At 50.4% G+C, this 137,571-nt stretch overlaps 13 protein-coding genes and 2 pseudogenes across 27 annotated transcripts; 4 read left to right on the forward strand and 11 right to left on the reverse strand.

Moving 5' to 3' along the window:
- Positions 1-5,103: 5,103 nt before the first annotated feature.
- On the reverse strand, positions 5,104-5,247 carry LOC111590060 (uncharacterized; annotated as a pseudogene).
- A 90-nt stretch (positions 5,248-5,337) lies between these two features.
- Positions 5,338-7,142, forward strand: LOC109941520 (pentatricopeptide repeat-containing protein At4g02750-like; annotated as a pseudogene).
- A 427-nt stretch (positions 7,143-7,569) lies between these two features.
- Positions 7,570-8,762, reverse strand: LOC100275730 (uncharacterized). Its single transcript, NM_001149748.2, has 3 exons — positions 8,581-8,762; positions 8,357-8,430; positions 7,570-8,018 (listed from the first exon to the last, which is right to left on the reverse strand). Exons 1-3 carry the CDS (start codon positions 8,693-8,695, stop codon positions 7,836-7,838), a joined length of 372 nt encoding a protein of 123 aa, NP_001143220.1. The 5' UTR covers positions 8,696-8,762; the 3' UTR covers positions 7,570-7,835.
- Positions 8,763-10,222: 1,460 nt separating this feature from the next.
- LOC103636370 (protein MEN-8) lies at positions 10,223-11,248 on the reverse strand. Its single transcript, XM_008658724.3, has one exon. The coding sequence runs from the start codon at positions 10,934-10,936 to the stop codon at positions 10,613-10,615; it is 324 nt and encodes a 107-aa protein (XP_008656946.1). The 5' UTR covers positions 10,937-11,248; the 3' UTR covers positions 10,223-10,612.
- A 3,002-nt stretch (positions 11,249-14,250) lies between these two features.
- Positions 14,251-14,844, reverse strand: LOC100280885 (protease inhibitor/seed storage/LTP family protein). The gene has a single exon (NM_001153805.1). It carries the CDS (start codon positions 14,748-14,750, stop codon positions 14,448-14,450), a length of 303 nt encoding a protein of 100 aa, NP_001147277.1. The 5' UTR covers positions 14,751-14,844; the 3' UTR covers positions 14,251-14,447.
- Positions 14,845-34,674: 19,830 nt separating this feature from the next.
- Positions 34,675-36,516, forward strand: LOC109941942 (uncharacterized). The gene is made up of 9 exons (XM_035961998.1): positions 34,675-34,737; positions 34,843-34,866; positions 34,957-35,070; positions 35,156-35,236; positions 35,626-35,750; positions 35,835-36,015; positions 36,104-36,229; positions 36,341-36,402; positions 36,492-36,516. The coding sequence occupies exons 1-9, from the start codon at positions 34,690-34,692 to the stop codon at positions 36,514-36,516; spliced, it is 786 nt and encodes a 261-aa protein (XP_035817891.1). The 5' UTR covers positions 34,675-34,689.
- A 1,124-nt stretch (positions 36,517-37,640) lies between these two features.
- Positions 37,641-39,443, reverse strand: LOC103637495 (protein FAR1-RELATED SEQUENCE 2-like). Its single transcript, XM_020542743.2, has 6 exons — positions 39,246-39,443; positions 38,897-39,164; positions 38,465-38,805; positions 38,324-38,389; positions 38,107-38,241; positions 37,641-38,035 (listed from the first exon to the last, which is right to left on the reverse strand). The coding sequence occupies exons 1-6, from the start codon at positions 39,396-39,398 to the stop codon at positions 37,682-37,684; spliced, it is 1,317 nt and encodes a 438-aa protein (XP_020398332.1). The 5' UTR covers positions 39,399-39,443; the 3' UTR covers positions 37,641-37,681.
- A 4,479-nt stretch (positions 39,444-43,922) lies between these two features.
- On the forward strand, positions 43,923-46,045 carry LOC118473165 (uncharacterized). Of its 2 annotated transcripts, none has more exons than XM_035961898.1 (4): positions 43,923-44,489; positions 44,936-45,124; positions 45,345-45,500; positions 45,834-46,045. In XM_035961898.1, the coding sequence occupies exons 1-4, from the start codon at positions 44,340-44,342 to the stop codon at positions 45,888-45,890; spliced, it is 552 nt and encodes a 183-aa protein (XP_035817791.1). In that variant the 5' UTR covers positions 43,923-44,339; the 3' UTR covers positions 45,891-46,045. The 2 variants fall into 2 exon arrangements, with proteins under 2 accessions (XP_035817791.1, XP_035817790.1); XM_035961897.1 differs by having other exon boundaries at positions 44,135-44,489; positions 45,345-45,509.
- LOC118473164 (pentatricopeptide repeat-containing protein At1g05600) lies at positions 44,609-49,190 on the reverse strand. Of its 2 annotated transcripts, none has more exons than XM_035961896.1 (3): positions 47,346-49,190; positions 46,436-46,593; positions 44,609-45,114 (listed from the first exon to the last, which is right to left on the reverse strand). In XM_035961896.1, the coding sequence occupies exon 1, from the start codon at positions 48,897-48,899 to the stop codon at positions 47,415-47,417; it is 1,485 nt and encodes a 494-aa protein (XP_035817789.1). In that variant the 5' UTR covers positions 48,900-49,190; the 3' UTR covers positions 44,609-45,114; positions 46,436-46,593; positions 47,346-47,414. The 2 variants fall into 2 exon arrangements, with proteins under 2 accessions (XP_035817789.1, XP_035817788.1); XM_035961895.1 differs by having other exon boundaries at positions 44,628-45,114; positions 45,315-46,593.
- Positions 49,191-50,333: 1,143 nt separating this feature from the next.
- Positions 50,334-58,998, forward strand: LOC118473166 (glycine-rich RNA-binding protein 4, mitochondrial). Of its 11 annotated transcripts, none has more exons than XR_004852235.1 (6): positions 50,342-50,631; positions 50,755-50,823; positions 50,944-53,078; positions 54,535-54,641; positions 54,718-54,801; positions 58,547-58,998. XR_004852235.1 is itself a non-coding variant. In XM_035961899.1 (6 exons), exons 1-6 carry the CDS (start codon positions 50,472-50,474, stop codon positions 58,556-58,558), a joined length of 648 nt encoding a protein of 215 aa, XP_035817792.1. In that variant the 5' UTR covers positions 50,342-50,471; the 3' UTR covers positions 58,559-58,998. The 11 variants fall into 11 exon arrangements, 9 of the variants coding, with proteins under 9 accessions (XP_035817799.1, XP_035817796.1, XP_035817797.1 ...); XR_004852234.1 differs by having other exon boundaries at positions 58,550-58,998; XM_035961899.1 differs by having other exon boundaries at positions 50,944-51,135; positions 54,694-54,801.
- Positions 58,999-81,114: 22,116 nt separating this feature from the next.
- Positions 81,115-82,643, reverse strand: LOC103637497 (E3 ubiquitin-protein ligase CCNB1IP1 homolog). The gene is made up of 4 exons (XM_020543218.1): positions 82,251-82,643; positions 81,895-82,025; positions 81,636-81,799; positions 81,115-81,422 (listed from the first exon to the last, which is right to left on the reverse strand). Exons 1-4 carry the CDS (start codon positions 82,641-82,643, stop codon positions 81,115-81,117), a joined length of 996 nt encoding a protein of 331 aa, XP_020398807.1.
- Positions 82,644-86,413: 3,770 nt separating this feature from the next.
- LOC100216557 (Thioredoxin F-type chloroplastic) lies at positions 86,414-88,062 on the reverse strand. Its single transcript, NM_001142977.1, has 5 exons — positions 87,847-88,062; positions 87,522-87,730; positions 87,307-87,387; positions 86,794-87,153; positions 86,414-86,708 (listed from the first exon to the last, which is right to left on the reverse strand). Exons 1-5 carry the CDS (start codon positions 87,998-88,000, stop codon positions 86,604-86,606), a joined length of 909 nt encoding a protein of 302 aa, NP_001136449.1. The 5' UTR covers positions 88,001-88,062; the 3' UTR covers positions 86,414-86,603.
- A 697-nt stretch (positions 88,063-88,759) lies between these two features.
- Positions 88,760-94,045, reverse strand: LOC100275588 (uncharacterized). Of its 2 annotated transcripts, XM_008656463.4 has the most exons (12): positions 93,516-94,045; positions 93,359-93,411; positions 93,207-93,273; positions 93,068-93,120; positions 91,809-92,062; positions 91,624-91,709; positions 90,973-91,061; positions 90,589-90,679; positions 90,405-90,500; positions 90,058-90,183; positions 89,698-89,958; positions 88,825-89,226 (listed from the first exon to the last, which is right to left on the reverse strand). In XM_008656463.4, exons 1-12 carry the CDS (start codon positions 93,666-93,668, stop codon positions 88,945-88,947), a joined length of 1,611 nt encoding a protein of 536 aa, XP_008654685.1. In that variant the 5' UTR covers positions 93,669-94,045; the 3' UTR covers positions 88,825-88,944. The 2 variants fall into 2 exon arrangements, with proteins under 2 accessions (NP_001143110.2, XP_008654685.1); NM_001149638.2 differs by having other exon boundaries at positions 88,760-89,226; positions 91,624-92,062; positions 93,516-93,987.
- A 1,237-nt stretch (positions 94,046-95,282) lies between these two features.
- LOC103636371 (protein BLISTER) lies at positions 95,283-102,722 on the reverse strand. Of its 2 annotated transcripts, XM_035961909.1 has the most exons (15): positions 102,414-102,705; positions 102,120-102,334; positions 101,401-102,001; positions 100,751-101,301; positions 100,044-100,163; positions 99,361-99,426; positions 98,519-98,629; positions 97,756-97,832; positions 97,424-97,491; positions 97,109-97,213; positions 96,841-97,022; positions 96,647-96,715; positions 96,271-96,426; positions 95,638-96,067; positions 95,283-95,520 (listed from the first exon to the last, which is right to left on the reverse strand). In XM_035961909.1, the coding sequence occupies exons 3-14, from the start codon at positions 101,768-101,770 to the stop codon at positions 95,990-95,992; spliced, it is 1,953 nt and encodes a 650-aa protein (XP_035817802.1). In that variant the 5' UTR covers positions 101,771-102,001; positions 102,120-102,334; positions 102,414-102,705; the 3' UTR covers positions 95,283-95,520; positions 95,638-95,989. The 2 variants fall into 2 exon arrangements, with proteins under 2 accessions (XP_035817802.1, XP_035817801.1); XM_035961908.1 differs by lacking the exon at positions 102,120-102,334 and having other exon boundaries at positions 102,414-102,722.
- Positions 102,723-104,749: 2,027 nt separating this feature from the next.
- LOC100279928 (uncharacterized) lies at positions 104,750-114,778 on the reverse strand. Its single transcript, NM_001152878.1, has 19 exons — positions 114,538-114,778; positions 114,181-114,373; positions 114,008-114,097; positions 113,828-113,884; positions 113,650-113,719; positions 113,290-113,354; positions 112,853-112,907; positions 112,348-112,475; positions 112,147-112,262; positions 111,747-111,816; positions 111,344-111,445; positions 111,144-111,233; positions 106,776-106,924; positions 106,410-106,521; positions 106,252-106,335; positions 105,747-105,827; positions 105,441-105,665; positions 105,218-105,340; positions 104,750-105,145 (listed from the first exon to the last, which is right to left on the reverse strand). The coding sequence occupies exons 1-19, from the start codon at positions 114,684-114,686 to the stop codon at positions 105,029-105,031; spliced, it is 2,076 nt and encodes a 691-aa protein (NP_001146350.1). The 5' UTR covers positions 114,687-114,778; the 3' UTR covers positions 104,750-105,028.
- Positions 114,779-137,571: the final 22,793 nt, after the last annotated feature.

The raw sequence follows: 137,571 nt of genomic DNA on the forward strand, positions 1-137,571 counted from the left end.
CAACAAAAGGGAGATATCGAGATTTCTTATATTAACACCAAAGATCAATTAGCTGATATCTTTACCAAGCCTCTTGACGAACAAACTTTTACCAAACTTAGGCATGAGCTCAATATTCTTGATTCGCGCAATTTCTTTTGCTAGATTGCACACGTAGCTCATTTATATACCTTTGATCATATCTCTTTTATATGCTATGACTAATGTGTTTTCAAAGTCTATTTCAAACCAAGTCATAGGTATATTGAAAGGGAATTGGAGTCTTCGGCGAAGACAAAGGCTTCCACTCCGTAACTCATACTTCGCCATCACTCCAAGCAACTCTCTATTCTTTGGGGAGAGGACCGGACTTCGCCTTTGGTATAATCTTAACTCAATTATTTATGACCAAAGGGAAGATAGCACTTCGAGGGCTCTAATGACTCCGTTTTTGGCGATTCATGCCAAAAAGGGGGAGAAATGAGCCCAAAGCAAAAGGACCGCACCACCACCAATTTCAAAAACTTCGTATCAATTGGTATAGTGTTGAATATTTTCAATTGGTGTCCTATTGTGTTCAAAAAGGGGAGAAAGTAGTATTTCAAAAATGGTATATCAAAACCCTCTTGAACACTAAGAGGTGGATCTCATTTAGGGGGAGTTTTGTTTAGTCAAAAGAGAAGCATTTGAAACAGGGGGAGAAAATTTCAAATCTTGAAAATGCTTTGCAAATCTTATTCATTCACCTTTGACTATTTGCAAAAGAACTTTGAAAAGGATTTTACAAAAGAGTTTGCAAAAACAAAACATGTGGTGCAAACGTGGTCCAAAATGTTATATAAGAAAAAAAAATTCATGCATATCTTGTAAGTATTTATATTGGGCTCAATTCCAAGCAACCTTTACACTTACATTATGCAAACTAGTTCAATTATGCACTTCTATATTTGCTTTGGTTTGTGTTGGCATCAATCACCAAAAAGGGGGAGATTGAAAGGGAATTAGGCTTACACCTAGTTCCTAATTAATTTTGGTGGTTGAATTGCCCAACACAAATTTATTGGACTAACTAGTTTGCCCAAGTGTATAGATTATACAGGTATAAAAGGTTCACTCTCAGCCAATAAAAAGACCAAGTTTTGGATTCAACAAAAGAGCAAAGTGGGAACCGAAGGCCCTCTGGTCTGGGAGCACCGAACTGTCCGGTGTACACCGGACAGTGTCCGGTGCACCACCGGACAGTGTCTGGTGCACCAGAGGACTCCAGCTCAAACTCGCCACCTTCGGGAATTTCCAGAGGCACTCGCGCTATAATTCACCGGACTGTCCGGTGTACACCGGACAGTGTCCGGTGCACCAAAGGAGAGCGGCCTCAGGAACTCACCAGCTTCGGGAAAACGCTAACGGCTAGTCCACTATAATTCACCGGACTGTCCGGTGTGCACCGGACTGTCCGGTGCGACTCCGGAGCAACGGCTATCTCCGCGCCAACGGCTCTCTGCCACGCATTTAATGCGCGCTCTGCGCGCGCAGAAGTCAGGCGCGCCCATACTGGCACACCGGACAAGGAACAGTAGCTGTCCGGTGTGCACCGGACACCCAGGCGGGCCCACAAGTCAGAAGCTCCAACGGTCAGAATCCAACGGCAGTGATGACGTGGCAGGGGCACCGGACTGTCCGGTGTGCACCGGACTCTCTGGTGCGCCATCGAACAGACAGGTTCCCAACGGCCACTTTTGGTGGTTGGGGCTATAAATACCCCAACCACCCCACCATTCATTGCATCCAAGTTTTCCACTTCTCAACTACTACAAGAGCTCTAGCATTCAATTCTAGACACACCAAAGAGATCAAATCCTCTCCAAATTCCACACAACGCCATAGTGACTAGAGAGAGTGATTTGCTTGTGTTCCTTCGAGCTCTTGCGCTTGGATTGCTTTCTTCTTTCTTGATCCTTTCTTTGCAATCAAACTCACTTGTAATTGAGGCAAGAGACACCAATCTTGTGGTGGTCCTTGCGGGAACTTTGTGTTCCAAGTGATTGAGAAGAAAAAGCTCACTCGATCCGTGGATCGTTTGAGAGAGGGAAGGGTTGAAAGAGACCTGGCCTTTGTGGCCTCCTCAACGGGGAGTAGGTTTGCAAGAACCGAACCTCGGTAAAACAAATCTCTGTGTCTCACTTGCTTATTCGCTTGGGATTTGTTTTGCGCCCTCTCTCGCGGACTCGTTTCTTTATTACTAACGCTAACCCGGCTTGTAGTTGTGTTTATAGTTGTAAATTTCAGTTTCGCCCTATTCACCCCCCTCTAGGCGACTATCAGAGGTCAAGCTGGGCTAGATCTGGTTCAAGTGGGCAGCGTCGACGAAGGCTAGCAAGTAGGAACGGTCGGGGTGGGAGCAGTTGAGCAAGAGGGAGATGCAGCGGTGGGGATCCTAGGCCCTAGGACATGGGGGAGGGCGCGAGCGGCGGTGGGGGTGGAGCCAGGATCAGGTGATGGCGAGGGGAAGGGAGCGGTTTCCGCTGTGCACGAAACACACGGGGAAGAAGGAGGAAAGAACCAGGAATTTGTGATGGAGGCAGAGCGAGGATGGCAAAATGGATGGCCGGCGGGAGGGGGGAGGGCGGAGGGCGGATCAGCGTTGATGGCGGGGAGCAGAGGAGAAGAGGGGGGGATCCGCGGCGCGACAGACTGGGCAGAACCGTGCACCAAAATCACTGTGGACGCCTACGGTAGGGTCTTAAGGAGTAGTAAAGATTATTTATCTCAAATGTAGGATACTATTATTCTCATTCGGTTGGGATGCACAAGAATTGGGCAGCGGTGCAACACTTCGGTCGACACACGAGAACCTCAATAGTAAGTTGTTGTATTAAGCCTTTTCCTACTAAAAATAAATTTAATATAGAAAAGATTAGATAAGAATAGATAATACACTTAATCTTAGTTAAAAGGCCGAGAAAGGTATGAGATACACTTATGCCCATGGTTTTTTTATTATAACGTTCTTTTTGGCTCTGCTCGTTCAAACTCCCTGATGTAGGCACAACATGTTCTATTTGGTATCAAGGCGTCGGTGCTAGCCACACCATTGAAAAAATCGCTCACAACGCCCATCAATGGCTAGCCCACCAAAGAATCCCTTATGTCTGAAATTTACTCAATTTCCTACTACACTTGGCTTCGCTAGAGTTTGAAGCGACCATGCTTGATCGATGTGGCCTCCTTGTCCCGCCATCATCCCTAGGACTGGGCGTTCGGTTCTTCGGTTCGGTTCCTCGGTTCTTGTAGAAAATCGGTTATTCGAAAACTAGAACCGAAATAGCAAGATAAAGAAACTAGAACCGACTAGTCTGGTTCTCGGTTCTTCGGTTCGGTTCCTCGGTTCTAACCGAACTGTAACAGCCACTCTAAAATTCTGAATAACGACAACTTTTGTGAGAAATTTCAGCAACATCTCCCCACAAACAACCACAAGTGCACAATGACCATAATTTCATAGATAATACATGGATGATTAGAGGTTCAACATAAGTCGATAAAACAACATCCGAAGTTACAAATACATGTAACAAATTGAATCTAATACTTTTGGTTCTTTCGGTTCTTTGGAGTGTAGAACCGAAAATATCTTATTTATTTCGGTTCTCAAAAAACCAGAACCGAATTTCATAACGGTTCCTTCGGTTCGGTTAGTTCGGTTTCGGTTCTCGGTTATTTCGGTTCGGTTCCTCGGTTCCGGTTCTTTTTGCCCATGCCTAATCATCCCTTAAACGCTCCTTTCCCACCTCTACACATGTAGGACCGCCTCGCATGCGTTCGAGTGTCATGCAGGCCCACCTCCTCGTCTCGGGTGCTTATGCAAGTTTTATTATAGTTATGGATGGGTGGTTTATTGTGGAGTTTCTAAATACCAAACTACATCACATCCACTTTTAACAAATTTTTTGTTTTACATTGTCACCCTAGATGGAAATGCAATGGAATTTTCAGTACTCGAATTCGCATTATGTTTCTTTGTAATAAAAACTATGCTTCACCTATAAGGGCCTGATTGGGAACTATGTTTCTCAAAACCATAGTTTATTGTATGTCATGACATACCTATGGTATATTTTACATCAGTCCAATCTAACACCTGTTCGGAGACACAATATTTTAGTTATAGTGTAGAAGAGAAGACTGCAGGTATGTGCAAACAAAAAACTGTGATCTAGACCAGAATTTTTTTTGACCTCAAAAATAGCATGGTATTAGTAAAACTATGGTTTAAATATAGAGTTTTTAGATGTGCTCCCAAACGGCTCTTAACCTAAAATACCATAGAATGTTCAAATATCGTGGTATTGTTTTGGGACTAAGAAAATAATATGTTCCCAAACACGTCCTAAGTAATTTCAGACATGACCGACATTTTTGGTCGGCTCAAATCTTAATTTTATTATTATTATTATCATTTGCTCTATAATTTTAGGAGAACTTTAGAAAGAAATATGTTCAGATTTTTTTATTGTCGTTAGCTATGTCGCTTTGTTGTTGTGTTGCGAGATTTCTAGTTAAGCAGTTCCGCTCTGTGTCGAGGATGGGTTGTAGGCCTGCACTACCAGTATTAGAAGTATTTTTTATCGCTATACATGTCCAAGTGAACGCACTACCAGTATTATAAGTATTTTTATCGCTATACATGTCTAAATGAACTCTATACATGTCCAAGTGAGGGTACCTCAAATGAAAAGAAGCGACACATAAAATTCTTACTATGGAGTTTCATCTTCTACAACTGTATGGAGTTTCATATTCTTACTATGGAGTTTCATCTTCTACAACTGTATGGAGTTTCATATTCTTACTATGGAGTTTCATCTTCTACAACTGTATGGAATTTCATATTCTACAGGGCTAGTTTGGCAACCTATTTTCTAAATTAATTCATTTTCTTTCTGTGGGAAAAATAGAAAACGAAAATAGAGGTTCAAACTAGCCCTACAAATATTTTTTTATACATAAATCACCGCATAATATTTTCTATAACTGATAAACAGATTTTCAACTTGAGTGTGATTGACGTGCTCGGACTTTATTTCAGACACCATTTCAAGGCCCATCAACAAAACAAGATAAAAAAATAATTTAGACTTGACTGTAGTGAGCCCTCCCCCACAAAAAATAAATTTAATATCGAAGTGAACACATGGTCCACATATCAGATATTCAACTGATAAGAACAGATACTACACTTGATCTTAGCCAAAAGGCCGAGAAAGGTATGATTTGCTAAGGCGTCCAGCTTCTTCTTTTATAAGCCTCCTCTGGCTCCACTCGCCCACAGCCTCCGGGGTGGCACTAAACTGAGACGCGCTCCAGCTCCACTCACCGGTCACCACCACGCACACGCGCAGGCACGTCGCGAACTACTAGTATTTTGGCAGCGGACCGCTGTGGAAATGTGCTCGCCAAGGCCCATCAATAGCTAGCCCACCTAAGAATCCGTCGGGCCTGATTGATGCGGCCTCTTCGTCCCGCCTTCGCCCTGCCTGCGGACGCCCCTCTCCTCCTCCGCGCCTGCAGGTCCACCTCCCACGCGTTCCTGTGCCACGCGCCCACGCCCACCTCCTCAATTCGGGCCACCGCGCCGCCTCCCCGCTGCCGCGCTGCGGCTCTCCAACCTCATCGGCCTCGCGTCCCTCCCGGCGCCGCCGCGCTCGCTTGCGCCGTCTTCGCGCGCCTCCCGGAGCCCACCGCCCGCGACCCATTCCCCTGGAACACGTAGGTCCGCCTCCACGCTCCCGCGTCGCGCTGCTCTACTTCGCGCGGATGCGCCATTGCGGCGTGTGGCCGGACGCCTACACGTTCCTCGCTGTCCCCAAGGCATGCGGCCGCGCCCCTGGCTGCAGCGCCGGACTCCTGGTTCACGCCGAGGCCGTGAGGAGGTCTGGGCGCGGACCCCTTCAGTCTTCGCTGTGAACGCGCTCATCAGCTTCTACTGTAGGATCCTGGACTACCGCTTGGGGAGACAACGTGTTCTACGAGGCAGGCGGGGTCTCATGGAACTGCATAGTCGCTGGGTACGTCGGGTGCCGGGAGATGGGGCTCGTGCAGGAGCTGTTCGACGAAATGCCACAGAGAGACGCGTTCTCTTGGGAGTCTCGATCGATGGGTATGGTTGGAAGCAAGGTGGTGCTGGTGTGGACCGTGCACGCGAGTTGTCTGATCAAATGCCCAAGAGGAATTTCGTGTGCTGGAACTTGATGATCGATGGTGATGCCGGACAAGGAAGGATGCATTAAGGGAGGCCGCTGTTTGAGGAAACAGTGATCTTGTGGACCATTTTCATTGAAGGGCATGTCAAGTGTGGGGAGGCCAATGAGGCTTTGGTTTGGAGTATTTTCAAAGTATGCGGCGGCGGTGGCGGTCGCTGCGGTGGGGGTTGTCACTACTTGTGCTCAGCTGGGTGCTTTGGAGCAAGGAAGATCTGGTGTTGTGGCGCAGACAGCTTTGATAGACATGTACATGAAATGTGGGCGCTTGGATCTTGCCATGTTGGCCTTTGGAAGCATGGCTGAGAGGAGTGTGGTCACTTGGAATGTGATTATTGTTGGACATGCAACTCATGGTTATGGTCTGGATGCTGTCATGCTGTTTCATCCAAAGGAGGCAGAAAGGGTTACAGTGGATGATCTTAGTGTAATTGCCATCCTGACTGCTTTGCACACATGCTGGCTTGGTCTCAGAGGGTTTTGTGAATGTAGGTGGCTTTACACTTTTGGCTGCAGTTGTTTACTCCTTTTAGTCAGTTTTCAAATGCATCGTGCAGTGGAGTAGCCACTTGTGGATTGTGGGATTTAAAAGTGGTTTTGGCCTTTGAAGAACAGGTTTAGTTCTAACTGAGAACTGTCTGCACTTATGTACGTTGTTCTTTATTTCATCACTTCATCAGAGTGAAGATACATGAAGTTCAGATTTCAGAATGAAGATTTCAAGATTGTATGCTGCTTCTTACTTCTGTCTACTTTCTGCATTTCATTTTGTAGCTGTGTTCTTGTTTTCTGATTACAAAATGAAAAATGCCTGATACTGGGAATAACAGTTGATAATTTGAGACTCTGTAATATGTCTTGTTTGGGTTCTTTGGCTTCAAAACAGAAAAGTGTCTGCTTTCTAAATTGCCTGTCTGTTGTAAGCGTATAGTCCTGACTAGCTGACCATCAGCACGAGTACTTAGACTTGGCATCCTATTTTTTTTAGTCAATCTAGCATGAGTCAGACATCGAAATGGTCTGTCCTCTTTGCTACTTGTACAGAAGCATGCTCAAGCTTAGAAATTTAATCTTATATCTTAACAGAGTTAACAATGATGAACACTAACAAGCTACATAGGTGCTTGTGGACCATGGGTTCAGTGCTGTAGTAACGTCAACCTTGGTGCATGAGGCTCAAGTATGGCTTGATGTAGGCGTCTTATGCACCCAAAATACAACAGATTGATATGGGTTTTCTGTCTGACATCCATGTGTGTCTCTTAGATTCATTGTAGCAATAGGTCAACCAATTAGTTATGCACTTGAATAGGGGTCATTCATACTTCAGATGTCAAAATTGATAACCATTTACTAACAAAATTACTAGTTCATAACCTGAACAAGCATTTTAAAGTACAAAATGCTCCTCTAGGCTCCAGTCCTCTACTAGCTAGCCTCTTGTAAAATAGAAATGAAAAAAAAGGAACCCTTTTCAACAGAGAAAACAAAGAATAGAAGGAAGCGAAGAGGGAGAACGGAGAACCAAGAATGGGGAAAAAAATACTACTATTCTCCAGGACATACCATAACATAGCAGCTCCTCCTACTCATTGAAGATCACCTGTGGCAAACACACTTGTAGTGGTAAGCACTGTTCATGGGGTCATTTGCATCCACTGGGACTTGCTCAGCAGTACACTTGAATCGACACCCCCTGCACTCGTTGTATGTACATATTGGAGCAATTGAGCCGATCAACATTCTCCTTGCATACTTTGACAGTATGCCCTTGTTTAGACCCTAATATCAAGGCATGTGAAAATATCACGCTAACTATACTTGCTTTAAGGTCACTGAGCACTTTGTGGGTTAACTTAATACAAGGTTTTATTGCACTTTTTTTAAAAAAAAACATTAGTTCCATTCCTTGTTTCTATTCTAAGGTTCTTCTAGTGATATTACAGGAGTAATCTTGGAGGCAAGTGGTTGGCATTTTCTCCTTCTAATGTTTTCGTTGCATACATGTGTAAAAGAATAAAAAAGTACCGCAAGCCTTTGAATCTTGAGAACCCTGCAGAACACTACTTAGCTACAGTTAAGAGAGAGAGAGAGAGAGAGAGAGAGAGAGAGAGAGGTACCTTGATGACCTTCGGCAAAATTATATGCTTAGTAGTCAATTCTTGGTGAGGAAATTGCACCACATAATCAGCATCTTCAACTCAAATTAGATTGAAATGAGTGAATAAGCAGTGAAAGCAAACAAAAAGCAAGGGCCAAAAGAAAGAAGGGACTAGTCTCGTGCAAGGAAAGAGGAAATAAACAAGTCAGGGTTTGTGTGTAAGGAGGGGAAGGGCCTGAATACCTGATGTTCTGCCATTGTGGGCTTGGCTGCAGAGAGCATGGCCGATAAGCAGGCAAGAGAGAAGGAAGAAGAGGGGCAGGGAGCTTGTGGTAGATGTGGGGCAACCATTAGCCATTCCTCTTGTTCAAGTGAGCGATGGGTAGCATATGGGAGGATGATGCTTTATTTGGATTCAGAGAAACAGCATAAGGGAGCAAATGCTAGAGGTTATATAAACTGGAGACAGGTGCAATGGCCTGTGTGCGGCCGCTCTGTGACTGAGACTCTGCTCATGCCTTGCATATGCATATCCCTGTGCCATACCATGCAGAGACACTGGTATGGAGAGGGAACAGTGGGGACTGCGGAGACCACCATGTCCATGTGGCTCCACCCTCTCGTATGCACGAACGCACGGGATAACAGGTGCATCTGAAACTTAGCTACGGGGGGGCTTGGTTCAATTATTACCATAGCGTCACTTCGTCTGTTGACTGTTATGCATGTGCCTTTCTGCATTTTTTTTCATGTATCCCATTTCGAACTTAACAAAAAAAATTTACAGCACAATCGAAGTTAGCGGGCACAAGATCCGAATACAAAGCTTGGGTGTTTCAGTATCGAGCAGCAGGAAAGGAAGACAGTTGACATGGCTCTTCGCTGCGACAAAATGAATGGAAACCAACTCCAAATCTTCAGTCTAAGACCGTGGAAGAGAAAGTCATCCAAACCAAAGCTAACAAGTTCGGACGGACGGTCGGATTTCATACCCAGATGAAAGATGGGGCCCTACAGGAGTATATAAAAGAAAAGGTGGATTAAAAGTGATAAGTTGGCATAATAAATGGATGAGCAAGCTCTGGATCCTGCATTTCTGCATGGCAAGGTCTTTGCTCAGTCCACCGCTGTCCGTCTCCTCACGTGACCTCCAGAGCCCAAGAGGCATGGCCTGCTGCATCTGGATTTCATATCCAGAGCCGTACGTCTGGTGATATCTCGTCGACAGTAATGGTTGGAAGCTCTGGATCTGCGACGTATTTTTACAACCCCCAACCCCCCCCCCCCCCCCTGGGCTTTGGTGGGTGGAGGATGTTGCCATGCTGGGGGCTGGCAGGCTTCAGCTGCTGTGCTGTTGCTTTCAAGTCTCAGAGCTGCCACCTGCCACCGTACCAGCCACTCATGAGGCCGTGGCTGAGTCAAATTGTGGTGAAACTAATTTGTGTGGTAACCAAGCTATACAGCGGTGGTATTTGGCAGCAAGAACAAGCCAGCATGTGAGAAGTTTTACTGGCTGAGCAGTGAGCACGCATTGCATTTGTCGTAGGTATATATATGTATATCTGCATCCTGTCTCCCATTTGTTTGATTCTGCATGCTGCAAACGGCTGGTAACAAAAGGCAGAGTAGACTATTCAAAGCAAGCTTGCATGCATGCAGTGCGCGATCTGTGTATGTGCTAGTGTGCTTACGTTAGTCTGTCCGCTTGCGCCGCCACGAACTTCCTGCGAGAATCTCGTGGGCCAAATGTCTGCTGGAGTGAGTGCTGCATGGCAATGGCATACGTGGGTTTGCTTTTTGGCGAACTCGTCGTGAGTCGTGACATCCACCCAGCCAGCATCTATCTCGCCTCGTGTTTCGTCAAACTGTTAGTGCACAGTTAAGAAACAACAAACAAATTGAGACCTGAATGTTTATTGTTTGCGACGGACGACGTGGACGCACCGCACAGGCACAGTGCCACAGCAGTGAGCTAGTACTAGTAGGACGCAGCAAAGAAACACGTACGTACGAGAGGGTACACGACGTGGCACGCGGCTGACGGATAGATAGATAGATAGCCCACCGACGAGCACGAGCACGACTGCAGTGCACAAGCATGCAGCCTGCGCGCAGTGTGCAGAGCCCGTCAGGCCGTCACAGTTTGTTACTATACCCGTACCGTACGTAGCACTGAAACGATGATAAATAAAGCAACAATACACGATAATCGATGGCCACGAGACACGTCCGGCGTGGCATCTAGATCTAGTCTAGACACAGAATAAACGGCTAGCTAGTTGGCGTCGCAGGACGCCGGCGGGTAGTCGCACTTGCACTTGGTGGCGAGGTCCATGACGCGCGCGGCGTCGATGCCGCTGGGGAGAGCGCTCCGGTAGTCGCAGAGGCAGCTCCAGCGGGCGGCCTTCACCTTGTCGCAGCAGAGCTGGCCCGGCGCGGCCTGCGCGCTGCCCACCACGCAGTAGGGCGTGCACGCGTCCACCGCGGACCGGTCCACGCCGCAGAGCTTGATGGCGCCCGCCGCGCCCGCTGCCACGGCCACGACCAGCAACGCCACCAGCGGCGCCGCGTTGCTCGCCTTCATCCTCGTCCCGGACATCGATGGATCCGCTCCAGCACGTACCCACGCGAGCACACTTAGCTATAGGCCTATAGCTTTGCTTGTGTAGTGGTGCAGTGGCCACGCGCCCACGCCACGTCGGCGGCGGCCCGGCCTTAATATAGGGGCCGGTTAGCGCGGCCCGTGACGACGTGCATCAGTGCATGTGCTCGCGCGCTTGGCTTCATCCAGCGCAAGCGTGCGGAGTCACGCGGGCTAGCCAGAGTCATCCGCCGAACTCCATGGTGCGGATTGCGGAAGCTGCCCAGAGCTTGCCTCTCGATCTGTCGGCAATATACAAGAAGCATATACCCACGGTAACGAACGCTGGTATTGCTGGCACCAGATGCATTCTGCCCCCCTTTCCAGTGTCGCTTCGTGCCAACTGGCCTTTTTTTCTTTTTAGTATATGCTATTTCATTCATAGATATATGGTGTTAGCGATTATGAATGGTGCGTGGTCGGTGTAACTCGATCCGTATCTAAACTCCGTGACCATAGCTTAGGTATGCATGTGTTCCACCTCGGGTTAGATTAGGCATCTTTGGGAAGGAAAAATAATCTCTCTTTACATACAAAAATATAGTCCGATGTTGGCTGTACATGCATTTACAGAGAGTACCTTTCCGTTCATACATACGTACATACGGTGGTTGGCTCATCTATGACTTATTTGTTTCTCTTACAGATCGAGATATTTGTTAAGAGCATCTCCAACAACAAACTCTAAAATAGAGTCCTAAAATTTGAAATAAGACCATATTTAGAATGTTTAGGGTCTCAAAAGAAATGTTTACTCCAATAGTCAGGCCTTAAATAATGCTATTTAGGAAATAAATCATTATATTAGGAAATAAATGGTTGAAGATTAAGTGGAAATGAAGATAGGGCTCCAGTATATGGGTACTATATTTAGGACCCGAGAGACCGAGCCCTATAACCATTTGATGAAATTTTATAAAATAGGGCCGATGTTGGAAGAATGTTTTATGGTTTTGAGCCCTATATTTAAAATAGGACCATGGTTAGAGTCTCTCTTGGAGATGCTCTTAGCAAGCTAGGTATAAATTTACAACTCACTTCTTTTGTCTCTTCTCTACCTCACAGGGGCAGACCTAGTCCAATACTTGAGTGAGGGCCTAATATTTGAGTGGCGGCCTACTAACTAATAGACCGTTGTAACTACAATATATGAGGTAAAAGGTCCACTAAAACCAAAAAATTGTGCCCCCACTGGGATGAACGTAGGTTCGCCATGTGCCTCACTATATATACCACTATCTAATCCACTGGTTTAAATTTGAAAACCCACTAATCGAGTCACCCCTATACCCATAACATACATTTAATCCACTAAACAAAATACACCTATACTTAACAAACCATCAAATTCAACGATTCATACCACTGGATAATTCTCTCTCCCTTGCTCAAATCTAATAGACAATATTATTTCATTATTTGGATCATCCCTACTCCCTCATCCCTCCCAATTTCCCTACCCCACAACCCCGCAACTCCCGGCCCCTCTCCCTCCCCCGCACGTCCCTGCCGCCCCATCCCCCCTCAACGTCTCCACCGCCCCTTTCCCTCACTCGCACCACCGTCGCCGACCCATTCCCTCCCCTCCACGGCATCGCAGCGTTAGCATAGACTATATGCTAGTAGTCTACATAGAAATTTAATTTATATTGATATGAAGTAGAGAGTGTGACGCGGTACATACCTATAGCCAACTGTTATACGAGTAAGATTTAGGCAACCTGTAAATAATATAACAATGACATGCACAGAAAAAGTAGTTGGCATTATTACTGTCCATACTCTTAGGTGAGTGACTTCCAACGAGATCCAATTGATTAAATGTTTATTATTGCTTAGGAAAATACTTAAATGCTTTTTGTAGCACCTTTGCAATAGGTTCACAGGAAGAAGTACAATTTCAATGGGATTTCAAGAAAAATCATACACGCATTTTTTAGTAAAGTATATTGGCGGGAAGCGGTGACATTCAGGTCCTAAACTTTTTTTTTATTTCTATGCCTCTAAAATTGTTCTGGGCTCCAACACTAATCTAGACAAAAATTCAACCCACTTCATATGCTGGCATGATATACTGACTCGACACTAATGACATGTTTGATCTAGTGTCTACCTATACATAGTGCCATTCAGACCTTCAACTTTCTAAATTGCATATAAACAGTGGCGTAGCTAGCAATGGATGGCTTCGGTGGGCCGTGACATACTCTAATTCGGCCCACCAGACCACCAGTCCACCAAGTCCGAAAAAACCTAACACAGGCAATGTATTTTGACTGTGCTTAATGTTTGGACTGTTTCATATTATATTTGCATTCTAATATATGCACTTGTGAACTTAAATGTTAAATCTACAGTTTCACGTGATATTATTATCTTTATATTATAAATTGTATACTAAATTATTATAAATTATACTGATTTGTTTTAAAAAAGTTTCTTATGACATACATCATAAAAAAACCCTAGCCACGCCACTTCATAAAAATACGCCAACTCGAAGTACCTAAACTTGCACGACTGTTCCATTTGGCTTCCTAGCTTCCAGAACTACACATCCGTGTCTCTAAAATTGCTACTCGGACCACACAATATCTAATTACTGTTAAACTTGATAAGCTGCATGTGTATTGCTGACTATACACCTAAAATATGGACCCACATGCCATCCTGTCGAATTATATTTCATTTCACTCCTCTCTCTCTCTCCCTCACACACACCTGGGCCTACTCCTTCATCTAGATTTGTATTAGCGTGATTGGTATTTCTCGAAGTGCTTGCATTTTGAGAAGGAAAGCGATCTCACTTTTCCAAGAAAATCTAGTTTATTTTCTATTGAAAAATAAAGATCCTTTAGGAAGATAAAGTTACCAAATTAGTCCTAAATCAGATAATTGTCCAGGTTGCGACAGGAGCAACCAACATAAATTACACAAGAAAGATGCGGCGTAGACCATTGGCATTTGACGCGATTTCCTTTAGCAGTAGCGGAACTGCGGAAGATAGAGATTTAAGGGCATGTTTGGTTTATGACTAAGGGCCTGTTTGGTTCACTACCTCAATTGTCACATTTTGCCTAACTTTTCTGCCTAAGGTTAGTTATTCAATTCGAACGACTAACCTTAGGCAAAGTGTGCCACACTTTGCCTAAGGTTAGTCGTCCAAATTGAATAACTAACCTTAGGCAGAAAAGTTAGGTAAAATATGGCAATTGAGGTAACGAACCAAACATGCCTTAAATACGATAGTAAGATGCGTGCATGCATATGCATAGGCTGAAACCATGAGTTGCAAAGACATATATAGAACGTCCCGCCGGCTAGCAGGGCAGCCGATCATATCGGATAACGACTCAAAGCAAAGAACTAACACACTCAGAGGAGGAAGAAACAGGGTAATGAAGCGGATTTATTCTGTTTGGTCCAAGCTGCCCGTTCGCTGTCCGGGTCACGCACTCCATGTCTCCATCTACTGGCACTTGGCGTTTGGGAGGTTGCACGCGGAAGGGATGGCCTTGGCGCAGCTGGCGTATGGCGTGTTCTTGAGCTTGTTCCAGTAGTTGCTGCAGAGGCAGCCGAAGTCGGCGTTCCTCAGCGCGTCGCAGCACCCCTGGCTCGGCGCGCCGCTCGAGCAGGACGCGCACTGCCTCAGCACCGTGCCCCGGTCGACGTTGCACGTCCCGTCGGCCTCGCTCGCCGCGAAGAGCAGCGCCAGCAGCGCGACGGCCGCCACGGCCACGGCACTCTTGCCGCGCACCCTTCTCCCGGCCATCTGAGATCGGCGGATGTCTTGGCTTCGCTAGGCTGCTGACCTGCTGTCAGTTTAGACGGCGCTCGGTGTGTGTAGGCTAGTGTGATCTGCACTTGCAATCGCTCGATCGAGGGAGGCTTTATATAGAGCTTGATGGGCCGGACCGACGGCACACGAGCAGAGGTGCTCCGTGAGTCCGTGACGGCGTGCTTGCATGTGCAAATGTGCTCGTGAGCTAGCCTCCGGCCGTCGGCACCCCAAAAAAGTGGTCGGCCGGCCGGTCACGGGCAAGACGGAATCATCGCCGTACGTATGTACTGCAGGGTGCAGAGAGTTCATGCAGGCGCCGTGCCAATGGGCAAGACGGCGGCAGCGGTTTATTGCTGGAATTTGGCCGCATCTCGCGTGCCGTCAAGCTAATTTTGGTCAATGTGACTAGTGGTCGTAGGCGGGGGACACGGGGTGGCGTACCGTAGCGCCGTAGCGGGGTAAAATAACCAACCTATCGCCATGCTTGTGACTCTTTCGTCAGTTAGTTCTACTTAGCTCATCCCCTAGTTCTCGCTAGGATTTCTTTCGTATTGGCAGCAGATCGGTGATGGGCTGACGAAGAACGTGCCCGCCAGCGTGCACGATGCAGATGCCTATGCCTCCCTTCAGTTTTCTGCATTATCGATCGATACACGATCTTAAACAGCGATGAACTCACGAAATTAATTCAAAGACCGATTATCGAGATATCAACCCTATTATTCAATATTTTTACGCTTGAGTTTTGATGTAGGAGTTGAAACGCGCGGTCTGAACTGACGACTAACGACACCCTGAACCTAATTCGGAAACAGTCTACAACCAAAAAGAAAAAAGAAAAAAAACTGACTCTCAAACCACGTCCTCAACTTGCACATATTCAGTTTGGCGTCAGAATCCTGGAGCCAAGCCTTCGTCGAGTCGATTTTTTTCGTCCAGATATGCGGCTGATAAACCTACTACTCGCGTGCCATTATTAGGACAAACCTAAAGCTGATAAAACAAACAAACAAACAAACATGAACCCAGTCGTACACGCAGTGCGCCATGCTCTTAGTGCGTTTATGTTTTATGGTAGAAATCCAAACAACGTGTTTACAGAATACAATAATATTTTAATGCATGCTTTTCAAAAGTAAAGCATAGTGTACAAATTAAAGGAGATAAAACCCAATACAAGAGAATAATAATGATATGTCTGTATCGTTAAAAAAGTATAAGAGTTAGCCATTCGTTCTAGAGCATGGGCTGTGTTTAGTGGTGGTAATGGACCACGATCCATTTTTTCATGATTAGTTTAAGCATTTAATTAATTTTTGTTTAAAATGAATAGAAATAGAGTCAGATTCTAGTCCGATTCGATTCTTAAATTTCATAGTGCAAAATTCAGAGCTCATTATCACCCCTACTTGTGTTAGATGGTAAACGACATCAAATTGCATCTCCTAGCATATGACAAGATGATCGCAATCAAACAAAAACATCTACAGTTACCTGTATTACAATTGACATCAATGTCGGCCACTCAGTCTAGAACATAGGTTATGTTAGGATGTCTGGGTCTGTGCTTTGTGGCCCTTGTGTGGCCAAGAGCATGAGCCTCACCGTAGGCATATAGATTTTTTTTGTACTAGTGGACATCGATCCTTTCTGGCCATTAAGACGTTGAGGGCCCTACAAGGTTCTTACGTGTTTTCGATGGTCGTCGGAAGCTATCAGGGTCGTTGGGTTGTCCAAGACCAATGTGGCTTATTGCGACATTGTCTATGACATGTTGTATGGGTGGCATAGTTTTGCCACTTGGGCATGTTAGTGAAGGAGTTAATGAATGAATCGATAGCAGTGTGATGGACCTATAACACACGAAGTAATAATGGGTGTATGCTACGATGATTACTTCATCTTTTAATCTTTATGTAACTCATGCTATTATATCTAGCTCTCATAGTACAAGTAGTTTGGAACACAACGACAAAAGGCTACCTCTCACTTCTCATAAATGTTATGTCTGGATCTACCCGTCCCAATCGTTTGTGTGCATGTCGAGTTGGGAGAGCATACATTCCAAACGATCGATCGCTAGATACACCTGCTCAAGTGTGTGCGTGATCAAGTTTTTAGGGAGTGTTACAAAGATTTGTCAATAAAGATCTCAACCGTGGTGGATGCTTGAGGAACGGTATTGTCGGGGACCATAATTAGGGGTACCCTCAAGACGCCTAATTCTCAGCTGGTAACCCCCATCAGCATAAAGCTGCAAAGGCCTGATGGGCACGATTAAGTCAGGGATCAGTCCATACGAGTGACTCGATCACGCTTCACCCGAGCCTAGCCTCGGCCAAAGGCAGCCGACCTCGAGAGACTTCCGTCTCGCCCGAGGCCCCCTTTTTATGGCGGACACATCACCGGCTCGCCCAAGGCCTTGGCTTCGCTCAGAAGCAACCTTGACTAAATCACCAAACCGACTGACTAAATTGCAGGGGCATTTAACGCAAAGGAGGCCTGACACCTCTATCCTGACACGCGCCCCCGGCTGAGCCGAGGTGACCGCCGTCACTCCACCGCTCCACTGGCCAGTCTGACAGAAGGACAGCGCCGCCTGCGCCACTCCGACTGCAGTGCCACTCGACAGAGTGAGTCTGATAGGCAATCAGGCCTTGCCAAAGGCGCCACGGCGAACTCCGCTCCGCCCGACCCCAGGGCTCGGACTCGGGCTAAGACCCGGAAGACGGCGAACTCCGCTCCGCCCGACCCCAGGGCTCGGACTCGGGCTAAGACCCAGAAGACGGCGAACTCCGCTCCGCCCGACCCCAGGGCTCGGACTCGGGCTAAGACCCGGAAGACGGCGAACTCCGCTCCGCCCGACCCCAGGGCTCGGACTCGGGCTAAGACCCGGAAGACGGCGAACTCCGCTCCGCCCGACCCCAGGGCTCGGACTCGGGCTAAGACCCGGAAGACGGCGAACTCCGCTCCGCCCGACCCCAGGGCTCGGACTCGGGCTAAGACCCGGAAGACGGCGAACTCCGCTCCGCCCGACCCCAGGGCTCGGACTCGGGCTAAGACCCGGAAGACGACGAAACTCCGCCTCGCCCGACCCCAGGGCTCGAACTCCGCCTCGCCCGACCCCAGGGCTCGGACTCCGCCCTGGCCTCGGCTGAACGACTTCCGCCTCGCCCGACCCCTTGGCTCGGGCTCGGCCACGGCAACAGAAGGCAGACTCAACCTCGGCTTCGGAGGAAACCCCACGTCGCCCTGCCTAGAGCACAGACCGCCACGTCAACAGGAGACGCCATCATCATCCCACCCCGAATCGACTCGGGTCACGGAGAACAAGACCGGCGTCTCATCCGGTGGCGCTCCACAAGCTCTATGACGACGGCGGCCCCCAGCTCTCTTACGGAAGCAGGACAACGTCAGCAGGGACTCGACCGCTCCAACAGCTGTCCCTCCATCAGGCTCCGCCGCACCTCCGACAGCCACGACATCACGCCAGCAGGGTGCCCAGATCTCTCCGGCTGCCACATTGGCATGTACCTAGGGCGCTAGCTCTCCCTCCGCTAGACACGTAGCACTCTGCTATATCCCCATTGTACACCTGGATCCTCTCCTTACGACTATAAAAGGAAGGACCAGGGCCTTCTCAGAGAAGGTTGGCCGCGCGGGACCGAGGACGGGACAGGCGCTCTCTTGGGGCCGCTCGCTTCCCTCACCCGCGTGGACGCTTGTAACCCCCCTACTGCAAGCGCACCTGACCTGGGCGCGGGACGAACACGAAGGCCGCGGGACTTCCACCTCTCTCACGCTCGGCTCCGGCCGCCTCGCCTCTCCCCCCTTCGCGCTCGCCCACGCGCTCGACCCATCTGGGCTGGGGCACGCAGCACACTCACTCGTCGGCTTAGGGACCCCCCTGTCTCGAAACGCCGACAGTTGGCGCGCCAGGTAGGGGCCTGCTGCGTGCTGACAAACAGCTCCCCGTCAAGCTCCAGATGGGCAGTCTCCAGCAACCTCTCCGGCCCGGGACGGTGCTTCGTTTCGGGACTCTCGAGTTCATGTCCTTCGACGGCAGCTACGACATGACACTTCTTCCACCGCCGCGCGACTACGACAATGGCGGCCGACAACCCGCCCGCCGGCGGCGGAATCGACGACGTCTTCCCCGCGTGGTGGAAGAGCAATATTCGGGCTCGCTCCGTTCTCTCCCCGGCCAACGGAGGAGGAGGCGGAGCCGTCAAGGCCAGACGGGAGGCCGAGCTTCGTCGGCCGTCGAGCGAATCGACGCCCCCGACGCCCCGACGGAAGGCACGCCGGACGTCGACCTCGCGTTCGAGACGGAGGCGAGCGCCGTCCCCCCGCGGCACGCTGACCTTGAGCAAGAAGACGACGCCGGCGCGCTCGCGGAAAGCCTGCAGGACGTCGCCCTCGAACCAGAGATGACGGCGCAACCAGTCCCCGATGTGACTACGTCGCTCCTCGTCGACCAAAAGGTAACGACTAACTCCCATCTTGCGTCATTTCGACTCGGCCTCAACCCGCCAAACGACCTCGTTTTGGCGGGCGCTCTCATTGAGGCGAGTGCAACCCCACTGAGGTTCCGTATGCGGTCGCCTTGGGACCGACTGACGGACGTCTCGACCTACGGGCCCTCCGGGTCCGAGGAAGATGACGATCCCAGCATCGGTTGGGATTTCTCCGGACTTGGCAACCCCAGTGCCGTGCGGGACTTCATGACCGCATGTGACTACTGTCTATCCGACTGTTCCGACGGAAGCCGCAGCCTTGGTGACGAGAGCTGCGGCCCAAGCCGCGAATGTTTCCACATCGAGCTAGGGGATCCCACCGAAGGCAACCATCTTGGCATGCCGGAGGATGGTGATCTCCCTAGGCCGGTGCCTCGCGCCGACATCCCACGGGAGCTAGCTGTGGTCCCCGCTCCGGCGGGGGGTTACGACCCACAACTCGAGCAAGTCCGCGAGGCGCAGGCCAGGCTCAACGAGGGAACAGGAGCGCTTGAGCCGATCCGTCGGGACGTCGGACAGGCATGGGTGGGCCAACCCCTGGCCGGAGAAATACGTCATCTGCCCCAAGGTCTCCAGCACCGCGTCGCCAACGATGTCAGGATCAGGCCGCCGCCCGCATCCAGTGGGGTCGGTCAGAACCTGGCAACCGCAGCAATGCTCATCCGCGCGATGCCGGAGCCGTCAACCACCGAGGGTCGGCGAATCCAGGGAGAACTCAAGAATCTCCTGGAAGGCGCTGCGGCCCGGCGGGCCGAGAGCACTGCATCCCGGAGGCAAGGATATCCCTCGGAACCTCATGCCGTGACTTCCCGATTCATGCGGGAAGCCTCGGTCTACACCGGGCGCACGCGCAACACCGCGCCTGCGGCCCCGGGCCACCTCGGCAACGAGCACCATCGACGCGACCGTCGGGCTCACCTCGACGAAAGGGTGCGCCGAGGCTACCACCCCAGGCGTGGGGGACGCTACGACAGCGGGGAGGATCGGAGTCCCTCGCCCGAACCACCCGGTCCGCAGGCCTTCAGTCGGGCCATCCGACGGGCGCCATTCCCGACCCGGTTCCGACCCCCGACTACTATCACAAAGTACTCGGGGGAAACGAGACCGGAACTGTGGCTCGCGGACTACCGCCTTGCCTGCCAACTGGGCGGAACGGACGACGACAACCTCATCATCCGCAACCTCCCCCTGTTCCTCTCCGACACTGCTCGCGCCTGGTTGGAGCACCTGCCTCCGGGGCAGATTTCCAACTGGGACGACTTGGTCCAAGCCTTCGCTGGCAATTTCCAGGGCACATACGTGCGCCCCGGGAATCCCTGGGACCTTCGAAGCTGCCGGCAACAGCCGGGGGAGTCGCTCCGGGACTACATCCGGCGATTCTCGAAGCAGCGCACCGAGCTGCCCAACATCACCGACTCGGATGTCATCGGCGCGTTCCTCGCCGGCACCACTTGCCGCGACCTGGTGAGCAAGCTGGGTCGCAAAACCCCCACCAGGGCGAGCGAGCTGATGGACATCGCCACCAAGTTCGCCTCCGGCCAGGAGGCGGTCGAGGCTATCTTCCGAAAGGACAAGCAGCCCCAGGGCCGCCCATCGGAAGAAGCTCCCGAGGCGTCTGCTCCGCGCGGCGCCAAGAAGAAAGGCAAGAAGAAGTCGCAATCGAAACGCGACGCCGCCGACGCGGACCTTGTCGCCGCCGCCGAGTATAAGAACCCTCGGAAGCCCCCCGGAGGTGCGAACCTCTTCGACAAGATGCTCAAGGAGCCGTGCCCCTACCATCAGGGGCCCGTCAAGCACACCCTCGAGGAGTGCGTTATGCTTCGGCGTCATTTCCACAGGGCCGGGCCACCCGCCGAGGGTGGCAGGGCCCACGGCGACGACAAGAACGAAGATCACCCAGCAGGGGGGTTCCTCGAGGTCCGCGACTGCTTCATGATCTATGGAGGGCATGCGGCGAATACCTCGGCTCGGCACCGCAAACAAGAGCGCCGGGAGGTCTGCTCGGTGAAGGTGGCGGCGCCAGTCTACCTAGACTGGTCCGACAAGCCCATCACTTTCGACCGGGCCGACCACCCCGACCATGTGCCGAGCCCGGGGAAATACCCGCTCGTCGTCGACCCCGTTGTCGGCGATGTCAGGCTCACCAAGGTCCTGATGGACGGGGGCAGCTGCCTCAACATCATCTACGCCGAGACCCTCAAGCTTTTGCGCGTCGATCCGTCCTCCGTCCGAGCAGGCGCTGCGCCCTTCCACGGGATCATCCCTGGGAAGCCGTCCAGCCCCTCGGGCGACTCGACCTCCCAGTCTGCTTCGGAACACCCTCCAACTTCCGAAGGGAGACCCTGACGTTCGAAGTGGTCGGGTTCCGAGGAACCTACCACGCCGTGCTAGGGAGGCCATGCTACGCGAAGTTCATGGCCGTCCCCAACTACACCTACCTGAAGCTCAAGATGCCGGGCCCCAACGGGGTCATCACCGTCGGCCCCACGTACAAACACGCGTTCGAATGCGACGTGGAGTGCGTGGAGTACGCCGAGGCCCTCGCCGAGTCCGAGGCCCTCATCGCCGACCTGGAGAACCTCTCCAAGGAGGTCCCAGACGTGAAGCGCCATGCCGGCAACTTCGAGCCAGCGGAGACGGTCAAGGCCGTCCCCCTCGACCCCAGCGGCGACACCACCAAGCAGATCCGGATCGGTTCCGGGCTCGACCCCAAATAGGAAACAGTGCTCGTCGACTTTCTCCGCGCAAACGCCGACGTCTTTGCGTGGAGTCCCTCGGACATGCCCGGCATACCGAGGGATGTCGCCGAGCACTCGCTGGATATTCGGGCCGGAGCCCGACCCGTCAGGCAGCCTCTGCGCCGATTCGACGAGGAGAAGCGCAGAGCGATTGGCGAGGAGATCCACAAGCTAATGGCGGCAGGGTTCATCAAAGAGGTATTCCATCCCGAATGGCTTGCCAACCCTGTGCTTGTGAGGAAGAAAGGGGGGAAATGGCGGATGTGTGTAGACTACACTGGTCTCAACAAAGCATGTCCGAAGGTTCCCTACCCTCTGCCTCGCATCGACCAAATCGTGGATTCCACTGCTGGGTGCGAAACCCTGTCCTTCCTCGATGCCTACTCGGGGTATCACCAGATCCGGATGAAAGAGTCCGACCAGCTCGCGACTTCTTTCATCACGCCATTCGGCATGTACTGCTACGTCACCATGCCGTTCGGCTTGAGGAATGCAGGCGCAACGTACCAGCGGTGCATGAACCATGTGTTCGGCGAACACATCGGTCGCACAGTCGAGGCCTACGTCGATGACATCGTGGTCAAGACACGGAAGGCTCCCGACCTCCTCTCCGACCTTGAAGTGACATTCCGGTGTCTCAAGGCGAAAGGAGTCAAGCTTAATCCTGAGAAGTGTGTCTTCGGGGTGCCCCGAGGCATGCTCCTAGGGTTCATCGTCTCTGAGCGAGGCATCGAAGCCAACCCGGAGAAGATTGCGGCCATCACCAGCATGGGACCCATCAAGGACTTAAAAGGGGTACAGAGGGTCATGGGATGCCCCGCGGCCCTGAGCCGCTTCATCTCACGCCTCGGCGAAAAAGGTCTGCCTCTGTACCGCCTCTTAAGGAAGGCCGAATGTTTCGCTTGGACCCCTGAGGCCGAGGAAGCCCTCGGCAACCTGAAGGCGCTCCTTACAAAGGCGCCAGTCTTGGTGCCGCCGGTGGACGGAGAAACCCTCTTGGTCTACGTCGCCGCGACCACTCAGGTGGTTAGCGCCGCGATTGTGGTCGAAAGGCAGGAGGAAGGGCATACATTGCCCGTTCAGAGGCCGGTCTACTTCATCAGCGAAGTGCTGTCCGAGACTAAGATCCGCTACCCACAAGTTCAAAAGCTGCTGTATGCTGTGATCCTGACAAGGCGGAAGCTGCGACACTACTTCGAGTCCCATCCGGTAACTGTGGTGTCATCCTTCCCCCTGGGGGAGATCATCCAGTGCCGAGAGGCCTCGGGCAGGATCGCAAAGTGGGCGGTGGAGATCATGGGCGAAACGATCTCGTTCGCCCCTCGGAAGGCCATCAAGTCCCAAGTGTTGGCGGATTTCGTGGCCGAATGGGTCGACACCCAACTGCCGACGACTCCGATCCGACCGGAGCTCTGGACCATGTTTTTCGACAGGTCGCTGATGAAGACGGGGGCCGACGCGGGCCTGCTCTTCATCTCGCCCCTCGGAAAGCACTTGCGCTACGTGCTGCGCCTCCACTTCCCGGCGTCCAACAATGTGGCCGAGTACGAAGCTCTGGTCAACGGATTGCGGATCGCCATCGAGCTAGGGGTCAGACGCCTCGACGCCCGCGGTGATTCGCAGCTCGTCATCGACCAAGTCATGAAGAACTCCCACTGCCGCGACCCGAAGATGGAGGCCTACTGCGACGAGGTTCGGCGCCTGGAAGACAAGTTCTTCGGGCTCGAGCTCAACCACATCGCTCGGCGCTACAACGAAACCGCAGACGAGCTGGCCAAGATAGCCTCGGGGCGAACGACAGTCCCCCCGGACGTCTTCTCCCGGGATCTGCATCAACCCTCCGTCAAGCTCGACGACGCGCCCGAGCCTGAGGTACCCTCGGCTCAGCCCGAGGTACCCTCGGCTCAGCCCGAGGTACCCTCGGCCCAGCCCGAGGTACCCTCGGCCCCCGAGGGCGGGGCTCTGAACATCGAGGAAGGGCAGAGCGGGGCCACGCCGGACCAAGATTGGCAGGCCCTGTACCTGCAATATCTCCGTCGAGGAGAGCTACCCCTCGACCAAGTCGAGGCTCGGCGGGTAGCGCGACGCGCCAAGTCATTCGTCTTGCTGGGCGACGAAGAGGAGCTCTACCATCGCAGCCCCTCGGGCATCCTCCAGCGATGCATCTCCATCGCCGAAGGTCGGGAACTGCTGCAAGAAGTACACTCGGGGGCTTGCGGCCACCACGCAGCACCCCGAGCCCTTGTTGGAAATGCCTTCCGGCAAGGCTTCTACTGGCCAACGGCGGTGGCTGACGCCACTAGAATTGTCCGCACCTGCGAAGGGTGCCAATTCTATGCGAAGCGGACACACCTGCCCGCTCAGGCTCTGCAGACAATACCCATCACCTGGCCCTTCGCCGTATGGGGTCTGGACCTCGTCGGTCCCTTGCAGAAGGCGCCCGGGGGCTACACGCACCTGCTGGTCGCCATCGACAAATTCTCCAAGTGGATCGAGGTCCGACCCCTGAACAGCATCAGGTCCGAGCAGGCGGTGGCATTCTTCACCAACATCATCCATCGCTTCGGGGTCCCGAACTCCATCATCACCGACAATGGCACCCAGTTCACCGGCAAAAAATTCTTGGATTTTTGCGAGGATCACCATATCCGGGTGGACTGGGCCGCTGTGGCTCATCCCATGTCGAACGGGCAAGTAGAGCGTGCCAACGGCATGATTCTACAAGGGCTCAAGCCTCGGATCTACAACGACCTCAACAAGTTCGGCAGGCGATGGATGAAGGAACTCCCCTCGGTGGTCTGGAGCCTAAGGACGACGCCGAGTCGTGCCACGGGCTTCACGCCGTTTTTCCTGGTCTACGGGGCTGAAGCTATCTTGCCCACTGACCTGGAATACGGCTCCCCGAGGGCGAGGGCCTACACCGAACAAAGCAACCAAGCCAGCCGAGAGGAATCGCTGGACCAGTTGGAGGAAGCTCGGGACAGGGCCTTGCTACACTCGGCGCGGTACCAACAGTCCCTGCGACGCTACCACGCCCGAGGGGTCCGGTCCCGAGAACTCCAGGTGGGCGACCTGGTGCTTCGGCTGCGACAAGACGCCCGAGGGAGGCACAAGCTCACGCCCCCCTGGGAAGGGCCATTCGTCATCGCCAAAGTTCTGAAGCCCGGAACATACAAGCTGGCCAACAATCAAGGCGAGATCTACGGCAACGCTTGGAACATCAAACAGCTACGTCGCTTCTACCCTTAAGATGTTTTCAAGTTGTTCATATACCTCGCACCTACGCAAAGTTTAGTTGTCAAGGAAGGGTCGGCCTAGCCTCGGCAAAGCCCGACCCTCCCTCGGGGGCTAAAAGGGGGGAGACCCCCTCTGCGTCGAATTTTTCCTCGAAAAAGGATCTCTTTTTAGCAGGATTTCTTTCGTGCTTCTTGACTACTTCGGAAAGCGGATCCTAGAAACGACGAGGTACACGTAAGCAGCCAAGGCTGACCGAGCCGAGGGACTCCTACGCCTCCGGGATACGGATACCTCACTCGTCCCCTTCTGCGATAAGTAACTTGCGCTCGGATAAAGCGACTCCGTGGACCGAACGAGTCATCACGTTCGGAAGCTCTCCTGCCGAAGCAGTCCTTCAAGCTTTCTCGACTAAGTCGGGGACAGGGCCTCATGGACGGGTGAAAGTACGCGTAAGCGGCAAGGCCGACCGAGCCGAGGGATTCCCACGCCTCTGGGATACGGATACCTCACTCGTCCCTTCCGCGAAAAGCAACTCTCGCTCACACAAACATCCCTGTTACCGACAGAGTCCAGATGCTCGAAACAGGAGGAAAAAAGGCGCAGCTTCGCAAGTGCAGCGAGGGTGTTTTCTTCTGGCCTCGGCGGCCGCAGAAAGCACACGCTACAAGATGATCGGATCCTGCAGGCTCGGGTCTTCACGCTGAAGGGAGCTGTAGCACCCTCGGCATCGACGACGTCTTCAGCAAAGCCCGACCCAGCCTCGGGCGGCGCCGCGGTCCAGGGGCTCCTCCGGGAATCCGGCCCGAGCAGGCGGCTCAACCGGTTACCCCTGGGGCCTCGGCCAACCGGCTTCCAAGGGCGCCAGCCCGATCCGAGGCCTCGACTGACCGACTTTGGCGTCGGCCCCGCTGACGGACGACACGGCTAGGCTCCGGCCAACCAGGTTCCCCATTCTCGAGCCAACTCCGCCTCTGTTCATACTGATATCGCTACCCCCGGCCTCGATCCACCGAAGGGCGGCCGAGGGGTCTCTTCAACTAAGCTAGAGGAGCCTCACATAACAAGGCCGAACGGGCCGAGGGATTCCTACGCCTCCGGGATACGGATACCTCACCCGTCACCTTGGCACGGGGCAACCCATGCTTGGAAAAGCGGTTCAGATAATCAAACAGGCGAGACTTAGTGCTCGAAAATGAGGAAAAAACACGGCTCCGTGCCAAAATTACATACACGTTCAGGCCTCGACGGCCGCAATGAACGAACTCACTGGCATTCGAAGTGCCATTACAAACGGAACTCCGGTTCCCCCTCCGCAGGAACGAACAACCCCACTCCGAGGGGGAAGGCCTGCGGAGCAACGGAAGGCCGACGAATGGTGCGCCGTCACCCGCTCCAGCAGCGGCGACGACGACGCCTTCTGCTCCGGGGGACCAAGCAGTGGCAACGCCGACCTCAGGCTCGATGCCGCTGCCAGGAGGCCCCCGCCCGTGCCAAAACTTGTGAGGCAAGGACGGGCAGAAGGCCATAGAGTTGGAGGTCAGCCCGTGGCCGGCCCCGGCCATCTCGCCGGCAGCAGAACTTCTTCAAGCTGCCGTGGCAGATGCCGGCACCGCGAGTGGCTCCGAAGCCACTCGCGCCTGAAGGCCAGGCACGCTGCAGCTGCCAGCGCCACGGACGACGGCCGCCTTTCCCTCCGATCACTTAGTGAAGGAGCGGGCCGCCACCCACGCGGGGGCCGACCTCAACTCGGCGCACTCCCCTCCCCAGCCCTGGTGATGAAAATCCTTGAGGCTGAGGGAGGGGAAGAGGCCGCGGCCCGGCTCGCTTGCCCTCACCATCGAGCTGGAGGTCGCCATCTCAGGTGACCGCCGGCGGAGGGGAGCAGCCGGGCAGCATGATGAAAATCCTTGAAGCCGAACGATGGCTGAGAGGTACCAACTCCCATGGAGTTGCGTTCCTCCAACGAGGAGGCGGAAAGGCGGCGGATACCCCCCATCCGGGGGCTTGGAAGACGGGAAGACCCGACGCTTAAGGGAGGAAGAAGACATGGTTGCCTTACGAAGGGAGCCTCCCTCCTTTTAAAGGCAACTCCCCCTACGTGCGCCCCCAGGCGCCGCGGGCCGAGTCTTCTCCAACACGCTCTAGGGCCCTCCCCTACGACTCGGGGGCTGGGTCCCGCATGTCATGCAAGCCGGCTCAGGGCAGAAGAAGCCAAACCGCCGCGCATGGTGCGCACGACCGTCCAGCGGTTACAGGCGACCCCCCATTTTCGCCCAGACCAACGGGCAGAAGGGGCGGGCAGCCATGCAGGCGGCATGCAACCGCGCCAGATGGACGCGCTTCTCCGACTTCTGACACGCCAGCTTGGAACCCAGGCCCACGCATCGAGCAACCGGCACGCCAGTGGCTGCATGCAAGCAACCGCACCGCCACTTGTGCCACCATCGCGCCTCTTCGGTTGCGAAGCCTATGCCACGACTCGAGGCGACCCAACAGCGCCAGACTGGCGCGTCGGTCAAAGCGACCGAAAGTGGGCCGGCAGTAATAGCGGTGGCAGGCGGGCGGGCGCAGCGGTCACGTCGTCAGCCAGGCTCACGTCCCATCCTGAGACAGCAAGAGAGCCTCCTCTCACGGCGTGAAGACGGTGCACCCGTGACCCGTTCCTCGAACGGATCGCACGCGCGCAACGGCCGCCCCGCCAACCACTCGCCCCGTCGCATTAACTCCGCGGCGGGACACGCGGCGCCTCTGGTAGGAGGAGCGCGCGACGCTTCACCTTCGCCGTAATAACCGCGTCAGAAAAGGTACGCCACGTCGTCCGAATTCGTATCCTTTTCCGTTTTCCTCTTTCTCTATCTCTTGCAACAGGGACCGGGAAAGGGGGATACCCCGAAAGGGATCCTTCTCCGCGAAGGAACCGGGCTCCGAGCCCCCCATTACTGATCAGGGGTTCGAAGGCTGGCCCCCCGAGGGTTCAACAGTCGCCTCAGATCGCGTGGGCCCGACACCCACTACTGGTCAGGGGTTCGAAGGCCAGCCCCCCGAAGGGCTTCATGGCCGCCTCAGGCTACTCGGGCTCCGCGCCCATTACTGATCAGGGGTTCGAAGGCTGGCCCCCGAAGGGTTCACAGTCGCCTCAGACACCGAGCGAGGGATGACCAGGGGTACGTTCGATACATAACCGAGGCTCGGGCTACGCTCCCGAGGTACCCTAGGACATTTCCGAGACCAGCAGGAACGATCTTGTAACGGAATCCCATCGGAGGGAGGCATCGAGCCCTCGGACCCCGTCGCCAGGGGACCGGGTCCGGCAAATCACCCGCAGGTACTTTTGGGCGTGCCTCTGGGCCCCTAGCCGACCCCCAACGAACGGGGCACGGACGTCCACTCGGATTACCCGCTTGCAGCTCACCGGAGACACCATGTTCGGTGCCCATCGAGGGTAACATGGCGCACTCCCCCCCTCCTCCTTGCGGAAAGGCGACGTAGGGGCGTATGTAAAAAGCCGAGTCTGTCCCTGATCGTCCTCTCGCCCTGTGCAGAGGCTCGGGGGCTGCTCTCGCAAAAACCGGCTCCGGCCAAATCGTTGACAGCGTCAACATACCAGCCCGAGAGCTTGGGCCCCGACCGTGCACCCGGGCTACGGCCAGTTCGCATGAGGGAACGACCAGACCAGCCGAAGTATTAAGACCTCGAAGGAGTGTAACCACTCCTCCGAGGCCTCGGGGGCTACACCCGGCGGGTGCGCTCGCGCGCACCCACCGGAACGAAATGCAACCGAGAAAGGCTGGTCCCCTTGCAAAAAAGTGCGACAAAAGCCTCCAAGCGAGTGCTAACACTCCCTTCGAGGCTCGGGGGCTACTGTCGGGGACCATAATTAGGGGTACCCTCAAGACGCCTAATTCTCAACTGGTAACCCCCATCAGCATAAAGCTGCAAAGGCCTGATGGGCACGATTAAGTCAGGGATCAGTCCATACGAGTGACTCGATCACGCTTCACCCGAGCCTAGCCTCGGCCAAAGGCAGCCAACCTCGAGAGACTTCCGTCTCGCCCGAGGCCCCCTTTTTATGGCGGACACATCACCGGCTCGCCCAAGGCCTTGGCTTCGCTCAGAAGCAACCTTGACTAAATCACCACACCGACTGACCAAATTGCAGGGGCATTTAACGCAAAGGAGGCCTGACACCTCTATCCTGACACGCGCCCCCGGCAGAGCCGAGGTGACCGCCGTCACTCCACCGCTCCACTGGCCAGTCTGACAGAAGGACAGCGCCGCCTGCGCCACTCCGACTGCAGTGCCACTCGACAGAGTGAGTCTGACAGGCAATCAGGCCTTGCCAAAGGCGCCACGGCGAACTCCGCTCCGCCCGACCCCAGGGCTCGGACTCGGGCTAAGACTCGGAAGACGGCGAACTCCGCTCCGCCCGACCCCAGGGCTCGGACTCGGGCTAAGACCCGGAAGACGGCGAACTCCGCTCCGCCCGACCCCAGGGCTCGGACTCGGGCTAAGACCCGGAAGACGGCGAACTCCGCTCCGCCCGACCCCAGGGCTCGGACTCGGGCTAAGACCCGGAAGACGGCGAACTCCGCTCCGCCCGACCCCAGGGCTCGGACTCGGGCTAAGACCCGGAAGACGGCGAACTCCGCTCCGCCCGACCCCAGGGCTCGGACTCGGGCTAAGACCCGGAAGACGGCGAACTCCGCTCCGCCCGACCCCAGGGCTCGGACTCGGGCTAAGACCCGGAAGACGACGAAACTCCGCCTCGCCCGACCCCAGGGCTCGAACTCCGCCTCGCCCGACCCCAGGGCTCGGACTCCGCCCTGGCCTCGGCTGAACGACTTCCGCCTCGCCCGACCCCTTGGCTCGGGCTCGGCCACGGCAACAGAAGGCAGACTCAACCTCGGCTTCGGAGGAAACCCCACGTCGCCCTGCCTAGAGCACAGACCGCCACGTCAACAGGAGACGCCATCATCATCCCACCCCGAATCGACTCGGGTCACGGAGAACAAGACCGGCGTCTCATCCGGCCAGCTCCGCCAGAGGGGCAATGATGGCGCTCCACAAGCTCTATGACGACGGCGGCCCCCAGCTCTCTTACGGAAGCAGGACAACGTCAGCAGGGACTCGACCGCTCCAACAGCTGTCCCTCCATCAGGCTCCGCCGCACCTCCGACAGCCACGACATCACGCCAGCAGGGTGCCCAGATCTCTCCGGCTGCCACATTGGCATGTACCTAGGGCGCTAGCTCTCCCTCCGCTAGACACGTAGCACTCTGCTATATCCCCATTGTACACCCGGATCCTCTCCTTACGACTATAAAAGGAAGGACCAGGGCCTTCTCAGAGAAGGTTGGCCGCGCGGGACCGAGGACGGGACAGGCACTCTCTTGGGGCCGCTCGCTTCCCTCACCCGCGTGGACGCTTGTAACCCCCCTACTGCAAGCGCACCTGACCTGGGCGCGGGACGAACACGAAGGCCGCGGGACTTCCACCTCTCTCACGCTCGGCTCCGGCCGCCTCGCCTCTCCCCCCTTCGCGCTCGCCCACGCGCTCGACCCATCTGGGCTGGGGCACGCAGCACACTCACTCGTCGGCTTAGGGACCCCCCTGTCTCGAAACGCCGACAGGTATTGCAAAACATCCAACTGCATTAATTGTGGCCATGACTTCAAACAACATACGATGTCAACTTGTGTAAATGGATCCATATGTGACTTAAGCATTGGTCCCTCCCATGATACACACTGATCTATGAGTTTGTGAAAGTTAGTGTATTCTCTATCATAATGGGTATAATATACTGTTTATGTTTGCTACTACTGAGAGTAGTAGATTTATACATATATCTATATATCGTCACATACTTGCTATATTTTTTTTGAATTAGATTAAATATTAAATTACTTAAATTCTTAGCGTTAACACTCTCTATTTTTTCATTAATGATTGCATGATATTTCTATGGATAGATGTACTATATATATAGATATAGATATAGTATTTAGAGCCCTGGGCTCTCTCTAACTACAGGAAGCCCCGATCAGACACCGACCAGGTGCTCTGACCGGCGCGCACGCTTTACTGGTTTACTGTAATACACTGTTACGTCAATTATAAATACGAGTTATGCTCCTTTTTGTTACCGTTTACACTCTTTTGGTGTGCGCACGTCTCGCGGCATCCGGGCCCACGAAAAGATCGTGTTCCCGCAATCTGGGCAGTTTACGTAATCTGGGCCCACGAATCAAGGAACTGAGCCGTCGTTTTCTCAGCTCAGCTCTCCCGTAACTATCGCTCCCGCCGAACCCTAGCCAAATCTGCCACCGTATGCTGCTTCTCCTCGGCGCCCGGCGAACCCTAGACTAACCGCCGCCGTCGCATTAAGATTCTCCCCCGCAGTTCCCCCGCCGTCGCATTCTCCTTCACCGCCGCAGAGACCCGCCCTCGCCTTCTCCGCCGCACGCCCTCGCCTTCTCCGCCGCACACAGGCTGTGGCCTTGTTCTTCGTCTCCGGCAAGGGCCCCGGAATCGAGGAGGCGGTTGTGCCGCCCCTGCGTTCTCCTACTCGTCAGAGACCGAGACCTCGATCTTCTCCACCGCGGCGGCCGAACGCCGAGTCCCCTACCCCGTCGCGAGGTCCGTCCCCAACGTCGAGTCCCCGACGCATTTGACACAGCCCCGCGTCGCGTTGGGTTGTCCCCTGCACAGGTGTCTCGGATTCAGCCGCCCTCCAGGCCCATCCATATTCCGGTAAGCCATCAACCTTTAACTCTTCCAATCTGAATCGTAGATAGAGTTCACATTATTATTTTGCCAATTGCTTGATTTATCAAATACCAATTCATTATAAATTTATAGTTAATTGGAGACACAAATGTATACTATGCAATCTATCACACCTTTATGCAGTTTACAATACTTTGTTTATGCTGATTTGTTGACAGAAGTATGATCCATACATCAATACATTATGCCATAAAACCTATTGTTGTTCAAATTGGGCCAGCTCACACGAAATAACCAGGTTATACATTAATTAGATGTCGCATATGAGCAGATTTTTTTTGATCAAGTTAGTCTCACAAGTTTATGCAATTTACAATATTGTGTTATGCTGATTTGTTGACAGAAGTATGATCCATACATCAATACATTATGCCATAAAACCTAATGCTGTTCAAATTGGGCCAGCTCAAACGAAATAACCAGGTTATACATTAATTGGATGTCGCATATGAGCAGATTTTTTTTATCAAGTTAGTCTCACAAGTTTATGCAATTTACAATATTGTGTTATGCTGCTTTGTTGATACATTTATGCAATGTATGGTCATGAACTGATCTGAATTGACTTTGTGCTTATCTTTTTTTTGATCCTTTACGTATTTTATGTATATGTGTTGTTTCATTTTGGCAGGAACATCAGTGATGAAGAACGTAGACCGACCACCTTCCAATCCAAAACAGATCATAATCCAGTCTACTCAGGAGTGCTTCAGCGTTGACATACCGCGTGCTCCGGCGGGGACTGTTAGACCCGAGACAAGGCATGCTGCTGATGAGGATGATGACTTTATGCCATTATCCAAGAAGCGTAAATTGGACGACAGCCCTGGGAAAGTTTTGAAGAAGGTAGTCACTAAGCGGAGGAAAGCAGTGCCCCCCCCGACAGGTTAGATATTTATGTCTATGGCAATATATCATTTTTATGCGTGAAATCATGTTGTCTTGATGTCTGAGTTAAACATTGTGTTGCGATTATGCACTTGTAAATGTTTACAATATTCATTTTATATATTTTTCCCAGCAGAAGCTGAATGTCAGATACAACCCCCAAGATGTGTTAGTAAGCATACAGATATTAAATGACAGACAGCAACAAGCAATTGCACGTAGGGGATTTTCTAGTATTCTTGATATGAGACTGGACGCACTCGGCAGCAGATCACACTTAGCTTGGCTGATGGAAAAGCTCGACCACAATGACATGACAATTCGAGCTGGCCCTGGAAAGGAGCTGAAAATTACAAAGGATACGGTGCACCTAATTTTGGGTTTACCGAATGCTGGGGGAGGAACTGCATTGGGCATCGATGAAGCTGTTGTTGCCAACAATTTGAGAGTTGAACTTGGGCTATCGAAAGAAGATTTTGGGGTTACAGCTCTACAAGATCGTTTGAGGAAAGGTTCTGACGATGATTTAAGCATCAGATGCTTTTTCTTGATATTGTTCAATAGGTTGTTGTTCCCTACTGCCAGCTGGGGAATAACGAACCATGAGGTTCTTTTAACCGAGCAGATGGATCGTTTCCACCAGATTGACTGGTGCCAGCTTATTTTCAATGATTTATGCCAAGCTGCCAAGAAGTGGCATAACAGGAGCGTTACGAACGTTTCTACAACCATCTATGGATGTTCCATCGTTATTCTTGTAAGCATATCCTTTTTTGTCTGTTACATGTACCCATAATCTTGTATGCAAAATCCATATACACGTAGTTTATGCTTTTGTTATGTCTTATAATGACTCATGTTATGCCTTTTGCAGCTGTATTATTTGGATCATTTGCATGACTCAGCGGCACCCCAGAACAAACGTGGAACACCACGAATCAAATACTTTGATAGGAATATTATTCAAGCCCTGACAAGAGCTGACAAGGGCAAGATACGCAAAGGAGAAGAAGCATTTGGACATTGCTCGGTATTTTTTCTTATGTGTCAATCATTTTTTTTAGTTTTACTCCATATTTCACACATTTTTTTAGTTCCAAAGCTCCTCAGAGACCTGCTACACAGATGTACCACCCGTTCATGCACAATTCAAGGCATGATTCTATTTATATATTTGTTTGTCATAGAATTTCAACATAATATCCAGTTATATGCTATACATTTACTTAATAATTTTCAATTTACAACAGCATAAGACCAGGACCAAAACTTTTGATGTTCCTCGTCCTGACCCATCTGGACAGCACTCAATTTACATCGAACTCCCGCTCATCAGGGATTTGATATCAAGCAAGCTTAATCAGCTTCCATCCCGCCACCGCATGGGTTTCATAGAGAAGCTGTCACATTTTGATGCGGAGGTTGGTAAGGCGTGTACAGTTATTAAACAGACTCTTCAGCAGATTGTTGAGAAACAATTCAATCTATCTGATGTTTTTGGCGAGTTAATTGATGAGGTCCTCCGTGCCGAGGCGGGTGACAACAAAGATGCTTATGATGTGCAGAAAACCACATCAAAATCAGATGATATTCTTCCCCAGACAGCTGGTTAGTCTGTTTAATGTATTTACGTCAATATAAAAAAGTTATGCAATCATTTATCGATATGGTTTTGATGCCATTATTTTTAACAATGTTTTATTTGTTTACATGACACGTACAGAAGGATGTACGTGTCTGGCCCCCCCAACTGTACCCGATATGTCTACTCCAGTTTCTCAGCTGGATACGCAGTTTACAGACACACAGGTACATGAATTACTGTTAAGGCAACAACATATTCGTGTACTATTAGAAAGTTGTCCCGATGAAGCTGATATTGATCTACTGGTTCATACAAATATAACGAAACAGAACAAAACACCTACAACCTCAGTGGTAATGTTTTTACAATCATTATATTTTTTCATTCTAGGGTTGTATTAATCGTTTTATGTAAATAGCATATAACCATTACAATTCTTTCAGGGTAAACATGGTGACGGTGGCAAGAACATGCCGACCAATACAAACGTCACTCCTAAAGCAACACCACACATGGATCCTGACGCGCCGATATTTGATGCGACTCCGCAAATCAAGGTATGTCTAAACCCCCTCGTGGTTTTTCTATATTCTCATTAGCAGTTTACTAAATTTGTAATCCATTTATACCATCATTTGTTAGTCTACTGGCGGCGTACAACAAGTGGCAGAAACAGACTTGCCTGACAGTGGTCCATGCTTTGATCAGACTCCATCTGAACATGTCAGCTCAGTAATTTACATTTTCTTTGTAGTGTTCAACTTATCACAGATTTTGTACAGCCATGCTTCACAGTATAAATAGGTTATGCATCTTACAAATCAGTGTTATGCCCATTTACATATACATATATGCTGAGTAGATGTGCATGCAGTTTTTACATAACTGCTAGCTGCCTATGATAAATTACACATTCATTTATGCAGTTTGCAAGAATATTTCTTTCTCTTGATATGTATCAGTAATGGCAGCTCATTAATTTTATGCCAGTTTATGACACTTCATTCCACATACGTATATTCCACTTTATGTCAGCTCAGTAATTTTCATTTTCTTTATAGTTGTCAAAATTGTTCACAGAGTTTTATGTATATTTTCATATATATTTTTAGGTTTATGTTGAAACCGATCCAGCTACAAACACTCCACAGGTTGGCCAGACTTCTCTTGATTCGGAGATGCAAACTGTGTTAGCTCTACGCGAATATTTGTGTGGTCTGCAATCTGACACCGGCAGGTACGAAGTTCATACTTAATCTAAATTTGTTTATATGCTTGTAGATTTACGCCACCTCTCTAATTGATTTAAAAAATTCACCAGGACCATAATAGATTATGGTGAATATTCAGCGACATGTTCTGACATATATGAATCTTTTGCCGATGGGAAGTGTCTCGACAATGGATTCATGCAGTGTTTCATCCAATGTGTTATTCATGATGCAAAAAATCAGCAGACTTCCATGGGTTCGAACAGTTTGGTTCTTGATGTTAATGTTGGGGTAAACTATTGTAACTTACATACACCATTTTCATATACAAATTAGATCAACCCAAGTACACTCACTCCATTTATATTGTTTATTGCAGTCAATACTCAACTTTGAGGAACAGGAACGACACAGTCGCAATCCTCAACCTTTTGATGAATCTGTACTTCACACACTTCTAGACAATTCATTGCCTGAGACAGATGAGTTGGACCAATGCAAAGCGGTAACAATCGTATTTCATAATCCAAACACAATTCCTTTTAAATGTAACATATCACATTGTTATGCTTTTGTAAGTTACCCTGTTAATTTTATGCTTTTTTTACACGGTCAGATCATGGTCCCCATGGTAAGCAGGGGGCATTGGACATTGTATGTTGTCAACAAGGTCAAGAAGTGCATTCATATTTTAGATTCCAACCCATATGGACCAACACTTGGTGGAACTACATGGAAGGACTATCATTTTGCACATTTGGGCTCAGGTGGCAGAAAGTTACCCTGGGCTAAGGTTATTATGAGCAGATTAAACAAAGCAATACAACATGTGCGGCCCAGTTCATGCTTTCCCAAGTTTGGTAACTTCACAATTGACTTGTGCCAAAATTGTCCTAACATGGCAGCTGGATCAAATGACTGTGGGTTTTATGTCATGGGTTACATTCTATTTTATCAATGCGACGAAGGATCTTTGCGGTCAGACATAGAAGCAGTACGTACAAATTTACCATTTAATTCTACAGTTGGCCCATGGCAACACATGGAACAGAGGTATAACTAACTCAGTGTTTTTGTATTGCAGGGCAACACCAGTGAGATACGGTCTCTTGCGCTGCATTACATCACATTCCACCCGAAGAACAAAGCATTATCGCTGCTCCAAGACATCCAAAGATTCAAGGTCTAAAGGATGTAGTTTAGTTTGGTCATGTAATATATTTTGTATACAATGGTTCCCTAAACTTCAGATCAGTCATGTGTGTATATTATGGCCAAAGTCCGTAGACGTTTCTTAGTTATGTCATTGACAACTTTGGGATCAGCTTTTTTCTAAACTGGAATGTTGTTCCAAACTGTGTTTGAAATGTAATGTCTGTTTCTTGCATTTGATTCTTCCAGGTTCCTGTACAATATTGTTATGTCAATAACCTCGAAGTATGCATGTTTCTTGACCGGAGTTTACGATATAATTATTGAAAGGCTTATGCATGTTTGTACAGTCAGATTGCTGCATATGTACAGTCAGATTGCTGCATAACTGTACAGTCAGATTGCTGCATAACTGCATAACCTATCTGGACGTATGCATGTTTACGATATAATTATTGACCGTAGTATATGTACAGTCAGTTTGCTGCATAACTGTTAAAGCTTATGACAAATTACACAGACATTTATGCCAGTTTGCATTACACAACGCAGAGTCATTTTTTGTACAGTCATGGTTCACAGGCTTACCATCTTATGCATTACACAACGCATAGTTACGCAGGTTTTCACATACATTTATGCTAAGTATATGTACAGTCAGACTGCTGCATAACTGTTAAAGCTTATGACAAACTACACATCCATTTATGCCAGTTTGCAAGTATATTTATGATTCTTTCTGGAAGTAGTCAAACGAACACAGGAATCACATTTACACAAGGAAATATTTGTATCTTATGGTCTTCTACTCTCTACCAGATGAATCATCATCTCCGACATCCACCGTTCGTTTTTTCGACGTTGATGTCTCATTCCATTGCGGGGCTGCAGCTATGAGTTTGTTCCTTGAACCAGGAGGCCGTCCTCGCTTACGTCCAGATAGGTTAGCCAATCGAACCCTATTATCCTCGACATTTAAACACGTACGGCTGTTGTGACCATCAGCTATGCCACATTTCTGGCATTTCCTGCTCATCTTCTTAGCTCCTTTCGCACCCAATTTTAAAACTTGTTGCTCACTACTTTTGATTGTTCTTCCCTTAGGCTTGGCCTTATCTGGTCTTGTTAAGTTTACACCTTCCATATGAAATTCCAGTTTCTACAAAACAAAGATATCAAGTCAGATTTTACATTCTCGTATGTCATCATATATTGTAGCAATGTTTTCACCTTTCTAGCTTCCACATCCATAGAACTACTCTCAACCAGCCGAATGTCAGTGTTATGTTCCAATGTTAATATCTGCATATTACATTGATCATCCTTAGTATTGCATTCATTTGTATTAGAGCCCATTAAAATTTCCTGTGAAATAAAACAAAGTCCAGTGAGGACACAAATTTTATAGTGCAGTATATGTAATACATTATAAAGATCTGTTCCATACCTCGTTCCCATCATCTAATTTGCGTAAGTTGTCTATAGCCATTTCTTCTGTTTCATACGCTTCGACCTATATCATCATTACAATCATGGATCATATTCGACAAGTAATTATGCAAAATTCATAACATCACGAGGTGCGTACCTGGATGTCATCGCAAACACTTGTGCCACAACTCTCACCAGTACCTATATCAGGCTCCACACGCATCAATAACCCTAATAATTCGTCCATCATCTCTAGGGCTTTATCATTCCCAGCTTTAGACATACTCGCATGGTGTACTACTTTCATTGCTTTTTTAAGCAACATCTTCTGTCTATATGATCTAGTTTCTCCATCTTTTCCTTTCAAATTCCTATCGTCTCTTGAAAAAGCCACATCTTGATGCGCGGAGTATGTGTATCGTTGCAAAATATACTCACTTGGGATCCTTTCAATTTGTAGATGCATGAAAGCGCGTACAAGATGAACACAAAATAGACCTATAATTGATTAAACATACATTATGTCATATATTAATCGTAAACAGCTATGTATTCGTAATAATTTATAATTTTTTATAGTATAACATACCTGTATGCTCCCAATGCTTGCACTCACATGAATACTTTCCGGCATCCACATCAGCCCTTATCTTGAATTGGTGTTGACCCCAAACAATTTTATTTGATCTTGTAGTATGTTTCACCACCCAATCATGTTCCTCACCCTCTGTATCACAGTCTATTCGGTATGCAGTTGCATATTTTACTGTCTCCTGAAACCTTGTCATCACAGCTCTAGTGTATGCCCTTGCAACTCTTATTTCAAACATATACAATGTAGTTGTATCCTTTTGACCCTGCAAATTACACAATATAGTATTAATACTGTTTTGGTTTTAATAGCATAAAACATATGTTTATTAATTTTTTTCACTTACCATGCATCCTAGTGCCTCTTTGGCCTCTTTCATCTTCCTACTATGCAGGAGCTTCATCATTTGCTTTGCAAATTGATGAAGCGGTGTGTTTGCATCCACGTGGGCACTCTTCACCAACTTGTTCATGCTCTCGCTTCGTTGTGTAGAGACCATAAGACCACAATAATCTCCTTTGAAAAATGCAGGTACCCAATCTTTGCGTATTTCATATAATCTGGCAAGGGTGTTGTTCTCGTGTAGGTGGAAATCATCAAGCATCATCTGCCAGGCAGCCTCGAACTCCATTTCATTCAATGGATGATGTATTATTGATTGGAACCTTGTTTTGAAATCCATGTCCTCAAATCTTGCATATAATTCATTCAAGTGGGGCATATACCTGTTTTGCACATGCCACAAACACAATCGATGTATTGTGTTTGGGAATACTCTGCCAAGTGCAATTGGCATGGCAGGGTCTTGATCTGAAATATATAAATTTACATAACATCATGCAAGACAATATGATATCATATAGTACATGACATAATAATTACGAGCCATTTTATTACAACATACCTGTCAGCATCACTCGTGGTCCGTCACATCCCATGCATGTTTTGAACGTATTGAATACCCACTCGAATGTATCAACTGTCTCGTCTCCTAGTAAAGCAAACCCAAATATTGTGCATTGTAGGTGGTGGTTCGAGCCAACAAACATACCTAATGGCTTATCATACATATTAGTCTTATGTGTAGTATCAAAAGTAACTGCATCACCAAAATCAATGTACTCGGCTTGCTGGCTAGCATGGGACCAAAATATGCTTAAAATTTTCCCTTCTTTGTCCAGTTGAAAGTCTGAAAAAAACTGTGGATTATCTTTCTTGCATAATGAAAAAAAGATAACAGCTTTGACACATCATTTGCATTTCTCTCCCTTTGCCATGCTTTTTTCCTGTCAAAAAATGTAATGATTATGCATTATATCTAACTCAACACATTACGATTGTTTATGTAATATAAAATACAATTATTGTCAATGCATAATACACTTACAGGTTACTCATGTCCTGCACGGTTATTGGAACGTTTTCTGGGCCACCATGCATTTCTGTAACAAAATCCATAATGCAATGTGGTGGAATCCTGCTTTCTTGCATCGCACTAAGGAACTCCATATATTCACGATCATGTGTTTTGTTGCATTGCAATTGCCCTTTTTCTGTATCTTTCTTCAAAAATTCATGATTATGCTCATAGTTTACCAGATCAATCCGAACAGAAATAACATTCTCTTTAACATCATCGTAGATTTTTTTGAGTTTCATCCCAGCCTTGCACTGTGTTCGTTTCGAACATGTGTTACGTATCCTTGGATTTCCAGCTACCCTTTCAGCATTCTTTCCTTCCATTGAACAGTTCAACCATTTACAATTCTTCCGCTCCCTATATTTCTTCAACGGAAATCCTACCTCGTATGCATATTGACTATAAAAATTATACGCCTCATCCACGTTACTAAATGTCATACCGACTTTAGGTATCAATCTTATATCAATATTGTCCGGCTGCGCACAGAAATTTAACATTTACGATTCAATAGCGAATAAATTTAACGTAATACGAGAGAACTTACGTGGCTTTGAAGAATATGAGGTGTGTCCTGTTCATGTGGCCCAATATGTCTCATGGGGATGCGCTTCTCTGCGCCGACCACGTCTGCTGTTTTTGTGTGCTCTTCGATATGTCCAGGTGCCCTCAATGCTGCCGGAGGAGTCACAGATACACCCTCTGTGTATGGGCGATTGCAGACAAAACAGGTTGCATGTCCATTGAAACAGACGTACCTACTGCCTTATGCGCAGATGTTACAGGGAGGATGTCATCGCCAGCGCCGATGGTGGACATATTCTTCGCCAGCCGGACCTCTCACTTCCGCCGCCGCTAACCGCCGCCAATAATTCAGATGGACGAGCGAACGTGGACGCGACTGTAAAGTTGTATTAGTTTCCTGCCGTAACTGCGCCTTTATTTTCGCTCACGAAAATCACGTCTTGCCTTATCCCAAAACCTGCCGTGAACGTCTTGCATGGTTTACGCTATCATGTATCACAACGTTATGCAGTCGTAAACGTCTAGCACATGCAGATATTCGTGCGCGCGATTCCTGGCATGCAAAGATTCTATTTATGCATGAGTTATGCACATTTGTACACAAATTTATGCTTGCGTAATTGCATGTCGCGTGTAAGGCGGGATACGTGGTTATCCTTTGCATAAATGGCGCAGGCTGGCGTCCAGTGGGCCTAAAGCGACCCGTTCGGTCTCCCTGGCTGGGGCTTCGCCCACTAATGGAAGCCCAGGGCTTCCATTACCTCTTCCATATATATATATATATATATATATATATATATATATATATATATATATATATATATATATATATATATATATATATATATATATATATATATATATATATATATATATATATGGATTGATGATGGATGGTATTAGGACTTGGTTCAAAACCTATGGTTTGTGTAATGTGTTATTTTAATAGATTTTCAATATTTGTGAGTACGTGTGACCCGGCGAGTGAGTCTCACTCACATGAATATGGGTAGTAGGAAATTTTATACTCACCAGTGAATATGAGTGACCTAAAGATGTTTTTTTGCCATGAGTATATCAGTATATGTATGGGATAGCAATACTCGCTTGGTAATAGGCCTCATCTAGAATGAAGGAAAAACAAAAGAATTTTAGAGGATTTAGTTCCAATAAAAAAATTTAGACGAAAATAAGCATGATGTGAAAATAAGGATGTGGTCCAACCTCATGTTTTGTTTCCTCTGTTTTGTTCCTATGTTTTTCCTGCGTATCATCTAAACATATGTTTTATGACTTTCTTGTGTTATAAATTTTCGTAGGATTCTGATGATACGAGCATTCTAATCCTATGTTTTACGTATCCCTGCGTTTGGAATCATGATGATTTCCAATGTTGACATCTCTACCTGCACCAGCATCTGTGCAACGAGATCTACCTGCACCAGCATCTGAAAAGGTTTCAAGGTCAAGTCGAGTGGCTTCAGAATCTCTTCAACGGCTGACTTTGGCCGTGAACTTGCTCTGCATTCCATATGGACCAGACGAACATGCGATTAGTCACAGCGTGTGTCTACTCCAATTGTCTAGTCTGACCGGTCGGAGGAAGAAGCAGGGAGCGCCAGAAGGAAGGATGAAAAGCTCGCCGCACGCAGGCGCAGCGCAGGCATGGATAAAAAAGCAGGTCTTGCGCGCGGCCGCCAATGCAGTGCAGCTGGGACGGCGGACGTCTGCACCACTTGTCCCTAAGCTAATGCTAGCTCACATCAAAAGCCTAACTGAACCCAAAGGAGAGGCAGCAGCAAGCAAACACGCTTTTAACCAAAAAAGAGAGTGAGAGGAGGAAGAGAGGGTCTGGTAAAAACCTGGAAAAAGGTAAAGGGGGCAAACAGAAAAGAAAGAAGAGGGGAGGAGGAGAAGCTCGCTATGCGGGCCGGGAGGGATTCATACAGAAGACAGAAGCCTTCGCCAGCTCCCTCCTGGCCCTCCTCGTCTTTTGTTTTCTTTTTTTTTTCGTCGTCAATCAAAGCAGTAGATTCCGAAAGGGTCTTAGCTGGCCCAACGAAAAGGTCAAAAGGCCCATCCGCATATGCGTGCATATACGCCTGGCCTGTACCAGAAGGCCTGGGCCATGCTGTTTTTTTTTCTCTCTCTCTCTCTCATATCCTTCCTTCCTTTCTTCCGCTCCACTCCACGTAGCTTTATGACAGGGGTACGCTGATCACTGTCGCCGGTACCTGTAATAATTTCACAGCAACCACTGGCCCGTCGTCAGTGACTCACCGCGGCGCCGCGGTGTAGTAACAGCGACACACGGGACGGAATGACACGTACACGTAGTAAAAGGGAGGTGACATGCACACGTAACGTAACGTAACGGAGCAGAGAAGAAAGGGGGGCCCACTGGCCAGCGGGCCTTTTTATTTTACAAATCCACGGTGGCGCGCATGACCAACGAACCGGTCCAAGTCCCGCAGTCTTTCTTCCCTCCGTTTCAATCAACTACGGTCAATTTTCCAACGAAAAGCGAGCGTCGTCGAGCACACGACTTAGTAAGAAAGACCGAACGTCTGGCCTGGGTTCGGTCGACGGCGCAAGAGCCAGGCACATGCACAGGCCCTTTCGCTCGCTCGTCACCGGCCGACGGCGACGGCGGTGGAAAGCTCTCGGCGGCGGCGTGGAAGTTAAAAGCGGGTCGCGGCGTGCAGTGGCCAGTGAGGCGGAACCGCAGGAATCATTGTGGTCTTGCCACGGTTCCGTGCAAAAGCGGGTGGCTTTTGGCGCTTTTCCCGCTCCCCACCACGCGCGGCCGGGCCCTTTCCCTTCCTTGACAGCCGCGGCTGATCGAGAAGCCGGCCGGGGAGGCGAGCGCGGCGACCGGCGCCATCCGCTGGTGTGTGTTCCGTGTTCGACAAGGACACGCGCGCGACAGGCAGGCACGCGCGCTCTCACGCACACACAAACACACGCTCATTGTTTATCATGCGGTGCCAAGGACTCGGTGCCAAAAGCCGGCAACTTTGCAGTCGTTACTGGAGAGGGTCAGAGGGAGAGAGTCGAGAGAGACGCAGACACTACACAGGCAGGCACGCAGGCAGAGAGACTGGGACTTGAGAGACCGGCAGAGCGAGAGGCACTGTACTACTGTTGGTAACTAATCCGCGCATCTGGCCCAAGTGGCAGTGAGCGAGGCAGGTAAAGAAGAGCATCATCACCACCGCGCTAGCGCTGCGGACACTAGCTAGGGACTCGGAAAGCAAGGGCCCCTGGCGCGCAGCATGCACGGCTGCTGCACTGCACTGCACTCCTGCGGCATGAGTGACTCTCAGTGACTGTGGGGTGCTAGTACTCATTGCCTGCCTGCCGGGGCGGGCCTCGGCTCATCAGTAACAGCTGAACGCTAGCCGCTGCTTTGGGCGCTCGCTTTTCCTCGACCGCTTTTCTCTGAACAGTTTGGGTACGTGTGCCCCCGCATTCTCTTCGGCCGGCTATGTATAGATGAGCGACCCCCTGCTACCCAATTCCAACACTCAGGCAACCCAGCTTTGGCTGCCCTTGCTTGCTGCTCAGTTCTTTGCCCCCTGTTCCTCCTCCTCCTCTTTTCGCACCTCGGCGCCTGCTTCGGCATCAACTGCGACCGAGATGGAGGTGAGCCAAGAATGCGTCTGTCTTTGTTTGTTTTCTTCTCTTGTTTTTTTTTTTCGGCAGATGAATACCAGCCTCTTCATGCATGGTATATGGGGATCTGCATCCTCATGCAATAAGGAAACTAAACTATGCAGCATGTCCTTGCTAACAGAGAAATATACCATGGCAGTTGGGACATGCTCTACTACCTCTGTTCTTAAATATTTGTCGCCGCTAGTTTAATTTTAAACTAAAACGTGACAAACAAAAAAGAATAGAGATAGTAGTAGTTATCTACTGTTAATCTAAGAGACATACTATGCTCTTAACAGTGTTTATTTTCTTTTCAAACAAGCACGTATGTGTCATACATTCACACACTGTCTTTCTTGCTTCCAAGACTGGCTTCCAAGCTTTCACCAGAGTCCAGAGGAGTAAGCTTTGTTCCGTTTCGTTTTTTCTGATAGGCGCAAGACGACTGCAAGTGGCGCCAAGTCCCGGCGTTCGGCGACTGGAACCTGTGGGACGACATGCCCGTCACCCAGTACTTTCAGGCAGGGACCTTCTTCTTCGCCGCGCCGACGACAGAGAAGGACGACGACGAGGATCTCTTCAAGGTGCCCCAGTTCCCTGCCACGCCCTACAGCTACAAGAAGGTGAAACAAAACACAACGCTGCATTTAATTTCTTTCACCAATCACCCTCGAAAAAAAGTTTTCTTCTTCCACCAGCTCTAAAGATATCAGCACTGTTTCATGCAGTACTTTCATTTCAAATCTCCACTTCCATATAGTAGTACATATATACATATACCCAGTCTGCACTAGCGATGAGAAAGATACTGACCAATTCTGTGGTCGATGCTTGCATGTGCAGTGCGTTGTTCGAGTGAAGGGGGAGAAAGGAACTGCTGTGCCTCCGGCGGCGAGGAAGGGAGGAAGGAGGCGCCGCGTGAACGAGCAACAGAAGTGGAAGCCCAAGGGAGCTGTGGACGAGGACCTCTACAAGATATCCCCGCAGCTTCTCTGCAAGGTGAAGAAGGCAAGGATCCTGTAATCCTAATTTGCACCCCACGTGTACCTAAGTGGGTCTACTTCTTATCTAGTTCTCGTCATGTGATTGGCATAAGCCTTTATCTAGCCTAAGCTGACCCTTTGCAAGTAGCTTTTGTTAGGATAACAACACTAGATAGAACAGCTATACTTTGCCAATATATGCTGTGACCTTTCTTCAAAAGCTTAAGCACTTCATTTTTCACAGCAAGTGGAGCTTTGCCAAAGATCATGAGCAATAAAGCTGGACTGTAAACTCCAGAAAGATTTTAGGTGAGAGTTTTGTTCTCATGCTCTTTTGTTTGTGTTGCAGAAGAAGCTCCTGAGGAATCTGCTGGGAGGGTGCCTGGGCCTGAGCTGCATCGCATGACCGAGAGACGCATCGCTTAATAAGTTTCTGGGGAGTTTGTTGTTCGGTGGGTGCTCTGGAGAGTTGTATAGTGTCTACGCTAATATGGAATCAATGGAAACTTACTGCTGCTTTTGCACTCTTTTGAATGTAAACACTAGCTCGCATTCCATCTCTCTTGGTGTTGTTTTGGTGACTCACTTTGTTACTAGCAGTACATTAAAGCGGTTAGGGCAGAGAGCGGTAAAAAAAAAACAAAAATGGAATTTACAGTACTATCTTATCTAATAGCGTTAAAATTTCGGATTCCGGAAACTACCCCGATCGAGAGTACGAGTAAGGCTGTTTGGAAAATGCATAATTTTTTAGCTTTATTATCTTAGCACAGTCACAAATTTGACCTTGGTTAACTAATGTCTTCAGCAAGACTTGTTAGGGCAAGTTCAATGATTCAGCCAGTGTGATAGACGAGCCATATAACGTTTTAATGCTATAAGAATATAAAAAATGTGAACAGGGCACGTGTAGAAAGCAAAACTCTGCATATGAAGCTATATCAGCATCACCTGCTGTAGTGCTGCTCCTGCTCCCATTCTGAATTCATTTCAGCCCATATTTTTCTCTGAAAATTTGTCGTCATCATGACCAAGTGTGCCATGGTTCTCTAGGTCATTTGGATCAGGCAGAAAGGTAAATGGATTTGAGGTATCATTGTATCTTGGGCCTGAAATAGGCATGACAACAAATGAACATTAATGATAAATCTTGTCTGACAAATTAAGACATTTAGCACACTGTATGCATATCTGTAAATTGGTCATATTTTTTACCAGACCCTAGTCCCTCCGCCTGTAATAGATAGGAACCAATGCATCTAGAATTGGAAATAAGGCACGTCCGCACGTAGGAGAATCACCAATAGGGACTTACTTGTTGGTTATTACTCCTATATAACTACGACACCTGCCATCCCAGATATAGTCCATGTTTGGTTTCTTTAGTCTAGGGACTAAAGTTTAGTTAGGGGACTAAAGTTTAGTCCCTAACATGTTTGGTTCTAGGGGCTAAAAATAGTAAGAATATACTAAATGACTCATAAGAAGACTAAAATGGTCTTTAACATTCTCCTGCTATTAGTACAATTGAACTAAATGAGGGGTAAATGTGGAATTAATATGGTTTAGTCCCTTTTAGCATATATGTGAAGGACTAAAGACTAAATCATTTTAGTCCATATTTTAGTCCTAGTGTTTGGCAAAAAAGGGACTAAAAACTAGAGACTAATCTTTAGTCCCTCTAACCAAACACCCCCATACTACCTTCTCTCGGAAACAATATGCCTGTGGATTTTTAGTGTAAGATGCATTTGGTGACTAAAAGCTGTGTTCTTGGTACTGATCAAAACCATGCAGATGGGGACAGTAGATGAAACCACAGCTATTTTGTTTTACATACATAAGTAGAAGAATGTCTTACACTCATTATTGGTGTATTGTGGTTTCAAGAGTTTCCTAGGTCGAACGAGTCTTCTTCTGCAGTTACAACCTATGCTGTCTCCAGCAGTCCAGCTCCTAAAGCTTCAAACTGGGGCAAACATACTGCTGAGACTAAGGATGACCAAACACCGGCGTTTGGTGTTTCTCCATGGTTGATCATCTCCTCTAGCCATAGCAATGCATCATATATTCTGCCAGCAGAACATAAACCTTCGATAACTCTGTTGAATGCACTTTTGTCAGGCCGATGATGTCCCTTCACCATTCTCTCCATTAACTTTGATGCATCAACAAACTTCGTTTCTGAGCACAAACCGTGAACCAAGATTGAGAAAGTGTCCTTTTGAGCAACACAACCGAGCTGCTTATCCATCTTTTTGAGGTATTCTAGTGCCCTCATTGATTGCATCGTGTCACATAGACCCTTCATGAGCAAGTTATATGTTGTCACTGTTGGAACAAGGTCATTCTTTGGCAGCTCCTCTTCCAGCACTTCCACAGCATCATCCACATTCCGTTCCCTGCATAAAGCACCGATCTTTGCCTCATACATGCAGATGGTTGGCCTGAACCCCTTCTTGGCCATGTCCTGGAACAATCTGTCAGCCTGATCAAACCGACCCTCTTCATAGAGCTCAAAAATCATGGACTCAAAGCTGCATACAGTACGTCCAGTTCGAACAGCCAACGCCTGGTCAATGGCTTCCCGAGCATCCTCGACACTAAGCACAGCAAGCATTGGCACACGAAGAGACCGACGACTACTTGGTGATCTCAGACCCTTCCTGAGCACCTTATCCAGAACCAGCTCAGCCTGTTCACCCCGGCCAGCCGCACAGAGTGCGGCCAGCAATGTCCGGTACACCATAACATCTGCATCACAGCCCCTCTGCGACACCCGCCACATCATGGAATAGACGACGTGTGTGGCCTCATCAAGCATGCCAGCATCACAGAGAGCAGGCACAATCGCGCGGTACGCGTCCCTTTCCGGAGCGAGGCATAGGTTGGGCATTTCGTCGAGCACCTGCAGCGCAAGGTCAGGGCGGCGCACGCGGCAGAGACCAATTATGAGAAGAGTCAGATCCGCGGATGCTATTGACACTTCCGGCCGCCTGGCGAAGTCAGCGAAGAGGCGGGCAGCCTCGGGGAGTAGTGCTTGGGAGACGAGGTGCCGGAGGAGGGCGGTGAAGGAGAGGGACCAAGACGGGGACGGGGAGGAGGGGAGCGACGAGCGGAAGATGGACACGGCGTCTGGAGGAGAGAGTTTGGGTATCGAAGCGGCAAGGAGGGAGTCGGCGGATGGGGAGGATGGGAGAACCCGGCGGAGGAGGGACGGGAGGACGGGGGAGCCGGCGGCGGTGCCAAGGAGGGTGAAGCGGACGTCGTCGTTGTGGCGGTAGGAGTGTGGGTAGCGGCGAGGTGCGTCCCAGTACAGGTGGGCGGCTTCGAGCGGGTCCTTCTGCTGGCGTATGGCTCCGGCTAGCTGCGCCGGGGTCAGCACCCGCGGCCACCGCACCGGTGTGGCGCCCATTTGCCCTTGCTTCTGGTCGCGGGCGGCGGGCTCCGGGAGGCGCGCGAAGACGCGTCCGCGTGCTCGGCGGCACCGGAACGGACGCGACGGCGAGGAGAAGGTTGGAGAGGCGCAGAGGGGAGGCGGGAGACGAGCGGCGGCAGGGCGACGGCGAAACGGGGAGGCTGCATCGACACGCTCGGTTTCGCTTGTTTGGAAACAATGCCGTGGGCTTCGACCGTACAGGAACGAGAGTACGAGACATTGCCCAAAACTCCCGTTTAGAAAAGCTCTCCTTATCTCGCGCGTTGAACTCCAATTAAGGCCATGGAAGGGCTTCGTTTCAAAGATTACTGCTTCGATTTTGTAGCTTCACTATGGAACAACTTCAACAAATTAGTACGATAGAATTCAAAAATGTTTGATTTGTACATAGACTATAACTTATGTAATACAATTAATTTGTACGAGTTTCCTTAATTATTCTTGATAATTAATGGATAGATAAAGAGACATGAATCAATAGGTCATATAACCAATGACATTATTAGTAATTTTTTATGCAATTTCATGAGGATGTATAAAAATAATGTTTTTAAAACACACTTTGAGGAGCTTCAAATTTTTTTATAAAACCGACCTCTATATTCAGTTTTTTTGAAAACAAAACTCGTGGATTGAACACGTTTGGATAGAAGAACCTGAAATAGATATGAAAATTTTGAAATGGAGCTCTTCCAAACAAACCCTAAACAGACGTCGTTACCTTCCCTATGTATTCCACCTCATCTACCGTCTTCCAAGAGAACACCCAGCATTCTCCTCCCTCCCACGTTTTCTACCGTAGAACCTTAGTAAATTGGTTAATAGTAAGCTAAGGATGTGTTTAGGTTGGCTTTTAATTTTGACCTTTGTCCCTTAAAAGCTAAAAGCCAAACTAAAGGGTTGGAATCAGGAAGCAGTTTTTTATAAATACCGACTTTCTCACAGCGTAAAACTGAAAACACCTTTAAGCCTGATTTTAGTGGCTTTCAGATAAATTATGAAAATATAAATGAAAAAACTTTTAGCGGCTTTTAGTAATTTTCACCAAATAAATTTTAACTTTTTGATAGTTTACAGCACACAACAACTTTTTTTTACAGCCACAGCTCAACCAAACAGACCCTAAATATTTGTTAGCTATCTAATTCTATTAGTAATATTTTAACAAACTAACTATTATCTCTAATACATTCAAACACTCTTAAAAGCCAATTTCCACCGCGGTCTGGGTAGCACCGACATATGGTACATTCTCTTTTTCTCTCTCTTGCAGTCTCGCTAAAGTTTTTGTTCAGATTGTGAAAAAAAAGAAATAGGGCGAATCCAACAGTTTTCTTTTTTTCGAAAAGATGTAAATAATTTCTTTAGAACTTATACCAAATTCTACAGACTACATTGGTTTTTTGTGTTGACGCATAGGGCGAACAGATTGGTTTTTTTTTGTGTTGACGCATTATGATTTGACGACGTAATCCATTTCTACAGACTACAGACCACAAGTTAGCCGACCCCGACTGTCATTCGCGAGCACCGCCGCCGCTCGCCAGAATGACACTTCGGGTGATCCTCTCCCGCCTGCGCCTCACCCCTCTCATCCACGACGGCCACCACCTGCGACGCTCTCTATCCGCCGCCGCTGCCAAACTACCTGACGAGTTGCCTCCTGGCGCGCCGGCGCCAACCTCCGACTCCAGGCTCTTCGTCGCAGGTACCGCTTTGCTCTCCTGCACCCGAAACTCCCTGGCGGCACCCGGGTCTGTCTCCCATATGATTCCCGATTGCATCATAACTCTCACCGTACTACGTTTCTGTTTACCGATTGCGGGTGCAGGGCTGTCGTGGTCCGTGGACGAGCGCTCCCTCACGGACGCCTTCTCCTCCTTCGGCACCGTCACCGAAGGTACGAAACAGATTCGCACACTGGAACCTCACTGTTACTAGGAACTTATTAGGAATGCCCAATTTGGTTGTGTTTAATAACCTCTGTACGTTGGGTTTTTTGGGTTCGGTTTGAGGTCAGATGGTGCACAGTGTAGGTCTTCGGCTAAATGCCGTGGAGGCCGTGAGCCACTCCATCGCCCCCAGGCCTGCAGCCTGTTCGACGAAATTCCTGTTAGGGACGTGGTCACCTGCTCAGCTGCAATTTACCGACATGCGAGGAGCGGGCTGTTCCATGAGTCAGCTGAGCTGTTTGTTGGCATGATGAGGGCAGGTGTGTGCCCAAACTCGTTCACCTTGGTCGGTGTGTTGCTTGCGGCTGCTGGTCTGGGTGACGTTGTGCTTGCCCAGTGCATTCATGGGTGGGCTGCGAAGAGTCGGTTGGAATCCAATCATTTTGTTTCAAGCGCACTAGTGGATGCATATGCGAAATGTGGGCGCCCCATGAATGCATTGGCATTTTTTAATGATTTGAGGGATCCTAATGTAGTTTCCTGGAATGCGATGATCTCCGGATTAGTGCACAATGTTTTGTTTGTTGAAGCAGTATTCGTGTTCAAGAGGTTGTGTTGTTGCTTTGGGTCAGTTCCTAATAATGCTGTGACCATGATTAATGTCGCTCAAGCGTATGCTGGTTGTGGTGACCTTGGAATGTGCAAGAGTGTACATGCTTATGCAGTTAAGGCCGGTTTTGATTTGGATGTCTTGGTGACAAACTCAATACTTGGCATGTACTTGAGTTTTGGAGATATTGAGATTGGAAGAGAGATTTTCAGGAAAAATATTGTTCGGAATGTGGTTACTTGGACAATGATGATGGGTTTCCTTCTTAAGCAGGTGCATGCTGGTGAAGTTATAATGCTCTTTGTTCAGATGAGGTCAAATGGCATAGTTCCTGACAGGGTAGCAATGGTCAGTTTGGTGCAAGCTTGTGCACTTCTGGGTGATGCAAGGAGAGGAAAAATGGTTCACAACCAAATGATCACCGGTGGGTTTAGTAGTGAGCTTCCTGCAGTTAATTCATTAATCACTATGTATTCCAAATGCAAGGATTTAAGTTCTGCTAGAGTGTTGTTTGATGGAATGAGGAAGAAAAGTTTAGTTTCTTGGACTGCAATGGTGTCTGGGTATATAGGAAGTGGAAGAGCCCTAGAGGGGATGCTTCTATTTGGTAAGATGAGACATGAGAATAATTTTGTGATTGATTCTGTGGCATTAGTCAGCTTATTGACTGGATGCTACGAGACTGCTAAGTTTGATCTATGTGTTCAACTTCATGGGTATAGCTACAAGTCAGGTTTATATCTTTATAGACCTGTCCCTAATACCTTCATAGCAGTTTATGGTAAGTGTGGATATGCCATTTTAGCTCATAAAGTATTTGATGACATGATTTCTCGAGATGTTGTTTCATGGAATACCCTGATATTATCCTATGGTATAAATGGCCAAGGAGAGCAAGCAGTAGCACTTTTTAATGACATGGAGGAATCTAGTGAAAAGCGAGACAGTGTAACATACTTGAATGCAATGCTGGCGTGCAGCCATTCTGGACAAGTTGATGATGGGTTGATCATATTCAGGAGAATGATTATTGAGAAGCGTGTAAATCCTTGCCAGGAGCACATCGGATGCCTAGTAGATATGTTGGCAAGAGCTGGTCGCTTGGATGAAGCAGCCGAAGTGGCTAGCTTGACTAGCAATGAGGGAGCAAATCCTTGGAAGGCTTTGATGGGAGGAGGTCACCTGTATAGTCAGACAGAATTAACTGAAGTTGCTGCTGAGAAAGTGCTGAATGCGGACTCATTTGATAACGGCCATGTGGTGTTACTTTCTAACACTTGTGCATCGGCTGGAAAGTATAGTGATGCTGAATCTATCCGATCCTGTTATTCGAAACAAACACGAAAGAAAATTCTAGGGCTTAGTTCCATTGAGATTATGCTATCCAGCACAAGATAGGCACTATATTTCTCACAATGGAAGGGGAAAGATGCATGAGACAATTGCCATACACTATCTGTCTATCTCAAAGTATTGGAGATCTGTTTTAGGCATGAAAGATGGAATTTTACTTTGCAGACTGCAAGGTTCACTGATTAAAAGAGAAACCTCAAGAATGAGGTTTCAGATAGCACATTTGATGCATTGGGAAATTGCATCAGTCTTTATATTGTGGTAGACTAAGTTTCTAGTAATTCAGGAGCCTTATATCAAGTGAGTGTGGTATTTATCTGATGGTATTTTGACCCAATAGAAAACTTGTTGACTACACCAATTGCATCTGTTATTTTATGTTTTCTTAGTACTTTTGCCTTTGAGTACTAACCATATCTGATCTGTACCAATATCCTCATCAATATATCCACACTTTGAATACAATCATTTGCTGTTTGTGAACATGATGCAGCCTCTTTCCATGCTTCATTGCAAAGAGTTGCTGCAAAGCCTGATAATCTGAAGTACTTGAGTTTTGAAAAATATATTATGGCGCATCTTATCCATAGGACAATGTAACATTTTACTTAAAGTAGTGCCTAGGAAATTACAAAAAAAATAAGGTCGATCTTACTTGAAATATTTTATGAAATCTGTGCCTCATTTCTGCAGCCCTAGATCAAGTTTATTGCAAGAGTGCAAGTTTCTACCATGTCTTGCATCTTATTTGTCACTCCCTATTTATGAGGCACTTAAAAGTTTATGTTGGATGTTTGTTTATGTGATCACAATTCACACCCTTGTTTTAAAGTTTTTTGCACTAACATTGTGTATATTTCTGTGCTATTAGCCTACTACCAACAAAACCATAGTTAACAATGTTGACGCTAAAATACGAATAGTTAAGAAGTGTTATGGTTGTATTACTCCATGGATAGCTATCATGTCATGGCCATATGTATTTTTTTCAAGCACATGCATTCTGGCTGTTGGTTCCCTTCATCCGTGGTATGTGATTATAGGTTAACCTAGTCTGGGGTTTATTCGTCCATATCATGGTTCTTAAGGCGGTAAGGCGAGATAAGGCGTTGGACCATCGCCTGGATGCTTAGGCGAGCAAGGCGTTGCCTTATCAGTATCAGAACCAGCAAACCAGCAACATGGAGGAGGAAGGAAAAGAAAAAAAGAAGGGAAAAGGGGAAGGGGTAGGAGGCCCAGCCCACTAGCTAGCCCATATAATCATTACCCTGGTTGCCTCTCTCCTCCATAGTTTAGCCGTCGGTTGCCTTCTCCTCCATGGTTTAGCCGCCGCCGCCTCAATTGAGTCGTCGTTGCCCCTGATTCGCCACCGCCTCCGTCGATTCGACCGCTGTCGCCCCCGATTCGGCCGCCTCTGCTCCTGATTCGGCCGCAGCCGCTCTAATTCGATGCCGCCCCTTCTTCCCCTCTGCCCTCTGCTCTCTTGCTGATTCTTACCTAGGCGGTGGAGATGCCTTGGACCTTTTGGGCGCTTGGACGTCTATGCGTCGCCTTTGAAATAGTGGTCCATATCATGGTAGTGTTAATATACTTGAAAGCCAATAAGTCAATTTATTTTTGTCTTACCTGGTATTGAGCTAGTTCGACAAGAAATAACTTTTTATGTTTTTGTCCTATTTGCCCCCATGAACTTTTACCAACTTTGCATTTATAAGGCTCAAATAATTTAGTTATAAAAGGACCTTTTGCTTTGCAGTTAGAATAATGTATGACAAAAACTCTGGAAGGTCAAGAGGCTTTGGATTTGTTCATTTCTCAAATGATAATGAAGCTAAGTGTGCCAAGGATGCTATGGATGGGAAGGTACAACCTTATTGTTTTGAAAACATGTCAGTTATTGCAGTTGGAAATGAAGCATGGACCGGTATTAATTCTACAGGTAATGCTAGGGCGGCCATTGCGAATAAGTTTTGCCCTTGGAAGAGTTCGTGGCGCATCAGTTATTGTTCCTCGACTTTCTACGGTAAGAAAAAATAGCAATGACGTGTTTGTTCACTTCGTTCCCAGAAACAGAAGCACGCCTGCTATTAGTGTTTAAAAATATTGTTTCTACTATTTTTTTGTCATCTGCATATATAAAATCTTTCTACAAGTCAAATCAAAGCTTTGGAAATTGTAAAAATTGAATGCTTAATTATATTGGCCCTTGTCTCTTGTTTATAGATCGACCCTCAGTTTAGACGTGGATGCCGTGAGCACAATATCGTCGACGTGGAGTAGGAGGTAGACGGTGTCATTGCCGCGCCAGTAGATGAAGAGTGACGTGTCCGACTTGGCCTCGACGAAGCCGATAGAGGCCAAGTGGGAGGAGAAGTGACTGTACCAGGCCCGTGATGCCTGCTTGAGGCCGTATAGGGAGCGGTTCAGCCGGCATACCAGATTCGGGCGAGCGGCGTTGACGAAGCCGGTGGGCTGGCTGTAGCAGACAGTCTTCGTTATAGTGCTGTGGAGGAAGGCATTCTTGACGTCGAGCTGATGGATTGTCCAGTCCTGAGAGAGGGCGAGGGAGAGGACGACACGAACAATGGCGAACTTGACGACAGGGCTGAAGGTCTCATTGTATTCCACTCTGGGGCGCTGGGTGAAACCTCGAAGGACCCAGCAGGCCTTGTAGTGGTCGAGGGAGCCATCCGAGGTTAGCTTGTGGCGAAAGAGCCACTTGTCGGTGACCACATTGGTGCTTGGTGGACACGGCACCAGGTCCTAGGTGTGGTTGGCCAACAGGGCCGCATACTCTTCCTCCGTAGCACGACGCCGGTGTGGGTCGGCGAGGGCGGTGCGAACGGAGGAGGGGACCGAGGAGGCGCCCGGAGGAGTGACGGTCGTATCAGCGCCCAGAATCAGCCGGTTGACGGGGCGAAGAACGCCGGCGACACGCTGAGTCACCATCAGGTGGACGTGCCCAGGGTCGGGGTGTATGGCGACCGTGTGGTACACACGCGGCTCAGAGCGGGCCACCGGGATGTTGGGGGCCACAGGCATGGCCGGCTCGCGGCGGTGATAGACGACGACAGGTTCGGCAAAGCGAGTCGCGCTTGTCGACGGGCCCGAGTCAGTAGGTGCCGAGGGAGTGGCGCGCCCGCGGCGGAAGTAGACGAGAGCGGGGTCAACGAAGCGAGCCACACTTGTCGACGGGGCCGCGCATGGCGCGGGAGGAGTCGACAGGGCCGCGCGTGGCGCAGGCGTGGTCGACGGGGCCGCACGAGGTGCAAGCATGGTCGACGGGGCCACGCGTGGTGCGAGCGGAGGCGTCGAGACCGCACGTGGTGCAGGCAACGACGCAAGGCGGGGCACCTGGGGTGGAGGGGTAATCGGATTGGACTCAAGTAGGGAGTCGAGATCTGTGGGTCGGGAGTTGCCGGATTTGCCAGCAAGGGGAAAGACATCTTCATTGAAGACGACGTGCCAGCAAGGGAAAAGACATCTTTGTGGTCAGGGGAGTAGCCAAGGAAGAGGCAAAGATTGGAACAAGGAGATAGCTTATGAGGAGCGATGGCGGAAGTGTTAGGATAGCAGGCATAGCCGAACACGCGAAGGTGGCCGTAGGAGGGGGCTGTGCCGTAAAGGGCGGAGTGGGGAGTAGGTTTGCTCACCGCCTTCGAGGGAAGACGATTGAGGAGGTGTGTGGCGGTGTGCTGGGCCTCTGCCCAATAGCTAGCAGGGAGAGACTCCTGGAAGAGAAGGCAACAAATCATATTGGTGGTGGTGTGAATCATGCGTTCGGTCCGGCCATTCTGGGCAGAGGTGTAGGGGCACGAGAGACGCAACTGGACGCCATTGGTGAAAAAGAAAGAACGAGAGGCGTGGTTGTCGAGCTCACGGCCATTGTCACACTGCAGGGCACATAAGGGGTTGGGTGATGTATTAATAGAGTGAGTTAGTTGGGCCTGGTCTATTGGACAGGGTTGAGAAGGTAAATGCACGGGGTAAACCCTAAACGAGTACTCTAACAGCCTGGTCAATCATTGACAATAAATTTTGCTAGGGAGAATCAGGGTTGCTTTTGGAATATTTTAGTATGAAACATATTTTCAGATATGTTTGATAGATTCATCGTGGCTAGTTCTTTTTATCATGTATTGATATATTTGCTAGATCTAGTCAAATCTTTATATCTTTGATACCGTTGCTCATTTAGGGGTAGAGTGATACATATTTCACCTAAATTGTAAAGTGGCAGTCTGAAAATGCGGTTGCCCCTTGTGGAGGGTTGTACAGCATCAGCACTTGTTGATTTATGTCATGAGGGCATGGAAACTTGAGTCTTTTCTTTTAAAATGATTGCACAAAGTTCCACAATTCCAGAGAAGATGCTTCCCTCTGGCGGTACATGGACGTAAGTCTGGCACCAGCTGATGTTGGTCTGGATGTGGGTATGACAAATCCTAGTGCCCAGGGCAGCGGTACTTGTGCTATAATACCAGTCATAGTAGCTATATAAGCCCGTTCGATTTCTTTTATCAGTCTGATCCAATTGGACTACTCCGAAAGGTAAGTTGCATGACCTGATTGCTCCATTGCCAATAGTTAGAAGCCCTAGGGGAAAAATGTATAGCACAGTCATAGAGAGGAGTACCATGGCTGCGGTACTTCTGCTATATAAACAATCCCTTCTGGATTGGTGTAACCAAACAAGCCCTCAGAGGGGCTTGTAGGGATGGCAACGGGGATTTCCCCGTCGGGGAATGGCTCCCATCCCTGTTTCCGCGGGGAGGAAAATTCCCCGTCCCCATCCCCGCGAACGCTCACGGGAGAGCTTTTTCTCCCATCCCCATCCTCGTTGGGAACCCCGCGAGGAATCTGTCCCGCTAGAAGTATAATATTTAAAGATAAATTTAAATTGATTGTATCAAATTAATACAAATTTAACAAACAAGATTGAAAATTACAAGAGACATCTACTTTAGAGTATAGTTTGCTATTTTATAACATGTCATACACTGAGTTTTTACTATATTTTTAACAAGTAAATTGACTAACTCGGATAAAAAAAGTTTTGTGGGGTGGGTACACGGCCGTCCCCGTGAACCCGACGGGGATTAAATTTCACCATTTAGATCCCCGCGGGGACTAAATTAGTCCCATACCCGTCCCCGGGCTTGTTCGGTTATTTTCAATCCATATGGATTGGAGGGGATTTTGACTTACTAGGGATTGAAACCCTCTCAATCCCGCTCAATCCATATGGATTAGATAAAACCGAACAAGCCCGGGTCCCCATTGCCATCCGCTTGTCCCGGCTCTGGCTCCCCACTGTAGCAGTTCTGTAGCGGAGCTAAGTGAGGCCCAAATATGTGGCTGCTTCCCCTTTCTAGTTCGTTTTTAACGGAGCCTGAGCCGTTTTTCTCTTAGCTACATTATGCATCTTGATGCGAAAGAACTGAATTGCGTATTGTATGCTTATTTAGTTATTTGCACTTAATCTGCATGAAACACTGTATGATGCAGCATGATAGGCATGAGCATGAATGGATGCATAGGGTGGCTGTAGCATGATTTTTCTGGCAAATATGTTGACCTATGGTCTGTGACTCCTTACAGCAGCTTGAGCCAGTAAAATACCATCACCTGGGATATCAAGTTCTGTGAACTGATAGAACCGACTGAGTCTAATCTTTTGCCTAGGATCCTTGTGCTTGCCGTTTCGTTTTATGGAACCTTACGCAAAAGATGACGTCCGACGTTCCATTCCATTTTGTGTTGGCTAGCAGGTGAAATGAGCAGAAGCATTGGTCGTGGCATACTGGCATGGACCGATGGACATATCAGGAGGGTTGCGAAGTACCCATATAGGCTAGTGTTTTTAATCTTGCAAGGTAGGGATCTTAGTCGAAGGCGCCTGGCAATGGCGTGAAGGGCAGCGTGGCAAAGAAGATGATGGCTATGTTTGTCGCCCCAATTTGCTCGATGTTGAAGCATTTCACGAGGTGCATTGTAGCTTTGCAGCCACCTCGTGTGAGGCCGCCTTTTCGAATGTCTCGTTTGATGTGTGTGAGTGAGAGAGAGAGACTCTTCTTGAATTGATTCATGTCAAATGTATCCAGTAGGGGCTTTTCGCCCCCTCCTGTTTCATAAAAAAAAATCATGTAAACTGTAAATTTGTGGTGGCAACCGTCACTACGCACTAGTACAACGCAGTTAAACTGTCTTCGATTCTTCATGTCGAAGTGAAGCATAGCTACATCCGATTTTTAGGATGCAGGGATAACCTCCTTTCTCTTTCTGGCGGCACAGCAAGGGGCGGCTGCCTGCCTTTGTTGCGTAGTCGTGTCGTCTAGGAGATCGGCCGCTAGGGCGATCGAGACTGCTGCGCGGTGGGTCTCCACGATTCCATCCAACTCAGCAATAGAAGTTACTACCCTATTGTTGAATATTTATGGCTGGCTAAAAGAACCGAGGGAACAGTATATATTTTTGAATATGATAAATAGAAAAGAACGGAGTGAGTAGTATATAATAGGTCGACATGATCATTGCTCGCACACGACTTGGGTACGTCCCGTCCTTGCCTCTCCTTGACGGTTGACATGGCATTGGCATTGCATGCATCGTGATATCAGCCACCCATGGGCATCATTATTTCCAAGCACCACCAGCCGAAATTGCATAAATCTCCCAAGTGGTTAAGGTACGGATCCAGTTCACCACCTACAGCCTGCCGGCCAAGGAGCAGTATCGATTAATTAATCAAACAATGCTCATTCGTTCGTGCATGCTGGCTGGATATGCAGAAAGAGGAAGACCCGGAAGCCAGCCAGATCATCCGTCTGCACTTCTGTTAATTTCGAACTGCAAAGAAAACGCCCAAAAAAACAGATTGCATATGCATCCCTTTCGGTGCTCCATCTTGAGGGTTGATTTCGTGACCAAGGACCACGGAGATCCACAGGGAAGAATCCCCTGAATAGAAAGGAGATTACTTCTCATTGATTTTCTCGTGATTTTGAATAGTAAGGGTTAGTTTGGAAACCATATTTTTCCTAACGGGGTGTTTGGATCCCTTCATTTTAAAGGAATTGGAATTCGCTCAATAAAGTAACTTATTTAGTTTGGAATTTGTCATTCCACCACTTTCCAAAGTTCAGATATAAGTCTATCTCAAATTCATAGGGTGGAGTATAAGAAATGATTTTATGCATGATTAGAATTTGTTTCTAATTTGTAACTTACATGACACTCTTCGTTCTACTCCTCTATAATAAAAATGTAGCACATAAATATCTAGGACATCTTGCTAATAATAGTATACAAATATATTTTGTATAAAAGTGAATTAGCTTAATTGATATATGCCTAAATTACTATTATTAGAATGGAATTCAATTCCAGTGATCCAAACGGGGTGTAAGAGAATTCTATTTTCTAAAGAAAAATTAGTTCGTTTTTTCTACTGAAAAAATAGAAATCACATTAAAAAATAGAGTTCTCAAACTAGTTCTAAAAAATCTCTTTGCTATTTAAAATTAAATAGTAAAGAGATTTTCACTATAGATTATGTGATCTCTGGTCACCAAACTTGCACTTAACGAAGTGATGACCCTCGAGTTTGCAGCATATCCGCATATGCACACGTACTATACTATAATCTATCTATGTATATATATAGTTTTGTATGCATGGATCGTACGGCCACGACAGGATTGACGGGGAAAGCAGAAAGGAACCATATAGCTGAGCAGGGCAGGGCAGGAGCAGAGAATCAAGAAATGCAGAAGCCACAGCACACGCGAGTAAGTGGCAAAGGTGTCGCCCATCGAAAGCCGCTCGATCTATCGCGTAGCCGACGACCCGACAGCTTCAGCTTGCGGTCGTCACTCGTTAGCTGCCTCAGCACGGCGGGTATATGTACAATAATATTTAATCGCAATAATATGAAAGCAATTATTAGGTATAAGCGTGTAATCAGCTATCTTAGTCCGTTAGATCTATATCCAACTGTATGTGTAATCATGATTTGTTAGGGTTTTTATAAAACTACACGAGGTGGTGGTGGGAGAATTTAAATGCTAAATATGTCATATGGTTAGATCTAGATCTAACAGACCAATAAATCCGCTTACACAATTGCACCTAATGACTGCTTGCATATTAGTCGTTGTCACATTTAATATGGAATCCCTAGAGACAACAACTAATATGTAATCAGACCTTATATGCAAGTGTGCAAGCGAGTCTCTTAGTTCGTTAGATTATGATCCAACGGTAGACATAACTGTGCTTTGTTAGAGGATTTTCTATAAATCTACACAAGCTCGTGGTGGAAGTAGGGCTGGACAAAATGCTCGTGGCTCGTCGGCTCGCTCGGTTCGTGGCCAGCTCGGCTCGGCTCGGATCGGCTCGTTTAAATTTTTTCACGAGCTGAGCTGGCATTCTAGCTCGGTTCGTTAACGAGCCAGCTCGGTTTGTTAACGAGCCAGCTCGCGAGCTAAACGAGCTATCACATTTCAGCAAAACAAAACTATATACATATCATGTACGTAATAATTGATGAATATGTTATATGTATGTGTGGTGTCTATAACCTATAAGTTAAACTAATGATTGATGAATTATGTCTATGTATGAATATGGTCTATGCGAATATAAGTGTGAGTTAAACTGCTAAACATGTGTGTGAATAGTTAATTGATGAGTGATAAGTGGTCTTAATTTGGTGTTATATTGATGCGGTCTGTGAAACTATGAGTATAATTACTATTTTCTGTTGTTAAATTAGTTTAAAATTAACTAGAAATTGATTATTATACACATATTATTTTTTCTACTCTGGCTCGCGAGCTAAACGAGCCAGCTCGAGCTCGTAAACGAGCCGAGCCGAGCTGACTCTGTGGCTCGCTACCTTAACGAGCCGAGCCGAGCCAGCTCGTTAGCTTAACGAGCCAGCTCGAGCTCGAACGAGCCGAGCCGAGCTGGCTCGATATCCAGCCCTAGGTGGAAGAGTTTAAGTGTTAGATGTGATACATGGTCAAATCATGATATAACCGACTAAAAAATTTGCTTGCACGCTTACACATAAGGTCTGGTTGTACATTAGTTGTTGCCATCTCTAAAGGGGTCTCTAGAGGCTTAGAAAAATGTAAACAAACATCATTTTTACGAAGAGCTCGTGTCTATATGATTCTTATACATATTGTTTTTAACTGTATTCGCGGTGTAGAGCTTGAGAGTTGTATCATTGCAACCTCCTAATTGCCTCTTGTAATCTCTTAATTCTCTCTTAATCTCTTAACTAGGTGAGTGCCCGTGCGTTGCAACGGGAACATATAATAACATGATGACTTATATACAAAATGTGTCTTATATTGTTATAAGAAAATGTTTCATAATCCACTTGTAATCCTGGTCATACATAAATTTTGTTATTTTAATTTAGTTGTTTCACTACTACATTGCAACCATCAGTATCATGCAGACTTCGATATATGTCATGATTTGCATAGTCTCATCATTGAAGAGCACGTGCCACACCTGTCGGTACAAGTTCCCTCGTACATTGTCAGTCATCAGGTACGCACCACCATACACACTTGCTTAAACAAAAAAGGCTGCGAAGAGAATTAAAGGCAGACTGGCACAAAAGCTACCCTGACGATGGCAAGTGGTCATTTCTGTCGGTCCTCCTCTGCGTCACCTCTGACGCCAAGATGACGCCACATACCTTGATATAGTAGTCGTCGAACGCGCACGACATAGCGAGTACCGATGATTCTTGGCTGGATTGTCAAACGAAGTGCACCCCAGGCTCATCAGCGAGGTAGTACATCTAGTCATTGCACCACCGGATGTGCTACTCCTCTACATACATCTTGTTCGAGAACATCACACAACGTCAGCAACGGCCGTCGTTCCAGCACACAAAAAATCATGGCCGACCAATAGTGTCGGCGTTTCGAGACAGGGGGGTCCCAAAGCCGACGAGTGAGTGTGCTGCGTGCCCCAGCCCAGATGGGTCGAGCGCGTGGGCGAGCGCGAAGGGGGGAGAGGCGAGGTGGCCGGAGTCGAGCGTGAGAGAGGTGGAAGTCCCGCGGCCTTCGTGTTCGTCCCGCGCCCAGGTCGGGTGCGCTTGCAGTAGGGGGGTTACAAGCGTCCACGCGGGTGAGGGAAGCGAGCGGCCCCAAGAGAGCGCCTGTCCCGTCCTCGGTCCCGCGCGGCCAACCTCCTCTAAGAAGGCCCTGGTCCTCCCTTTTATAGTCGTAAGGAGAGGATCCAGGTGTACAATGGGGGGTGTAGCAGAGTGCTACGTGTCTAGCGGAGAGAAAGCTAGCGCCCTAGGTACATGCCAATGTGGCAGCCGGAGAGGTCTTGGCACCTTGCTGGCGTGATGTCGTGGCTGTCGGAGGTGCGACGGAGCCTGGCGGAGGGACAGCTGTTGGAGCGGTCGAGTCCTTGCTGACGTCGCCCTGCTTCCGTAAGAGAGCTGGGGGCCGCCGTCGTCACAGAGCTTGTGGAGCGCCATCATTGCCCATCCGGCGGAGCTGGTCGGATGGGATGCCGGTCTTGTTCTCCGTGACCCGAGTCGATTCGGGGTAGGACGATGATGACGCTTCCTGTTGACGTGGCGGGTCTGTGCCCTAGGCGGGGTGACGTGGGGGTTCCTCCGAAGCCGAGGTTGAGTCTGTCTTCTGTTGCCGAGGCCGAGTCCGAGCCATGGGGTCGGGCGAGGCGGAGGTCGTTTGGCCGAGGCCAGGGCGGAGTCCGAGCCCTGGGGTCGGGCGAGGCGGAGTTTCGTCGTCTTCCGGGTCTTAGCCCGAGTCCGAGCCCTGGGGTCGGGTGGAGCGGAGTTCGCCGTCTTCCGGGTCTTAGCCCGAGTCCGAGCCCTGGGGTCGGGCGGAGCGGAGTTCGCCGTCTTCCGGGTCTTAGCCCGAGTCCGAGCCCTGGGGTCGGGCGGAGCGGAGTTCGCCGTCTTCCGGGTCTTAGCCCGAGTCCGAGCCCTGGGGTCGGGCGGAGCGGAGTTCGCCGTCTTCCGGGTCTTAGCCCGAGTCCGAGCCCTGGGGTCGGGCGGAGCGGAGTTCGCCGTCTTCTGGGTCTTAGCCCGAGTCCGAGCCCTGGGGTCGGGCGGAGCGGAGTTCGCCGTGGCGCCTTTGGCAAGGCCTGACTGTCTGTCTGACTCACCCTTTGCGTTAAATGCTCCTGCAACTCGGTCAGTCGGTGTGGCGATTTAGTCAGGGTCGCTTCTCAGCGAAGCCAAGGCCTCGGGCGAGCCGGTGATGTGTCCGCCGTAAAAAGGGGGGCCTCGGGCGAGACGGAAGTCTCTCGAGGTCGGCTGCCCTTGGCCGAGGCTAGGCTCGGGTGAAGCGTGATCGAGTCACTCGTGTGGACTGATCCCTGACTTAATCGTACCCATCAGGCCTTTGCAGCTTTATGCTGATGGGGGTTACCAGCTGAGAATTAGGTGTCTTGAGGGTACCCCTAATTATGGTCCCCGACAGTAGCCCCCGAGCCTCGAAGGGAGTGTTAGCACTCGCTTGGAGGCTTTCGTCGCACTTTTTTGCAAGGGGACCAGCCTTTCTCGGTTGCATTTTGTTCCGGTGGGTGCGCGCGAGCGCACCCGCCGGGTGTAGCCCCCGAGGCCTCGGAGGAGTGGTTACACTCCTTCGAGGTCTTAATACCTTGCGTAATGCTTCGGCTGGTCTGGTCGTTCCCTCATGCGAACTGGCCGTAGCCCGGGTGCACGGTCGGGGCCCAAGCTCTCGGGCTGGTATGTTGACGCTGTCAACGGTTTGGCCGGAGCCGGTTTTTGCGAGAGCAGCCCCCGAGCCTCTGCACAGGGCGAGAGGACGATCAGGGACAGACTCGACTTTTTACATACGCCCCTACGTCGCCTTTCCGCAAGGAGGAGGGGGGGAGTGCGCCATGTTACCCTCGATGGGCACCGAACATGGTGTCTCCGGTGAGCTGCAAGCGGGTAATCCGAGTGGGCGTCCGTGCCCCGTTCGTTGGGGGTCGGCTAGGGGCCCAGAGGCACGCCCAAAAGTACCTGCGGGTGATTTGCCGGACCCGGTCCCCTGGCGACGGGGTCCGAGGGCTCGATGCCTCCCTCCGATGGGATTCCGTTACAAGATCGTTCCCGCTGGTCTCGGAAATGTCCTAGGGTACCTCGGGAGCGCAGCCCGAGCCTCGGTTATGTATCGAACGTACCCCTGGTCATCCCTCGCTCGGTGTCTGAGGCGACTGTGAACCCTTCGGGGGCCAGCCTTCGAACCCCTGATCAGTAATGGGCGCGGAGCCCGAGTAGCCTGAGGCGGCCATGGAGCCCTTCGGGGGGCTGGCCTTCGAACCCCTGACCAGTAGTGGGTGTCGGGCCCACGCGATCTGAGGCGACTGTTGAACCCTTCGGAGGGCCAGTCTTCGAACCCCTGATCAGTAGGGGGGGGCTCGGAGCCCGGTTCCTTCGCGGAAAAGGATCCTTTTCGGGGTATCCCTCTTTCCCGGTCCCTGTTGCAAGAGATAGAGAAAGAGGAAAAAGGAAAAGGAAACGAAATCGAACGACGTGGCGTACCTCTTTTTGACGCGGTTATTACGGCGAAGGTGAAGCGTCGCGCGCTTCTCCCGCTAGAGGCGCCGCGTGTCCCGCCGCGGAGTTAATGCGACGGGGCGAGTGGTTGGCGAGGCGGCCGTTACGCGTGCGCGATTCGTTCGAGGAACGGGTCACGGGCGCACCGTCTTCACGCCGTGGGAGGAGGCTCTCTTGCTGCCCCAGGATGAGACGTGAGCCTGGCTGACGACGTGACTGCTGCGCCCGCCCGCCTGCCACCGCCATTACTGCTGGCCCACTTTCGGTCGCTTTGACCAACGCGCCAGGCTAGCGCCGCTGGGTCGCCTCGAGTCACGGCATAGGCTCCGCAACCAAAGAGGCGCGACGGTGGCGCAAGTGGCGGTGCGGTTGCTTGCATGCAGCAACTGGCGCGCCGGTTGTTTGACGCGTGGGCCTGGGCTTCCAAGCTGGCGTGTCAGGAGTCGGAGAAGCGCGTCCACCTGGCGTGGTTGCATGCCGTCTGCATGGCTGCCCGCCCCTTCCGCCCGTTGGTCTGGGCAAAAGTGGGGGGTCGCTTGTAACCGCTGGACAGTCGTGCGTACCACGCGCGGCGGTTTGGCTTCTTCTGCCCTGAGCTGGTTTGCATGACATGCGGGACCCAGCCCCCGAGTCGCAGGGGAGGGCCTTGGAGCGTGTTGGAGAAGACTCAGCCCGCGGCGTCTGGGGGCGCACGTAGGGAGAGTTGCCTTTAAAAGGAGGGAGACTCCTTTCGGAAGGCAACCATGTCTTCTTCCTCCCTTATGCGTCGTGTCTTTCCATCTTCCAAGCCCCCGGATGGGGGGTATCCGCCGCCTTTCCGCCTCCTCGTTGGAGGAGCGCAACCCCATGGGAGTTGGTACCTCTCAGCCATCGTTCGGCTTCAAGGATTTTCATCATGCAGCCCGGCTGCTCCCCTCCACCGGCGGTCACCCGAGATGGTGACCTCCGACTTGATGGTGGGGGAAAGCGAGCCGGGCTGCGGCCTCTGCCCCTCCCTCAGCCTCAAGGATTTTCATCACCAGGGCTGGGGAGGGGAGTGCGCCGAGTTGAGGTCAGCCCCCGTGTGGGCGGCGGCCCGCTCCTTCACTCAGTGATGGGGGGGAGGAGCGGTTGTTGTCCGTGGCGCTGGCAGCTGCAGCGTGCCCGGTCTTCAGACGCGAGTGGCTTCGGAGCCGCTCGCGGTGCCGGCGTCCGCCACGGCAGCTGGAAGAGGTTCTTCCGCCGGCACGATAGTCGGGGCCGGCCACGGACTGACCTCCAACTCTACGGCCTTCTGTCCGTCCTTGCCTCACGAGTTTTGTCGTGGGCGGGGGCCTCCTGGCAGCAGCATCCGCCCTAGGGTCAGTGCTGCCGCTGTTCGACCCCCCGGAGCAGAAGTCGTCGTCGTCGCCGCTGCTGGAGCAGGTGACGGCGCGCCGTCCGTCGGCCTTCCGTTGCTCCGCAGGCCTTCCCCCTCGGAGTGGGGTTGTTCGTACCTGCGGAGGGGGAACCGGAGTTCCGTTCGTAATGGCACTTCGAATGCCAGTGTGTTTGTTCATTGTGGCTGTCGGGGCCTGAACATGTATGTAATTTCGGCACGGAGCCGTGTTTTTTCTACATTTTCGAGCACTAAGTCTCGCCTGTTGATTATCTGAACCGCTTTACCAAGCATGAGTCGCCCCGTGTCAAGGTGACGAGTGAGGTATCCGTATCCCGGAGGCGTAGGAATCCCTCGGCCCGTTCGACCTTGTTGTCTGGGGCTCCTCCAGCTTAGTCAAAGAGACCCCTCGGCTGCCCTTCGATGAGCCGAGGCCAGGGGTAGCGATATCAGTATGAACAGAGGCGGAGTTGGCTCGAGAATGGGAACCTGGTTGGCCGAAGCCTAGTCGTGTTGTCCGTCAGCGGAGCCGACGCCAAAGTCGATCCGTCGAGGCCTCGGGTTGGGCTGGCGCCCTTGGAAGCCGGTTGGCCGAGTCCCCAGGGGTAACCGGCCGGGCCGCCTGCTCGGGCCGGATTCCTGGAGGGGTCCCTGGACCGCGCCGCCGTCCGAGGCTGGGTCGGACATAGCTGAAGACGTCGTCGATGCCGAGGGTGCTACGACTCCCTTCAGCGTGAAGACCCGAGCCTGCAGGATCAGATCGTCTTGTAGCGTGTGCCTTCTGCGGTCGCCGAGGCCAGAAAACACACCCTCGCCGTGCTTGCGAAGCTGCGTCTTTTTTCCTCTTGTTTCGAGCATCTGGACTCTGTCGGTAACAGGGATGTTTGTGTGAGCGAGAGTTACTTCTCGCGGAAGGGACGAGTGAGGTATCCGTATCCCAGAGGCGTGGGAATCCCTCGGCTCGGTCGGCCTTGCCGCTTACGCGTACTTTCACCCGTCCATGAGGCCCTGTCCCTGACTTAGTCGAGAAAGCTTGAAGGACTGCTTCGGCAGGAGAGCTTCCGAGCGTGAAGACTTGTTCGGTCCACGGAGTCGCTTTATCCGAGCGTGAGTTACTTATCGCAGAAGGTGATGAGTGAGGTATCCGTATCCCGGAGGCGTAGGAGTCCCTCGGCTCGGTCAGCCTTGGCTGCTTACGTGTACTCCGTCGTTTCTAGGATCCGCTTTCCGAAGTAGTCAAGAAGCACGAGAGTAATCCTGCTAAAAAGAGATCCTTTTTCGAGGAAAAAAATTCGACGCAGAGGGGGTCTCTCCCCTTTTAGCCCCCGAGGGAGGGTCGGGCTTTGCCGGGGCTAGGCCGACCCTTCCTTGACGACTAAACTTTGCGTAGGTGCGAGGTATATGAACAACTTGGAAACATCTTAAGGGTAGAAGCGACGTAGCTGTTTGATGTTCCAGGCGTTGCCGTAGATCTCGCCTTGATTGTTGGCCGGCTTGTATGTTCCGGGCTTCAGAACTTTGGCGATGACGAATGGCCCTTCCCAGGGGGGCGTGAGCTTGTGCCTCCCTCGGGCGTCTTGCCGCAGCCGAAGCACCAGATCGCCCACCTGGAGGTCTCGGGACCGGACCCCTCGGGCGTGGTAGCGTCGCAGGGACTGCTGGTACCGCGTCGAGTGTAGTAAGGCCCTGTCCCGAGCCTCCTCCAGCTGGTCCAGCGATTCTTCTCGGCTAGCTTGGTTGCTTTGATCGGTGTAGGCCCTCATCCTCGGGGAGCCGTATTCCAGGTCAGTGGGCAAGATAGCTTCAGCCCCGTAGACCAGGAAAAACGGCGTGAAACCCGTGGCGCGACTCGGCGTCGTCCTTAGGCTCCAGACCACCGAGGGGAGTTCCTTCATCCACCGCTTGCCGAACTTGTTGAGGTCGTTGTAGATCCGAGGCTTGAGCCCTTGTAGAATCATGCCGTTGGCACGCTCTACTTGCCCATTCGACATGGGATGAGCCACGGCGGCCCAGTCCACCCGGATATGGTGATCCTCGCAAAAATCCAAGAATTTTTTGCCTGTGAACTGGGTGCCGTTGTCGGTGATGATGGAGTTCGGGACCCCGAAGCGATGGATGATGTTGGTGAAGAACGCCACCGCCTGCTCGGACCTGATGCTGTTCAGAGGTCGGACCTCGATCCACTTGGAGAATTTGTCGATGGCGACCAGCAGGTGCGTGTAGCCCCGGGCGCCTTCTGCAAGGGACCGACGAGGTCCAGACCCCATACGGCGAAGGGCCAGGTGATGGGTATCGTCTGCAGAGCCTGAGCGGGCAGGTGGGTCTGCTTCGCATAGAATTGGCACCCTTCGCAGGTGCGGACGATTCTAGTGGCGTCAGCCACCGCCGTTGGCCAGTAGAAGCCTTGCCGGAAAGCATTCCCGACAAGGGCTCGGGGCGCCGCGTGGTGGCCACAAGCCCCCGAGTGTATTTCTTGCAGCAGTTCCCGACCTTCGGCGATGGAGATGCACCGCTGGAGGATGCCCGAGGGGCTGCGATGGTAGAGCTCCTCTTCATCGCCCAGCAAGACGAACGACTTGGCGCGTCGCGCTACCCGCCGAGCCTCGACTTGGTCGGGGGGTAGCTCTCCTCGACGGAGATATTGCAGGTACGGGGCCTGTCAATCTCGATCAAGCGTGGCCCCGCTCTGCTCTTCCTCGACGTCCAGTGCCTCGCCCTCGGGGGCCGAGGGTACCTCGGGCTGAGCCGAGGGTGCCTCGGGCCGAGCTGAGGGCGCCTCGGCTTGGGCCGAGGGTGCCTCGGGCTCGGGCACGTCGTCGATCTTGACAGAGGGTCGATGCAGATCCCGGGAGAAGACGTCCGGGGGGACCGTCGTTTGCCCCGAGGCTATTTTAGCCAGCTCGTCTGCGGTTTCGTTGTAGCGCCGAGCGATGTGGTTGAGCTCGAGCCCGAAGAACTTGTCTTCCAGGCGCCGAACCTCGTCGCAGTAGGCCTCCATCTTCGGGTCGCGGCAGTGGGAGTTCTTCATGACATGGTCGATGACGAGCTGCGAATCACCACGGGCGTCGAGGCGTCTGACCCCTAGCTCGATGGCGATCCGCAACCCGTTGACCAGAGCTTCGTACTCGGCCACATTGTTGGACGCCGGGAAATGGAGGCGCAGCACGTAGCGCAGGTGCTTTCCAAGGGGCGAAATGAAGAGCAGGCCCGCGCCGGCTCCTGTCTTCATCAGCGACCCGTCGAAAAACATGGTCCAGAGCTCCGGTTGGATCGGAGCCGTCGGCAACTGGGTGTCAACCCATTCGGCCACGAAGTCCGCCAACACCTGGGACTTGATGGCCTTCCGAGGGGCGAACGAGATCGTTTCACCCATGATTTCCACCACCCACTTTGCGATCCTGCCCGAGGCCTCTCGGCGCTGGATGATCTCCCCCAGGGGGAAGGATGACACCACAGTTACCGGATGAGACTCAAAGTAGTGTCGCAGCTTCCGCCTTGTCAGGATCACAGCATATAGCAGCTTTTGAACTTGTGGGTAGCGGATCTTGGTCTCGGACAGCACTTCGCTGACGAAGTAGACCGGCCTCTGAACGGGCAATGCATGCCCTTCCTCTTGCCTCTCGACCACAATCGCGGCGCTAACCACCTGTGTGGTCGCGGCGACGTAGACCAAGAGGGCTTCTCCATCCGCCGGGGGCACCAAGACAGGCGCCTTCGTAAGGAGCGCCTTCAGGTTGCCGAGGGCTTCCTCGGCCTCAGGGGTCCAAGCGAAACACTCGGCCTTCCTTAAGAGGCGGTATAGAGGCAGACCTCTTTCGCCGAGGCGTGAGATGAAGCGGCTCAGGGCCGCGAGGCATCCCATGACCCTCTGTACACCTTTTAAGTCCTTGATGGGCCCCATGCTGGTGATGGCCGCGATCTTCTCCGGGTTGGCTTCAATGCCTCGCTCGGAGACGATGAACCCTAGGAGCATGCCTCGGGGCACCCCGAAGACACACTTCTCAGGATTGAGCTTGACTCCTTTCGCCTTGAGACATCGGAATGTCACTTCAAGGTCGGAGAGGAGGTCGGAAGCCTTCCTTGTCTTGACTACGATGTCATCGACGTAGGCCTCGACTGTGCGACCGATGTGTTCGCCGAACACATGGTTCATGCACCGCTGGTACGTCGCGCCCGCATTCCTCAAACCGAACGGCATGGTGACATAGCAGTACATGCTGAACGGCGTGATGAAAGAAGTCGCGAGCTGGTCGGACTCTTTCATCCGGATCTGGTGATACCCTGAGTAGGCATCGAGGAAGGACAGGGTTTCGCACCCAGCGGTGGAATCCACGATTTGATCGATGCGGGGCAGAGGGTAGGGAACCTTCGGACATGCTTTGTTGAGACCAGTGCAGTCTACACACATCCGCCATTTCCCCCCTTTCTTCCTCACAAGCACAGGGTTGGCGAGCCATTCGGGATGGAATACCTCTTTGATGAACCCTGCTGCCATTAGCTTGTGGATCTCTTCGCCAATCACTCTGCGCTTCTCCTCGTCGAATCGGCGCAGAGACTGCCTGACGGGTCGGGCTCCGGCCCGAATATCTAGCGAGTGCTCGGCGACATCCCTCGGTATGCCGGGCATGTCCGAGGGACTCCACGCAAAGACGTCGGCGCTTGCGCGGAGAAAGTCGACGAGCACTGCTTCCTATTTGGGGTCGAGCCCGGAACCGATCCGGACCTGCTTGGTGGTGTCGCCACCGGGGTCAAGAGGGACAGCCTTAACCGTCTCTGCTGGCTCGAAGTTGCCGGCATGGCGCTTCACGTCTGGCACCTCCTTGGAGAGGTTCTCCAGGTCGGCGATGAGGGCCTCGGACTCGGCGAGGGCCTCGGCGTACTCCACGCACTCCACGTCGCATTCGAACGCGTGTTTGTACGTGGGGCCGACGGTGATGACCCCGTTGGGGCCCGGCATCTTGAGCTTCAGGTAGGTGTAGTTGGGGACGGCCATGAACTTCGCGTAACATGGCCTCCCTAGTATGGCGTGGTAGGTTCCTCGGAACCCGACCACCTCGAACGTCAGGGTCTCCCTTCGGAAGTTGGAGGGCGTCCCGAAGCAGACGGGGAGGTCGAGTCGCCCGAGGGGCTGGACGCGCTTCCCAGGGATGATCCCGTGGAAGGGCGCAGCGCCTGCTCGGACGGAGGACAGATCGATGCGCAGGAGCTTGAGGGTCTCGGCGTAGATGATGTTGAGGTAGCTGCCCCCATCCATCAGGACCTTGGTGAGCCTGACATTGCCGACAACGGGGTCGACGACGAGCGGGTATTTCCCCGGGCTCGGCACATGGTCGGGGTGGTCGGCCTGGTCGAAGGTGATGGGCTTGTCGGACCAGTCTAGGTAGACTGGCGCCGCCACCTTCACCGAGCAGACCTCCCGGCGCTCTTGCTTGCGATGCCGAGCCGAGGCATTCGCCGCATGCCCTCCATAGATCATGAAGCAGTCGCGGACCTCAGGGAACTCTCTTGCTTGGTGATCTTCGTTCTTGTCGTCGTCGCGGGCCCTGCCACCCTCGGCGGGTGGCCCGGCCCTGTGGAAGTGACGCCGAAGCATAATGCACTCCTCGAGGGTGTGCTCGACGGGCCCCTGATGGTAGGGGCACGGCTCCTTGAGCATCTTGTCGAAGAGGTTTGCACCTCCAGGGGGCTTCCGAGGGTTCTTGTACTCGGCGGCGGCGACAAGGTCCGCGTCAGCGGCGTCGCGTTTCGATTGCGACTTCTTCTTGCCTTTCTTCTTGGCGCCGCGCGGAGCAGACGCCTCGGGAGCCTCTTCCGATGGGCGGCCCTGGGGCTGCTTGTCCTTTCGGAAGATAGCCTCGACCGCCTCCTGGCCAGAGGCGAACTTGGTGGCGATGTCCATCAGCTCGCTCGCCCTGGTGGGGGTCTTGCGACCCAGCTTGCTCACCAGGTCGCGGCAAGTGGTGCCGGCGAGGAACGCGCCGATGACATCCGAGTCGGTGATGTTGGGCAGCTCGGTGCGCTGCTTCGAGAATCGCCGGATGTAGTCCCGGAGCGACTCCCCCGGCTGTTGCCGGCAGCTTCGTAGGTCCCAGGAATTCCCGGGGCGCACGTACGTGCCCTGGAAATTCCCAGCGAAGGCTTGGACCAAGTCGTCCCAGTTGGAGATCTGCCCCGGAGGCTGGTGCTCCAACCAGGCGCGAGCAGTGTCGGAGAGGAACAGGGGGAGGTTACGGATGATGAGGTTGTCGTCGTCCGTCCCACCCAGTTGGCAAGCAAGGCGGTAGTCCGCGAGCCACAGTTCCGGTCTCGTTTCCCCCGAGTACTTCGTGATAGTAGTCGGGGGTCGGAACCGGGTCGGGAATGGCGCCCGTCGGATGGCCCGACTGAAGGCCTGCGGACCGGGTGGTTCGGGCGAGGGACTCCGATCCTCCCCGCTGTCGTAGCGCCCCCCACACCTGGGGTGGTAGCCTCGGCGCACCCTTTCGTCGAGGTGGGCCCGACGGTCGCGTCGATGGTGCTCGTTGCCGAGGTGGCCCGGGGCCGCAGGCGCGGTGTTGCGCGTGCGCCCGGTGTAGACCGAGGCTTCCCGCATGAATCGGGAAGTCGCGGCATGAGGTTCCGAGGGATATCCTTGCCTTCGGGAGGCAGTGCTCTCGGCCCGTCGGGCCGCAGCGCCTTCCAGGAGATTCTTGAGCTCTCCCTGGATTCGCCGACCCTCGGCGGTTGATGGCTCCGGCATCGCGCGGAGGAGCATCGCTGCGGCTGCCAGGTTCTGACCAACCCCGCTGGATGCGGGCGGCGGCCTGACCCTGACATCGTTGGCGACGCGGTGCTGGAGACCTTGGGGCAGGTGACGTATTTCTCCGACCAGGGGTTGGCCCGCCCATACCTGCCCGACGTCCCGACGGATCGGCTCAAGCGCTCCTGTTCCCTCGTTGAGCCTGGCCTGCGCCTCGCGGACTTGCTCGAGTTGTGGGTCGTAACCCCCCGCCGGAGCGGGGACCACAGCTAGCTCCCGTGGGATGTCGGCGCGAGGCACCGGCCTAGGAAGATCACCGTCCTCCGGCATGCCGAGACGGTTGCCTTCGGAGGGATCCCCTAGCTCGATGTGGAAACATTCGCGGCTTGGGCCGCAGCTCTCGTCGCCAAGGCTGCGGCTTCCGTCGGAACCGTCGGATAGGCTGTAGTCACATGCGGTCATGAAGTACCGCATGGCACTGGGGTTGCCAAGTCCGGAGAAATCCCAACAGACGCTGGGGTCGTCATCTTCCTCGGACCCAGAGGGCCCGTAGGTCGAGACGTCCGTCAGCCGGTCCCAAGGCGACCGTATACGAAACCCCAGTGGGGTTGCACTCGCCTCAATGAGAGCGCCCGCCAAAGCGAGGTCGTTTGGCGGGTTGAGGCCGAGTCGAAATGACGTAAGATGGGAGTTAGTTGGTACCTTTTGGTCGACGAGGAGCGACGTAATCGCATCGGGGACTGGTTGCACCGTCATCTCAGGTACGAGGGCGACGTCCTGCAGGCTTTCCGCGAGCGCGCCGGCGTCGTCTTCTTGCTCGGGGTCAGCGTGTCGCGGGGGGACGGCGCTTGCCTTCGTCTTGAACGCGAGGTCGACGTCCAGCGTGCCTTCCGTCGGGGCGTCGGGGGCGTCGATTCGCTCGACGGCCAACGAAGCGCGGCCTCCCGCTTGGCCTTGATGGCCCCGCCTCCTCCTCCGTTGGCGGGGGAGAGAACGGAGCGAGCTCGAATGTTGTTCTTCCACCACGCGGGGAAGGTGTCGTCGATTCCGCCGCCGGCGAGCGGGTTGTCGGCCGCCATTGTCGTTGTCGCGCGGCGGTGGAAGAAGTATCATGTCGTAGCTGCCGTCGAAGGACATGAACTCAAGAGTCCCGAAACGAAGCACCGCCCCGGGCCGGAGAGGTTGCTGGAGATTGCCCATCTGGAGCTTGACAGGGAGCCGTTCGTCAGCACGCAGCAGGCCCCTACCTGGCGCGCCAACTGTCGGCGTTTCGAGACAGGGGGGTCCCAAAGCCGACGAGTGAGTGTTCTGCGTGCCCCAGCCCAGATGGGTCGAGCGCGTGGGCGAGCGCGAAGGGGGGAGAGGCGAGGTGGCCGGAGTCGAGCGTGAGAGAGGTGGAAGTCCCGCGGCCTTCGTGTTCGTCCCGCGCCCAGGTCGGGTGCGCTTGCAGTAGGGGGGTTACAAGCGTCCACGCGGGTGAGGTAAGCGAGCGGCCCCAAGAGAGCGCCTGTCCCGTCCTCGGTCCCGCGCGGCCAACCTCCTCTAAGAAGGCCCTGGTCCTCCCTTTTATAGTCGTAAGGAGAGGATCCAGGTGTACAATGGGGGGTGTAGCAGAGTGCTACGTGTCTAGCGGAGAGAAAGCTAGCGCCCTAGGTACATGCCAATGTGGCAGCCGGAGAGGTCTTGGCACCTTGCTGGCGTGATGTCGTGGCTGTCGGAGGTGCGACGGAGCCTGGCGGAGGGACAGCTGTTGGAGCGGTCGAGTCCTTGCTGACGTCGCCCTGCTTCCGTAAGAGAGCTGGGGGCCGCCGTCGTCACAGAGCTTGTGGAGCGCCATCATTGCCCATCCGGCGGAGCTGGTCGGATGGGACGCCGGTCTTGTTCTCCGTGACCCGAGTCGATTCGGGGTAGGACGATGATGACGCTTCCTGTTGACGTGGCGGGTCTGTGCCCTAGGCGGGGTGACGTGGGGGCTCCTCCGAAGCCGAGGTTGAGTCTGTCTTCTGTTGCCGAGGCCGAGTCCGAGCCATGGGGTCGGGCGAGGCGGAGGTCGTTTGGCCGAGGCCAGGGCGGAGTCCGAGCCCTGGGGTCGAGCGAGGCGGAGTTTCGTCGTCTTCCGGGTCTTAGCCCGAGTCCGAGCCCTGGGGTCGGGTGGAGCGGAGTTCGCCGTCTTCCGGGTCTTAGCCCGAGTCCGAGCCCTGGGGTCGGGCGGAGCGGAGTTCGCCGTCTTCCGGGTCTTAGCCCGAGTCCGAGCCCTGGGGTCGGGCGGAGCGGAGTTCGTCGTCTTCCGGGTCTTAGCCCGAGTCCGAGCCCTGGGGTCGGGCGGAGCGGAGTTCGCCGTCTTCCGGGTCTTAGCCCGAGTCCGAGCCCTGGGGTCGGGCGGAGCGGAGTTCGCCGTCTTCCGGGTCTTAGCCCGAGTCCGAGCCCTGGGGTCGGGCGGAGCGGAGTTCGCCGTGGCGCCTTTGGCAAGGCCTGACTGTCTGTCTGACTCACCCTTTGCGTTAAATGCTCCTGCAACTCGGTCAGTCGGTGTGGCGATTTAGTCAGGGTCGCTTCTGAGCGAAGCCAAGGCCTCGGGCGAGCCGGTGATGTGTCCGCCGTAAAAAGGGGGGCCTCGGGCGAGACGGAAGTCTCTCGAGGTCGGCTGCCCTTGGCCGAGGCTAGGCTCGGGTGAAGCGTGATCGAGTCACTCGTGTGGACTGATCCCTGACTTAATCGTACCCATCAGGCCTTTGCAGCTTTATGCTGATGGGGGTTACCAGCTGAGAATTAGGCGTCTTGAGGGTACCCCTAATTATGGTCCCCGACAAATAGCGACTTACGTGGCAGGTTGAGCTTCAGATGGATGATGAGCTGGACGGCGTGACAGCGCCGTCGTTGGATGTGGTGCCTAAAACAACCCGAGAGTCGCCAGCGTTGGGGACGACCATGAGGCCCCCCTGTTTGAAGATGGACAGCGCGGTGCAGCCGCTCTGGACCACGTCCAAGCGGCGGCTGCGCCGGAGCTTGCCGAACACAGCGGCGCATGCGGACACGTAGGACTGCTTCTAGAGGTCGAACTGGCAGTCACCAAGCTTCTTCTCGTCGTCGATGAGCAACGCCAACGCGAGCGCCTCCTGCCAGTGATGTGTGTTCAGGGTTTCCAAGTAAGAAACATGGATTCATTTTTGGCGTTGGTTTATGAAAACTAGAACATTGCGGCGCCCTTACGGGCGCCCTATTAAAACAACAACATTGTATTGTTCCTTACGGGCGCCCTATCGAGACACCAAGCTGCTCGAGGTTTGTATCCCACGAGTTAAGTGTGTCGTTGCAGTCTTGAACTACCCGGAAGCTCACAACTCCCATCGGCCTGTCGATCTTCACAGTCAGAGATTTTGAGTTCACCATGTCTGAAAGATGCTTCTCTGCCTTCTGAAAGAGTAATGTGCAGTGCTAGTTAGAGATCTCACGATTGTAGCTGCAGCTATAAAATGCTTCACAACTCGTGTATTGGGACATCTAACACAAGATGCTGCAGATGGCATAACAAAGAGAATACAATGTATGATACAAACCTACAAACTCAGACAGAGCAGATCATCAAGCCTCTTTATGATAACCCTCGAATAGTACTTAGACACGACCAAGATATTCTGAGCAGAGCAAAAAGTCAGATTTAGTGGACAAGCATAAAGCAAAATAACTACAACTATAGGCCATACACAAAGTAAGCAGTACATGTTCAATTATTCTCAGCTTCAAATCTTCTGCAACTTTGGCACCCAAAGCTCCTCCTAGCAGATTCTTCTCTTTTTCAAATTCGTGCTTAGAGAATTCCCACAATGCTGTCCACTGGATGACCTCCATAGTCCATGGTAACCAGCTGCTTCAGCAATAACCTTTTTCCCCCACATCACATCACAATAGGAAAAAAGTGATTATTGAGATAAGCCAGCCTGGAGTTATGAGATCCATTTTGCAAACATTCAAATGTACCTGAAATTTGGGATTTCTGAAAGGTTTTTATCCTCTAGTGTAGCATTGAGAAGGCTCGATTGCATAGGATCGTTCACTTCAGAGGCTTCAATCTTTTGGAACAACCAGATTCGAAGTAGTTCCCTGCATGCAAACCAGGGGAAATTTAGTACCATTAGCAATTTTATAGCTGGGAGAACAAGTCAGTAACTGGGATAGTTGTATCATCACAAATCTTCCAGATCTAGTCCCGAGAACAGGATTCGCTCCCAAACAGCATAGTTCTGCTGCTTTATTTATACCACTGCTAAAAAAATACCCCCCACCCACCAAAAAAGAAGGAACACTCATTCCTAGGCTCCTGCATCTACAAGGGTGTAGGTTTATGCGTTATAGGACGACAAATACAGCACAGTTGACAAAAGTCGTTTGATCTGGTTTTGTGTGATTTTCAAGCATAGTCCTACAGTCCTACATAATGATAAAGTACTTCCAGGCTCTTTCTTTACACCTATCAAGAGAAATATCTTGGTCAATAATTATGGCCACCGATTTTTCTCAACATATCTGATCACCTGGGCGGTGGTCCAAAGTAGTATTGCTTCTTTCATCTCATTTGTCTTCAGCTCATCTTGCCTGCCCACTTATGTACAAGCAGAACGAACTAATTTGCGTTTGTTATCTTACTAAAAAAGAGCTGTGCCTGGGAGCCCTGCACTGCAGCCCTCCTGGTTTCAAACCCCTTTCATAGAACCACGCTGCTGCTTGGACTGCAGTCGTAATCCCAATCCTAACGCATCTGAGTTTCTCCAGGTATGTCGATGACGGAAGGCCCTTTTGGCAATATATAGTGAGCTCATCAACCGGCTGCTCAGATCTACAGTACTTCGAGGAACTGTACCAGTACTACACAACTGAGAAGGTGAGATACAGTGTGCAATCGAACCGGGTTTTGGCCTTCTCCTTTTTGGTATATACTACTACTGTGTTTGCTAAGCTTAAGAGTTGGTACGTTTGATAGGTCTGGCGTCTCTGCGACCCAGACGCTGGACGTGTTTTCGAGGCGTTGAGGAGGGCTATGAAGGAATTAAGGTAGTCAGATAATTGAGGGGTTGGTGGATGGGTGTCAGAGGGAGTGTATACACATGTTGAGAGAGAGTACCGGTATCCACTTGGTTGGATCTTCCTTTATTGCTGGGATATCATAAATAGCCTTGTAACAACGATAGATTTCCAGGTAATCATTGTTGTGCAAGTAATATCTGTGATGAGATAACGAAGAATTATGATTGGCTTCAAATATAAAATGTCATTGTGAACCATAGTGTTCAATAAAACAAAGAAATTGGCAGTTCCAGAGGTAGTCAGGTAGACGAGCGAATAATGACAATTGACAATGAAAATAGCAGACCAGTAGTACATTAATCTAATTGAGATTGAGAAGCATGACATACCGAATCATCAGTTCATAGTAGATACGCTTCAATTCTAGGAGGGAAGGAATATCTGCAGGAGCATCCTGAACAATGTTGTCACCCTCCTTTGGGTTCTTTTTTTCCTTTGATGGATCTGCGTCAAATACTCTAGTACTGATTTTCCTTGATAAAATTTGTGCTCGAACATAATCTTGACGATCTAGGAATAGTCGGACCTGTGACAACAATAATAGTAAGTTTTGCATGAATAAGCCTTTTCGTAAAAATACAAAGTATTAACATAATAGGTTGGCACGATACCTGCTCAAGAATGAAAGCATTGTGGCTCTGGTAGCATAATAGTTTATTAGAAGCATTACCTTTTTTCCACTGGGGTAATGTTCTTGTAGACTCCATAGGCTCTGCAACATTCAGATCCTGAATTTCACCTGACACAAAAGTTCTAAGTGAAATATGTAAGCCACCACCACGCAGTTACACAAATGCAAAAATTTTCCACTGGGGTAATGTTCACATGTCCCGAGCCAGTAAATAACTAAATATGATTATTGCTTGACATTTTATGATTTAGAAAAGCTTTCCCGAGACTCACCACAGCTGGCCAACTTATAACATTCTCTCCGCCGATTGTTTCAATGGAAGGTTCCTCAGATGTAAACTTTTTGGCAAGTGGCACAAGAGCAGACACTGCAGCAGAAGAGGTTTATGATCAAAGTATAGCATCAGAAGCCATCATACAAGATCTGAGTATCTGACAACACCCACAATGCATACTCAACTCTATAAAAGATAGGGCAGTAGCTTACTTTTTATGCCGTAGACATCATGCCAGAAATCAACACTGCCTTCATATCTCTCGGAATTTGTTATGGGAGCAATGAAGAGCTATGGGAAAGGATCATGGACAAGTATTCAGCTTTGGAGAATGATTTATCATAAACCATTGGTGTCTCATTCCATAAAATGATAAATCAAGATTTTGAGCCAAAAAACCATTTATGGCTCACACCACATGATAGGGCCCTAATATTTAAAACATTTAGTTAAAGTTGTCGGAGATATTATTTCTGCCTATGTAAACTAAAATTAGTAAATGACTTGTACAAGCAAATACATGAGGTACATCCTGTAAAAGCAGTATAACATTTTTGTGTGCTAATTATACCATAGCATGAGAAGGAAGAATAAGACCCTAGGCTTAAGCCATTTATCTCTTGCAAATAGGACGCTTGGCAGCATACTCTACAGGAAAAAAACACAAGAATTTAGAACTGAAAAAAGAGAACATTGAAATGCAATGAAAAGAAACAGCATTGAGATATAAACCTCATAGAGAAGCATATAGCCCATCCATTCTGATATTATCACATCAACCTTCTCCTCAAGGTCGACATCCTACACTGCCAGTTCAACAGCAATGGAAATATAATGCAGATCAAAAGCAAAAAATGTATGGAATAAAAAACTTGGGCAATAGTGGTATTCATGAATAGCAAAAGTGCATGGAATTTAAACTAAATGCATTTATACAATAATGGTATTGATGAAGAAGAAATTATGACATACCAATATACATAATAGAAAAGCTTGTCCATTTGCATAAGCAGAGCCATCATACCATGCAAAAGGATTTTTCACATCTCTCAAAATCTAGACCATTTAGCAAAAGGATCTTCTATACACCATTGATATTTGCATGGACACGACTTTTAGTTTGTATTAAGGACTGCATTAGCAGATCTCCTCAAAAACAAAAATGTGCTTTTCTGAGCATTTTTAGCTAGCATTTTGCCAGGCTATGCATTTCAAATCAACAAAAAAAATTAACATCCAGGCAAATGTAAGAAGTAACAAGTTGGGATGAAGACTTGTTCAGGTTCTTGGTCTATTCATACTATATAAAGGGTAGAAAAATTAAAGTATTTTATAATCCAGTTTGGTTTTGTCATAAATGCTGGGTTTTTTTGCCAAAATAAATGAGGTATGATGATAAATTAGTTGAAGACATGTTAATATTTGAGAATTAACAATATAGGTAACACATGAATAACAACAACAGCACACATCCTAAACATTATCATTTCCAACCCATGAAAACGACCTGAGTATATGTGGCTCGCCTTGACGGCTCCACCTGGCGGTGTTTTTCAAATCTATGTTGGACCAGCTGTTAGTGAAAGTGGGATTTATCTCCCCCACCAAAGAGGTGACCATCATTTATCATGAACGTGCCTAAATGGCAAACAAGTTCAAACAACCTCTAAAGTCCATCGTCAATAGTTGCTGTATGCATGAGTAAAAGGGAGATCATTACGTGAATATGTGTTGGCAATTACGGGACGTCTGGGACACTTGACAGGTGAGATTATGAGGTTTCGCAGGGTGCTTGATGGATTGTTCAGTGTAGCTCTGAAGACTGACCGTGTCTGCTGTCTGGGCCTGATATCAACCGGAGGAGCCACGGCATGGGCAAGAGACCCGGTGGACAGATCAAAGGGACCAGAGGTGCAGTGACGTTGCCTTGGCGGTGGACCCCAGCCCTCATCTCTCTGCCCTGGAGTTTTAGGAAGATCAACCGATCCTGCAACCAGTGAATGAGCTGTTTTTGTGGAGACCTAACATAGTTACTAAGTACTGTATAAAGAATAAAAACGTTGCACCTAACATAATTGAGGCTTTGATGAATAACAAAAGTAGTTTGTGCGAACAGAGCAAAAAATATAATGATATATAACCAGTATGAGGGACATAATGAAGAAGAGATCAAATTGTGTGCATAGAAGTTTTAAGTTACCTTGTCTCAGATGGTCGCCACCATCCATCACGTTGGGCATGCCTGCAAACAAGTCTGGCTGAGGTCTTGCTAAGTAGTTATTTGCAGGTTGAAGGGCAGAACACTTCACCGACTCATATTCATTCCTCAGTTGGTCATACATCTCATCAAGCTTCCTCTTCTGCCTAGAAAGGGGAAGGAATCCCTGAATCCTCGTATATATAGGATGGAACAGAATGTGTTCCTCTGAAGAATCAAGAGATACTGGCACATCGCTAACCTGGATTTCTCAGCAAATTTTTCTTGCAGCTCGTGCTTATCTCTGTTCAAGTTTTCATTCTCTTGCTCCAACAACTGACATCTTTTCGCCATCTTCTCAGCAAATCTTGTATGGATCAGCACCAATGAACCCCGTGGGCATTGGGATAGACATCAGCACCTGCACAAAAACCTGAATCAAATAAAAAACATCCCCACAAGAAGAAAGCCTAGAGATGGAGCCTTCGATCTGTTCCAAGAAAGCACCACCACCTCTGGGCTTCGACATCGTGCTATTTAGCGCCGGTGGGAGCGCCAGCTCCGGATTGGATCGAGAGGGAGAGTGCCGAGGCGAGGCGGAGTTGGGCGAGCATGTGCCTCGATAACGCGGGCACGGGGGGAGGCGTGGAGTGGGGTGGGGCCGGAGCCGGAGCCGGAGCCAGAGAAGAAGGCCAGCTCGTGCTGGCCAGCGAGATTCCCTCCCGGAGAGAGTGAGATGGGACGGGCGACGGTGGCGTCCGGGTCGGAGAAGGAGAGTGCTAAGGCAAGGTGGAGTTGGGCGGGCATGTGCCTCGACGACGTGGGCACAGGGGGAGGCGCAGAGTGGGGTGAGGTGGGGGCGAGGGCCAGAACCAGAGAAGAAGGCCAGCTCGTGCCGACCAGCGAGATGTCCTCCCGGAGAAAGGGAGATGAGACGGACGACGGTGGCGTCCGAGTCGGCTCTGGAGAGGATGCAGGAGCAGCACAGCGTTCCCCTTCGAGGACCTCCATCGCGCAGCGGCGCGTCAAGGGCCGAGTAGAGGGGCTCGCGACTCTGCGAGGCAGGCGGAGACCTGCGCGACGACGACGTCTGGATAGACGGGGTACGCAGGCGGAAACGCGATGGTGGGAGGGGGCGAGCGACGGGATGGGCGACCATCGCGTGGAGAGCGGGCGAAGTTTGGGGGCTTGGGCGCGCTGGTGATGGCTGCGGGATGCAGGGATGGGGCGGGCGCGGCGCGGCCGCGAGATTGGCGGGGGGAGGGTGAGGGCGGCGCCATGGATCCAGGCTTGGACTGCGCTGGTGACGGCTGCGAGGGTGGGGCTGGCGCGGCTCGGCCGCGAGATTAGCGAGGGAGAGGGGACGACGAGGGCGGAGGCGGTCCGCTCGTGGGGACGCGTCCTCCACGCGTCACCACACGAGCCGGCTGAAGGGCGTGAAACGCGGAGAGCGTCCGAAACCCGAGCGCCTTTTAACAAGAAGTAATGACTTATAAGTCAGATCCATAGAAAAAATATTACGGAGAATAAATGTCACACATATAAAAAGGAATTTAAGTTGAAAATATTATAAAAACAAAAGAAATTGCATGCAAGGCTCTTCTTTAAATACTACTGCCTCCGTCCAAAAATATAATTTCAGTAATCTCGTTGATAATTATCTACTACTACACATTGTGCAAGGGTAGCAGGTGGGATTTGGGAGAGATGTAGTAGATATTTTTACTGTAACAAATATTAACATAAACACACATGTGGTGTAGTGGTAGCTACGAGCACATTTGCTTGAGGGGTCGCGGGTTTGAATCCCATTGAGGTCACATTTATGTTTTTTAATTTAATTTTAGCTAGGCGTGGGATGCACGTGGGAATGAGAATGAGTTTTGTGGGAATGAGAATGGGCTTTGTGGGGAGGAGAAATGTGAACGGAATGGCAGCCGGGAGTGGGAATGTGAATGGAATGGCAGCCGGGAATGGGAATGGCTTTGCAGGGAGGGCGGAATGGGAATGGCAAAACACGAAATGACAACCTACCCCTTACTGCCTTAATAAGTAGTAGATATTGTATCATGTAATCTCTTTAATCTCTTAATGGTCTAGAGAGGTAAAGGATGGTTCTTGTACATGTCAAGGATTCCGTCTCCTGGAGAGCTGTGTCTTCCCCCCACTGTCCAAATGCCAATCAGAGCACACCTCACTCCATGGTGGCATGTCCAGGCCACTGGCCGAAGAGTGTCAAGGGCATCGGGACCGAGGGTAGGAGGACCACGGCTCTGAAGATCGTAGCCGTCGTCCGTGTTGCCGACCGGGTTATGCCCCCAGGAACGGCGTTCTTCGTCAACGGGTTATGTCCCCTGTTGCCGGCTTGAGAGAGAGAGAGATGGAAAATGGGATAAATCTTTCTTTTTTTTGGAAAGCCCCTAATCACTTTCATTCCTTCTAAATCTAGCCAGAACTAATAAAGGAAATCCACCAATCACTTTTATTCCTTCTAAATCAAGCCAGGACTAATAAAGGGAAGCCATCAATCACTTTTATTCCTTCCAAATCAAGCCACTAGGCCTGGCTGCCTGCTGGATTGGGCGCTGCCTGCTGGATCAGGCGTTCTGCGTGCTCAGCCACGCGTCGTACATCGCGTGCCCTGTGACGTCGTGTGTACGTATTTCCGTACATCACATCTCTCCCCTCCTCGAGAGGCAGCTCGTCCTCGAGCTGAAAGAGTGGGTAGGAAGCGCGGAACGTGTCCAAATCCTCCCAGGTGGCCGATGCCGGAGAGGCTCCCTGCCAGTGAATGAGAACCTGCCGGACTCCTCGGAGCAGCCGCATCTTGACTGCTTGCTCTGGCTCTGGAATAATGGCGTCGTGGCAAACCGGAGGTAGAGCTGGAGGCTCTTGCGGGGGCGCGCCATGGAACTACTTGAGAAGCCCCACGTGGAAGACGTCGTGGAGGCGAGCTTGAGGAGGCAGGGCCAGACGGACAGCCACGGCGTTGATGCGCTCAACGACGCGGTAAGGGCCGTAGAACCGCGGCTTCAGCTTGCCAGCCGACGAGTCGGGCATGGATGCAGTTGGGCGCTGGTGTAGACGCAGCAGCACCCACTCGCCCACCTGTACGTCGAGGTCACGGTGTAGACGATCATAGTGACGCTTCTGGATAGCCTGGGCCTGGTCCAGCCGGTGGTGGATATCTGCCAGGAACTCCGCGCGCTCCTCCAAAGTCCTGGCCACCGCAGGCACCCGTGTTGCCCCCTGCTCGTAGGAGCGCAGTGAGGGAGGGTCGCGGCCATAGACGACGCAGAACGGCGTGTCGCGCAGGGACGACTGAAAAGTGGTGTTGAAGATATATTCCGCCCATGGGAGCCAGCGCAGCCAGTCGCGGGGTCGGTCTCCCATCAAGCACCGGAGATACATGATGATGACCTTGTTCGTCGACTCGGACTGGCCATCTGATTGGGGATGAAATGTCGTGGTCATTTGTAGCTTGGTGCCTCTCAAGCGCATCAGCTCGCTCCAGAAGTTGGAGGTGAACACCGAGTCCCTGTCAGAGACGATCGACTGGGGAATGCCGTGGAGACGGACGATGTCGGTGAAGAATGCCTGCGCCACAGACTCGGCCATGTACGGGTGCGACAGGGGAATGCAATGTGCATATTTGCTAAAGCGGTCTACCACCGTGAGGATGACGGTCTTGACGCGGACGCGAGGCAGCGCTTCGACGAAATCCATGGCGATGTCCATCCATACCCCTTGCGGCACCGGCAGGGGCAACAGCAAGCCGGCCGGGTGCTGATGGCCGGGCTTGTTGCGTTGGCAGACGACACAGCCACGAATCAGATCCTGCACCACACGTTTCATGTGAGAAAAATGGAAGTCGCGCTGGAGTCGGTGCAGGTGCGCTGCACGCCCTCATGGCCTTCCTCGTGGACAGCCACCAAGACCTCGGAGGACCACGGCTCCGAAGATCGTAGCCGCCGTCCGTGTTGCCGACCGGGTTATTTTCCTAGGAACGGTGTTCTTCGTCAACGGGTTATGCCCCCCGTTGCCGGCTTGAGAGAGAGAGAGATAGGAAATGGGATAAATCTTTCTTTTTTTTTGAAAGCCCCTAATCACTTTCATTCATTCTAAATCTAGCCAGGACTAATAAATGAAAGTCACCAATCACTTTTATTCCTTCTAAATCAAGCCAGGACTAATAAAGGGAACCCATCAATCACTTCTATTCCTTCCAAATCAAGCCACTAGGCCTGGCTGCCTGCTGGATTGGGCGCTGCCTGCTGGATCAGGCGTTCTGCGCGCTCAGCCGCGCGCCGTACGTCGCGTGCCCTGTGACGCCGTGTGTACGTATTCCCGTACATCACAAAGAGAGAGGTCGACTGACAGAGTTCATGATTCGCCACGGCGGATGGTGACCGGTGCCCCCTCTTCGCTGCGGATCCTGATATGTCTAGCCAAGAAAAGCGTCGCCGGCGAACTCTCAGCTCACGCACAAACACACACCTCCTAAAAGCATAGGTAGAAAAGAAAACAAGAGAGCAGCAATAACTCAAAAGTGAGTTCACTGATGAGTCGAAATTGGGCCGCAGACCACAACCCCCGGCCCATCGTATTTCAAGGGCAGCCCAGCCCGGAAGTTCGGTTGCGAATGGTCGTTTTCGGGGAGTTCAACATAAAGCATGAGCCTGCCTGCCCATCTACCTGGAGTTCAACATAAAGCGCGGCGGATGCAGACGCCAAGTGCTCGAGCTTGCTACGCAAAGATAAGCACGACCGGCGGCCGATGTCAAGTTTAACACCTGTAAATTGGCAACTTGCGTGCCAAACTAATATCACCGACAGCAGTGGTGAAAGGTCACAAATCTGTCGCAGGTCAGATGGCAGGATGATATATGCCCGTATTTTATAATGTTGCTAGGCATAGTTACATACATGTATACTGCACACAGGCTACATTCTTCGACAGGCTGCAGCCGGTCACAGGGTCGCCTTCAGAAACTGTACAATGAAGTAGATCACGGCCAGGAGAAGGCCGATCTGGTACACGTCTTGGCTGAACCCATCATCCGGCCTCTGAAAGAACTGCAACCCAAAACAACGCTATGCTACGCATGAGTAACAGGCGTAACTTGAAACTAAAAAAGGGAAGGCTCTCACGTACACGTACCTTTGTAGGATCAGCAGAAGGATCCGGATAGGCCTCGAGATTCTGGTCTCCCTTGGTCGTCAGCCCAGACGACGCCGCGCTCTTGGCGGCTTCGATCGCGTCCTTCCCGGACTCCACGGCGGAGTAGACCCTTCGGGACAGCCAGAAGTAGGCCTGGGCAGGGAGGGACGAGGCGGAGAGGTCCCAGGACTCGGCCTGCTCCAGCACCTGCCCGCTTATCTGGTTCAGGACGAACCGTGACTCGACGCGGACGATGACGTCTCCTCCGACGCTCGCGAACAACGGGTTCTTAGGCTTCCCTCTCAACGCCCATCTGATGGTCAGGTTGCTCGTCGACTGCATTGACATTTCCTGGACTGTCTGACGCGATAACAAGAGTCTTTGATTAGATGATGATCGATGTTGTGCTTGTGCAGCAATTAAGTTTGGGTTTCTTTTCTGCAGGATCATTATCTGGAACGAACCAGTCTAATGGTACGGTCAAGGATGAATGTCAATCTGATCGATTCTTACCACTACAGGGTTTTCCAACGCCTTGGTGATCCACAACGGCCTCCTGTACTTCTCACGCCCAACAAATGTCCTGAGTGGGTCCTGGAACAAGGTATGCACAGGCACAGCGAGAGGTAAGCATAAAGCGCATCTGAAAATTGAGACACAGGCAGGAGGAGAGGAGGCATGATTCGCGTTGCAGAGGGACTGATGAGATGAGCAGCGACCAGCAGCACCTTGTACTTGACGGAGACGGCGTAGCAGTTGAATGCGCGGTTGTCCTCGCGGAGCTCCAGGATGTCCCGCGCGACCTGCCTCGCCGTCGACTCCACGTAGGGGCTGCTTATGCACTCGAAGTCGCTGCAGAGCTCCCCGAAGTCCATGCCGTCCACCATCTTATCCGTCTCAGACCTCTCCTCGGGGGGGTTCTTGGAGTCGTCGACGACTGCGTGCACACGGTTCAACCAACGCGTCGTTACAGTTACACCACGCAAGAACGAACGCGCGTCGCGGCACGGGTCACTGGGCTCGCGCGAGAGTCGGGTCTCGGGGGGGACTCACCGTGCAATGGCGCGAGACGGAGGCGGCGTCGAGGAGGAGAATGGGCGCCCGAGACGGGGGCGAAGATGTTCAGCCGGCGGAAGGCGGCGGATGATGAGGAGGGCGACGAAGGGCGGCAGGAGCAGGTGAGTGCGGTGGCGGTGGGGGTCGCCATTGGTGGCCCATGGCCCGGACGGCGTGGCGCGGCGTGAAGACGCGCGGGGATTGGACGCTGCGGATAAGGCCGCGGTGCGCCACTGCCTCTCGTTTGCGCGCTCGACCTTGTCCTGTGGCCTCCGCGCTGCTGCCCCGCGTGGCCTCGCCCAACGCCCTATTCTTTTCGTAGGAAAACACGAGGGAACAAAATTTATTTTTATCTCCGTCAACTATCACAAAGTCGTTTTTGTATCTTTGTGCAATAAAATCATATATATATATATATATATATATATATATATATATATATATATATATATATATATATATATATATATATATATATATATATATATATATATATATATATATAGCTTCTTTCTCATCCCCTAAAATCGGAGAGATGAACTTTTGACTATTTTTCTTGATGGTTTCTTTTAGATTTATTTCAGCTAAATCTTTACAAAATCATAGCATAAAAATAAATAAAAAACTATTTTTATTGAACTACATGCTAAGATCTATATAGTGAACGAGTGATATGATATGTTTTAGTACAAAATTTTATCATGGACTAATTATTGGGATGTAATTAATCTATACCTATAGTTTCTTTGGCCTAATTATGATGAAATTTTTATGGTGGCTGTACTTTTAGTTCGGTTCCATCGTATTTAAAAGCCGGTTGAAAGCATGGATCCGCCAGACCATCCACAACCTAGACGCGTACATCTCAAACATCATACATTTCTTCAGTCTCGTCTTCAGTTCGTCAGAGCTCGACAGAGCGTCGAGGCCTAGGCCTTTGGAACTTGGAAGTCTGACGTCTGACCCAGGTCCATATAGCCATTTAATAACTCAGCAAAATGCACGAAGCCCGCATGGATTTCTTGCAGTGAAGAATGTACAGTGTAGGATAAACTACAGACTACTTTTCTACGAAGAAAAAAAAACAGAGAAACATCACTCTTGGATGAAATCATATACAGTGTGAGGATATAGCAGTGTGCTGTCCTCCTTGTAGTGGAGGAGGTAGTAGCATTTGATGCAGAAGTAGCAGGGGTTGTTCAGAGCCCACTTATCGTCGACCGTTACCTTCGTCGCAAGATAGATCTGGCACACCGAGCACTTCTGCAAGCGCCTCTGCAGCTGGAACGTCTGGAGAGGGTACTCCGCTTGGTTCTGTGTGTCATCTGGGTGAATCAACCTCATGTCCCTTATCACGATCGTGTGCTTGCAGTTCCCCTGAAAACGTGCAGCAGGGTATCAGAAAACATGGTTGAATGATCTGATAACTCTGTTTTGCTGTTGGCACGGTAAGGCTGCGCCATGAATAATGCAGTGCAGCTGAAGCTAGTAATGAGCAAACATCAATAATCATCCGCATTGCAGTTCAGATAATGAATGTTAGATTCCATCAAAAGCATAGCATAAGAAAGCAACGTATGCTCCCATTTTACACCTTTTTATCTTTTTATTGAAGGAAAGAACCAAGCCTGTCTGGTTAGCACAATGTGACATAAAGCAACCCTGCCCAATGTTTTTGTATCTCATATTACGACCGACAAACATTCAACTTCAACATAAGATATGACACCCAAATGAATTCTAATATAAAAGATATGAAAAAACGAAGGAAATCAAATCCACGCACAAACTTTTCACCAAGGAAAATGGAACTATCTGAAACAGTAAGGCGAAAGAGAAGACAGGAACCTGGTGGCAGTAGAGGTACCCAGCACCGGGCCGGAAGTGCAGGTCAGAGATACGAGTCGTTTGCATCTTTTCAGATTTAAATTCAGGCACGTTAGAAATACTCAGACCGCGCAGCAAGTCCTTTTGTCGCTTCTTCAGAACACCAGATGTTATGGCATCCCACTTCTCTGTTACCTCATCACTGGAATTCTCAAGCCAATCCAGTATAGGCTTACTGTAATCAGTGGCAGAACGATGTCTCGTATCATTGTAGAACGTGTCCTGAGATAGAAAGTGGAGATTTTAAAATTATCCACAGTTCTTCAAGAGCAATTATCCATGAATGTTTTCAATTATCAAAAAAAAGGAGGAAAAGCATACCTCAATAAGAAAATACCCAGAATGATCGTGTTGCCCAGCCACCTTCATCACCTTATCAGTCAAACAATAAATGTTGTCCCTCAGATCAGTAAGGAATTGGCTTCCCAGCAAAAGAAGTTCCTGGGACTGCAAGGCATGGTAGCAACCATAAAATTAAGGCCTTCACATTAACAACAAGTATTTGCAACTATTGGACTGTGTAGTATTGAACTATTGATATATTGCATAGAGAAGAGTTACAATATATAGACTCACAGGAGACCCTAACCCTAATGGGCCGGCAGCCCAACAGTGGTGTCAGCCCACACACACACATAGTCTAACAGTAACTGAAGGATAAGGTTTACCTTAACAGAGGCATATGTCTTCTGATAAATTTCAACACAGAGAATTACTTCTGGACGGACCACAGGTCTGTGCTCATCAGATCTTAAAGCTTTGTTCTGGGAACAAAATAGATTGTAAGACAAAAACTCCAAAGACAGGAACTTGTGTAAATGGGTGCCACAGTTGAACTCAGATGGTTCAGACCTTCCAAGGTGCACCGATTAGATTAAGAGATCTCGCCATTTCAATTTTCTCACATGATGACTTTGAACCTTTGGGCTTCACAGAATTGCCACTGAACCAAACAATTATATTTATTTAAAATTGTGGCAAGAAAGAGATGGACTGAAATAAATTGATGCTGTCAAGTGCATAAGGATAAAAACAGGCAAAAGTCCATTTCTCCAGTTTGCTCTCGCATACAGTATCAAACAAATCTGTTCTAGAATCTTATTGCTAACTCATCATGGGTTGCATATTAGCATTCCAGATTTTATGAATAACGAAAAAACAATAAATAAGTATGTATACTAGAATCATAATATATGATTGTTAACAATATGCAGCAAACGATTTTAACTGCCTCACCTGAAAGAATGCAGCCTTGCTGCAAATTTGTCTTCGTCTTGCTTGGCCTTGATTTGTACCCACTTATCTGCTTTAGTAAGATAGCTTCCCTGATAATGATCATGGAAATAATAAAAATATATAATTATGCAAATCATAAAAACATTATATACAGAGTTGGCATACGTACTTCAATGTTAAATGACAGAAATTGCAGGTTCCTCTTACATACAAGAATATAAAGGATAAAGATACTAATACAAAAATAGACCTAATCCTCAACAAAAGCATACCTCGCAATGTAACTTGTGAATACTTCATCTATTACAGTAACAACAAACTATAACATTTACATCTACCGTGGACTTGTGATTTCTAGTGTCTCCAGATTTACAGGTTAGCAGTAACTACAAAATTAATTTTCATAGCCTGATGGCCGTGTTACCTAAACAGACTAGTCCTATATGCATTTGTATCACAGCGACAAGGGACATGGATGAATGGATTAATCTGTAATAGCACCTTGCTCAAATACAGGATACATGTATAATGAACACAATTCATTCAGGATGGAGAAAAATTAATGTAACAATTCTGCAGCTGCACTTGATGACTTCTCAAACAATTGCTGTTGACAAAAACAAAAGGTGGTCAAAAGACTGACAGATGTACCTGTAAAATCTCTGCTCGAACCTCTCTATCAAAATGCCTGCCTCTCTTTTTGCCCTTCCTACATGTTGTTTGTCCATTAATTCCCTCTGGATCATGTGGAACAATTGACATACCATCAACAGGTGATTCAGATGCACCATTTTCAGCTGATGGATTTGAAGGCATCGTTCCATTTCCCTCACTACCTTCCGGTTCAAATGGTACAATTGACATGTCAATAGCTGATCCATGGCTCTCTCCTACAACCGGAGAATCTAGTGTGAAGGTTCCAGTTTCCCCCTTCCTGCATCTGCTGTTTGCCTCTTTGCCTCTAGGCTTGCCATTGCTGCTTTGTGGTTCATTTAATACGTCCGCCATATCTTGCAATCCAGAGCTCTCTCTTTCAGCCAATGGGCTTAATGTGGGGGCCTGAATTGTAGGTGTTGGATTCGCTGACATGCTGCATATGGCAAGTCCAAGGATACATCAGCTTCTAACGGCCAAATAATACATCAAGAGAAAGAGATTGTGGTGCACAAAGATCAGAATGATGGCACTATATAAACTTTCCCCAGGGATGGGGTCCTGTAATTTTGCTTTGCAAGGACACTGGAGTACTGGACATAAATGCCAACTTGCAAGTTGCATCAGAAACCTTAACAAAGCCTTCCTTGCTAAATATTGACTGGCATTAAGATCCATTTGGATCCACCGGATAATAGTTAGCTGCTAGAAACTTGCTGGGGTGGATCCAGAAGAACCTAACTAATAAGTCAACTAATTGTTAGCTGGGCACCTATCTACAAACTATCTCATAGCTACCAACTTAGCTAATAGTAGCTAATATATTGCAAAAAGGCACTTCTGTTCTCCTACCTACTTCTATGCATGTGCCCTACCAATAGCAAATAGAAAAAGGTATGACATTATTGTTGGAATATAATATAAGTGAATTGACCATCTCCTCCTATTAGCTTAAGCTTTTAGGTTGAATCGGTTGGTGCATGCAACTTAATATGGTATCAAAGCCAGAGATCATGAGTTCGAATTCTGGTTAGCGCAATTAAAATAAAATAATTGTTGTTCGCTCCTATTACACGTCTAAGATCCAAGAGAGGCTCGACGCGAGGGGGAGTGTTGGGATATAATATAAGTCAATTGTTCAACTCCTCCTATCAGCTTAAGCTTTTAGGTTGAATTGGTTGGTGCATTCAACTTAATAATTATACACAAAACCACCAATGCACAAGCACAACACCCAGCTAATAGGTACACAGCTAATATTAGCTGTGAATTATTAGCTGCTAGTGGATCCAAACAGGGCCTAAGACAAGCTACCACACAATCAATAAGGAAGGTCATCTGCCAATGTTGCATCTAATATGATTTGCCTAAACGACAATAACAAGATAACCAGAGAACCACAAAGTGGACCAACCAAGCAATGGTCAAAGCAGCCACTTACCCTCCATCAAGTGTTTGATCCTCTGGTTGTGGTTGAGTGCCAGAATCCGAGTCCTAGACACAAAAATCATCAAAGCTTCAAACGAAAATGCAATCCAAAACAAAGTGATTAAATTGAGATGCTTATCAGTAGAGGACACCTCCATAGCCTCCTGCAGGGCGCGCTCCACCAGCTCCTCCTCAGAGAGCACCTTGAGCTCATCGACACTGCGAAAAACGCATCCACGCATTAATAGGCACAGAGGAAAGGATTGTTACTTCGACACGACAGAACGAATCATGGAATTATTACCAAAGCTCATTGCTGAATTCGTCTCTGGTGTCTCCTAATTCGTCTTCCAAGGCCTGAATGCAAACGAAACAAGGAGGGGAGTCATACCCAAAGCTCTTCGGGGAATAAAAGGTTGGTTAGGGTTTTAGAATAGTTACAAGCAGGCTAGAGTTGGCACCTGGAGCTCGTGGAGGGCTGAGGACATGAACTCTGGTATGGTGGTGATGGGGCCCACCATGAAGGGGACGAACAGCGGGCCGCCTAGAGCGAAGGGCACGCCCTGCCGTTCGCCGGCGGCAGAGCTCTCGACTCCCTCTCCGTCGCCCGTCATCACCACGACGGCGCTTCTCTCCACGACGGCGCGGGGCAGGTGGGGGCGGGGCAGGCGGTGGCGCGTCGCGCGGAGGCGAGCGGTGGCGCGTCGCGCGGAGACGAGCGGTGGCGCGTCGCGCGGAGGCGAGCGGTGGCGCGTCGAGCGGGGCAGGCGGTGGCGCGTCGCGCGGAGGCGAGCGGTGGCGCGTCGAGCGGGGCAGGCGGTGGCGCGTCGCGCGGAGGCGAGCGGTGGCGCGTCGCGCGGAGGCGAGCGGTGGCGCGTCGAGCGGGGCAGGCGGTGGCGCGTCGCGCGGAGGCGAGCGGGGGCGCGTCGAGCGGGGGCGGGGGCGGGGGCACGCGGGCCTGTGGACGTGTGAGCTGTAAGTATTTTTACTTTAGGGCAGAATTACATGGTTATCCCTATTTAGATATGTAATTCTGTTTTTTCAAAGTTTGTATGTATACTCTTTCTTTTTAAAACGAACAGACAATTTACACTATTCCGCTATTACCACTTTTATCAATTGCTAACTCGGCACACAAAAAGGTGTTAATATCTTTACACAATTGCATCTCTTTTTATCAATTGCTTGCAAATTTATCCTAAATTTGGTATGAAGGTTTGGGATATAATTGTAACATAAATCTTATCATATTTTTTGAAAATCATTATTTCAATTTTGAATTTAAAATATTTCGAAATTGATGAAAATAACTCAACCCGCATAATTTGATAAAAATACATTTTCAACATAATCTAACCATATATATTTTTTAAAATAAATTAAAAGTTCGCGGGTTCTTGGTTTGTGTCACGATTTATTGATTTAAAAAATCATTAATTCTAGTTTTAAAAAATCAAAGCTGAGGCATTTTTTCAAAAATTATGGTCAAAATTAGATTCTAAACTTTCATATTAAAGTCGAGCCAAATTTATAAATAGTTGATACAAGGAGTGACAATGGTTATATGAACGTCTTTTTACAAGATGGCTTAACATCGTTAAGTGCTATAACGGAATAGGAATGGATACAAATTGTCTATTCGTTTTAAAAAAGGATACGATAGTGGTCGTTATTAATGGTAAAAACATTGTATTTCTACGTGCAAACTTTAAAAAAATATGGTAAAAACAAAATCACATCCTTCGATTAGGGGCAACTATACAACTCTCCCTTTATTTTATATATTGTATAAAAAGTGTTTGGTATATGATAGTGATAGTTATTAATGTACTCCCTCCAGTTCATTTTTATTTGTCGTTGTTTAGTTTAAAAATAAACTAGCGAACGATAGCGGACGATAAATATTTGAGAATAGAGGGAGTATAATATTACTACGTGCCATATAGAAATTTTTTAATGTATTCGTTTAATGGGTGTAGTTGTGAATTGTGATATAATATAAGATGCTCCTAGCAAGTAATATTCGTGTGGCTGCCGTGTAATATAAGACGTTAGGTTATTTGTTTCAGATTAAAGTCAGTCGTTTTGAACTACTGCAGCTGTAATTTATAAAAACAAAATATTGTATAAATAGTAGAAACCAATACGAATTAAACCAAGCGAACAGTTGAAAGGCGCGCTATAACTAGACATTCGGGGAAAAAAAACTCACCAGTCAACCAGTCAGATAAAAAGAAAAACATGTCTGACTTTGGTTGTGCGGTGGCTATACTCTTTTGGTTATCGGAAAACCAAATTAGAGAAGTTCCTTCGGTTTTTCCTACTGAGCACTAACTTTACAGAGTGATAGATTCAAACGAATTTTGTAATTTCACAAAACCGCCTCGCCTTGAGCAATTCCGTAGAAATTTTTTAGGTATGTAACAGTTGCAGTCTCTTTGTCTGCTTTGTTTCAATCCGTACTGCCTGTCAACCAGCGTCGAGATGTGAGCTGAAGCTTAACGGGAACACAAACCAAATGAATGGTAAAAACAATTGCAGGCTGCGTATTCGACTCGTATAATGAAAGAAATTGTTCCATACTTCAATGGATACAAAAGGGTCTATTCTTTGCGACTATTCTTTTCCTTGCCAAAACAGGCTGCCGCCCGCACCATACTCCAGGGAATTACATTATCTTCTGTCAAAAATAAATAATGGTTACATTGAATGGCTCCAATATACAGCTTCTCACCATGCTATCAGCAAAACCGGGCAAAGAAATATATATATATATATATAAAGGCATGTTCGGATGCTGGGGATTTGGAACAAATTCCTCAACATTTAGTTCAAATTTGAACTAAACACTTGGTGGTGCTCCTAGAACAACCCCTTTCACCTAAACAAGCCTTAAATGAAAGAAACATCTGGTATACTAGGAGCTCTATTTTCATTACAGAAGTTTGCTGGTTCGCCGCTTTGGCCCTCCTGGGAAGAGCTTCATTATCCAGCCAAGCACCCGTTCAACAACCTGAGCCATATTCCATGTCAAACGTCTACAGATAACGTTTTCAGGGTGATGTGAACTTTAACGTGCATATGTAAAGTTTGGATTCCTTTAGCTCTAACTCTTATTCAAGCTAAAACACTGGAACCAATGTGAATTTCCATCAACAATTATGTGGTAGGATCAACTATCAAATTTCCACTATATACTTGATGAGGGATACTTACCTCATCTCCTTCATCTGCATACATTGTTGCATCATTGATGGAGCGTGTGTCAATTGGTTTTGCCAGGGCATTCTCGTTAGCCATCCTTTGAGAAGTCAATAGTTCAAGCCTCTGTGTCTGAATCTCCAGCTTTTGTGTTAGGTCCTTATTCAACTCCTTGGGGATATAAAGTGAATAGAATAAGTAGGTAACACAATTACACAAGGCTTACAGAAGTAACACAAGGCTTGCTTCACGAGTTCACATGTTGACCAGCAAACAAGTTTTCCAATAGATAGAAGCTCCATAAAACAGAACCCAGGGCTTCACTATGTCATGAAATAAGCATCTCACCTACATTACTCGATGCTGCATGAGAGTAAGAGATAGTCAATACCTTCAGCTTGGAGCAGTTGGATGACTCAATTCTCAGTGCTCGCAGCAGCGCTTCTCTCTCCACTACTAACTGCAAATACGAAAAAGCATTAACATAAGGGCAACTGCTTTTACACCAAAAATCAAGTAGGTTAGTTGAGAAATTCTGGTTGGTATAAGAATAATTCCACATTTATGAAAATAAAAAGAGATTACCTCTGACATCAAAGAATTGATGTTGTCAATCATTCTAAGCTGATCATCTGGAATGCTAGATGAGACCTCTTCTAAGGAAGAAAAATCAGACATAATGTTGGAACGCAAAACAGATATTCCAGCATCTTCCAATGTGTCAACAGTGCTGGTTAGCGTTTCTGAAGAGCTGTTTTCCCCAATATCTAAATAAAAATGCATTTGAGGTCAGCTAGAAAAATATAGTTGTGTAGATATAGATAAACAAATAAAGATATCTTAGCATTCACACCTAAATCTTCTGTCGCAGTTGATGCGTCTCTTTTATCAACCCAAGGTTTCTCTACAGTAGTTGTTGCCTTCTCATTCACGGGAATGTTCCTCAATAGCTTCTTTTCTATCCAAACAGAGGGAAAAGAAACAAAAAAATAGGCATGTCAATGCATGAGGCCAAAACAAGTGTGCAATCAACGTGCAAGCAAGAGTGCAAGACATAAACAAATAGCTCTCTAGGATCGACTGGAGAAAAATTTAAGAGATTAACTGGAGAAGACTAGAAGAGAACTCAAAACAAATATATGTGTTAGATTGCAATGAGAAGATATACCTTCTTGAAGAGCTTTGACAGTAGATTGAAGATGCTGACGCTCCTTTTCTAGACTAGAAACTTTGCGCCTGCAAATGATTATAGTAGGAAAAAGTAGCAAAAAATTTATTACAATACCTGGAAGCTAAATACATGTGCTCAGTAGTTTCTGACATGTTTTTTTAAGTTAAATATGACATGTTTGCTGGCACAGCACCTCTAAAAATGTCAATGTGGACAAAAATTTGAATTTCAATCAATCGTCATACTTCGTTAGGATCCATTTCACATATCATTGGACGCAAATATATTGGCAGACATACGATTGCAGCATGAGGCTTAGTAAATTTAACCTGTAAGAAGAAATCTCAGAATGTAAACCTTCAACTTCCTTTTCAAGTTTTAGCTCACTTGACCTCAGCCTCAAACCCTACAAGATTAAAAGAAAAATCAAACTTCCACAAACCAATGCTTAAGTTGGGCTTCGCTGAAAAGGTTATAGTTTTCATAATTTTCAAGTTTGACATGAATCAAAAACAGTTTCACTAAAAAAGCAGGGTAAATGCTAGAGTAAAACTAGCCAACAAACTTAACCATGAATCCACGATCATGCCCGTGCCAATAGCATAGAGTAGATGTGGAACAAGATTTTTTTTTTCTCAAATACATAGATAGCTGTGAATCATTGCATTAAGAAGGGCAGACTCAATGCCGGAGGATCCCACATGAGTGGGGTCTGGGCCTCTGGGGAAGGGATAAACCGTTAAGAAGAACTCAAAGAAATACAATGCACCTGATATTGTTATACAAAAGGCATAGTTCAACATCCTTAAGATTTCAGCAACAGAGTATTTTAATATCAAGCGCATTACAATAAGATATGATAAACCCTGCCTATATGATCAAACCTACAGAGTTCACTTCCCAAAGATTACAAATTATAGGTTTAGTTCCTGTACTGCATTTGAACAGGCTGTGTTATTTGGATTTGTTCTGACATGACAAAGGTTTACGCACTTTGCATACATAACATAGTCTTAACAATCTGCCATGATGTCAGGTCATTTTCAAGAAGTTTCATAACGGTACACAATAAGAAAGAAGATAATAAAGCACCTTATCTTCTAGTAGAATGACTTCAGCTGCAAGTACTTTTGCCCTCTCATCTGCAGCACTGCATTCTAGTTGTGCATTAGCATATTCGGTCCTGATAGACTCCAGCGCCAGCTGTTTTACAAATAGGATTAATATAAGGATTCTAACAGTATATGAAGATAGTTGTTGTACCACAGAGATGACAAAAAGTCAAAAACTATATAGCAAATAGTGATATATGGTGCTAATCTCAGAAAGTATGCTTAACTAACAGAGACGTCATTGAAAAATCAAACATAACATAGCTGACCTAGTGACAATTGTTTTATAGCCTCATAGCAACCAGTTGCTGTGAATTTAAAATGAGTACAATCTTTTCAGCATACTTCAGTTCATGACCATGTCAACCACCAAAAGACAAACACATTTTGCATACCATGTACGAGATATTGATCCAAGAACTCCCTGGATGTTTGATAACTGAAAACCACATAACAGATGGTAGATATAACTAGTTTGTTTGTTACTTTGTTTGAGAGGTTGACTTTGAAGTAAGGCAAAGTTAGATTAGATTGGGTCCATTAGCCATGTTAACCTCATTCTCCTTATAAATATAGTACCTAGTGCTAGGGGGCTTAAGTAAAGAGATAGACAAAGTTATTATAATCTCCTGATTGACCAAGATCAAGCATGGTGCCACTGCCAACAAGAGCGGTCTAGAATTTATCCTAGCCCTCGTCTTACCCGATTTCCCAATCAAGTCATATCAATATTGACATAACAGGCAATGCAGTTACTTAATCCTAATATTGAGAATACATTTTCCCCAAATTTAAGTGCTAGAAAGGTAGAGTAGGTCTGACCAGTTGAGCTTGAATCTCTTCCTGCAATCTCTCCATGTCAGATGTCAACTGGCTGATTACATGTGCCTGATATTTAAACGTTGCGATAAAAAAAGAATCATATAGTATACTAATTTTGGTTAATACTTAATACCAGATACAAGTGCATGCATAACATTTATTTCATCCTTAAGTGAAGCTGCAATATACAAATATAGATGAGTCTTGAATTCTTGATCAAGCATTAGAGATCACTGACACTGATTGATTTAAGTCTCAGGATTGCTCAATAAAATCAAGCTTAGCACCTATGGTTTCAGCTAGCTTCCTTTTAGCACTGTTGTTACAAAGTTTAACAGCTAGGATTCTGCGAATATGTACTAGCCAAGAAGTCGAATCCTGCAATAAATGAGGAACTCGGCAGGCAATCACTTTGCTGACAATTATACCAGTGAGTTTAACATAACGAAGCATGAAATAAATTACAGCACGAATAGTTTTTTCTATTTAATCAATCATGGAAGAAGAAACTAGTTTCAAAGTTAAGCAAACAGTCTTGATCATTTTACTAGAAGGGAGATGGGGGTGGGGTGGGGGGAGACATTCCCTATGTTGTGAATTTCTATTGGTCATCAGTGACAAATTTCATGATACAAATCCAGTTTAAAATTATTCTGATAACCATAAGAGAAATTTGCACAAACCTGTTGGTTGAACTTATCAGTTAATGCAGAGTTATCTGTCGCCAAAGTTTCGGCTAGTTCTTGAGATTTCTGAAGACTTTGTTGCAAAGAAAACTTCTCTTTTGTCAAATCTTCAATGAGCTGGCATACAAACCAGAGAAGCTATTAGTAGTATGTTGACAGGCCTAAATACCATAGAAGCTATTTGTAGTATGTTGACAGTCTTAAATAAAAAAATATATCCAATCTTTTCAGCACAAGTTACTAACTTCCTAATGATAAAGGCTTCAGAGATAAATGCTTAGATAAGTCAACATATCCAAGGTAAAGGCAATTAATTAATCTTGACAACAAAGAACACATAATAGTGCCATTTATGGGAATGGAAAGTTGAAAACTATTATGAGGCACATAACAGTAACACAGAAAGAAGTGACTAGTTATAAGTTGTATAAAATTACTCATTATGTGAACCCACAGAGTAGATATTGGAGATATGATCATTTTCAGAATTTAGTTTACTTATAAAACAACTAGGCCAACAGTTAGCGCTTCACGTTAGTAGCATAAATTTAAAATCAGAAAATACAAATAAACAGTTGATTCTTTGTATTAGGACTATCATATACTATGACAACGATATGTCAGCTCTAGTCAGTATAATAATATCATATCCTCGAGAGAATACATGTAATAAGTTGAGGAAAAAAGTTTTAAACGTTCATCACCTGCTCTAGTGCTGCAAAATCATCATCCTTCCCATGAGTTGTGAAGTTTTGGAATGTTTGATTACCATGGTGTTTACTTCTTTCTTCTTTGGGAAGTAAGAAATCAGGAGGAGTGGAGCTGCCATATGACCCCTTTTCATGACTATATTCCTGACTTTCTGATGCAAAAGGAATATCTGCAGCATTACTTCCAGTGGATTGTTGATTTGATTGCTGCAAAAATGAACTCTGATAATTTGAATAGCTGGATAGTTGATTAGCCTTTGCAGGCTCCCTATATGAGGCTTCAGTTGTTAGGGGGGCTCTTTGCACTCCAATCATATCAAGAAATGATGGCCTTGATCGAGTGTATGTAGTTGGATAACCAGATGACAGAAAAGGATCCTGTCTTTCAGAATTAACAGGTGTGGAATCTGCAGATGTCCGAGTTATTCCAACATTTGTATCATGATCTACAGTACCGGCAATCATTGAACTATTGAAGGCATTGCCATAATCTCGAGTGCTGGCATACATAGATTGCTCCACTTTGGAAGAGTCTTCGGAGGTAGCTACATAGGGGGAAAAGAAGAGTGGAAGAGCCCCAGGCTCAAGTTATTAAATATTGTATATTGTAGTTTTAACACATGAAAATAAGGCCTCAAATTTACCTCTCAAACGACCAAAGATATCACTGTTTGTGGAGTAATCCTGAGCATAGGCATTTTTGGACTTTCCAAAAAGGGTGCTGGATGAATATGAACTAGATTGTTCAGTATCATGTACTTGACTTGATAAAGAATTTCTTCCCCAACTCGGCATGTTTTCAGTAGAAGGTAAATTTAAACTGCTGCCATTCCCAAAGGCACTTAATTTTGATTTTGATTCCACATCCTTGTAAGGGCTGTGCTCGTCCTTTTTACGGGCTCCGTCGCCTCTCCAATTCTCATGATGACCATTAACAAGGTCAGAGAAGCTCAAGTTCCCATAGAACTTACGTCCTCCATCACTAACAGCATCTTGCTGATGACCATTTGACATGAATTCTGCACCCCTGGATGCACTGGCTGGGCCATTCTCATATACGGACAATGGTACCGAAGACGTGCTCGCTTGGTTTGGGTCTACATCAGACACCAGTCCATCTCCCAAGCTACCAGCATTGACAATTGGAGGTGGGTTCTCCACTACATCAGGCGCAGGCGCTTTTGCCTGCTCTGCACTAGCTGCAGTGGCCTTCTTCGCCGCTTTCTTCTTGCGGAACTGCTCGAGCTGAATCAGATAAAGCAGAATATTGTTATTCCAGAGATAAGGTCTGTAAGAAAAACCTGCCAAATCAGCGTTGGAGCGAGATCTAAACAGCTAAATCTCAAAAGGTTGCAAACTGGACCTGAAGTAACGTGGCGAATTTCGTGCATTTGGATTCTGTCGGGCAAGCGGCACAATCGATACAAACTTGGTATCACTTGGCTTATCTATCACACGCAAAACGACCTCAGGCAAGTTTAACAGCATTTGGCTTCTCTGCCCTGTGCAAAACCGATCGAACGGCACGGCAGTCGTCACGCTAAGCAACACGATGTCCCTAATTTGTCTACGCCGTTCCTAAGCATATTGCCCAATTAGCGACTGCGGATACAAAAGGACTGCATTTCTCGCAAGTAACATGCAACAACGGACCTACCCGCTTCTTCCCGGCCTCGAGATGGTCCTTGCGCGACGGCGCAGCGGCGGAGGACGGCGCCTGCGCCGACGCCATGGCTCCCCGGCTCGGCGGCTCCCACCAGCCCAGCCCCGCCCAAGCCTAGGCGAGATGACCCCGTCCCCGAATCGCCGACCGCCGCTTATCCGATCGAGCCCCGGGGACGAGGCGCGAGATCTGGCGACGGGGTCGGGTGGGCGTCGGGATTGGGGGATTTGGGAAGCGCGTTGCGCAGCTTCCAAATCCCGCTCGCCCCCCGAACGTTTGGGCATTCGCGTCAGCTGTCTTTTTTCGGTGCGTCGGCAACTCGGCCGTTTTTTTATATTTTGGCCTTTTTTTCAAAATAAAAATCACAAATACGTCTTCATTTCAATAAATAGATTCTCACCTCGACATCATTATTGATACTAAGATTACGTCTGCTTAACAAAGTCTTGAGTTCGTTCGCTTAGGTGACGCCCGTGTGGTAGCAACCTCGACATCACGGATCTCAGTGTCATAGATCGTAGCGCCAAGACTCTGACGGCGATGGAGTGGTAACAGTATTTACCATGCCAATTGTATCGTCTGGTTTGAGCGTGATCTCAACTTATAAAATGTGAAATATTGTTACCGCCCCACGGTGTTGCCTCTCGGCGTCGAGATCCGTTGCGACGAGGTCACTACCATATAGGCACCACCTAAACGCGCAGATCAATTACGAGTTGCTAATGTTTGGTTTATATGGAACGTTTGGTTCTCCTGATTACCGTGTCACGTTAAATGGTTGAATATCAATTACGAGTATTAAATATAAGTTCAATAAATTTGTCTCGTTCTTTAGTTTTTTAGTTTTCGTTTGTGTAACTAGTTTTATAATTAGACTATTTAATACTCGTAATTTTCATTCGAACATCCAATATGACCCGAAGTAAACTTTATTTTAGTAGAACCAAACACCTTACAGACTAAAATTTAATTCGTGCATACTAAATGTTTGAATAATAATTATAGGTATTATATATATAATTAAGATTAATAAATCTGTCTCATATTTTAGTCTTATCTATATTTTAGATTTATCTATGTATTAGTTTTAAATTATAATATATTCAATACATATAATTATCATGCAAATATTTGATGGAACTAGATCTAAATTTTAGTTGAATGGAACCAAACACCTCATGGAGGTGAACATCGACGTAGCTCAGTACCATGTGGCTCCAACCTTTTCCACTATTATGAGGCTCCAGCAGCTCATCTCATCTACTTTCAAAAACTCCAGACCCTAAACAATATCGTTTATAATATAAAATAACATTTTGCTATGTTTTTCTTGTAAAATAATTAGATCTATATCATTAAAAGATTGTAATTTTAGATATATATCATTGACCCCACATGTCATTGCTTATGTGAACCCCACATGTAATTGAGATAACAATGATATATATTTAAAGCTATAATCTTTTAATGGTACAGATCCAAAATTCTTATCAGTTTTATGGCATTATACTTCTTCCTTTTAATTTTCCTAATAGAGTGAGAGAAATGTGACACTTTTCTTTTTTGTCTCTATATTCTTATGGTCCGTTCATTAGTTTGATATAGGGTGCAAAAGCACTAAGGCTCATTCTCTATAACATTTTTTATTTTAACTTCATTATATAAATAGTATTGTAAATAGTATTGTATGCAAATGTAGCGTGTATCTTGATGGACGCCAACTATTCTTGTCGAATGGGATTTTAACTTATGGTCATCCTTGTCCATGGTAATCTCCAAATCCAAACTCTAAAAAAAAAATCTTTCGCTTTTGCCACTTACTCCCTCCGGTGTACGATTATCCTATTATTTATCGTTTTAAATAAAATTAAACTTATAAAGCTCTGACTACACATAACAAATTTGTTATTTAGTTTTGAAATCTAATAACTATATATACTGTTTTGTCTTAAAAAATGATTTTATAAATGTATAGAGTTTATTTGTATTTTAACAAAAAAACATTGGTCAAATCTATATTTTAAAGATCGTGTCATCCTAAACAAAGTTGATACCGGATGGAGTAAGAGCTAATTTAACAACTCTATTTTCCTGAGAAATTCTACCCTTCCCATTAGAAAATGAACTAATTTCATTAGAAAAATTAAAAAACCTCTAAAAATGAAAATGAGTTTGCCAAATTAGGTTTGGCTCCCGGCGCCTAAGCTTCGGCGTAAAAATGATTTCAAACCAAACATCTCCATTATTTTTTGTGCCGGCCGGCTGTGGCGTGCATCCAAACACGCTCAAAAATTCTTTAACTTTGCATCATTTCTGTGTACATATAACGTTTCAGTTCGATTAAGGATGATGTATATCGAATGATCATATAAATGCTATGATTAAACATCCATTCTATTCAGAAACTGTGATGTGAGGTCCTGTTACTTGTCCTAGTATCAGTATTCGTCAAAGACAACTGAAATAAACCGAGTCCTCCCTCAAAATGCATGTTAGCTAAAGAAAAACTAGGGTGCGGTCAGAGTACCAAGCAAAGACACCCAGTGGCCTGGAATGGCCACCTCAAAAAACGAATTGATGATCGGGAAAGCTCTGCTTGCACTGTCCACTCATGCCGTCTTCTGTTTTGCTGACGCCGAGGAAAGGTAGGACAGGGTCCTATGGCCCACAAACACGAGGAAGATGCCGAGGAAGCCAAGGTACTTCAGAGTTGTGAAAAGGTCCAACTGCACCAAATTAGAAGTGAACATCAGCGCCAGTTTTCGCAAGTACAGAAAATCACAAGGGACAAGGCAAACCTTGAGCCAGAAGAGAACGTAGAGCAGCAAGACTGCTCCTATTCCAGCATGGAAAACTGAGGCAAATGCGGCCGGTCCCGGCAAGGACGGGAAGTTCTTCACGTTCACTCCAAGACGCACGAGCTGCAAGAGAAGCCCCCTCAATCAGTTGCACTAGACTACTAGAGCAGGCAGAAACTTTGATTCAAAGCAAACGTAAGAAATGCATGACTATTTTACTCACCCCAATCAAGAATCCGATAAAAGGCAGAAGCGTGAGACCCGTGAATGCGAGCGAGAGTTCCTTGGGTGGCCTCTTCTCTGGGGCACGGAATATATGCAATATCTCTGCCTTCGGCCCAAATTTTGAGAATGGGTCAACAGCTTGTGCAGGAGGACGTGGGGCTTTTTCTGGGGCCTCTGGTAGGTCCAACTCCAAATGGCCAAGAGGTCGTAGAAATGAATTTTCCTGAGCATACAAAGAAAATCAGCAAAGCAAACAAATGGGGACCCTAACATAGAAGCAGGACAAAATTACATGGTTGCATACCATTGCAGCATCACCAACGGCAAGCTCAAGGTCATATCTTCCAGAGAGGTAGTAAAATTTCTCCACCAACCCTAGGAAGTCCTACAAGAAGTCAAAATAGCATATAAGTAACCATGTCACAAAGTCAATGCCTTTAAACACTTCAGAAAATTTCAAGGACTTGGAAGACGAATTTACACCAAACAAATTATGATAGCTACGCACACCGCTCCATCAATATACCATATTGAACAATATATATCTTTACAAAAATGCAACTGGATGATGCTTTAAACCTCAATTTGTCAGTTGCCACCTACATACCCCCACTACTGCATCCCATAAACATGACTATAGAGTAAAAAACTTGAAAACAGGCTTCATTGCTTAAATACCTTCCAAGTTGAAAAGCTTAGTTGGTATGTATGTGCAACTTTTCGAGATAGTTAAGTGTCTGGTCTAAACCATTGGTTACATTGAGCATCCAAAGAACTAACAAAGCAAATTCCAGTGTGGAGATACTCACGAGAACAATTTTGAATTGCCTTGCAGAGCCAGGTACCACAAATAAGTGTTCAACCTTACTCTCATGCTTCAACTTCAAGAACACCTGAACACATTTGCTAAGTGATGTACGGGGAAACAATAGCCATCATGTTATCAAAATACCAAGTGAGTGGCAACCTGGTGAGGTTTAAATGTGAGCCCAAGCGGAGTAGTTAATTGAAAAGATAAACGCAGCTTCTGTAGGTGGTTTGCAGAAAGAGACACCTTTGTATCTTTCAGAAGATCTAACCTGAAGAAGGAATTTGAAAATGATAAATGCATAAGATAAGTTCTTGTGTAAGAAGAATAAAATGCAGAATATATTATACATCAAATTGTTCTTATGACTAAATTAGATCAGATCAGCCATCAAAACACTACAAGGAATGTCATAAATATTTCAGAAATTGCCCGTGCATTCAAGAATAAAATGTGTGCTTTAATGGTCAAGCCAACTCATTTTCAATGAAATAGCATGAACTCAAATAACTTTTATATCCTTACTTTTGGACAGACTCCACGGTCCCAGCATCATTGTCGGATATTCCTATTTCTGCCTTATCAACTTTGATCAGTCCTGTGACAAATACACTTTCAGTGTTCCTCCCTCCAGTAGCATAAACAGTCTCACGCTCTTGTTCCTGAAGTGAAATCTGGAATACAGAAGGTAACCACTGTTAAGGCCCATGTGGCCCATATTAGTTGTGTCTATATTTCTACCAAGTCCTAAGGACTAATTATCTTTTCTCTAATCCAAGGTTAGTAACATGGTACCAAAGCAGGTTAGGGTCTAATCCCATTTTTTTATCTGGCCTTTCCTTGGCCCCATCCCCGTCGTCTGGATTCGCCGTCGTCGCGGCTTCTTCCACCGGCCGCCGCCGCCCCGCATTGTCTGGATCTGCCGCCAGGTGGCCCAGATCCGCCGCCGCCATTTCTTCCGCCCGCACGTCCGTCCAGGCCGTCCGGCACCTTCACGGCTCGGCTGCCGCAGCCCCGCCCTGTCTGGATCTGGCGCCAGGTGGCCCAGATCCACGCCGTCGTCCAGCTCGCCAGCCGTCGTCGGTCGCCCCTGCCCGCCAGGCGGTCCTGCTCCGCCACTCCTGTCTGGATTTGTCGCCCCGCCCGCCAAGAACCCCCGCCAGGCGGTCCTGCTCTGCCGCTCCTGTCCAGATTCGTTGCCCCGCCCGCTAGGAACCCCTGCTCCACCGTCGTATCCGCCGCCTCTGCCCGAATCTGTTGCTGATTCTCCGACAGGCTGGTTCCTGCTAGGATACATGGTCCAGGACGCCCTCGGCAGGCCTCCTGGACCCTCTGCTGCTGTCCAGAGCAGTGCACGCCTGTCGGACTGCCTCTGCTTCTGTCCAGGCTGTGTTCTTCACCTTCATCCCCGACGGATTTGGTTGTACCTTCATCTACCTTGGGTCAGCGGATCAGGTTTGGGGCAGCATATAAGGTCCTCTCTTCAGTTCTTATTGGTCATTCCTTTGCTGCTATCGCTGTTGTGTGATTTCACCAATTCAGCATCATGTCAGTCAATGCTATCGTGGTTAACATCATTCTTGATGGTCACAACTATCTAGAATGGGCCTTCTGTGTTCAAACTGCTCTGCGTGGTCATGGATTGCTTTTTCATTTAACCGAGGATCCACCTGCTTTACGCGAGGATCGTAGTAATGCTGCTAATATTAAAACTTGGCAGATTAATGATGGCAAAGTGATGGTTGCTATGGTTAATAGCACTAAACCATCCATGATTATGAGTTTGTCCAAGATCACAGTGTATTGGCTGCTGCTCAGAAGTCCTATCCACCGAGGAGTTCCTTTTTGGTTCCTTGTGAGCATTGCAAGAAGAATACTCATTGGTCTGAACAATGTTTTGCCAAGTTTCCGGAGAAGTTGGATGATTTTCGTGCACGACGTGCAGCTCATGGTCGTGGTACTGGTTCTGCACCTAGAGGTTCAATTGCTATTGTTTCTACTTCATCAGCTATAGCCTCGTCATCATCTTGGGCTCTTGACTCTAGGGCCTCCTTTCATGTGACTTCTGATCAGTCCCAATTAGTTTCTTCTACACCTGTCACAGAAGACGCTTATGTTCAGACTGCTGATGGTAGTTTATGTCATATAACCCACAAGGGTTCTCTTTCCACTCCACACTTTATTGTACCTAATATATTCTTTGTACCTGAGTTGTCCATGAATCTTCTCTCAGTCGGACAAATTACAGATCACAATTGTTTTGTTGGATTTGATGACTCATCTTGTTTTGTACAGGATCATCACACAGGGACTGTGATTGGGACTAACCATCATCGTAGGTCTGCTCCTCGCCTCTACATCCTCAACACCATGCGCCTTCCTCCACCCACCACATCATCGTCACATGTGCTCTCAGCAGCTTCGATTACTTCCGCATCTTTTGCCCAATGGCATCACTGTCTTGGCCATTTATGTGGATCTCATATGTCCACTTTAATAAAATCGGGTTGTTTAGGTCGTACATCTTCTGCGTCTAGCTTTCATTGTAAGGGCTGTCATATTGGAAAACAAATACAACTTTCTTATTTTACTAGTGATTCTTATTCTGCTAGACCTTTTGATCTTGTTCACTCTAATGTTTGGGGTAGCTTCTTTTGTTTCAAAAGGTAGTAACTATGTCATCTTTTTATGATCATTCTCGATATACTTGGATTTATTTTATGAAACGACGTTCTGAATTGCTCTCTATCTATAAGTCTTTTGCTTGCATGATTCACACCCAGTTCACTGCTCCAATTAAACTTTTTCGCTCTGATTCTGGTGGTGAATATTTATCCGATACTTTTCGAGAATTCCTAACTTCAGAGGGTACTCTTGCTCAGCTTTCTTGCCCTGGCGCTCATGCTCAAAACGGGGTTGCTAAACGCAAGCATCGTCATGTCATAGAAACTGCTCGCACTCTCTTGATTTCTTCGTTTGTTCCCTCGCATTTTTGGTGTGAAGTAGTATCTACTGTTGTCTATCTCATCAATAGACAATCATCATCAAAACTATGGCAAAACTCATGGTGAAGTTCTTTTTGGAACTCCACGCTATGACCATCTTAGAGATTTTGGATGTATATGCTACATCTTGTTAGCACCTCGTGAACGGACTAAATTGACTGTTCAATCTGTTGAGTGTGTTTTTCTTGGATATAGTCCAGACCATAAAGGGTATCGATGTTATGACCCTTTAGCCCGTCGCATTCGTATTTCTCGTGATGTGAGTTTTAATGAAAATCGACCTTTCTTTTATAACTCCCTCACGCATTCATCTTCTTTTTCTAAAGAGTCCACCTCTTTCATGTGCCTTCCTCTCATTCATGTTCCTTCATCTGGGTCCTCATCTTCCACTACACCATCAAATCCAACATCCCCACCTGATGTTCTCATTCTCATTACAAATCCTTCTACTTCGGCTCCCACTTCAAACTTCGCCTCTAAACCACCAGTTACCAAAACCTATATATGTCGTCCTCGCACTAGTCCCACGACCGGTCCTGATAACGAACATGCTGTTGATGTTTGTACTAACAATGATGACTCTCCAGCTGTTTCTGATGATCTACAGATTAATGATGGGTCACAGTGTGCTGATGCATTACCAAATCACCAGGGATATCATCTTCGTGATCGTAGTACAATTGAACCTCCGGATCGCTATGGATTTACTAGTGCTGCTGCAGTAATTGGTGAACCATCTAATTATCATGAAGCTTCTGGTGTTCATGAATGGCGGCTTGCTATGAAATAAGAGTTGGATGCTCTTGTCCTCTTGATCGTACGGGTACTTGGGATCTTGTTCCTTTACCATCACATGCAGCCCCTATAACATGTAAATGGGTCTTTAAGATTAAGACCAAATTTGATGGTTCGGTTACATCCAAGATCTTATTGCTTGCTCGCTCTGGTCTGAGTGATAATCGCACAGCTGCAACACCCATGGATATTCACTTACAACTTTGTCTGGATGATGGTTCACCACTGAAGGATCCATCCAGATATCGTCATATAGTCGGCAGTCTAGTCTATCTCACTATTACTCGACCGGATATTGCACATGTCGTTCATATTTTGAGTCAGTTTGTCTCTGCGTCTACTTCAGTTCATTATGGCCACTTGCTTCGTGTATTGAGATACTTAAGGGGCACAACATCTCGAGGCTTGTTCTATGCTTGTGATAGTCCTCTTCGGCTTCACGCCTACTCAGATGCTACTTGGACGAGTGATCGCATTGATCGACAATCTATTACAGGTTATTGTATTTTCCTTGGTTCCTCCCCCATTGCATGGAAATCTAAGAAGCAGGGTGTTGTATCTCGGTCTAGTGCAGAAGCAGAACTTTGTGCCATTGCTACTACTACTGCAGAGATTATATAGCTAAGATGGTTATTAGTTGATCTGGGTGTCTCTTGTGATACTCCTACACCTCTTCTGTGCGACAATACTAGCGCCATACAGATTGCCAATGATCTTGTGAAGCATGAGCTTACAAAGCATATTGGTGTTGATGTTTTCTTTACTCGGTCCCATTGTCAACACTCAACAGAAAACTATTATTCTTCAACATGTGCCCTCAGAATTGCAAATTGCCGATTTCTTCACAGAAGCACAAACAAGAGAACATCGACTCAACTTTATCAAACTCAATGCTTCAGATCCTCCACTTCCACCTTGAGTTTGAAGGGGGTGTTAAGGCCCATGTGGCCCATATTAGTTGTATTTATATACTCTACCAAGTCCTAAGGACTAATTATCTTTTCTCTAATCCAAGATTAGTAACAACCACCATTATAAAGAAGGGCCAGCTACTAGCCTACTAGCATACAAATAAGAAGTAAAGTGCAAGTACCTCAAAAACTACCGAGTATTTCCCAACATCTATTTCCAATGGAGCAATGTCCAAGTAATGGACATTTTTGTCAAGGTCATATTGAAGCTCCTGGGACCAAAAAAAGGATTAATGTTAGGGAATTGGAGCTGCAACGAACAAAAACAATAACTGTCATGACAAGGAAGTTGCCGGAGGAAGCCACTGATTCAGCTATATACCCTGTTCCCATTGGTGATGACTTTAGAGTCAGTTCCCAACACTTGCACAAGATTCACTTTGAGTAAAGGTGCTGCAGATCCAAACACTGTGGTAACTTCAACCTGAAAAGATCATGCAATGAGTACAGCAAAATTGGGGCTAACTAACACTTTGTTAAACACAAAAAACTCAAAAGCAATCCGTAGCGACTCTGCATCAAGATACTCTGATACTGTACAGTTTTACTTGCTGCATACTAATACTAGCATTGGGTGAATTACTTGGTAATACCAGAGAAGTGTACCGACCAGAAATTAACATCTGATTTCAGGGGATTATATTCCCAGGCCCCACATGTATTTTCGCACTGAATATTATTACTTTAGCTACAGAATACGTGATAGATAGGCATGTAATAATCACCTTAAGCTGATCTTTCAAAGACAATGAGAATACTTTGGTAGGAAGTGAGAGTATCAAAGGAACGAAGACCCTGCAAAATGCAGAAAATAGATAAGAAAAAAACTTACAGCAGGACCCAAAAAGTGACATGCTGATTCACCAATATGCGATAGGAAATTATCTATCTGATCAAAAAAGAAGCAGAACAAATATTCATATTTTTTTCTCGAAAAGTGCAGGAGAACTGTTCCCCATTATATTAAGAAAGAAAGGATGGGAAAGGCCCAAGAGGACCCCGATACAAAGCACTCCTTACGGAGGCCAAACACACGCATACATAAAATGATCCATAACACACTGCTAAAACAACTACAATCCTCCAATAGCAGTAGTCGAGCCAAGAACAATAAAGTAGACTTGCCTATTGTCCTCCAGGACTGACAAAGAGTCAATCTGATTAAAGCAATCCTTTGAGCTACCTGGGAGCCCAATACCAAGGAAGAATTTTGCCAAGCCAAGTATCTTGTCACCAGGGATCTGTACATTTGAGTATAGTTACATAAGAAAGGTTCTTGCACACAAATTTAGTGAAAAATAAGTGCCAGAGGTACAAAAAACTCACATCCAATTTTCCAGAAGCAACAGCTGCAAAAGAGGTGACACCACGTACCACCGAAGCAGAAGTCATTATAGGACCCTTGTATTCGGTAGCATCAACATGCTTTTCATCAAAGTAGAAGGTCCCATCATCTGAGTTCAGATAGCATAATAACTAAGTACACCAAGTAATGAAGTAACCATATCACATTCAGCTGAACATGACTTCACTAGTCCACCTCCCCACCCCACCCAAAAAGGAAAGACAAAAAAATCCTTCCAATCACATAAATCTGTAGTTCAATCTTCCCATATAATTTTGCAACATAGCCAAAGTATCAACAACATAGGCAAAGTATCAGCACCAGAATTGGGTGGTGAGAAGGAGTAGGAGGATCCTATGTTTCTATGAAGTGGCAAGCTTAAAATTCACAAAAGGTAGACAATCCCACACATTTTATGTGCATTTTTCTGAAGCTCTTCTACTGTAAGTTTTCATCATGAAGTATAAGGAAAGCTAGACAACTTACCGTAACTCTTGATGGTGTCAAACAGCTTAACGATGTCATTTCTAACCACTACCATCTGAAGGAATTAAAACCAAGACCATCAATCAGCAAAACTTACTGATGGATATCAGCATAAAACAATGAAAAGTAGCAGCTATATACATATATACAATCAGGAACCTTCACTAGTTCACTCACAGATTCTTAGAAGCAAAAGGGAAACAAAGCACCCAACACAAGCATGCACCTAAATATCAAGGGAACATCAAAAATGCAAAATCACATTGTACGCAAAGAATGAATGGGTGCGCCTCTTTTAACAGGGTCATAAATCATGTCAGATTATCATATATAGGATATTGCAATAAATGGGGTGCAATAAGTATTTGGGATAAATGGGTATCAGCAACAGAATGTGCAACCTCTACGTTAATAACCAGCAAAGAGCAAATACACACCATGGATGGATCAACCTCTGCATCTGCCAGTGAAACAACGCCCGCCAATGCTTCTAGTGCGATACCTGCGGTAGTACTTATTAATCATCAGTGGCATGTATTATTTGTGGTTGAATTCTCCTGGAGCTGGAACAAGCTACAGAAAGAGATGGACTAACTAGGAATATAGCGCAAGTAAAATATCAATGCTTTTTACTTATATAACATATTTTTCCTTATTTACTGGTGGCTCATGTTGGGTTGCATCTCTAGCCTATCATGACTTTTTGCATCTAGGCTTTTTTGTTGTGTCATATTACCAGTCTACAAGTAATAATCTATTTATTCCAACAGAGGTCATCATTCACCAAGAACACTTACCAGCAGCAAATGTGCTAGATTCAGCGCTGTTAGTGCCATAACGCCATCTCCCGTCACTTTGGCTAAGTGCCTACAGTAACAATGGCAAATATATAAGACAACACTGAATTGAAGAGGAAAACACACATTGCAAAAACTAGATATGGAAAAATCGACTGCTGTATCAAATTGTGATCACCTTAATGGCATGAAATGTACTTTCTGCATCAGGCAGAACAACATTATGGCCTTGTTCCTGCAAAAGGAAATGGAAAACAGATAAAAATATCAATTACCACATAAAATTCAAGTACACAGGAGTAGTCATGAGTAACAGAGAAGTATCAAAGTAAAATGCATTGGAGGGTCAGGGAGTGACCTTAATGCTAAGCAAACCTCCCACAGAATAGTAGAATTCCAACAGGGAATTGGTATCCTTAATCACTGCCTTGAGTCTCGCCACAACACCCTGCCAAAACAGAACAATACCAAAACCCCATCAAACATCACAATACAGGTAGCAACATCGAGATCTCTAAAACCAACACGCACATCATACACGCCGGCATCAACGCCACATCCCAGCGCGCCACTGATCCGGACTGCGTGGAACAGATCTTTCGCGGTGGAATCGGTGGAAGCCAGGTTCTCCGCGGCAAACTTGCACGCCTTCCCAGATAAACTATTATATTTCTCCAGCCCGAGTATCTGGAATGTTTTCACTGCCTCATACGTACTCTCCAAACTGCACAGTACACGCAGATCAAAACCACCAGGTAAGCACACATAAGCATGAATTTCAATCAGGCAGATCGATGTGCGCCCAGCTGGGATGTCTACTGTGTCCGCGAGGCGGGGTGGCCGAGATCGGGAAGACGTAAGGCGCTCGAGAGTTGGTAGTGCACTTACTCGCCAAAGGATCCGTCGGCGGAGGGGGCGAAGAGCTCCTCGGCAGCGGATCTGTGCGCATCGGAGACTGGGCGAACGGCGGAGGAGATGGGAGCGAAGGCTACGGCGAGGAGGAGGAGGGCCGCCGGTGCCGGACGCCTCCCGGCCATGGCGATGGCAGTTGCCGTGGCCAATAGGATGTGAGGATTGAGAAGACTGGGCGTGTGAGAGTGGGAGTGGCCAGATCTGGAGGTTGAAATTGTGGAGCGGGAGCAGTCGCAGGCTCGCAGCACCGCCGATGGTGTGTCCGCTTGTCCGGAGCGGGAACGGCTCGAGACGGCAGGTGGTTAACCGAACTTTTTTGGTTCGTTTTTTTGAAGTTTTGTTTTAAAAATGAAAATCGAAAATCTGTTTGAAAAAGAGGAAACCAACACTCTAGTTAACCGAAAACTTTGGTTTGATTTTTGGTTTAACCGAACAAATTGACCTTACAGAACACAACACAACATTTTGTAACACCGGAACATTAACACCAGTTTACATATAACATTGCAGTTTACAATAACACCAGAACAATAATATAAAAAACATTTCAATTCATTGCATAAAGCAAGCAATATTTTGCAACACCAGAACAAAAACATTTTTTTGCTATGACCTTTCCAAAACATTTATCTTGGCTCAACAAGTACTATTTGGTGACGTTTGCTAAAGAAATTGTGTCGCGCGGTAAGGCTAACTGCAACGGTGCCCCATGGCAACCCCCTCCCCTTGCATGTCGGCTGTAGGGGGCACTCTACTGCCGCAGCGGTACCCCTACAGCGCCCTGTACGCGTCGGTCCCCTTCTCTCTCCCCCCGGATATAGTATGTCACTGTTCATCTCCCTAAACACTGTGTTGTGGGCCCATGAATAATTGTTAGTAGATAAAAAATTGATAGTTGATATAGAAAATGATATTTTATAGTTGTAGTGGGGTATAGGGGGAGTATTTAGGGGGAACCGCTGCGGGAGATGAAAAAATAGGGAGGAAATAGGGGGGAAAAGTGATATAGGGGGAAAAATTTAGAGGTAATCGTTACGGATAGCCTAAAGGCTCAACAGGCGACGACTATAGGGGCGCAGGGCGACAAAGGCTACGAGGTAGCCAACTGATGGTGAGCCGCGGGTGGGCAGTGACCGGCGGCTCGGGAGGCTGCGGGCGTTGGGTGCTGGCTAGAGTTCGTGAGACCATGAGTGATTGAGCATGAGCACGTTCGTGAACCGTGAATACAGATGGCAATGGCAATGGGGCTTCAATCCCATAATATCACCCGTTGGGAATTAGAGGATGAGTATGGAGAAGTTTCTTCTCCCACGAAAATATAAACAAAAAAAATTCTTCCTCTAGCGGGTAAACGGGTGATGGGGACGGAGAAGCATTCCTCACCCCGGTCTCCGCGAGGAACAGGTAAACTTGCATGTGACGATATTTTCGTATAATATTTAATAAAAAATAATTACCTTGTCACGAGATCACTTATTGTACATATATGTTCATTTTAACGTACATATAAGGATTTATTACATCTAACAATGTGTATAAGTGACAATATTGTGCATTAATAACAAATAAAGTACATTCTAATTAAAATGTAAGTGAGGGCGGAGATCCCCGGCAGGGATTTATCCCTGCGGGGAACAAGGATGAGAAAAATGTCCTTGCAAGTGTTCATGGGGATTCCCGCGAAAAAAATCATCGCGGGGCAGAAATGGGGAGTTATTCCCCATTGCCACCTCTAACCGTGAATGCGCAAGTGCTTGAACGGTGAGGCTGAGGTCGTGATGGGTCGTGACTTGTGAGGACAGGGACTAGGGTTGTGATGGGCAAACTGGTGGGGTGACTGGGTCATGATGGCTGAACTAGTGGGTTGTATATTTTCGATTTTTCGGTTTACATCGGACAAAAAAATCAAAATTTAATTTGGTTTCTCGCAGGGGAGACATGCCATGAGGAGAACATTGAAGGCATCTTCTCTAAGGTTGGCCATTGTCAGACTTGTTGGTTCGGATAGGATGTCGGCGACCCCCGCCATGGCGGCGCATAGATCTCCCCTGCGAACTAGATGTCGCCGACACCCGATGTTGTAGGTGTCTACAAACCGGAGAGGTGCTTACGAACTACGAACTAGAGGAGAATGTTGAGACAACGGGAAGGGGCAACATCATCCCTGGTCCGCTGTGTATAGATTAATCACTCTTACATAAACTATAAGGAACACGATGTCGTTGTGGGAAGGATCACTAGATCAGATATCGCAAGTGCCATTTTAGCGTATTGTTCCTGCTCAACGTCATGCCAATAAAGTGGCGTGATGGGAGTGCCAATATTCTAAATTTCTGGTATGTAACGCACATACGGTAGGAAAAAACTGAGAGCACCTAGAGGAGGGTGAATAGGTGATCCTGTAAAATTCAACACTAAATTCCAACAAGCTTGTTTAAAGAGATGTTAGCGCAAGTTTAATCAAGTCTATGAGGAGAGCTCTTGAGAACACAAACAATCACAGAAAGAGCAATCACAAGACACACACGATTTTATCCCGTGGTTCGACCAAGTAACACTTGTCTACTTCCACATTGTGGCGTCCCAATGGACGAGGGTTGCACTCAACCCCTTTCAAGTGATCCAATGATCAACTTGAATACCACAGTTTTCTTCCTTATAGTCTTCTTCCCGTTTGCGAGGAATCTCCACAAGTTGGAGCCTCTCGCCCTTACAATATTGATCACAAAGAACGCACAAGAGTAAGGTTGGGAAGAGCAACACACACAAGACTCAAATACACAGCACAACCACGCACACAAGTTATGACTTGAGCTCGAAACACAACACACGGAGTTCACAACTCAAATGGAGCTCAAATCACAAACACAAAGAATAGAATGCGTGAAGTTGGAGTCTTAGGATGCTTAGTGAATGCTTGGGTTACTCCTCCATGCGCCTAGGGGTCCCTTTTATAGTCCCAAGGCAGCTAGGAGTCGTTGAAGATCAACATGGAAGGCTATCATTGCCTTCTGTCGAGTGGCGCACCGGACAGTCCGGTGCGCCACCGGACAGGTCCTGTAGACGGTCCGGTGCTTGATCTCCTTCCAAATTTGGCATATCCGACCGTTGCTCCCCTGGGCTGATTGGCGCACCGGACATTGTCCGGTGCACATCGGACAGTCCGGTGCACCAGCCGACCGTTGGAGCAGTCCACGTGTCGCGCGAAGATTGCGCGGCCGATCGTTGGCACTAGCGACCGTTGGCTCACCGGATAGTCCGGTGCATGAAAGGGAAATAGGCTCACACCTTTTCCTAAATATTTTTGGTGGTTGAATTGCCCAACACAAATAATTAAACTAACTAGTTTGCTCTAGATTATAAGTTCTACAGGTGCCAAAAGTTCAACACAAACTAATAAAAAGTCCAAGAAAGGGTTCAAATAAAAAGAGCAAAAGACAACCGAAGGCTGCCCTGGTCTGGCGCACCGGACTGTTCGGTGCACAAGGGAGATCAACTCCAAACTTGCCACCTTCGGGAATTTGGGAAGCCACTCCGCTATAATTCACCGGACTATCCGGTGTAGCACCGGGCTGTCCGGTGTGCCAAGCGGAGCAACGGTCGCCAACGCAACGGTCAAGTTCAATGGTCGGCTGACAACGCTACAGTGCGCGGACTGTGCGCACAGAAGTCAAAGCAGGCGCAGATGGCGCACCGGACAGTGAACAGGACCTGTCTGGTGCACCACCGGACTGTCCGGTGGCCCACGTGTCAGAAGCTCCAATGGTCGAACCCTAACGGTTGGGTGACGTAGCTGGCGCACTGGACAGTGTCTGGTGGTGCACCGGACTATCCGGTGCGCCATACGACAACAGCCTTCACCAACGGGCACTTTGGTGGTTGGGGCTATAAATACCCCCCAACCACCACTCTTCAAGGCACCCAAGCATTCACTACTCCTTATTCAATACAAGAGCAATACACAACACTCCAAGACACAAATCAAAGCCACCGATCGAATCAAAGTCTACAATTCAACTCTAGTTTTTAGGACTTGTGAGAAGATCGACTTGTGTTCTTTTGTTGTTCTTGTTGCTTGGTTGGCCTTTCTTCTTTCTCTCATTCTTACTCTCAAAGCCTTGTAAGCGAAGCAAGAGACGCCAATTGTGTGGTGGTCCTTGCGGGGTCTAAGTGACCCGGGAAATAAGGAAGGAAGCTCACTCGGTCTAAGTGACCGTTTGAGAGAGGGAAAGGGTTGAAAGAGACCCGGTCTTTGTGACCACCTCAATGGGGAGTAGGTTTGCAAGAACCGAACCTCGGTAAAACAAATCACCGTGTCATCCGCTCTTATTCGTTTGTGATTTGTTTTCTCCCTCTCTTTCGAACTCGACTTTAATTCTAACGCTAACCCCGACTTGTAGTTGTGCTTAAACTCTATAAATTTTTGTCGGGGACCATAATTAGGGGTACCCTCAAGACGCCTAATTCTCAGCTGGTAACCCCCATCAGCATAAAGCTGCAGAGGCCTGATGGGTACGATTAAGTCAGGGATCAGTCCATACGAGCGACTCGATCACGCCTCGCCCGAGCCTAGCCTCGGGCAAGGGCAGCCGACCCCGAGGGATTTCCGTCTCGCCCGAGGCCCCCCTCCAACGGCGGACACATCTACGGCTCGCCCGAGGCCTTGCCTTCGCTAAGAAGCAACCCTGACTAAATCGCCGCGCCGACCGACCGAGTCGCAGGAGCATTTAACGCAAAGGTGGCCTGACACCTTTATCCTGACGCGCGCCCCCCGGCAGAGCCGAAGTGACCGCCGTCACTTCGCCGCTCCACTGACCGGTCTGACAGAAGGACAGCGCCGCCTGCGCCACTCCGACTGCAGTGTCACTTGACAGAGTGAGACTGACAGGCAGTCAGGCCCTGCCAAAGGCACCATAGGAAGCTCCGCTCCGCCCGACCCAGGGCTCGGACTCGGGCTAAGCCCCGGAAGACGACGAACTCCGCTCCGCCCGACCCAGGGCTCGGACTCGGGCTAAGCCCCGGAAGACGGCGAACTCCGCTCCGCCCGACCCAGGGCTCAGACTCGGGCTAAGCCCCGGAAGACGACGAACTCCGCTCCGCCCGACCCAGGGCTCGGACTCGGGCTAAGTCCCGGAAGACGGCGAACTCCGCTCCGCCCGACCCCAGGGCTCGGACTCGGGCTAAGTCCCGGAAGACGGCGAACTTCGCTTCGCCCGACCCAGGGCTCGGACTCGGGCTAAGTCCCGAAAGACGGCGAACTCCGCTCCGCCCTATCCAGGGCTCGGACTCGGGCTCAGCCCCAGAAGACGACGAACTCCGCTTCACCCGACCCCAGGGCTCGGACTCCGCCCTGGCCTCTGCCGAACGACCTCCGCCTCGCCCGACCCAGGGGCTCGGACTCGGCCTCGGCCACGGAAGACAGACTCGACCCCGGCTTTGGAGGAGCCTCCACGACGCCCAACCTAGGGCGCAGGCCAGCCACATCAGCAGGAAGCGCCATCATCACTCTACCCCGAGCCGACTCGGGCCGCAGAGAACAAGACTGATGTCCCATCTGGCTAGCTCTGCCAGATAGGCAATGATGGTGCCCCGCAAGCTCTGTGACGACGGCGACTCTCAGCTCTCTTACGGAAGCAGGAGGACGTCAGCAAGGACTCAACCGCTCCGACAGCTGTCCCTCCGCCAGGCTCCGCCGCTCCTCCGACAGCCACGACACCACACCAACTGGGTGCCAAGATCTCTCCGGCTGCCACATTGGCATGTACTTAGGGCGCTAGCTCTCCCCCGCTAGACATGTAGCACTCTGCTACACCCCCATTGTACACCTGGATCCTCTCCTTACGCCTATAAAAGGAAGGACCAGGGCCTTCTTAGAGAAGGTTGGCCGCGCGGGGACGAGGACGAGACAGGCGCTCTCTTGGGGCCACTCGCTTCCCTCACCCGCGTGGACGCTTGTAACCCCCTACTGCAAGCGCACCCGACCTGGGCGCGGGACGAACACGAAGGCCGCGGGATTTCCACCTCTCTCACGCCTGTCTCCGGCCACCTCGCTTCCCCCCTTCGCGCTCGCCCACACGCTCGACCCATCTGGGCTGGGGCACGCGGCACATTCACTTGTCGGCTTAGGGACCCCCCGGTCTTGAAACGCCGACAGTTGGCGCGCCAGGTAGGGGCCTGCTGCGTGTTGACGAACAGCTTCCCGTCAAGCTCCAGATGGGCAGTCTCCAGCAACCTCTCCGGCCCGGGACGATGCTCCGTTTCGGGAGTCTTGAGTTCATGTCCTTCGACGGCAGCTACGACATGATACTCCTTCCACCGCCGCGCGACAACGACAATGGCGGCCGACAACCCATCCACCGGCGGCGGAATCGACGACATCTTCCCCGCGTGGTGGAAGAACAACATTCGAGCTCGCCCCGTCCTCTCCCCCGCCAACAGAGGAGGAGGCGGGGCAACCAAGGCCAAGCGGGAGGCCGCGCTTCGTCGGCTGTCGAGCGAATCGACGTCCCCAGCGCCCCAACGGGGGGCGCGTCGGGCGTCGACCTCGCGTTTGAGACGAAGGCGAGCGCCGTCCCCCCGCGACACGCCAATCCCGAGCAAGTGGACGATGCCAGCGCGCTCGCGGAGAGCTTGCAGGACGTCGCCCTCGTACCTGAGACGACGGTGCAATCAGTCCCCGACGTGACTATGTCGCTGCTCGTCGACCAAAAGGTACCGACCGATTCCCATCCTACGTCATTTCGACTCAGCCTCAACGCGCCTAGCGACCTCGCTTTGGCGGGCGCTCTCGTTGAGGCGAGTGCAACCCCTCTGGGGTTTCGTATGCGGTCGCCTTGGGACCGATTGAGGGACGTCTCGACCTACGGGCCCTCTGGGTCCGAGGAAGATGACGATCCCAGCATCTGTTGGGATTTCTCTGGATTTGGCAACCCCAGTGCCATGCGGGACTTTATGACCGCATGTGACTACTGCCTCTCCGACTGTTCCGACGGTAGCCGCAGCCTCGACGACGAGGACTGCGGCCCAAGCCGCGAATGTTTCCACGTCGAGCTAGGGGATCCCTCCGAAGGCAACCATCTCGGCATACCGGAGGACGGTGATCTCCCTAGGCCGGTGCCTCGCGCTGACATCCCGCGGGAGCTAGCTGTGGTCCCCGTTCCGGCGGGGGGTCATGACCCACAGCTCGAGCAAGTCCGCGGGGCGCAGGCCAGGCTCGACGAGGGAGCAGGAGCGCTTGAGCCAATCCGCCGGGACGTCGGGCAGGTATGGGCGGGCCAACCCCCGGCCGGAGAAATACGTCACCTGCCCCAGGGTTTCCAGCACCGCGTCGCCAACGACGTCAGGGTCGGGCCGCCACCCGCATCCAGTGGGGTCGGTCAGAACCTGGCAGCCGCAGCGATGCTCCTCCGCGCGATGCCGGAGCCATTAACCATCGAGGGTCGGCGAATCCAGGGAGAGCTCAAGAATCTCCTGGAAGGCGCTGCGGTCCGACGGGCCGAGAGCTCTGCCTCCCGAAGGCAGGGATACCCCTTGGAACCTCATGCTGCGACTTCCCGATTCATGCGGGAAGCGTCGGTCTACACCGGGCGCACGTGCAACACCGCGCCTGCGGCCCCGGGCCACCTCGGCAACGAGCACCATCGTCGCGACCGTCGGGCCCACCTCGACGAAAGGGTGCGCCGAGGCTACCACCCCAGGCGTGGGGGACGCTACGACAGCGGGGAGGATCGGAGTCCCTCGCCCGAACCACCCGGTCCGCAGGCCTTCAGTCGGGCCATCCGACGGGCGCCGTTCCCGACCCGGTTCCGACCCCCGACTACTATCACAAAGTACTCGGGGGAAACGAGACCGGAACTGTGGCTCGCGGACTACCGTCTGGCCTGCCAACTGGGTGGAACGGACGACGACAACCTCATCATCCGCAACCTCCCCCTGTTCCTCTCCGACACTGCTCGCGCCTGGTTGGAGCATCTGCCTCCGGGGCAGATCTCCAACTGGGATGACTTGGTCCAAGCCTTCGCCGGCAATTTCCAGGGCACGTACGTGCGCCCCGGGAATTCCTGGGACCTCCGAAGCTGCCGGCAGCAGCCGGGAGGGTCTCTCCGGGACTACATCCGGCGATTCTCGAAGCAGCGCACCGAGCTGCCCAACATCACCGACTCGGATGTCATCGGCGCGTTCTTTGCCGGCACCACCTGCCGCGACCTGGTGAGTAAGTTGGGTCGCAAGACCCCCACCAGGGCGAGCGAGCTGATGGACATCGCCACGAAGTTCGCCTCTGGCCAGGAGGCGGTCGAGGCTATCTTCCGAAAGGACAAGCAGCCCCAGGGCCGCCCATCGGAAGATGCTCCCGAGGTGTCAACTCCGCGCGGCGCCAAGAAGAAAGGCAAGAAGAAGTCGCAGGCGAAACGAGACGCCGCCGACGCGGACCTTGTCGCCGCCGCCGAGTACAAGAACCCTCGGAAGACCCCCGGAGGTGCCAACCTCTTCGACAAGATGCTCAAGGAGCCGTGCCCCTATCATCAGGGGCCCGTCAAGCACACCCTCGAGGAGTGCGTCATGCTTCGGCGCCACTTCCACAGGGCCGGGCCACCCGCAGAGGGTGGCAGGGCCCGCGACGACGACAAGAAGGAAGATCACCAAGCAGGAGAGTTCCCCGAGGTCCGCGACTGCTTCATGATCTACGGTGGGCATGTGGCGAATGCCTCGGCTCGGCATCGCAAGCAAGAGCGCCAGGAGGTCTGCTCGGTGAAGGTGGCGGCGCCAGTCTACCTAGACTGGTCCGACAAGCCCATCACCTTCGACCAAGCTGACCACCCCGACCACGTGCCGAGCCCGGGGAAATACCCGCTCGTCGTCGACCCCATCGTCGGCGACGTCAGGCTCACCAAGGTCCTGATGGACGGGGGCAGCTGCCTCAACATCATCTACGCCGAGACCCTCAGGCTCCTGCGCGTCGATCTGTCCTCCGTCCGAGCAGGCGCTGCGCCCTTCCACAGGATCATTCCCGGGAAGCGCGTCCAGCCCCTCGGACGACTCGACCTTCCCGTCTGCTTCGGAACGCCCTCCAACTTCCGAAGGGAGACTTTGACGTTCGAGGTGGTCGGGTTCCGAGGAACCTACCACGCGGTACTGGGGAGGCCATGCTACGCGAAGTTCATGGCCGTCCCCAACTACACCTACCTGAAGCTCAAGATGCCGGGCCCCAACAGGGTCATCACCGTCGGCCCCATGTACAAACACGCGTTCGAATGCGACGTGGAGTGCGTGGAGTACGCCGAGGCCCTCGCCGAGTCCGAGGCCCTCATCGCCGACCTGGAAAGCCTCTCTAAAGAGGTGCCAGACGTGAAGCGTCATGCCGGCAACTTCGAGCCAGCAGAGACGGTTAAGGCCGTCCCCCTCGACCCCGGTGGCGACACCTCCAAGCAGATCCGGATCGGTTCCAGGCTCGACCCCAAATAGGAAGCAGTGCTCGTCGACTTTCTCCGCGCAAACGCCGACGTCTTTGCGTGGAGTCCCTCGGACATGCCCGACATACCGAGGGATGTCGCCGAGCACTCGCTGGATATTCGGGCCGGAGCCCGACCCGTCAGGCAGCCTCTGCGCCGATTCGACGAGGAGAAGCGCAGAGTGATAGGCGAGGAGATCCACAAGCTAATGGCAGCAGGGTTCATCAAAGAGGTATTCCATCCCGAATGGCTTGCCAACCCTGTGCTTGTGAGAAAGAAAGGGGGGAAATGGCGGATGTGTGTAGACTACACTGGTCTCAACAAAGCATGTCCGAAGGTTCCCTACCCTCTGCCTCGCATCGATCAAATCGTGGATTCCACTGCTGGGTGCGAAACCCTGTCCTTCCTCGATGCCTACTCAGGGTATCACCAAATCAGGATGAAAGAGTCCGACCAGCTCGCGACTTCTTTCATCACGCCCTTCGGCATGTACTGCTATGTCACCATGCCGTTCGGTTTGAGGAATGCGGGCGCGACGTACCAGCGGTGCATGAACCATGTGTTCGGCGAACACATCAGTCGCACAGTCGAGGCCTACGTCGATGACATCGTAGTCAAGACAAGGAAGGCTTCCGACCTCCTCTCCGACCTTGAAGTGACATTCCGATGTCTCAAAGCGAAAGGCGTCAAGCTCAATCCCGAGAAGTGTGTGTTCGGGGTGCCCCGGGGCATGCTCTTGGGGTTCATCGTCTCCGAGCGGGGCATCGAAGCCAACCCGGAGAAGATCGCAGCTATCACCAGCATGGGGCCCATCAAGGACTTAAAAGGCGTACAGAGGGTCATGGGATGTCTCGCGGCCCTGAGCCGCTTCATCTCACGCCTCGGCGAAAGAGGTCTGCCTCTGTACCGCCTCTTGAGGAAGGCCGAGTGTTTCGCTTGGACCCCTGAGGCCGAGGAAGCTCTCGGGAACCTGAAGGCGCTCCTCACAAAGGCGCCTATCTTGGTGCCCCCAGCTGATGGAGAAGCCCTCTTGGTCTACGTCGCCGCGACCACTCAGGTGGTTAGCGCCGCGATTGTGGTCGAGAGGCAAGAAGAGGGGCATGCATTGCCCGTTCAGAGGCCAGTCTACTTCGTCAGCGAGGTACTCTCCGAGACCAAGATTTGCTACCCACAAGTCCAGAAGCTGCTGTATGCAGTGATCCTGACGAGGCGGAAGTTGCGACACTACTTCGAGTCTCATCCGATAACTGTGGTGTCATCCTTCCCCCTGGGGGAGATCATCCAGTGCCGAGAGGCCTCGGGCAGGATTGCAAAGTGGGCGGTGGAAATCATGGGCGAGACAGTCTCGTTCGCCCCTCGGAAGGCTATCAAGTCCCAGGTATTGGCGGACTTCGTAGCCGAATGGGTCGACACCCAGCTGCCGACGGCTCCGATCCAACCGGAGCTCTGGACCATGTTTTTCGATGGGTCGCTGATGAAGACGGGAGCCGGCGCGGGCCTGCTCTTCATCTCGCCCCTCGGGAAACACCTACGCTACGTGCTACGCCTCCATTTCCCGGCGTCCAACAATGTTGCTGAGTATGAGGCTCTGGTCAACGGGTTGCGGATCGCCATCGAGCTAGGGGTCAGATGCCTCGACGCCCGCGGTGACTCGCAGCTCGTCATCGACCAAGTCATGAAGAACTCCCACTGCCGCGACCCGAAGATGGAGACCTACTGCGATGAGGTTCGGCGCCTTGAAGACAAGTTCTACGGGCTCGAGCTTAACCACATCGCTCGGTGCTACAACGAGACTGCGGACGAGCTGGCAAAAATAGCCTCGGGGCGAACGACGGTTCCCCCGGACGTCTTCTCCCGGGATCTGCATCAACCCTCCGTCAAGATCGACGACACGCCCGAGCCCGAGGCACCCTCGGTCCAGCCCGAGGTACCCTCGGCTCAGCCCGAGGCACCCTCAGCTCGGCCCGAGACGCCCTCGGTTCAGCTCGAGGTACCCTCGGCCCCCGAGGGCGAGGCACTGCACGTCGAGGAGGAGCAGAGCGGGGCCACGCCTGATCGAGATTGGCAGACCCCGTACCTGCAATATCTCCGCCAAGGAGAGCTACCCCTCGACCAAGCCGAGGCTCGGCGGGTAGCGCGACGCGCCAAGTTGTTCGTCTTGCTGGGCGATGAGAAGGAGCTCTACCACCGCAGCCCCTCGGGCATCCTCCAGCGATGCATCTCCATCGCCGAAGGTCAGGAACTCCTGCAAGAGATACACTCGGGGGCTTGCGGCCATCACGCAGCGCCTCGAGCCCTAGTCGGGAATGCTTTCCGGCAAGGCTTCTACTGGCCAACGGCGGTGGCTGACGCCACTAGAATTGTCCGCACCTGCGAAGGGTGCCAATTCTATGCGAAGCAGACCCACCTGCCCGCTCAGGCTCTGCAGACGATACCCATCACCTGGCCCTTTGCTGTGTGGGGTCTGGACCTCGTCGGTCCCTTGCAGAAGGCGCCCGGGGGCTACACGCACCTGCTGGTCGCCATCGACAAATTCTCCAAGTGGATCGAGGTCCGACCTCTGAACAACATTAGGTCCGAGCAGGCGGTGGCGTTCTTCACCAACATCATCCATCGCTTCGGGGTCCCAAACTCCATCGTCACCGACAACGGCACCCAGTTCACCGGCAGAAAATTCTTGGACTTCTGCGAGGATTACCACATCCGGGTGGACTGGGCCGCCGTGGCTCATCCCATGTCGAATGGGCAAGTAGAGCGTGCCAACGGCATGATTCTACAAGGGCTCAAGCCTCGGATTTACAACGACCTCAACAAGTTCGGCAAGCGATGGATGAAGGAACTCCCCTCGGTGGTCTGGAGCCTGAGGACAACGCCGAGCCGAGCCACGGGTTTCACGCCGTTCTTCCTGGTCTATGGGGCCGAGGCCGTCTTGCCCACTGACCTGGAATACGGCTCCCCGAGGACGAGGGCCTACAACGGTCAAAGCAACCAAGTTAGTCGAGAAGACTCGCTGGACCAGCTGGAAGAGGCTCGGGACAACGCCTTACTACACTCGACGCGGTACCAGCAGTCCCTGCGACGCTACCACGCCTGAGGGGTCCGGCCCCGAGACCTCCAGGTGGGCGACCTGGTGCTTCGGCTGCGGCAAGACGCCCGAGGGAGGCACAAGCTCACGCCCCCCTGGGAGAGGTCATTCGTCATCACCAAAGTTCTGAAGCCCGGAACGTACAAGCTGGCCAACAGTCAAGGCGAGGTCTACGGCAACGCTTGGAACATCCAACAGCTACGTCGCTTCTACCCTTAAGATGTTTTCAAGTTGTTCATATACCTCGCACCCACGCAAAGTTTAGTCATCAAGGAAGGGTCGGCCTCGCCTCGGCAAAGCCCGACCCTCCCTCGGGGGCTAAAAGGGGGGGAACCCCCTCTGCGTCGAAATTTTCCTCAAAAAAAGATCTCTTTTACCAGAATATCTTTCGTGCTTTTTGACTACTTCGAAAAGTGGATCCTGAAAACGACGGAGTACACGTAAGCAGCCAAAGCTGACCGAGCCGAGGGACTCCTACGCCTCCGGGATACGGATACCTCACTCATCACCTTCTGCGATAAGTAACTCGCGTTCGGATAAAGTGATTCCGCGGACCGAACAAGTCTTTACGTTCGGAAGCTCTTCTGCCGAAGCGATCCTTCGAGCCTTCTCGACTGAGTCGGTGACAGGGCCTCATGGACGGGTGAAAGTACGCGTAAGCGGCAAGGCCGACCGAGCCGAGGGACTCCCATGCCTCCGGGATACAGATACCTCACTCATCACCTTCCGCGAGAAGCAACTCTCGCTCGCACAAACATCCCTGTTACCGACAAAAAAGTCCAGACACTCGAAACAAGAGGAAAAGAGACGCGGCTTTACAACGCAGCGAGGGTGTGTGTTCTGGCCTCGGCGGCCGCAGAAGGCACACGCTACAAGACAATCTGATCCTGCAGGCTCGGGTCTTCACGCTGGAAGGGGGCTGTAGCACCCTCGGCATCGACGACACCTTCAGCGAGGTCCGACCCAGCCTCGGACGGTGACGCGGTCCAGGGACTTCTCCGGGAATCCGGCCCGAGCAGGCGGCTCGGCCGGTTACCCCTGGGGCCTCGGCCAATCATCTTCCAAGGGCGCCAGCCCGATCCGAGGCCTCGGCTGATCAACTCCGGCGTCGGTCCCACTGACGGACAACCCGGCTAGGCTCCGGCCAACCAGGTTTTCATTTTCGAGCCAACTCCGCCTCTGTTCGTGCTGATATCGCTACCCCTGGCCTTGGCTCGTCGAAGAGCGACCAAGGGGTCTCTTTAACTAAGCTAGAGGAGCCTCAGACAACAAGGCCGATCGAGCCGAGGGACTACTACGCCTCCGGGATACGGATACTTCACTCGTCACCTTGACACGAGGCGACTCATGCTTGGTGAAGCGGTTCTGTCGGCGTTTCGAGACAGGGGGGTCCCTAAGCCGACGAGTGAGTGTGCTGCGTGCCCTAGCCCAGATGGGTCGAGCGCGTGGGCGAGCGCGAAGGGGGGAGCGGCGAGGTGGCCGGAGTCGAGCGTGAGAGAGGTGGAAGTCCCGCGGCCTTCGTGTTCGTCCCGCGCCCAGGTCAGGTGCGCTTGCAGTAGGGGGGTTACAAGCGTCCACGCGGGTGAGGGAAGCGAGCGGCCCCAAGAGAGCGCCTGTCCCGTCCTCGGTCCCGCGCGGCCAACCTTCTCTAAGAAGGCACTGGTCCTTCCTTTTATAGTCGTAAGGAGAGGATCCAGGTGTACAATGGGGGGTGTAGCAGAGTGCTACGTGTCTAGCGGAGAGAGAGCTAGCGCCCTAGGTACATGCCCATGTGGCAGCCGGAGAGGTCTTGGCACCTTGCTGGCGTGATGTCGTGGCTGTCGGAGGTGCGACGGAGCCTGGCGGAGGGACAGCTGTTGGAGCGGTCGAATCCTTGCTGACGTCGCCCTGCTTCCGTAAGAGAGCTGGGGGCCGCCGTCGTCACAGAGCTCGTGGAGCGCCATCATTGCCCATCCGGCGGAGCTGGCCAGATGGGACGCCGGTCTTGTTCTCCGTGACCCGAGTCGATTCGGGGTAGGATGATGATGGCGCTTCCTGTTGACGTGGCGGGTCTGTGCCCTAGGCAGGGTGACGTGGGGGCTCCTCCGAAGCCGAGGTTGAGACTGTCCTCTGTTGCCGAGGCCGAGCCCGAGCCATGGGGTCGGGCGAGGCGGAAGTCGTTCGGCCGAGGCCAGGGCGGAGTCCGAGCCCTGGGGTCGGGCGAGGCGGAGTTTCGTCGTCTTCCGGGTCTTAGCCCGAGTCCGAGCCCTGGGGTCGGGCGGAGCGGAGTTCGCCGTCTTCCGGGCCTTAGCCCGAGTCCGAGCCCTGGGGTCGGGCGGAACGGAGTTCGCCGTCTTCCGGGTCTTAGCCCGAGTCCGATCCCTGGGGTCGGGCGGAGCGGAGTTCGCCGTCTTCCGGGTCTTAGCCCGAGTCCGAGCCCTGGGGTCGGGCGGAGCGGAGTTCGCCGTCTTCCGGGTCTTAGCCCGAGTCCGAGCCCTGGGGTCGGGCGGAGCGGAGTTCGCCGTGGCGCCTTTGGCAAGGCCTGACTGCCTGTCAGACTCACTCTGTCGAGTGGCACCGCAGTCGGAGTGGCGCAGGCGGCGCTGTCCTTCTGTCAGACCGGTCAGAGGAGCGGTGGAGTGACGGCGGTCACTTCGGCTCTGCCGGGGGGGCGTGTGTCAGGATAAAGGTGTCAGGCCACCTTTGCGTTAAATGCTCCTGCAACTTGGTCAGTCGGTGTGGCGATTTAGTCAGGGTTGCTTCTGAGCGAAGCCAAGGCCTCGGGCGAGCCGGTGATGTGTCCGCCGTAAAAAGGGGGGCCTCGGGCGAGACGGAAGTCTCTCGAGGTCGGCTGCCCTTGGCCGAGGCTAGGCTCGGGTGAAGCGTGATCGAGTCACTCGTGTGGACTGATCCCTGACTTAATCGTACCCATCAGGCCTTTGCAGCTTTATGCTGATGGGGGTTACCATCTGAGAATTAGGCGTCTTGAGGGTACCCCTAATTATGGTCCCCGACAGTAGCCCCCGAGCCTCGAAGGGAGTGTTAGCACTCGCTTGGAGGCTTTCGTCGCACTTTTTTGCAAGGGGACCAGCCTTTCTCGGTTGCATTTTGTTCCGGTGGGTGCGCGCGAGCGCACCCGCCGGGTGTAGCCCCCGAGGCCTCGGAGGAGTGGTTACACTCCTTCGAGGTCTTAATACCTTGCGTAATGCTTCGGCTGGTCTGGTCGTTCCCTCATGCGAACTGGCCATAGCCCGGGTGCACGGTCGGGGCCCAAGCTCTCGGGCTGGTATGTTGACGCTGTCAACGGTTCGGCCGGAGCCGGTTTTTGCGAGAGCAGCCCCCGAGCCTCTGCACAGGGCGAGAGGACGATCAGGGACAGACTCGACTTTTTACATACGCCCCTACGTCGCCTTTCCGCAAGGAGGAGGGGGGGAGTGCGCCATGTTACCCTCGATGGGCACCGAACATGGTGTCTCCGGTGAGCTGCAAGCGGGTAATCCGAGTGGACGTCCGTGCCCCGTTCGTTGGGGGTCGGCTAGGGGCCCAGAGGCACGCCCAAAAGTACCTGCGGGTGATTTGCCGGACCCGGTCCCCTGGCGACGGGGTCCGAGGGCTCGATGCCTCCCTCCGATGGGATTCCGTTACAAGATCGTTCCCGCTGGTCTCGGAAATGTCCTAGGGTACCTCGGGAGCGCAGCCCGAGCCTCGGTTATGTATCGAACGTACCCCTGGTCATCCCTCGCTCGGTGTCTGAGGCGACTGTGAACCCTTCGGGGGCCAGCCTTCGAACCCCTGATCAGTAATGGGCGCGGAGCCCGAGTAGCCTGAGGCGGCCATGGAACCCTTCGGGGGGCTGGCCTTCGAACCCCTGACTAGTAGTGGGTGTCGGGCCCACGCGATCTGAGGCGACTGTTGAACCCTTCGGAGGGCCAGCCTTCGAACCCCTGATCAGTAGGGGGGGCTCGGAGCCCGGTTCCTTCGCGGAGAAGGATCCTTTTCGGGGTATCCCCCTTTCCCGGTCCCTGTTGCAAGAGATAGAGAAAGAGGAAAAAGGAAAAGGATACGAAATCGAACGACGTGGCGTACCTTTTCTGACGCGGTTATTACGGCGAAGGTGAAGCGTCGCGCGCTCCTCCCGTCAGAGGCGCCGCCTGTCCCGCCGCGGAGTTAATGCGACGGGGCGAGTGGTTGGCGGGGCGGCCATTGCGCGTGCGCGATCCGTTCGAGGAACGGGTCACGGGTGCACCATCTTCACGCCGTGAGAGGAGGCTCTCTTGCTGTCCCAGGATGAGACGTGAGCCTGGCTGACGACGTGACTGCTGCGCCCGCCCGCCTGCCACCGCCATTACTGCCGGCCCACTTTCGGTCGCTTTGACCGACGCGCCAGGCTGGCGCTGCTGGGTCGCCTCGAGTCGCGGCATAGGCCCCGCAACCGAAGAGGCGCGACGGTGGCACAAGTGGCGGTGCGGTTGCTTGCATGCAGCAACTGGCGCGCCGGTTGCTTGACGCGTGGGCCTGGGCTTCCAAGCTGGCGTGTCAGAAGTTGGAGAAGCGCGTCCACCTGGCGCGGTTGCATGCCGCCTGCATGGCTGCCCGCCCCTTCCGCCCGTTGGTCTGGGCAAAAGTGGGGGGTCGCTTGTAACCGCTGGATGGTCGTGCGCACCACGCGCGGCGGTTTGGCTTCTTCTGCTCTGAGCCGGTTTGCATGACATGCGGGACCCAGCCCCCGAGTCGCGGGGGAGGGCCTTGGAGCGTGTTGGAGAAGACTCAGCCCGCGGCGTCTGGGGGCGCGTGTAGGGAGAGCTGCCTTTAAAAGGAGGGAGACTCCTTTCAGAAGGCAACCATGTCTTCTTCCTCCCTCATGCGTCGTGTCTTTCCATCTTCCAAGCCCCCGGATGGGGGGTATCCGCCGCCTTTCCGCCTCCTCATTGGAGGAACGCAACTCCATGGGAATCGGTACCTCTCAGCCATCGTTCGGCTTCAAGGATTTTCATCATGCAGCCCGACTGCTCCCCTCCACCGGTGGTCACCCAGGATGGTGACCACCAGTTTCTGGGTGGGGAAGAGCAAGTCGGGCTGCGATCTTGGTCCCACCCTCAGCTTCAAGGATGTTCATCATCCTCGCTGGGGTGGGGGCCACGCTAAGCCGACGCTCTACCTTCCGCGCGGGTCCGCGGGTCACCCTTTTCCGCGGCGTTTGGGGGTGGAGGCGCTCGCTGGCCCTGCGGACGGCGCGGACTTAGACAGCGTGGGGCTGATCGACGGCGGGCGTCGTCACCTCCAGCGTGTCGGAGTCGTCGTCCGGGCTTCCGGTGGCCCCTCCTGCCGGAGGGCGACCGCCGCGCCGTGTGCACGGGAGGACCACCCACGATGCCGCGCGCTGTTAGGGCGGCGTTCGTGTTCTGGGGTGGTCCTGCTTTTGCTCTGGGACGGCACCCTCGCGCAGAGGCCGGTGCCCCACTCGTCTGGGAGGATTTGAGTGGGGATCTGCCGGGGGGCTGGTGTCCCCTACCGTCGGCGCCGAGGCGGAGGCGGATCGAGAAGTCCTCGTCGCCGACGGGATCACTGCCACCACCCGCGCCCCGGGCCACCGTGCCGGCGTGCTTGTCCTCGCCCCTCGAGCGTCGGCGGGGGCGAGGGCAAGATCGCAGCAGCGCCGGCCCACTGTCGCCGTAGTCAGAATGGGCGGCGGCGAGCCGCCCGTCGGTCTTCTGTTGCTCCGCAGGCCTTCCCCATGGAGTGGGGTCGTTCGTACCCGCGGAGGGGGAACCGGAGTTCCGTACGTAATGGCACTTCGAATGCCAGTGTTTTTTGTTCATTGTGGCTGTGGGGGCCTGAACATGTATGTAATTTCGGCACGGAGCCGTGTTTTTTCCTCATTTTCGAGCACTAAGTCTCGCATGTTGATTATCTGAACCGCTTTACTAAGCATGAGTCGCCCCGTGTCAAGGTGACGAGTGAGGTATCCGTATCCCGGAGGCGTAGGAATCCCTCGGCCCGTTCGGCCTTGTTGTCTGGGGCTCCTCTAGCTTAGTTAAAGAGACCCCTCGGCCGCCCTTCGATGAGCCGAGGCCAGGGGTAGCGATATCAGTATGAACAGAGGCGGAGTTGGCTCGAGAATGGGAACCTGGTTGGCCGGAGCCTAGCCGTGTTGTCCGTCAGCAGAGCCGACGCCAAAGTCGATCAGCCGAGGCCTCGGGTCGGGCTGACGCCCTTGGAAGCCGGTTGGCCGAGGCCCCAGGGGTAACCGTCCGAGCCGCCTGCTCGGGCCGGATTCCCGGAGGAGTCCCTGGACCGCGTCGCCGTCCGAGGCTGGGTTGGACTTTGTTGAAGACGTTGTCGATGTCGAGGGTGCTACGGCTCCCTTCAGCGTGAAGACCCGAGCCTGCAGGATCAGATCGTCTTGTAGCGTGTGCCTTCTGCGGCCGCCGAGGCCAGAAAACACACCCTCGCCGTGCTTGCGAAGCTGTGTCTTTTTTCCTCTTGTTTCGAGCCTCTGGACTCTCTGTCGGTAACAGGGATGTTTGTGCGAGCGAGAGTTGCTTCTCGCGGAAGGGACGAGTGAGGTATCCGTATCCCAGAGGCGTGGGAATCCCTCGGCTCGGTCGACCTTGCCGCTTACGCGTACTTTCACCCGTCCATGAGGCCCTGTCCCCGACTTAGTCGAGAAAGCTTGAAGGACTGCTTCGGCAGGAGAGCTTCCGAACGTGAAGACTTGTTCGGTCCACGGAGTCGCTTTATCCGAGCGCGAGTTACTTATCGCAGAAGGTGATGAGTGAGGTATCCGTATCCCGGAGGCGTAGGAGTCCCTCGGCTCGGTCAGCCTTGGCTGCTTACGTGTACTCCGTCGTTTCCAGGATCCGCTTTCCGAAGTAGTCAAGAGGCACGAAAGAAATCCTGCTAAAAAGAAATCCTTTTTCGAGGAAAAATTCGACGCAGAGGGGGTCTCCCCCCTTTTAGCCCCCGAGGGAGGGTCGGGCTTTGCCGAGGCTAGGCCGACCCTTCCTTGACGACTAAACTTTGCGCAGGTGCGAGGTATATGAACAACTTGGAAACATCTTAAGGGTAGAAGCGACGTAGCTGTTTGATGTTCCAAGCGTTGCCGTAGATCTCGCCTTGATTGTTGGCCAGCTTGTATGTTCCGGGCTTCAGAACTTTGGCGATGACGAATGGCCCTTCCCAGGGGGGCGTGAGCTTGTGCCTCCCTCGGGCGTCTTGCCGCAGCCGAAGCACCAGATCGCCCACCTGGAGGTCTCGGGACCGGACCCCTCGGGCGTGGTAGCGTCGCAGGGACTGCTGGTACCGCGCCGAGTGTAGTAAGGCCCTGTCCCGAGCCTCCTCCAGCTGGTCCAGCGATTCTTCTCGGCTAGCTTGGTTGCTTTGATCGGTGTAGGCCCTCGTCCTCGGGGAGCCGTATTCCAGGTCAGTGGGCAAGACAGCTTCAGCCCCGTAGACCAGGAAAAACGACGTGAAACCCGTGGCACGACTCGGTGTCGTCCTTAGGCTCCAGACCACCGAGGGGAGTTCCTTCATCCACCGCTTGCCGAACTTGTTGAGGTCGTTGTAGATCCGAGGCTTGAGCCCTTGTAGAATCATGTCGTTGGCACGCTCTACTTGCCCATTCGACATGGGATGAGCCACGGCGGCCCAGTCCACCCGGATATGGTGATCCTCGCAAAAATCCAAGAATTTTTTGCCGGTGAACTGGGTGCCGTTGTCGGTGATGATGGAGTTCGGGACCCCGAAGCGATGGATGATGTTGGTGAAGAACGCCACCGCCTGCTCGGACCTGATGCTGTTCAGAGGTCGGACCTCGATCCACTTGGAGAATATGTCGATGGCGACCAGCAGGTGCGTGTAGCCCTCGGGCGCCTTCTGCAAGGGACCGACGAGGTCCAGACCCCATACAGCGAAGGGCCAGGTGATGGGTATTGTCTGCAGAGCCTGAGCGGGCAGGTGGGTCTGCTTTGCATAGAATTGGCACCCTTCGCAGGTGCGGACAATTCTAGTGGCGTCAGCCACCGCCGTTGGCCAATAGAAGCCTTGCCGGAAAGAATTCCCGACAAGGGCTCGGGGCGCTGCGTGATGGCCACAAGCCCCCGAGTGTATTTCTTGCAGCAGTTCCCGACCTTCGGCGATGGAGATGCATCGCTGGAGGATGCCCGAGGGGCTGCGATGGTAGAGCTCCTCTTCATCGCCCAGCAAGACGAACGACTTGGCGCATCGCGCTACCCGCCGAGCCTCGACTTGGTCGGGGGGTAGCTCTCCTCGACGGAGATATTGCAGGTACGGGGCCTGCCAATCTCGATCTGGCGTGGCCCCGCTCTGCTCTTCCTCGACGTCCAGTGCCTCGCCCTCGGGGGCCGAGGGTACCTCGGGCTCGGGCGCGTCGTCGATCTTGATAGAGGGTTGATGCAGATCCCGGGAGAAGACGTCCGGGGGGACCGTCGTTCGCCCCGAGGCTATTTTAGCCAGCTCGTCTGCGGTTTCGTTGTAGCGCCGAGCGATGTGGTTGAGCTCGAGCCCGAAGAACTTGTCTTCCAGGCGCCGAACCTCGTCGCAGTAGGCCTCCATCTTCGGGTCGCGGCAGTGGGAGTTCTTCATGACTTGGTCGATGACGAGCTGCGAATCACCGCGGGCGTCGAGGCGTCTGACCCCTAGCTCGATGGCGATCCGCAACCCGTTGACCAGAGCTTCGTACTCGGCCACATTGTTGGACGCCGGGAAATGGAGGCGCAGCACGTAGCGCAAGTGCTTTCCGAGGGGCGAGATGAAGAGCAGGCCCGCGCCGACCCCTGTCTTCATCAGCGACCCGTCGAAAAACATGATCCAGAGCTCCGGTTGGGTCGGAGCCGTCGGCAACTGGGTGTCGACCCATTCGGCCACGAAGTCCGCCAACACCTGGGACTTGATGGCCTTCCGAGGGGCGAACGAGATCGTTTCGCCCATGATTTCCACCGCCCACTTTGCGATCCTGCCCGAGGCCTCTCGGCACTGGATGATCTCCCCCAGGGGGAAGGATGACACCACAGTTACCGGATGAGACTCGAAGTAGTGTCGCAGCTTCCGCCTTGTCAGGATCACAGCATACAGCAGCTTTTGAACTTGTGGGTAGCGGATCTTGGTCTCGGACAGCACTTCGCTGACGAAGTAGACCGGCCTCTGAACGGGCAATGTATGCCCTTCCTCTTGCCTCTCGACCACAATCGCGGCGCTAACCACCTGAGTGGTCGCGGCGACGTAGACCAAGAGGGCTTCTCCATCCGCCGGGGGCACCAAGACAGGCGCCTTTGTAAGGAGCGCCTTCAGGTTCCCGAGGGCTTCCTCGGCCTCAGGGGTCCAAGCGAAACACTCGGCCTTCCTTAAGAGGCGGTACAGAGGCAGACCTCTTTCGCCGAGGCGTGAGATGAAGCGGCTCAGGGCCGCGAGGCATCCCATGACCCTCTGTACACCTTTTAAGTCCTTGATGGGTCCCATGCTGGTGATGGCCGCGATCTTCTCCGGGTTGGCTTCGATGCCTCGCTCGGAGACGATGAACCCTAGGAGCATGCCTCGGGGCACCCCGAAGACACACTTCTCAGGATTGAGCTTGACTCCTTTCTCCTTGAGACATCGGAATGTCACTTCAAGGTCGGAGAGGAGGTCGGAAGCCTTCCTTGTCTTGACTACGATGTCATCGACGTAGGCCTCGACTGTGCGACCGATGTGTTCGCCGAACACATGGTTCATGCACCGCTGGTACGTCGTGCCCGCATTCCTCAAACCGAACGGCATGGTGACGTAGCAGTACATGCCGAACAGCGTGATGAAAGAAGTCGTGAGCTGGTCGGACTCTTCCATCCGGATCTGGTGATACCCTGAGTAGGCATCGAGGAAGGACAGGGTTTCGCACCCAGCGGTGGAATCCACGATTTGATCGATGCGAGGCAGAGGGTAGGGAACCTTCGGACATGCTTTGTTGAGACCAGTGTAGTCTACACACATCCGCCATTTCCCCCCTTTCTTCCTCACAAGCACAGGGTTGGCAAGCCATTCGGGATGGAATACCTCTTTGATGAACCCTGCTGCCATTAGCTTGTGGATCTCTTCGCCAATCACTCTGCGCTTCTCCTCGTCGAATCGGCGCAGAGGCTGCCTGATGGGTCGGGCTCCGGCCCGAATATCCAGCGAGTGCTCGGCGACATCCCTCAGTATGCCGGGCATGTCCGAGGGACTCCACGCAAAGACGTCGACGTTTGCACGGAGAAAGTCGACGAGCACTGCTTCCTATTTGGGGTCGAGCCCAGAACCGATCCGGATCTGCTTGGTGGTGTCGCCACTGGGGTCAAGAGGGACGGCCTTAACCGTCTCCGCTGGATCGAAGTTGTCGGCATGGCGCTTCACGTCTGGCACCTCCTTGGAGAGGTTCTCCAGGTCGGCGATGAGGGCCTCGGACTCGGCGAGGGCCTCGGCGTACTCCACGCACTCCACGTCGCATTCGAACGCGTGTTTGTACGT

Source organism: Zea mays, chromosome 8 (genome assembly GCF_902167145.1).
Source record: "Zea mays cultivar B73 chromosome 8, Zm-B73-REFERENCE-NAM-5.0, whole genome shotgun sequence".
NCBI lineage: Eukaryota > Viridiplantae > Streptophyta > Magnoliopsida > Poales > Poaceae > Zea > Zea mays.

Coding starts and splice junctions, on each gene's coding strand:
- LOC100275730 (NM_001149748.2), bottom strand. CDS start 8,695: ATGGCTAATGGTTGCCCCACATCTACCACAAGCTCCCTGCCCCTCTTC. Junction 8,431..8,580: donor CCACAATGGCAGAACATCAG/GTATTCAGGCCC, acceptor TTTGAGTTGAAG/ATGCTGATTATGTGGTGCAA. Junction 8,019..8,356: donor TTTTGCCGAAGGTCATCAAG/GTACCTCTCTCT, acceptor CCTTGATATTAG/GGTCTAAACAAGGGCATACT.
- LOC103636370 (XM_008658724.3), bottom strand. CDS start 10,936: ATGTCCGGGACGAGGATGAAGGCGAGCAACGCGGCGCCGCTGGTGGCG.
- LOC100280885 (NM_001153805.1), bottom strand. CDS start 14,750: ATGGCCGGGAGAAGGGTGCGCGGCAAGAGTGCCGTGGCCGTGGCGGCC.
- LOC109941942 (XM_035961998.1), top strand. CDS start 34,690: ATGTCTACTCCAGTTTCTCAGCTGGATACGCAGTTTACAGACACACAG. Junction 34,867..34,956: donor AAACACCTACAACCTCAGTG/GTAATGTTTTTA, acceptor CAATTCTTTCAG/GGTAAACATGGTGACGGTGG. Junction 36,230..36,340: donor AGTTGGACCAATGCAAAGCG/GTAACAATCGTA, acceptor TTACACGGTCAG/ATCATGGTCCCCATGGTAAG.
- LOC103637495 (XM_020542743.2), bottom strand. CDS start 39,398: ATGGTCTCTACACAACGAAGCGAGAGCATGAACAAGTTGGTGAAGAGT. Junction 38,806..38,896: donor CAAGCATTGGGAGCATACAG/GTATGTTATACT, acceptor AATCAATTATAG/GTCTATTTTGTGTTCATCTT. Junction 38,036..38,106: donor TGGATGTGGAAGCTAGAAAG/GTGAAAACATTG, acceptor TTTGTTTTGTAG/AAACTGGAATTTCATATGGA.
- LOC118473165 (XM_035961897.1), top strand. CDS start 44,340: ATGAGCGACCCCCTGCTACCCAATTCCAACACTCAGGCAACCCAGCTT. Junction 44,490..44,935: donor CAACTGCGACCGAGATGGAG/GTGAGCCAAGAA, acceptor TTTTTCTGATAG/GCGCAAGACGACTGCAAGTG. Junction 45,510..45,833: donor TTCTCTGCAAGGTGAAGAAG/GCAAGGATCCTG, acceptor TTTGTGTTGCAG/AAGAAGCTCCTGAGGAATCT.
- LOC118473164 (XM_035961896.1), bottom strand. CDS start 48,899: ATGGGCGCCACACCGGTGCGGTGGCCGCGGGTGCTGACCCCGGCGCAG.
- LOC118473166 (XM_035961899.1), top strand. CDS start 50,472: ATGACACTTCGGGTGATCCTCTCCCGCCTGCGCCTCACCCCTCTCATC. Junction 51,136..54,534: donor TGTTGGCATGATGAGGGCAG/GTGTGTGCCCAA, acceptor TTTGCTTTGCAG/TTAGAATAATGTATGACAAA. Junction 54,642..54,693: donor AGGATGCTATGGATGGGAAG/GTACAACCTTAT, acceptor TTGGAAATGAAG/CATGGACCGGTATTAATTCT.
- LOC103637497 (XM_020543218.1), bottom strand. CDS start 82,643: ATGGAGGTCCTCGAAGGGGAACGCTGTGCTGCTCCTGCATCCTCTCCA. Junction 82,026..82,250: donor CCCGTGCCCGCGTTATCGAG/GCACATGCTCGC, acceptor CAATGCCCACGG/GGTTCATTGGTGCTGATCCA. Junction 81,800..81,894: donor AAATTTGCTGAGAAATCCAG/GTTAGCGATGTG, acceptor TCCCCTTTCTAG/GCAGAAGAGGAAGCTTGATG.
- LOC100216557 (NM_001142977.1), bottom strand. CDS start 88,000: ATGGCGACCCCCACCGCCACCGCACTCACCTGCTCCTGCCGCCCTTCG. Junction 87,388..87,521: donor CCGTCTCCGTCAAGTACAAG/GTGCTGCTGGTC, acceptor ACCTTGTTCCAG/GACCCACTCAGGACATTTGT. Junction 86,709..86,793: donor CTTCTGCTGATCCTACAAAG/GTACGTGTACGT, acceptor TTTGGGTTGCAG/TTCTTTCAGAGGCCGGATGA.
- LOC100275588 (NM_001149638.2), bottom strand. CDS start 93,668: ATGACGGGCGACGGAGAGGGAGTCGAGAGCTCTGCCGCCGGCGAACGG. Junction 93,274..93,358: donor GAATTCAGCAATGAGCTTTG/GTAATAATTCCA, acceptor CGTTTTTCGCAG/TGTCGATGAGCTCAAGGTGC. Junction 91,062..91,623: donor TTCGAGCAGAGATTTTACAG/GTACATCTGTCA, acceptor GATCATTATCAG/GGAAGCTATCTTACTAAAGC.
- LOC103636371 (XM_035961908.1), bottom strand. CDS start 102,488: ATGGCGTCGGCGCAGGCGCCGTCCTCCGCCGCTGCGCCGTCGCGCAAG. Junction 97,023..97,108: donor AACTGCGACAGAAGATTTAG/GTGTGAATGCTA, acceptor ATTTTTATTTAG/ATATTGGGGAAAACAGCTCT. Junction 96,427..96,646: donor CCAACTGCTCCAAGCTGAAG/GTATTGACTATC, acceptor TATATCCCCAAG/GAGTTGAATAAGGACCTAAC.
- LOC100279928 (NM_001152878.1), bottom strand. CDS start 114,686: ATGGCCGGGAGGCGTCCGGCACCGGCGGCCCTCCTCCTCCTCGCCGTA. Junction 111,817..112,146: donor TCAGTCCTGGAGGACAATAG/GCAAGTCTACTT, acceptor TGCATTTTGCAG/GGTCTTCGTTCCTTTGATAC. Junction 105,341..105,440: donor TTATCGGATTCTTGATTGGG/GTGAGTAAAATA, acceptor CTTCTCTTGCAG/CTCGTGCGTCTTGGAGTGAA.